At 45.6% G+C, this 144,179-nt stretch overlaps 1 protein-coding gene across 1 annotated transcript; it reads right to left on the reverse strand.

Annotated features, from left to right (window-relative positions):
* Nucleotides 1-41,314: 41,314 nt before the first annotated feature.
* LOC8034315 (monocarboxylate transporter 10) lies at nucleotides 41,315-112,242 on the reverse strand. The gene is made up of 8 exons (XM_040220180.3): nucleotides 112,011-112,242; nucleotides 94,596-94,744; nucleotides 87,540-87,752; nucleotides 86,868-86,963; nucleotides 85,998-86,123; nucleotides 79,143-79,283; nucleotides 75,967-76,192; nucleotides 41,315-41,466 (listed from the first exon to the last, which is right to left on the reverse strand). The coding sequence occupies exons 1-8, from the start codon at nucleotides 112,240-112,242 to the stop codon at nucleotides 41,315-41,317; spliced, it is 1,335 nt and encodes a 444-aa protein (XP_040076114.3).
* Nucleotides 112,243-144,179: the final 31,937 nt, after the last annotated feature.

A 144,179-nucleotide genomic window follows, 5' to 3' on the forward strand; every position in this document is an offset into this window, starting at 1 on the left:
CGGGCGTGTAGGCTGCAAGACCAGGCTTCTTCTCTACATGGTCCAACCACCCCGGTGGTTGCTTTTGCGTGGTTTCACGGTTGCTTTCGTTCACTTTGATGGGTAAAAAGTCATTAGGCTCGATCACGTCTGCAAAGCAGGGGAAGCCACTCTTGTTCAGTTTGCTCTGCAAGGGGAAGAGGTTCAACGGCTGCAGACTTAGCCTGTCACCCCTGAGTGACGAATACATCACTTGCTTCTCGTGGTGCTTGGGAGCGCTGCTCATCCTCTGACAAGTGTCTTTGCAAAAGACCACACTGCCAAACTGTTCACTAACTTTGCTGAGGTCTCTTGGCTTGTACCACTGCCTTTTTGTCTTGGTGTGCAGCAGCACCTGGTACAACACTGAGGTCATGCTGAGGGATGTGCATCAGCCCGTAAAAAACGCAACCAAGGTGCTTGCGGACGGAGCCCTTCCCTGCAGCACACGAGCAGCGGCCAGTGACAATCTCCCCATCGCACCCAACGAGTGCAGCAATGATTTTGTGCAAAGTTCTTGTTCACATCATGGTGAAACTTGAGCACGTACAATGGTCTCTTCAGCCTCCCTCGTTGAAAACTCCAGCTTCTGGTGGCCTGAGGAAAACAGTCGCTGGCCAGCCTCCCTGTGCTTTGTGGATCCTATGGTTTCCATGTACCTGCATTATAAATATTGCAGTCAATGTAATGCATGAATTCACTTTTTTTTAATGGCATCCCAGTTAAAAATACCCATTGGGTCCAGTTGGTTTTTCCAATTGGTACCAGTTGGCATAACCATCTGTGTTTTCGGACTCCCAACTGGAAAAATACCAATTGGTATTTGTCCAATTGGAAATAAACCCACTGGCATTTTACCAACTGGAACCATTACCAGTTGGTACTATTCCAGTTGGAACTGTAACCATCTGTGTTTTCGGACTCCCAACTGGAGAAATACCCATTGTCATTTTTTTTCAATTGGAACCATAACCATCTGTTTTCGGACTCCCAATTATAAAAATACCAATTAGCATTTTCCCTATTGGAAGTGTAACAAGTTGTGTTTAGCTACCATTCATTGGCACAAATCTTGAAGCAAGAACAAGCAATTAGCTTAACTGGACATTCATTGTATCCGCAGGATGCAGAACAGTGAAGAGTATATGTCAAATGAAAGCTTTATTTTGACTAGCAGGATACCTAAATATTACAGATTGAACGTTGAGACCAATGTTTCGCGGAACTTGGATGCAGTTGATGACAGGATATCGCCATCTCATTCATGCTCAGCTCTGCCTCCTGCATGTCGAACATTTGTACCAGTTAAGTTGCATATCTAAGAAGCATTGTGAAAGAATGTAGCAAAGTCTAGACCTACAACAAATTGGTAAACACTTGGCTCACATGACGTCAAAGTTGTATGATGCTCGACGCGTCATTAAGGGGGCAGTACAACAAGCCTTGTACTTTCAGTAAATACAGCTTTTGATTATTCATTGACATTCACAACCTATAAAACACATAGATTTTCTATCCACGCATGGCAGTTGCAGAAGAAAAAAAAAAAAAACTACCAGCGTTTACCTCCTAAACTCGCAGACAGAGTCAGTGACCACATGATCTGAAGCTGATTACATGCCACCAATGTTTATCATACCCACACGCTCTGGTTGGCAAAGCACAGCACACACAATGAATTCTACAGATTGCTAAGGTTCGGCTACTCCTGTCGTCGCAATAACTGAGCACGAGCGGAGCCACTACTTGATTGCATGTCGAGGTATTGTCTTAAGCTAAAATAGAATGCTCAAGCTGTGCTCATGTCCACTGTATGAGCCACACTTAAATATTGTCGCTGTGGGTATCACAAAGCTTTATGGCAAACTCCTGAGGATTGATGTTGTTGACAATGACGACAACACTATCCCCACAACCAAAGGAGAGAATGAAAAGAGGTATTCGCTTCAACTCTTTAAATTATGTGGCAAAAAAAGAAGCTCCTTGGTCAGTGGCATTGAGTGCGAGTATTTCGGGTCCCACTGGTGCCAGTAAGTGTAGAGTGAGAAACATTCAACATAATATTGTTACATGGCCCCTTTAAGTACAGCGTTCCCCCCAAATGTAGCGTCAGCGGTCCGTAACCAGATGCTAAAGTTTCAGAACTAATTTATCAGAACTAATTTATCTCAATTAAAAGTTATCACTGATTTTCAAAGAATATTACAAGAATGGGGCCCATTTTTGGTAACTGGCACCATTCAGCTTCATGTATTCGAGAGCTGTTAGCCACCATTTTTCCACTAAAAATTGACACCTGTCTGTCTATGCTGGAAAAAGCGATGAAGAAACTTCATCGTGACGTCGCCGGTGGGAGGGGCCTAATCTCAATCGGCGGCGAACTCAACTGGCAGGGAACTTCATCGCGGCGCGTTGATGACGTCGACGGAGAGTGGCGATTGAGTTGAAACTTCATCGGGATTTGTCCCCAAATTATGTCCCTAGAGGGAAATGCGCAACGCCGCATCGAAGGGTCTCGTAAAAGCAACATTTTTAACTTCTGAAAATGTATAATGCGGTACAATCTAAATATAATTACCGGTGTCAAGTCTAGGTCGCATGAATCATGTCTTTCTACGTAAGTGAAACAATTTAGATGATCGCAATGCGTGAGCTGCATCGCGATCGTGATGAATCGTCATGGGCGACGGTGGACGTCGCACGTAAAGTGCTCGTGTGTCTGTACGAAGATTTGCCTCACTTTTGGAATTTTTGCTGTCAAGTCGGGTTTTTTCACGTCGCGATTACCACTCGGCAGTCTGGTGGGGTACGTGAACCAAGTGTCCTCGCTGAACTCGAGGAGTAGGACAGAATCTTGACCCGTATGAGAAAGGTTCCTCTCTAAGACACGGAAGAAGGCGCATGATTTCGAGGGCGGACGCGCCTCGTCCGTCGCCACACGGCATCTCGGCTGCAGTGTCGGTAAGTAAGTGCATGGCATCTCAATGGGCGGTTTTAGCGTATCGTTGCCGTGCCCAGCGAAATTGCTACTGGAAGCTCGCGCTGTAACTTTGAAGCATGCTTTTCAGCGCGCTTAAAGCCTTACCAGCCGTACCGTGGCCACCGCAGAACACGGTAACGGTCTCCTAAAACTTGCTACTTGTAGTAAACGGACACTGTGTTGTTTTTGGTCTTATTGACTTTGCACGAGTGTGCTGCCTCGTGATGTTTCTTTAAAAGCTCGGATCGTAGCGCTCAAGCTGACGAGTTAATTTCTCTAGAGCTGTGCATGAGGCACTCCGATACCCGAATTCTAAAGTGTAGGCAATGGGCATTACATCAACGCGGAACCAGAAAGGCTGCCAATTTGTTGTGCGTTAACTTGTGTTTGATTGGATGATGCAGGACTCATCTGCTGTGGCCAAAGGTGCTAGTGAGGACCCAGCACAGATGGCAGCTCCACCACCACCAAATGGTAGGTATAAAAAAGTCTGGATTCATCTCCATAATACGTGGTGTGCGCCTGTGTCAGGACATGTATTATGCATGAGTGCCGTCGGTAGCCTCATGCTGGTGGCCATTGATGTTGTTGGGTTACAGCTTTGCTACACTGTGATCATGGTGAACTGCGCTGGCTCCAGTGGCCCAAAGTGACAGCTTTTGTACCCATCTCAGCAATTACACAAAAATGTGAACATGACCTGCACTGTGCATAACTATGTAGAAGATGCTGTCATTAACATATTGTGCCTGGTCGGTAGCTCCCAAGGTGACTGTAGGTCCAACCGTGTTGATGTTTCTAGCAATGCGACACCTCAGCAAGTCTTACAAAAACTTAAGTGTACACACGGTGCAGAGACAATCCACACATGGTTACTCGAGTTTTGTGTCGGATAAGACACATATCCAATTAATGAGACTGTGTCAAGAAAAAGACGGTGCCTCCGGTCCTGTTTCCTAACAGCAACCCGCTTCCACCGAACATTCCCGGCAGCACCACATCTACCCACCGCCCTTAAATTGACAAGGGAATGACACTAAGACAAAACTGGCTCACCAATTCCAAAACCGGTGTCTGCTATTCAGGGTTGGGCAGAAATACTCAAAAATGTATTTGGAAATACAAATACTGGGATACATTAAAATAGTAGCTAAAATACTGATACTAAGGTACATCTGTAAAAATGTATCGCGATACGTATCGGAAATACATTTTAAAAAGAGGCAAAAAGTATTTGGAAATACAAATACAGGAATACATCTTAGGGAGGGCAGAAATACAAATACAGAAATACTGATAGTGCAATACATTTTCAAAATTTTTTAGAAGCCAACTGAGGTGAAGCTTGAAGTTAGAAGTGGATGTTTTCGATCCCGAAATTACTTTCCTGTAGGCTTGGCACTTTGCTTTGAAGGTAGTGGTTTCGTACGACAAGGAGTCTTCAATGGGCCCCAAAAAACGTTCCATCAAGGGCTGACCGCGGTCCCTTCCATGACATGCTGTCTGTCTGACGAGTGAATCCTGTCAACATTGATCACATGATGTCACGTTGGAATGAACTAGTATTCTTTATCTATAGGTGTGGCCTTGAGCATGAAAGTTTGCCACGCTGCTGTATGAAAGGACAATACGTATTTTCATTGTAGCTTACCTAGTTGAAGATCGTGCATGCAGTGTCATTTGAAATTTTGGAGAATAGTGGACCACATAAATCATCCTGGAACACATGTCTTATCTTCTCTTGCAATCGAAAAAACGATACGGTAGCATCTCTGTTCTGAAGGTCCTTACTACCGACCCTCCGCCACCGACGCACGGATAGCAGTCCTAAAGTTTTGCCTAGCATTATCCAAACAGAGACCTCGTGGATTGCGAGCTGATATTGCCGGCACAGGTGGGAGCTGTCCGAGAAATAGCGGTCTCGAGACGAGTCGCGGGAGTACGTAGTCTGGGATGGCACAGCGAGGTCACTTCTGGCCTCCTGGGTTTCGGATTACCAGACCAGCGGGTCACGTTCACGTCGGCTGATGACGTACCCTTGAGCCGTGCAATGTTACGGGCGCAGCCGCAGATGCATCCGAACATGTGTTGAACTTCACAGCGTGAGTCTTCCTACGATTTCAAGTCAACCACCGCCAGGCTCGTGCTGCAACGGAATGTGACTCAGCTTTGCCGGCTGGGTGTACTCTGTACGCTAAGGCGAGAGAGACGGTTAGCAGCGGGCATTGGATGCCAGCAAACAATGACTCAAGAAATCTCTACCTAAGGACCTGTGGCAGAAGATGCTCTGACTCCACTCCTGGCACGCCGCCTGGTTCGAGTCCCCGACTACGCAACACTTCTCAGAAGAGAGAAGAGGACGCATAGAAAAATAGTTTGCAGAATCGAAAGGAACCTTGGTCAGCATAGTAACAATGCACCAGCATCTCCTTGACCCTAGCACTCTCAGAAAAAAAGGAGCCAAATGAGCAAAAAAGGGTTCTTTTCGCTAAACAAGAACCGATTTCTGGGAAGATCCTTTAGAAGCGTGCTTTCTCAACCAAAAGCACCCCTCGCAAAGTAAAAAAAGAAATGCAGAGCTAGTTTCCGGCCTGGAGAGAGCGAAAAGGGTTCTTGTTGCAGCCAGGAAAGAGATAAAGCGATCTTTGGAAAAAGGAGGTCACTTAAGTCTTCCACCGGATAGAGGGACACAATGACCAGGCTCGAAAGGCTTTGCACGCGAGAAATTGGGTGCGCCATTCTGTGGAAACAAAGCTGCCCGTGCGAGCTGTCAAGTCCTTGAAAGCTTAGAGAGGTGGAATGTCGTAGTTATTTACCAAGTCGCGTTGTGTTATTTACCAAACCGAGATAATCTTCGCCTCGGACCACAGATGAAACAGGCTTCGATGCCTTTGACTCCCGGGCCACCTGCTTCAGCGGTTTGAACACTGGCGTTCGTTTGCAAGCGTAACTGCTCGCCGTGTTTTATTTAGTAAGAAATGTTAGTATAAAGCTACTCTTAGGTACTCATTTGTATAAACCAAACGGGTCATTGAATAAAATTTTGTTTGAAGAAATCTGTACCTCCGGAAATCGATTGTGTAGTTTATTTCCCCCCAACCCCCAAAAAATGCATACAAATTTTCAAAGGTGCAAAACTTCGATGAATGAGCAACACACACAAAAAAGTGCATGTTGCGATGAATGAGTGATACGGTGATTAAGCGGCGTCGTGTTTTTTTAGTAACAAAAGCTATTTTTTAACTTGCTTTCGTGTTTAAACAATATACGTATAACTGCGCGTATGAATGAAAAAAAAAAAATAGAACAGAGGAACGTTTTTTTGTTTTTTTGTTTTAGTATAGAATGCAGTTGTCCTATAGCTTGTGGTCATGAGTCATGACACCACCCGTCTCCCAATACGGCGCCTCTGATTGTTTTGCGGCACGCGTCATGCCGCAAAACAATCAGAGGCGCCCTCGCGGATGGGTCCCGAGTTGGGACCCATCCGCGAGGGGCATCAAAAATCCTGCTGCGCGGAAGGTTCAAGTGCTGTGTTGCAGTCATCTTTATCTTCAAAAATAAATCAGTCTGTAAATGGTGGTTTTTCGATTTCAAGGAGCAGTTATGTCTAGAAGGATACCCCGAAATAATCCCATAGGCATATTCTATAAGTGCGTTTTGAGTGAAGCAAAACTAAACTTCGAAATGTTGTGCGTTCAAATTTATGTGCAGTGTAAGAAATGAGTGCTCCGTCCGCCGTTGAACCCCGCTCGCTACTTTGAGGTCGCCCACCAAGAGTTAGGAGAATGGAATGGCATGAGGAAAAAAAAACAACGCAGAAACGTGGTCGTTGCTGTTCTCGTAGTTTTCGCGAGCAATATGGCATGATAGGATGCAGAACAAATGGCCTCGGACGAAATGGCCCTGGACGAAACGGCCCCGGACAAAATGGTCCAAAGTGCAATCCCGGAGAGAATGGTCCCAAGTGATTTTTAGACACTCATCTTTTAATAAGGTGCTACTCTGAAGTTCTGTTAAGTACATTCAATGCTCTTATAATGCAACTTTTGTAGAGACTATAAAAAAAAAAGAAGCTCATAACAGACGCGACAATGTTGGAGAAACACACACACAGTGCAGGCACCTGTCTCGTGTGTGTTTTTCTTCGACTTTGTACCGTTTATTTTGCACTCTTTTTCATTATGCCAATCAACCAACTAGCCCAACAATCTATTTTACTGCTTGATACAACTCTTTCCGATCTCCCGCTCGAAGCTTTAAATTGATGCGGTACAGTTACATTTTGTGAACTTAATGTTTTACTTTAAAGGAGTTCCCTCTTGTAGCTCTGTTGAACAGAGCTACAAGAAGACGTTTTGAGTGAAGCCAAACGTAGCACACATTTACAACTAGTTTCTTTGTGTAATGAAATGTTTATTTCACAAAAAATGTATTGCATTATACGAATATTTATCTTTTTATATGTTGGGATTGTACCAATTAAAGCTAATAAAAATAAGGAGCAAGAAAAAATACGAAAAAAATTTATTTGAACCATTTTGTCCAAGTTTACTATTCGAACAATTTTGTCCGGGGCCATTTTTCCGGTTTTTCCCTAGTAAAAAAAATCATTTGTATGAGAAATTTCTTGTGTCCAATAAACACATACGAATCATACAAGATATATAAGAACATATAAGAACATATAAGAACCATATAAGAATTATATGAGAACTATATGAGAAATATATAAGATATATAAGGACCCCATAAGAAACTTATAAGAAACTTCCCACTAGTTTCTTATATGGTGCTTGTATGTTCTCAAATATCTTATATAGTTCTTATATAGCTCTTATATTGTTCTTATACAGTTCTTATATGTTCTTATATATCTTGTATGATTCATATGTGTTTATTGGACGCTGAAATTTCTCATACAAATGAGAATTTTCAATAGGGTTGGGCTGGTTCTATGTTTTCGATTCCCATTTCTAGTGTAAAAGGGATAAGCACCGCCTGCACGCCCAGCATTTGCGTGAAGTGGCGCTTAACTGAGCTAATATTTGTTCAGAAATGGCAATCGACGGTTCGGAGGTGGCTCCGATTGGAAGAAAAATTCTTTGTCAGCGACATCAATTCGCTCTCTCTGATTGATTTATTATCACTTCTCCTTCGAGTTCCAAAATAGGCTCGATTATCATTCAATCTTGTTTCCAGGCCCTCTATTTTGATAAATTCCTATAAAAAACACGTCACTGACCGGACACTGAATCATCGAATCTAGGTGCGTTGTCGTACTGCCGGCACAAAAGTCGCTCAGCCACCAAATAGGCCAACACGCGTTGCTCAACACAGTGTGTTGATTGTTTCCTTTGCCGGAAGGTGTCACGCCGAATCAAGAATTTCGCTCTTGTTTATTTTGTGTTTATTTTTGGCAAGAGAGTGAACTGTCAACAATTTTACCGGCGGCTGACGGACATGCTTGGTGACGTGATCGCCGTGTTTCCTGGCAGACAAGGACGGAAAAGCGATGACATCTGCATATTATCTTCGCCAGCGAACCATGGTTCAGGCAGCTCAACGGCACCCCAGAAGATAAGCCGTAATGTGTTCAAAAGCGACGTTTCGGGGGCTAATCTGCTCACCACTAGACTGACAGTTCGTTGGGAACCAGGGACGGCGCCAAGGGGATGCGAGGGGTGGCGGGCGCCTCCCCTAAAATTTCTTCTGCCACCCCAAGATGAAGCAGCTTTGTACACAAATAATTGCCTACGACGTCGGCTTGAAGACCCAGTGCAACGAGTGTCCAGACTTTAGAGCCGTTCATGCGTTTTATTTTTTTTTTTCTATTAACTTCCAGCCACTGGAAGTCGTACCGCTGGTAGCCTGCCTTCATGTCTCCCTAACCGCGGGCGAGTAAGCTATCAAGCGCTTTAGAAAAAGCAGCTTCCCTTTGTGACGCCTGCTGGCTTTTCTCCGTATTCCGCTCTGTGGTGCTTATCTTCAGCGGAGACCGGAGACGCGAACGAAGGGGAGCTTAGTTAAAGTCGAGGTCATGGGAATTCCGGACTGTCTCAGAAAGAAAAGCAAAACCTGGTTGTGAGGCTGCGCACAGGGGGCAGAGGTCCCTGCTGTGATACCCCCCCCCCCCCCCCCCCCCGTCTTCCTCCTCGTGTCTCCGCATTTCCCTTTTCAATGAGCACACCGCATAAGCTATCTTGCATAAGCCCGTGGGCGACAGCACCTCAAAGCAACCGCCCCTCCCCCTCCCCCCCCTTCCCCCCCAATTTGGTTCGCCTCCCCACTGCCCCCCCATTATGAAGATCCTGGCGCCGTCCCTGTTGGGAACGTCATGCTCGTTTGACCAGTGAACCTTCTGCCTTGCACCATGTGATCACAACCGCAGAGAAATGTGTCAGGTGATAAAAACCAGGCGACTAATTGGTCCGGCAAGCACGTAGCTTTCACCGCGCTGTCAGCTTAGCGGTGAACAGGAATGGTTCGCTGAAGGTCACTAGAGCCAACAGGATCTAGTTTATTTGCTCGAGGGAGTGCCACACTCGCTCGTACGAGTGGCGGATCGGAACAATGTTTGACCTCCTCTCCCTTTGGGTTTGAAGCTCTAGAAGGAAGTACCTTCCTCCCTTTCCTCTTAGCCATCACTTGCAACATGTCAGCGGACGTGAGCACATGGACGATTGGAGACGTCTGCTGGTGGCTTTTTGAAAACGAACTGCAATCGGCCTGTTCATCATTTCAAGGTAAAACTTCTTCTAATCAGGCAATATTTATAATTTATCTTGAAAATTGCTATAAGTACAGTAGTGCTCAATATGGCCGGAAATTGTTTGATGCATAGGCAAAATAAGTAGGACAGGGGGCGGCTTCTTATTAATTAAGCTACTTGTCGTTTGAAATTTGTTTTTATGCTATTTTAACTTGGAGTTGTCCAAACAAGCACGTTGCAAAAAAAAAAAAAAAAAACATTATTTTACAGTTTTGTATGTTGAACTACACAAGAAAAAAACGTTTTTGAAGCGAACACTGATTTCATTACTACAATACTGACTATATATAATATGACAAAATACTGAGTTCAAGCTTTCCGCCAGAAAGATCTCAAGAACAGAACTTCGAATTTACAGCGCGAATGAAATGAGCAATGATATCTCTTCGTAAATGTAAAAACGTATGTTACCGGGCTTTAATTAGCTAATGTATCCGTATTTATGGCCCCAATAAACGTGAGCGAATAGGCGCTGTAAACGTTTTTGTTTTTTGACCGGCCAGGGACATGGCACTCTGAGAGCCAATCACTGCAATTTACGGCACCGCTCAACTAATGAGGATGCCGACCATTTGGTTAGACCCAAAGATGCTGTCTGCGACATCAGGGAATGCAAAACGTCCCGCTTGCTTTGCTTAATGTAACAGCGCAGATTGCATTTCTTGGTCTAAACGTATGTTCCGCGTCGTCATTCGCTGAGAGGACTTCGCAGGTTGCAACGATTGGCTCTCGGAGTGTTGTGCGGAAATCGACAGGCGCGAACTTTTTGTGCATTTTGTGTTTGCACAAATGTGGATGTATGTTTGATAAAAATAACTGTTTTACTTGGTCCTATATTCAGTGCTGCAACTATTATGTAAATAGCTTACATGCGTAAACGGCGCATCAACGTAACAAATTGTTTTTGTTTTAGGGATTCGTTGATACTCACAAATGTGAAGACGCCGTGAGTGCTCGCCGTCATGTTTTGCTCATGGACGAAGAGATAACTAAAGCGCCCCTGAACGTCGACTTGATACAAGACCGCATGATGCGAACGTTTCAGTCTTGCCAAGAATGGATCCTCAGCGATGCTGGAGCCCTCACAGTCCTTGAGGAATTTCCGGCAATGACGATTCCCGGAATGGTAACTCAATATTATCTTCTTTATATTTAGTCTTAAAGTTTCGAGATTTTTACAGGTCATCAGGACTTCAAAAGTTTCTTACTACCCGTTTTATCGCCTGTGAATAAGATAGGGGCTTTTGATACGTGCTAAATTAAATAATTTTACCTCGTAATAAGGCTAGGCAATCAATTAGTTAACATTCCGATTAATTAACTATTGTTTTACTCTGAATCAAGTGAGTTTAACTGGCATATTGGTTGGATTTAGAGTTACGAAAAGTCTTATAAACAAAAAAGTAAAAAGAATATTCATTTAATTCTTTTTGTGTGTTTATAACACAATTGTCTCTCATGGCTACTTAAGTGTTTTATATGATTATTATCTAGAGTGGTTTTGAAGTTTAAATAATAACGTACAAATATTTTATTTTAAATGTTTTCCATGCTTTCCTTGTGTATGAGCACAACGGCAAGTTGATATTTGAGCTTGTTATTGTACAAATATGTACATATATTTTATTTTAAATGTTAGCCATGCCTTACTTCTGTATGAGGCACAATGACAAGTTGTTATGTATTAAGCCTTATAAGACGTAGTAAAAACTTGTCAAAGAAAAAATCGGTTGTTCTAGGCCTTTTCTGGACACAATATCTTGCATCGAGATCAGCGCGACCTATAAATTGATTAACTAGTCAATATAAAAGAAAACGTAAATCGAAATTATTTTAATTGACGCCAAGCCCTACTCCACTATAGTGACAGTAAGTGGTCATTTAGTTAATATATGTATATATATATATATATATATATATATATATATATATGTGTGTGTGTGTGTGTGTGTGTGTGTGTGTGTAAGCAATCCGTGTGTACAAATTCATAGCGCATAAATGTACTTTTGTAAACCAGCAACACTGTCCATTCGTTGTTTATTTTTCAGTTACTACAAGACGTTAAACTGCCGTTCGGCAAAGACATCCGGAGGACATGGGAGCCAAGATTGAGGCATTTACAGCTTCTACACAGGTGTTCCTCAAAGGAAAAGGACGTCACTCTGAACCTCGAAGAGCTGCTTGAAGGTATACTTTAGTTGGTGTTTTTGTAATCTATCACAAGTTTCAGACTGCGACGACGCAGAGGTTTACCTTCGTCCACCATAAATATGCAGGGTTAACTTACTACCTCATTACGAACTGATGACCGCTTATCGGGGCCATTCGTTTAAGACAGGGTTAACCTATACTCAGAAACAACTTTCTGTGGCGTTTCTGAAGTGAAGAGTGCGTGTGCATAGCCTTGATTAGCGCTTAAGATGCGCGGGCGTTTTTAACTTCGACTACATTGCCAAAAACGTTGCCCAAGTCACCCCCGAGTATAGTGCATTGTCACAGATGGTAATGCAAACTTGTCAGGGTTATATCTTCAATATACGAGCTAGTAATATAAAATATATCCTTGCTTTATTTTCTAAAAATAATATAGAGGAAATATAAGCGACTAAAGTCAATGACAGGTTAAGAAAAATCTAAAAGAAGAAAGCCGATGGACGCTTGAAATGGAGAGAAGGTTTCTCCTCTCCCCTACAAGCTTCTGTCCGCTTCCTCCTCTCCAGCTCGTAGATTTTTTCTTAACCTGTTACTGACTGTAGGGCAAGAAGGATTAAATATGGGTAGAACCAACGTTTCTTGAAACATGCTTAAAATCCCTGTGCATCTACTTCCCGCAGAACACTCGAGAAGCCAATCACACCAATCCACGAAGAGAGCTCGGCGAATAAAAGGCCAAAGCATGTTTAGACATATGAATGAAGCGAGAGATGTCACTGAGCATGACGGTTCACGTACTGACTTCATGCTCAGTGTCACGTTACAGACTTCATTTTTAAGTCAAACATATTTTCAGCTTCTCCATTGGCCGAGTTTTCTTCGTAGATTGCATTGATCGGCCCCTCGAGTATTGTCAAGGGAAGTGGACGCACGGGCATTTTTAAAAGCAGAGAAAATGCGGTGGCACGTTGGGCATTGTTTTACGCGTGTACTGCACATATATTGTAATTCATTGACTTCCGATTTTCTTCCTTTACTACTTCTTGGATGGAAAGGGAACGCTTGATGCTGCGTACCATTTTTCGCTTTTACACATTGTTGTAGCGAAGGGGGCTTCGAAGGGGACGCTTCGTCTTCCGCTGGTCGCGCTCTCTAGATCGCACTGATTGACCCACTAAATGTTTTGAAGGAAATCATATCTGCGGGTATGTTTTAGAGCGTAAGGCTAAACGAGAAATAAAATGCTTAGTGAAACCTATACAATTATAATTGATCTGAAAGCGCGGCGAATGAGCAACTCGCAGCATAATAATACAGAGGAAAATACATGTGTTCATATTCTTGCTTTCTTGTTGTAGGAAGTCCGGACACTGATGCCACTCATCCATCTCCGGGAAAATGAATTTGATATCTTTTTGGACGGTGTCCTGACAGTGAGCGACATCAGAACGACAGTAGAAGCTGTGTGCACATTGCTGGCAGTGTACCCGTCTCGTCTTGAAACTGTTTCGAATTTCGTTAGCTTTTTTACTGCGAACAGAAGAATCAATTTTTGCTACTCCAATAAAGTATATGATTGGACATGATGTTTACTGTTCTGCCTGTCACCTAGTTAATTACGTACAGGAATGAAGTGTGTTGATTCTGGCCAGGCTGATGTTTGTCAACCTGTCGAAAAGGCCCAGTGCTAGCGATTAATGAACAATCCAGAGACACTTTGGTTGGTAGAAAAAAATGCACCTTGTGGAGCAAGAAATACAAAATACGATTTACTAAAAACTAACTAGGAATGTAAAAAAAAAAACATTTGTCATAAAAGAGGGTTAGAAGTACAAAATATGGTTTACTAAAATAACGCCAACATAATCTAAAGAACTCGGGATTTATTGAAAGAACCAAGGAGGGTTCCGAATAAAACATGAAATAGGGTTCATAAAGAAAAACCAAAGAAGGATCCGTAAAGAACCTCGAAATAAGGTTCATTAAGAGCACGAAGAAGGGTTCTGGAAAGAACCCAAATGGAGTTCATTAAGAAGAACCAATAAAGGATACGAAAAGAACCCTGAAATAGGGTATATTAAGAGCACCAAAAAGGGTTCTGGAACGAACCTGAAATAGGGTTCATTAAGAGCACCAGAAAGGGTTCTGGAAAGAACCCGAAATGGGGTTCATCAAGAGCACCATAAAGGGTTCGGGAAAGAACCCGAAATAGGGTTGATTAGGAAGAACCAAAAAAGGATCCTAGAAGAACCCCTAAATAGGGTTCGTTAAATAGAACCCAGAAGCGTTCTGAAAAGAACCAAAAATAGGGTTCATTAAGAAGAACCAATAAACGATCCGAAAAGAACCCCGAAATAAGGTTCATTAGAAAGAACCCTTTTTGTGGGTTCTTTTCTGCACCTTTAAGGGTGCCGCCCATTGGACAAGCGAAAGAACCCTAAAAGGTGCTAGTTGGCACGCTTTTTTTGTAGTGCCCTCAGAATTAAGTAAAAAAAGAAAACGCGTTCAGACTTGTTTCTTTTTCGGGGGGGGGGGGGGGGGGGGGGGGGGAGCATTTCTCAAGAAATGTAACGAAATACATTTCATCCTGACTGTATCGCGATACAAAGAGACATTCCAAATGTATTTCGATACAGGAATATAGATACTGGTGAAAAAAATGTATCGCGATACAGAAATACAGATACGAAATGTATTTCTGAAATACTATCTCGATACATTTGTATCGCGATACTGCCCGACCCTGCTGCTATTTATATAAAAGATCCACTTCTAGAAATATTTGCTGCAATGGCTGTGGAAGCAAGGCGCACCTGGCTGGGCATTGCCTGTCGAACTCGGCAAAATCATCGGCGTGCAGTTTTGTATACTTCTCTTCATTTTTTGCACTCAGGTATTCACGTCCTCCACCTTTGGCTAGATATCACAATCTGTCAGAGTTGAGAGTAAGTAGCACATGGTTCTCGCCACCACACAGAGCAATATTTTCTGCGTACTGATTTGGATAAACACGGACAAACTTTGTCATTATTACTTGACGGTTTAAGCTTCTGCCTAGGCTTAGCCCAAGTGCCTGCACTAGCACATATTGCCGCGCGCGCAGCTGGCCAAGTAGGCAGCACGCGCGTGGCCTAGCGGTTATCGCGCTTGCCTCTCACGCGGAAGACCAGGGTTCGATTCCTGGCAGCGGCTACACATTTTTGTTGAGAGTGTAATTTGATGTTCTGGTGAATTCGAGAACCGTCTTGTTGATTCGCGGTTAGAATGTTCTACGCGCCGAACCTTCTACGCCGAACGATCCAGAAACCCACGAGGGTACATAAAGCGCGATCCAAACCAACGCTTCTTTTTGCGCCTGTAGGTCGTGCGGCTGCGGATGTGACGTATTTTCGTGACGTCGCGCCGCTTCTTCGCTCCTTCCGGGCGCGCATAAAAAAGTTGGTTGATTTCAACTTCTTTCTCAACGCGCACAAAAACGCGCGGTGACGTAGTAGGACGCTCCTGTGTCCCGGCCAATCGGTGGAGGGCAAGCTATAGTCAGTTACAGGTTAAGAAGGTAGCGGCAAATGCCCCTCAAAGGGAATCGGATATCCCTCCGCCACCTCCGCATCCAATAGCGTCCCACCGTTTCCGTGACGTCGCGGCCAACGCGCGAGGAGGGTCTTGCCTTTTTGTACATATTTGCTTTATCTTTCGGCTTTGACGTAGCATTGTGGAAGCCACGAGAGGGAGATTAGAGTTCTCCCCCACCGACGGAAACAAATACGACTTTCGGGGATTAGCTTCCCCCCCCGATGGATACAAAGGCTGCTTTCAGGGGCTCGGTTCCCTCTCCGATGAATACAAAGGTCGCTTTCTTAAAAAGTGGGATCGGAGACAAGTGGGAATCCATTGAAGCGGAACAAGGAGCGTTTCCAGTGAACTCTTCTTTCGACTGCGGAGAGATTTGAAACGGGCGCATCACACTTGTGGGAGGAGCTTCTCCTACCTTCTTGACTTGTAACCGACTATAGTTCCGGCTCCGCGTTTCTCGCCTTCTGGCTGCCCTCTCCTCCCTCCCTTTTATTCTCTTCCAACATGACAATGCGATCTCTCTCTCTCTCTTTCTCTCGCCGTCTGGCCGGCCAGTCTGTCGCAGTTGCACTTTGCTTGTGCGCTCGTGCCTGCGTGCGCGCTCGCCCAAAGTTTCGCCCGTCCAAACAAAGCGCACGGTTCTGACTCAGAAAGCGCGCCCGGAAACAGCAAAAACGCCACGAAATGCGTCACATCCGCAGCCGCACGACCTACAGGCGCAAAAAGAAGCGTTGGTTTGGATCGCGCTTAAAGCGCGATCCAAACCAACGCTTCTTTTTGGTGGCACCGCAGGAACGGTGGCACCGCAGGAAGCGACGTTGAGCTACGCTGCCATAGCCCGACGACCGCCGCAAGCTCCCCGCCAAGCCGCGGCGCCACCCCGAAGAGACGCCCCAACGCCGCAGTATCCCCGACGACAGGAAGATCAGGCGCACGTTCACCCAGACCGACCTGCGCCGAGGAAGACAGACGTCTGGAGGACGGCCGACCGACGCCCGCTGTGTTACCACTGCGGGGAAGCTGACCATGTGTACCGCCGATGCCCATACCGACGCCTCGGGCTGCGCGGATTCCACCCAAGCGACCCGCGTCCCAGGTATGGTGAACGCCCTCGGGAGATCGACGAGTACTTGCGACGACCCCAGTCCCCCGAGCCTGCGTCCCGCCGAGAGTTCCGATCGCCTTCACCACGACGTCCAGCTTCGCCGATGCACGGACCCCGACGTGAAAGCCTGTCGCCCCTCGCTCCACGCCGGGGAAACTAGGCGCGGCAACCCCTGGAGGTGGAGTTGCCGAAGACGACCGACGCCAAGATCCTCCACGAACGTCGGAGGGCCCCCACTCGAACGCTACCGGAGACCGAAACGACGCTCCTGAAACGGTGTCCAACAACCTAAACGTCATCATCGACGGCCACGACGCATCGGCACTCGTGGACACCGGAGCAGACTACTCAGTTTTGAGTGGGAGGCTCTCCCGCCGCCTTCGAAAAGTCACGACGCCGTGGGATGGACCTCAAATACGAACCGCCGGTGGGCACCTCATCACACCAGTCGGGCGATGCACCGCTCGCGTCGAGATCCACGGTGAGACGTGCCCTGTAAAGTTCGTCGTTCTGCAAGACTGTTCGAGGGACGTTATCCTCGGAATGGACTTCCTCTGCGAGTATGGCGCCGTCATCGACCTCGGAGCAAACCGGTTGACGCTGCGAAAGCCTGTTTCACCACCGGAGGAACCCAAACCGACGTCATCTGCGGTCCGAGTCCTCGCCAGCCACGTGAACTTACCGCCGCGGTCGAGTGTTTTCGTACCCGTCGGGATCACCGAAGATTTCTGCGGCGAAGTTCTGCTCGAAGGAAGCCTCCAGTTGCTTCTGGGAAGAGGAATAGGCGTCGCAAGAGGAGTTGCTGAACTTCAGGATGGCCGCACTGTGGTCCTCGTCACGAACTTCCGAAATGAAGCGCAACACCTCACCAAAGGTGCAGCCGTGGGCCAGGTCGAGGAACTCCAAAACTCCGCCGCTGTCGCCGCCATTACTGACGAATTCTCGCCACCTCAGCAAGACAGTGCGTCGCCAGCGCAGCTCGACATTGACCCTAAACTCCCGGGCCCGAAACGACGACAGTTGATTAACCTTCTCGCCGAATACCGGGACTGCTTTGCCACGTCGTCGAAGGTGCGCCAAACCACCGTTGCGAAGCACCGCATCGTTACCGAGGACGACGCGCGCCCTGTGCATCGATCGCCATACAGAGTCTCCGTTAAAGAAAGGCAGGCGATCCAGGAGCAAGTTCAAGAAATGCTGAACGACGACATAATTCAACCTTCAAGCAGTCCTTGGGCATCTCCAGTCGTACTGGTTAAGAAGAAAGACGGGACGCTTAGGTTCTGTGTAGACTACCGGCAACTGAACACGGTGACGAAGAAAGACATCTACCCACTCCCCCGCATCGACGACACTCTAGACCGGCTGCGCCACTCTCGATATTTCTCATCGATGGACCTGAAGAGCGGCTACTGGCAGATCGAAGTCGACGAAAGGGACCGAGAAAAGACAGCCTTCGTCACGCCGGATGGACTGTACGAGTTCAAAGTGATGCCCTTCGGACTGTGCACGGCGCCAGCAACTTTCCAACGTGTCATGGACACCGTACTGGCAGGACTGAAGTGGCAGAGCTGTCTCGTCTACCTCGACGACGTCGTCGTGTTTTCCAGCGACTTCGACGAGCACTTGCGACGACTCCAAGCAGTTCTTCAAGCCATACGGACCGCCGGACTCACCCTGAAGCCGTCAAAGTGTCGGTTCGCTTATGACGAACTGAAGTTCCTCGGCCACGTGGTTAGTAACGAAGGTGTCCGCCCAGACCCCGAGAAGACTCGTGCCGTCGCAGCATTTCCAGCGCCAAGAGACAAGAAGGCCGTCCGAAGGTTCCTTGGGCTATGTGCCTACTATCGGCGCTTCGTTCGAGATTTCGCAAGAATTTCCGCACCGCTCACACGCCTCACGAAGGACGCCGAGAAGTTCGAATGGGCCGATGAACAGCAGCAGGCATTTGACGAGCTGAAGCGACGACTGCAGACTCCTCCTGTTCTTGGACATTTCGACCAGGGTGCGGAAACCGAGATTCACACGGACGCAAGTAACGCAGGGCTTGGCGCGGTTTTGGTTCAAGTACAAGAAGGCACCGAGCGAGTCATCGCCTACGCAAGTCGGACATTGACCAAGGCGGAGAGAAATTACTCCACGACTGAGAAAGAATGCCTTGCGGTCGTCTGGGCGATCACGAAGTTTCGTCCGTACTTATACGGAAGCCCGTTCCGGGTAGTCACGGACCACCACTCGCTCTGCTGGCTTGCGAACCTCAAGGACCCGTCAGGACGCCTCGCGCGGTGGAGTCTCCGACTACAAGAGTTCAACATGACCGTCGTCTACAAGTCAGGGCGCAAGCACAGCGACGCCGACTGCCTGTCCAGAGCTCCCGTCGCAACACCTTCCGGCAGCAGCGACGACGATGACGACGAGTGTTTTCTGGGCGCAGTGAACATCGACATGGCCCGGCGTCAACGAGACGATCTTGAGCTGCGCGCACTAATAGAGCACCTGGAAGGGCGCGGGAGTGCCATGCCACGTGTTTTTTCACGAGCGCCGCCGACCTTCGCCATTAGACAAGGTGTACTCTACAAAGAGAACTTCGGGAACAACAACTCGCCATGGCTGCTGGTAATCCCGACCGACCTTCGGGAGGAGATCTTTCAAGCCTGCCACGACGACCCGACGTCCGGATACCTTGGTTACAGCCGGACCCTGGCACGTATTCGTGAAAAGTATTACTGGCCCAAGCTCCCCAAAACCGTCCACCTGTACACGCGATCATGTCATGAATGCCAGCGACGAAAGAAACCTCCGACGAGGCCGGCCGGACTCTTGCAGTCAATTCCTCCGCCAACAGCACCTTTCCAGCAGATCGGAATGGATCTACTTGGCCCTTTTCCGCCGTCGACGTCGGGAAATCGCTGGATCATCGTCGCCACAGATTATCTCACGCGGTATGCCGAAACGAAAGCCCTTCCTTCCGGAACTGCTGTGGAAGTTGCCAAGTTTTTCATTGAATCCATCGTCCTCCGGCACGGCGCTCCCGAAGTCCTGATCTCAGACCGTGGATCATCATTCATGGCCCAGCTGACGCAAGAAGTCCTTCGTCTCAGCCACACCAGCCATCGCCGCACCACGGCGTACCACCCGCAGACCAACGGGCTAACGGAGAGACTCAACAAGACCATCGCCGACATGATCTCCATGTACGTCGACGTGGAGCACAAGACATGGGACGAGGTGCTGCCGTACGTCACATTTGCCTACAACACGGCCGTACAAGAGACCACCGGAATGACACCCTTTCAGCTGGTGCATGGGCGCAAGGTAACGACAATGCTGGACGCTATGTTACCCCACGAAGCGGCTGTCGACGCAAGCGACGACGCCCAGGTGGTTGCCCAAAGGGCAGAAGAAGTTCGTCAGCTCGCCAGACTTCGGATTCAGGCTCAACAACGTGTCGACACTGGCCGCTACAACCTTCGTCGTCGGGGCGTCCACTTCCAGCCCGGAGACAGGGTGTGGGTGTGGACACCGATTCGCCGCCGCGGTCTCAGCGAGAAGCTCCTGAAACGTTACTTTGGACCCTACAAAGTGCTTCGTCGACTCGGGGATCTGAACTACGAGGTGATGCCCGACGGAACACGGACTTCATCACGCCGCCCTCCACGACCAGAAGTCGTCCACGTCGTGCGCATGAAGCCGTACTACGCTCGATAGGACAGTGGACCTTACGTATTCCAAATACTCTTTAGTTTACCGTTCTTTTTATTTGCTTTGTTTTGTTTTTTGGTTGCATCGGGACGATGCACTTTTTAAAGGGGGGGAGTAATGCCGCGCGCGCAGCTGGCCAAGTAGGCAGCACGCGCGTGGCCTAGCGGTTATCGCGCTTGCCTCTCACGCGGAAGGCCAGGGTTCGATTCCTGGCAGCGGCTACACATTTTTGTTGAGAGTGTAATTTGATGTTCTGGTGAATTCGAGAACCGTCTTGTTGATTCGCGGTTAGAATGTTCTACGCGCCGAACCTTCTACGCCGAACGATCCTGAAACCCACGAGGGTACATGGGATCCCGCCAGGCGAGCGCAGTCAGTCTCGCCCCAGCGCTCGATCCTGCGGTTTCGCCGATTTCGACGCCCGCGACGCTTTGTTATTATCTTTTGTACTCTTTTATTTTTGGCACAAGTTCGCCACATTAAACGTTTATTTCTTCCTGTTCATCTATTGTTTTTTGGTCACCACCCGTGACAATATTTTCCCGCACGTCTCCGAGCAAGCGCACCCGTGGCCGAATGGTTCTCGTACTTGGTTCCCACACAAAGGGCCAAGGTTCGATTTCTGGCCGCGCATGCACCTTTTTGTTAATGTCCCGCACATCCACCAAAATTTCGTGAATGACAGATGGTCAGGTGACGAATGAACAGAAACTAAACGTTTAATTTGGCAAACTTGTGCAGAAAACAAAAATACAAAGAGGTATCATCACAGACATCGAAGGTCGGCGGAGTAGCACGATCGAGCGCAAGAGCACGCAGAGCCCCTCATGTATATGCGTGGACTTCTGGAACAATCGGCATAGAAAGTTCGGTGCGTAGAACATTCTGACTTTGAACAAGCAATGGGATTCTTGAATTAAACCAGAATGCAACATTTACAGAAATAATAAAAAGGTGCATGTGTGGCCAGGCATCATACCTCAGCCCTTTGTGTGCATGTGTGCAAGCTAAGCACAATAACCATTCGGCCACGGGCAAGCTTGCTCGGAGACATGCATGGCAATATGAGCAGCCTCTGCCATTAACCACATCTGACATGTACCAAGTGGTGGTCACCAACACAGTGCCCTTGGAAGTACTCAAAGGTCTTGTCTTTTATACTGACATGACATTACCTGCAAACCATGTATGCGTGCTACTGAAACTGTATCATGTCAGCTGTGCACCAGTCATCACGTAGAGCTGGAGCGGAAAAAGATAAGCTCAAGCGACCAATGACCGGAGCAGCAAAATCGCGACACACGGTGGTGGCCGGCACAAAGCAGCCCATCCTAAAGCTTGCATTCCGAAAGCTATCTTATCCCTCAATTTTCTGGCAGCCACCAACGTTGAGACATGGAACATGACTGGCACTTGCTATCGGCGCGCTCGGGAACAATAGCGCTGCCTGTCGCAATTTTGCTACTCCGGTCATCGGTCACTTGTGCTAATCTTTTTCAGCTGCAGCTGTACACTGCCACCCTGGATGGTGAGGGCCTGAACTGCCCCCAGCTGGACTGTTTAGGACCTCTCGCCCACTCAGCGGGAGCAGCTAGTTGCATTGCACATGCTGCTGGGCACCCAACATTACAGCATGAGTGCCCTAGGCGTAGAGAAGTGCAGTCAAGGTCTAAAATTGGCTGGCAAGCATTGTTTGGAGAACCGTCGAAAGAAAACCTGTGTCATATGGCACTAATGAATTATTCCAGGCCAAGTTTCTTCGTCCTTGCTTTATTGAGTTACACCCAGAGCAGCTTGGGCTCACAGTCTTTGTTGTTTGCTCAATGCAATGCGGAAGAGCTGGACTTCCACAGCACCAAAAACATTGACGGGAACAACAGTAAACTTGTCATTGGGAATCAGTTATGACAGACAGTTATAGCATAAAGGAAAGTGAATGCAGGACTCTTCTGTTTTCGCTCCTTTTCATTTTCGGACCTTGTGTTGTGTTTCGAAGTGAGTGATTTCCAACTTTCCGCTTTCCATTTTTCATGTGATGGACAGAGCAGGCTTGTCTGCTGCAAAGTATTTGGATCATGCTAGGTGCACATTGCTCAAGGCTGCTTGCTTCATAGGTTGTGTGTTGTACTGGAAGACCCACAGCATGAGCTTGCTGGTCTGAGCAGTTCCTTGGTTAGGAAGGTGCCCGCATAAACAAAATGTCTTTCAGGAGTCTCGCATTCTTGATATTTCCAGCACTGCATAACAGTTCTAAAAGAAGATAAAAGCAGTGGTATGCCATACACTACTGCTCACCACACCCCTTTGATTCTCTTGTTCTATGCAATTTCTGTAACTTAGTTTTTAAAAATGCTTGTTTTTATAAACATTCACCCTTTTCGTGTACTTTGTTTGCAGGCTGTGGAGGGACAAGCAGCTGCAGATAGCCAGCAGTCGTCTTCACTGACCACACTCGTGCTGCCCCTCATGGGGGTGCAGAATTTCCATGCACAATAAAACATGCTCCCCAGGCACCATTTTGCGTCTGTCATGATTTCAGTATAGCATGGAAAAAAGGTTTGCAGCACTACCTTGGTCATACCCGACAAAATTGTCGTACATCGAATACAAATTTTGGGTCAGGAAATCTCGGTGCAATTGTTTATGTGCCGGGACTCGTATCTCGACTTCAGATGTCGATGTATATTTCATATACAGGGAACCAGAAATTTCACAATTCAACGGTGACACGGCGGTGCAAGTTCAATCGTCCAGATACCAGCAACCACAGTTAATTCTTCACCTTTTCTTCCTCTATGCTTGGAACAATGTACTGTTAGAGCCAGAATGCTTATCCAGTCAATGGGAAACAAGATGCCACCCATGAGGAGGCCCTCTTTTATTCTCTATTCTAATGCCTCGACGTTTCACTTATGCGGTTTGCATTCTTGCAAGGTTAACCTGCCAAAAACATTGTGTTAAAAAGCTTTTTCAGAAACGTCGCCTTATTACAAACTTCCATTTTTAGGTGCCATACCAAAATTCCGCTTGAACTGTCTTTTAGGTAGACCACTCGCAGCCAAAGGGACTTACCGTGTCTACTTGATTTGGCAAGTTACAAAGTATGACAAAACATTGCAAGCGGATACACACAAGTATATTTCGCAGATGTGACATGAGACAAAGGTCGTAGTAGCCTCAACAGCTGCCAGGCTTCAAGTTTGAGCAGGGAGACCCTGGTAGGCAGCACATACTTGCAGAGGTGGCCACCTCTCAGATTTTCAGCACTGCACAGCGTGTCCCTGCTGTCAAAGCTTACACCGTCCTCGGTGTCGGACTCTTGGGGCTCAAGGGAGAGGCCCCAAAATATAGCTATACAAGCCCGCATTGTGCAGAAAGTCAAATGATGTTGCTGTGCCTAGCACCTTTGCAACCACCGGAACCTGCTTTTCAGCATCCTATTCACTGCTCTACGACAGAATCCTAAGCTATGCTTTTTGTTAAGCTTGGCCTCAGAACAGCAGAGCATCCATTGGGGTTGCGAGGAATTGGTGTGCAAGCATGGCTTCAGAGTTTTGTCGCTGTCACCTGCACACAACAGTGAGGCGGTATCTGACATGAATGTTTCATAACCTTTTCAGTTGTCCAAAAGCACATCAAGACTAGATAGAAATTCTATATGCTAATGCAGCCTCTAGTTGGAGATAGTAGTTGCATAGCATCCCAAAAAGGCTGAAAACGTAATAATAAACAAGTTGAAAAAAAAAAAGTGGAGATATTCCACTTGTCTTGCACAATACCCAAAATTATGCCTTCAGAGCAAAGAGGTGTCAATTGAGTTTATAATCTCTTTATTTTCCATTATATACAAAGGTGGGAGATGGGGCATATAATGTCAAACGTCAAGCTGCATGGCTTGCAGCTTGACGAGGCGCCCTACCCGGTGTGGCAGAAAAGCAGCAGAAATGTTTCAGACAACACAAGCAAAGAACAAGATACTGTACCAGTTTGAACCTGCAATCGTAAAATGAAAACGTACACAACGTGCTGCAGCAGAACAATTTCCAGATGTTGAGGCCCGAGACATTTGGATGATACACATGCAATCACGAGTAAGCTTGAATCCGTGCGACTATCTCACACGACACTCACCACGGTGAACGAGGCACCCGTTTTCTACCGGGAGCTCTCGTGCAAGCGCATTGAGAAAATGTGTATTGAATACTTACCGACAACACCGCTGAATTCGCATCGCTGAACTTCTTGGTCGTCGTCTTTCCGTCTTCACTTGGCGCGCGAAGCCCACCCACCTTCAGCCCCGGGTTATCGCCTATCGCCTCTGTAGCATCCAAAGAATACGACTCGCAGCACACCGACGCACGGTGACGTCTTCGTCGCAGCAAAATGTTCCGCCAGCAACGCTCAAAGAGAGCACTTGCTGCTCGGCGGTCAGCATATGGGGCCCCTCGCGACGCCGCCAAAGCTGCCAAAGCTTCCACGGCAAATGTCAGCACCAGCGAGTGTCGGACAGTATTCCCCGATTACGTCCCTGACGAACCTTGAACGGCGAACACATAAAAACGTAGCGATAGTTCGCTTTGGTCCGCCCCGTCCGCGAGCTTGAACGTCGCCATCTTCATTCACTTTGACAACTTTTGCTGCCCGACTACTACAAAGTTATCTCCATCGCCAAACTCAATCGTGACGACATTTTGACGTCACCGCGAACTTCATTATTTCAACAGCATAGGCTCTGGGCAGGGTCCCAGAGAGCGCCACCGTCGGTTGGTCATCAGCGCCACCGTGGCCAAATGAGGCAAGACTGGGACGGCTAAAATCGGCAGCGCCGCCGGCGTACCCTTGTGAGATTACGTTATTACGAACTCCAAGCGTTGTGTTGTCGCGCGTTACACTACCGACTATGTTAAGAATCTATCAAACGTTAAATATATAAATGCATCCGTGTGTCGTTGTGTCGTTCTAGCATTAGGGAGTTTTAGTAGATGCCTTCCTCGATAGGTAAAGACAACCCGAAACAGGAGCTAATATTACGGTCAAATATAAGTGAAAGCAAATAAACAAGGACAGTTTTTTTTTTTCGTTGTTTGCGCGCGCTTCAAGATAACAAAAGCGAAGACTTCGTCCAGCTTCCCTCCTCTAGAAAAGCGCACTGCAAAAGCGGAACTAGAAACGCACCCCCTCCCTCCCTTTAATTCTTACGCACTCTTTTCTTCTTAGTGAACTCTTCCCGCATGAATAGTTGAGCTCAATTTGGTGATCAGTTTGTTTCCAGTCCCCTCGTCGCCGTGTTGAAGACGATTGGGGTGTCCGAGAAATGTGTTTTTCGTGCAAGCTGGATGTAGTTTGGACGGTGTCGTACGCAGTTGCTCGGGGCCAAGCGGATTCTCTTTCTCTTCGATTGAATGTGCTGTTCACTTTTACATAAATCAAAAATAAACGCCGCATGGATAACCTTTTTTCGTGGGGTAAGCACATTTTTTTATTATTTCTTGGGTAGATTTTTCTCGCAGTGGGGACGAAGTTAGAACTGCTTAGACGCGGGTCGAAATAGAGCAACATCTTGGGCAGCTACGTGATCATGCTAAAAGCGCAAACGGCAGTTCGTTCTGCAATCGGCGAAGCGGAGAAAGCGCTCACTTCGGTTTTCGGTAACTACGATCAAACGTCCACACAACGTCGTTCAATCAAGATGTGTCCGCGGAGCAGAGAGCAACGAGAGTGTCAAAGAACTGACCTGATTTTAGAGTCATCGCATCAAATCCTATGACAACGCCGGGCTTCGAGCGCCTTAATTCCAAATATTGAGTCAAATAGCGTATTTAGAATTGCATCTCAAGTCGAGCAATGTGAACGGAATGCTTATTTTACACGCTTTATCACATTTATTCATATCCGACGGCGTTGCATTTTCCACAGTTTCGACGGAAACCTGCGGAGTTTCACGTCTGCTAGGATTCCAGGGTTGCGACAGTGCGGTACGCAACAGTGCCTACAGCTTCGGCGTTTGCTCGTCTGCGACATCCGATAGCAATGTTAAGAATAAACGGCCAAAAACGCATGAATCAACTCCTTCAACTTGATGCGTGAACAGCCCCTGGAGCAAACAGGCTGGCGAAAGGGCCGTCTCACTGTTGCAAATATTTTGAGTTAGATGGCGCAACGTGTCACACCAAACTTGACTGCCCGGAGGGTATAGCTCGAACTTCATCGGAATCCGTAGGGAAAAACTCAATCGCAACGTCACATCACGTGACCAAAAGGGCAGCCAATCAGCGACCGATTGAGTTAACTTCATCGTTGAGTTTGCGATCTAGCATAGACAGACTGTACTTCATCTTCCCACTGAAATTGATACCAAATCCATTTTCCACTGAAAACTGTAATTCATTAACAATGCACTCAGGATTATTAACTAGTAACTGCTCACACCACAAGTACAACTTCTGAAAACATGACACTTAATGTGTTCACTCTGTCTAATAATAAAAAAAAGTAAATTAAGACATAATCTGAAAAGTAAATTGTGGCAATAATTATGGTAAACTGTGGCAAGTCAGCGCTTTCTGGAGGAATCCATAGTTCCTTGTTTTAGATGCGCCTAAAAGTTTGTTTTTCACTGACATTTCATTACACTGGGTAACAAAGACTTTCAAGCTGACAGCTCAAAAGATTATGTTTTGTAGAGCTTCATTCATTCAGGCCCCTACCCTGCTCTGACCATATAGCTAGGAGTGTCTCGGGATATTTATTAATCAGAAATCGCCTATTTGCAATGCAGCAGCATCAAGAAAAGAAACAAAGAAGTTTCCTTACCTTGCACCCTTAAACTTTGTTATCCATCCTTCGCGCTCCAACGAGGTGGCAGGCCAAATGAAGTAATTATAACCACACTACTCAGCACTCGCAGCAATAAAACATGACTTGTTGAATCTTTACTGTAACCATGCAACAGATATCGTGCGTGCCATCGGTATGATTGGAGCCATGTGCGCATAAAAATCATACGCGGACGCCATCTTTGTTTGCATACCGCATATAGGCATACCGGCGTATAGGACTAGTCCCATGCTGTCGCTGTAGCGCGACATATCTAATTGAATTTCGCTCAGCTGCGATGCGGCGATGAGAGGCGCCGATTCAGAAAATACGTCGGTGACATCAGCGCAGTAAAACCTACCGGCGCACCCCAACTCGTCGCCGCTAACGCTCCCATTCTCCTACTGCCGAGAAAACTTCCGGTTCCGGAAACAGCGTACGTCACGGCTTGTTTTGCGGTTAGTTGGAGAGAAAGAAAAAGTCGATATTTGATTAATTTTTTGTGTAGAAGTTAATAAACCGAGACGAAAATGGATGCCTGTTCGGCATTCAGTGAACGTTGACGGTTTAATGTAAAAGTTATCTGGAAAAAGTAAAAAGGTCATTTCATGGTCCCTTGAAGTGTTTTTTCTACATCTATTTTAAACAAATCAAAAAAAAAAAAAGATGTGCCACGCTAGGATTTGAAATAGCCCCATAGCCAACCGCCAAATTTCGACGCCTAATGCATGACAAAGTAGCCCAATTCGGCTATTAATGGGCCAACCTGGCAACCCTGAGCCGCGAGCGGCGGCCATGAGAAACACGCGGCGGGACGTCACTGGGGAATTTTGTAGAAAGATAGCAAGTTGTGCGAATACCTGCTCGATAAAAGGTAACTTTTCTATAAATCTTGTCGTTCCAACATATACATATATGCGTCGAAAACCTGGTATCATCGACAAAACTTATTATACGGAGTTTTAGTGGCGCCATCTATCCTAGGTCCACAAAACTATCAGCTCCATCTGCTACCGTGAACAGAAGCCGGAGGGGGAGGGGGAGAGAGCCTAACCTCCTTGAGAGAGCCGGACGGGTATGGCCTCGGTGGTGTTGGTATGGCCGTACCCGGATGAGACTTTCCTCCTTTCACCACGTAGTTCGCGCTGCACCCGGCAGCACGTCGCCACGCGGTCGCGAGCGGAGGAGTTCTTGCTGCTCACTGATGGCTCTAAAGAGAGAACTTTTCCGGAACCCCTCACCTACCCCCTCAACGTCACTGCGCACGTGACCCGGGAGACGACGTACGAGTTGAGAGGCGGCAAAAACCTGGATCTTTTTCATTTTTTTAATAAAAACTAGGGTATCCAGGCAAAATCTGTTTTCTGTAGTTCACTTCCGAAGTGTCAGGCATCAACTTCCACAATAATTTAAGCAAAGCCCTGAAATTGTTGCACAGCTCCTTTAACTCAATGACTACTGTCTTGAAGTATTGATTACCTAGGTTTCTCTGGGTGGGCTTTCTTTCGAGATGGACCGCGGTATGTAAGAGAAGTGGGGTAAAGCAAGGAAGGCAATGTCTTCATGCTGAATCCGCACAGCGCGCTTGTTTGTCTCGAGTTCAGTTGTTGCACAAAACGCTCCAAAAACTTTTTGACTCTGGCTCGCGATGTCTTTCATCGGTGCGCTCAGGTTCTTTATTTTTTTTTGTGCGTGTGTGTGTTTAGCTTGTACCTTGTTTGCCGCCCTGGCAAGCACGCACTGCTGGACTGTTTTTATTTTATTTTGTTTCATGCTCGTCAGTTACATTTTGCATACGATTTTGGGAATCAGTTTGCAACGGAGCGGAGTGGTATGGTTTTGGTTTCAGTCGAATAGCCGTTGTCTCCGCTCGCGTGACGAAGCACGCGCAACTGCAAGCCTGCCGAAGTTGCGGTCACGTGCACGCGGATTACACGACAGAGGCACCAGCCGGGACGCTTGCAATCTATTGTTTTACGTTTGCTCACTTCTGACTAAAATCTTGCATGTCGAGAACCAGTGAAACGGTGGCGAGCGGTTTTTCGGAATTTCTCGTCAATGTCCACAGCACTGCACAGTTGTAGGATGTCTCAGCAGTCAAAATACAAGCAACGAGTTCCGTCACATCAGAACGCAACACAACACAAAGTGCCCTTCGTTTGTACAGCACTTAAAACGAACATTTTTTTTAAAAGAATATCTACTTCAAAAGCCACTTTTGCTGCTCCAGAGCACTGTTTTGGGCCCTATTTGCTGCTCCAAAACACTGTTTTGCCTGCTCCGAAAGGTGCTCCAAAATGGCTTAGGCCAATCGCATCACTGGTGAAGGCTCCGCGACGTCCTCGCGCTTTGCGAGCCCCGTTCACACTACGCGGTAAATAAATGTCGTACGCTGAAATCTGCTACGTGCTTGCAGTGTGTTTCCCTTTTTTTGCTTTCGCGTATCTTCTCCCAGTGACTATGACAGGTTTTTCGTTTGCTTGCTTGACGAAGCAGTTCCGAAGTACATTTAAGAACTTGTTGGCGTAGAGGTCAAGGCAGTCTTCCTTGGTACGCCAAGGTGCCAAGGAAGCGAAGTGTCGGGCATTTTTTATTCACGCTGCAAAACACTGCACATGGTTGTTTCTTGCACGCTAAAATAAATTACTCAAAAGCTCGTTTCCAGGGTTAGGAAAGGCTACTTCAATACTGCAAAATAGTCATAAATATTTAGAAGTTTATTTGTCAATGTAACTAGTGGAAGAAAACTATTTGATCATTCTTGCTGAAGTTAAAATCTTTATCTTTTCTCAAAATAAAATTAATTTATGCATACGATAATATTTTGTCCACTCTGTAAACCAGCGAACCAAGAGCTAACTTTATTGTCGACCCCTTCAGATACTGTGGAATGCGATGCTTCGGGAACAGCGAGTCATTGCCCGCGGTCGGCGTCGTCCGTGTTTTGTGGGGGGGTCCTGAAGGGTGCGACGAGGAATGGCCTATTGGCTACGTTGATCCCGATTGCCTCTGTGGGACAGAAAAAAAAGTTCGTCAGAGGTTAGGTAAAAAAAAAAAAAAAAAGCCAGGAGTGTTTCAGGCATAGGAAGTCCGCAATTAAACCTAGCATTAAAACGGGGAAAAAAAAATCGGAGCCTGTACACAGAAAGCTTCAACTTTCACCAATGTGCAGTTTGGTGTTGCATTTCTTTTGGCAAAATTTCAAGTCGTAGCTCCCTTTCTGTGAAAAAGAAAACCAACAAACTTTCCAGGGTGAACGTGGAAGTCCTTGCAGTCACAGCAATTTCATCCATAAAACGCTATATTGGTGACAAGATTACCATAACACCCCAGAAAGCAATAATATCTTGCGCAATCTTTGTGTTAAATTACACAGGTATTAAACAGCGCAAAAAAGACGGACGCAGAAAAGACAAAAACACAAACGGGCTCTAACATTTAACTACTGTATTCAAGATTTTTGTCCAGATATTCCTCGGCTTAACCTGTCTCCGCCGCCGCAGTAAAACTTGAGACGTGTACGCTCTCCAACTCACTTTATCAAAATGTTGGTAACATCAGTTGCAAATTAGAGCCCGCTTCGACGGTGTCTGTGTGCTAGTAGTGCACAACTGTCGATAGTCACCAGAAATTACTATCAATAGTAAAAAAAAAAACTATCGATAGTACTATCGATAGTCGACTATCGAAAACCTACGGATACTACCAATTGTCGACTATCAAAAATTATCGTTAATCGACTATCGGAAAATTATCGTTAATCGACTATCGGGAAACTATTGATAGTCAACCTCCGGAAAATTATCGTTATTCGACTATCGGAAAACTATTGATAGTCGACTATCGTAAACCTATCAATAGTACCGTCGACGGTTTACTATCGATAGTTTTGCGACACTAGTGGTTTGCGTCGCTTCCTCTTCTCTTTTTCTCGCTTTATTTTTTCGAATGGGACACCAACTTTGGTTCAGCCTTCAGTGATGACGAAGACGGGAGTCTGGGTGAAGAGAGGAGGAAGGGAGGCAAGGCGGCGGTGCGGCAGCTGTGTTCGCTCTAGTGGTGCAAAACTATCGATAGTACTATCGATTGTCGCCAGAAATCTGAGCATCGATAGTAAAAAAACTATCGATAGTTCTGCGGCACTGTCGTAGCAGAGAGGGTAAAAAGAGAAAAAAATGCACTCCCCCTCTCACCCCGCATGTCGTCCGCTCCGCCGAGTGGGCTGTAGCTAGCGTCCGGCTGGCGTGCAAACTCAGTTAAAAATCGCGTCATTTTGGAACTTTCAACCGCAGATGCGCAGATTTTGGTATGCCAGTTGTCGTGTATTACTATGCTAGATAAAAAAGACTCACAGGGTCCAATGGCGCTGTTACCTGCGTGCAAATAAAAAAAAATAGAGAAAACTGTCAGATTGGCCGGTCTCTTTGGCGAAAAGTAAATCCGGTTGCTGTACCTTTTTTACTATACACAGTTCGTACTGGTGTAGGCCTTCAGCGACCATGAGTGGAAGTCGGAAATAATAAATAAAAACGTGCTCTCGTGCCGCAATACAAGCAGTAGTTGAGGGTAGTACTGCCGGCTGACTCAACAGGTCACGGAAAAAAGATATGCTAGTTGATCAATCAGCAATATAGAACAACAGGAAGCTATAGGCTGATTTTGGAGTAGCCACAACCATTCTAAGAACGCGAACCACTTCACAACGGCAGCCACGAGCGAGAGTTCGATGTTCGGTAGAGCCCGCCGATACAGCCCAAAGATGGAGAACGGCAACCTCCCGGTTTGTCGTCTGCTAGCGGAGTCCGGCGCGTGCCCTCTCTCTCGTTTTACCCCGCCGAACCCGCTGAACTTCCCGGATGTGTGGAGAGGGCGCTGCCGTCGAACAAAATGGTGGCGCCCAGAGAGCGTTAAATGGAATGGTCTATAACTGGAGGTGTTGCAGTAACAGACATTCTCATCCCATGCTGTTTGAAAGAGATTAGAGGGGCACTTCCTATCTTTTTATCGAGAAGAGGGTTTTGACTCGTTTGGTCCTGATTTTTGCGGAATCCTACAAAGACCGAGTGTTTTTAGGAACTGCTTATTTTCGTGTTTTTTTTTTGTTTTTTTAGCCATTTTTTTTAGTGCTGGCTCATATGTGAATAACCACATAAGTGCCATGTTGCCTACATCCGTGTCCCATCCCTTTTATGCGTAAGGTATCTTAGAGCTCTCCGGAGCTCTAAGATACCCTCTCTCGTTTTACCCCGCCGAACCTGCTGAACTTCCCGGATGTGTGGAGAGGGCGCTGCAGTCGAAGAAAATGGTGCAACCCAGAGAGCGCTAAATGGAATGGTCTTTAGATAGTCAATTTATCGATAGTTTTGCATCACTAGTGTGTGCGCGTGCCACGTCATCTTCGCGCCGTGTGGTGTCACGCGACGAACAGGGTGAAAAGCGCTTTGCAACGGAATTGAGAAAAAACGTAGAGCAAGAGAAGGCTGGGAGCGAGGGGAGTATCTCAACACGTCCCATTCGCATTTGAACCTGGCACATTTCGTCCCATTCTCATTTGGTCCTTCTCGTTTGAACCTTCTCATAAGATCCGAATCGTTTTTTGTTCGCAACTGGGCGCATTCTCATTTTGCCCGTTATCTGAAAACGTCCCATTCGCGTTTTGACCGTCCGCATTTCGTCCCATTCTCATTTAGTCCGCCTTGTTTGAACCTTCTCATAAGATCCAAATTGTATTTTTCGCAACTGGACCCATTTTCATTTCGCCCGTTTGCGCTACGACCGAATGGCACTAGTTCAGCATCCTTCTAACGTCGTTATGCCTTCGCGGCTTTGTTGATGAGATTTACCTTGCTTGGGCCCCCAACATACCATCAGATATAGGTTATGTGTACAGGTACGTACTGAGAATCGTACAATGACGCCTACTTCCCTTCCTCTAAGCAAATGAAAAAAAAAAAGAAAAAAAAAGTCTATGAACATTTAATTTGGAAACTTTGTTTGAACACAAATAGCAGACATTATAGAAGTGGTGGCATTGTTCCAAGTCAAGAGACCTCAACCAATGTGACATTTTGGAATATGATCTGGCTGCGATAAATAGTTGGTCTATTTTATTGCCAGCTAGTAGCTTTTCACGACGACCTCGGCGCACTGCTAAAATCCTTAGCAGAGAAAGTATGCCGGTAGCGTGACACACACACACACGCACGCACAAAATATATTAATGTATTTATTAATATTACCCGAAAAGAAAACTATTTTGGTATGGAAAGAGTCAAGTGCGATGGGTCAAATCCAGGGATGGGCAGTATTTCAGGTACAAGTATTTTGCCTTTGTATTTAATCACAAATTGGGTAATGTATTTGACGTGTGTATTTAAATACTAAAACATGGGTATTTCAAATACAATTATAATTAAATACAATTTTGCGGGCGAAAATACATCTTGTTTTTATGCATGTGGTTGTCTCCATCGTTTATTCGGCCATGGGGCTTTTATCTTTCTCTCCTCCGGCTTTATTTTAAAGGCACTCCCCAGAGCAGGAAGAAAACTACGTTCTGCACCGAATGCAGTGTCTCTCAATCAAGCGCAAGCGTTTAGTGACTTTGTGATTACGGTGCTAGTCCAGGGCAGACTGGCTAAATAAGTGCCTGTGACAACTTGTGATGCTTTCTAGCCTGATTTACATCCATATTTTTGCCTGGAACATTCTAAATGTGCGGGTCGTCCAGATTCTCGCAACTGGTGCGAGTTGAAACAATAAAAAATTCTCTAACTAGTGCTGCGCGTCTTGGTCGTCTCGGTTCTTTGTTGGGCTATACCAAAATGTAATCGACAAAAAAAAAAGCTGCTTGAAGCTCTGTACCTTTTTCACCTATTAGTACGTCCAAGCTGATTGCATTTTTTTGTGATTATATATCTATTACGTTACTAGAGCCTCGCACACTAACTCCCGAGTGTGCGATGCAAAATTAAAATGAGATACCCAAAAACCCGTTGCAGGTGCCCTGAAGTGGCTGACGCAAATTTTGAGGAAGGTATTTGGAAAAGTATTTGGAGGAGACCAAATACATTGGGTTGTATTTGTATCTTGTACGTAAATGCTTTTTTGGAAATGTAATCAGATTTGTAATGAAATACATTTTTGACGAAGTATTTTGTATTTGTATTTCGATACATATTTGCAAGTATTTTGCCCATCTCTGGTCAAATCTAGATGTTTTAGAGAATGGCTGTTTTGAAAAGGGCCAGGTGAGAAAGGCGAAACGAGAACGGGCCCAATTGAGGAGGGTTGAAATGCGAAAGACAAAACGGGAAAGGACCAAATGCGACGGGTCAAAGCAAGATCTTTTTGAGAATGGTTGTTTTGAGAAGGGCCAAGTCCCAGCATTGAACTTCGTTAATGAAAAATCACGACGTACGCAGTTAAAATCCCATGGTGCCACCGTCCTTGCAGCTATATCAACTGGGAGCTTACTGTCTATACCAAGACTCTGCCAAATTCCGGTTTCTCATCGCAAATGAAGGGGTAATGCTAGGTTTGTTTTCGAATGTCTTCTGATATTTAGTGCCCTCCACAGCCTCCCGGGCTGGATGCTGAGTGACTGATCGTATCCTTAAGGAATACATAAATTCCAGGGAGAATCGCCGTTTGTCAAGGGACATCTCATTTCCCTCAGCATAGAGACTGAGCACAGGCGACGTTCTGAAGGCTACAAGTGCTAAGCGAAGTCCCTGATGATGGATGGGGTCAGTGCCTTCAGAGTTGATTGCCTAGCAGATCCATATACCAAGCTACCGTAGCCCAGACGTGAGCGAATCACAGAGCGATAAATTTGTAAAAGACATAGACGATCAGAGCCCCATGTCTTGTGGGACAGAACTTTAAGGAGTTTCAGAGATTTCTGACATTTTATCTTCAGATTCTTTATGTGCGATATGAAGGACAGTTAGCGGTCAAAAATAAAGCCTAGAAACTTATGCTCATTCTTTACCGGGATGGGAGTCTGGTGCATTCGTAACTTAGGCTCTACGGAGATTCCCCTTCTCCGAAAGTAGCGGACACACGCTGTCTTATCAGGAGAAAACCTAAAACCATTTTCGTCTGCCCACTTCAAGAGGTTGTTGATTGCAGCTTGGAGTCTACGTTCACAAATGGAACGATTGCATGATGAGACGTATATCTGGAGATCGTCTATTAGAAAGAATATGTCACAGATGGAGGTATAGACCGGGCTATTGAGTTCATCCTGACTATAAAGAGAGTGACACTCAAGACACCGCCTTGCGGAACTCCGGTCTCCTGAATAAATTTTCTGGAGAGAGCGGTACCGAATTTCACAAAAAAAATTTCTTTCAGAAAGATAGCTTTTTATAATACCAAGCAACCTTCCACGTACCCCTACTTCATACAAGTCACGAAGGATTCCATAGCGCCGTACTGTGTCGTATGCCTTCTCTAAGTCGAAAAACACTGATACGCAGTGTTGTTTATTAACAAAAGCCTCACGAATTGTAGTTTCAAGACGCACCAAGTAATCAACTGAGGAATGGCAAGAACGGAACCCACATTGATTTTTATCTAAAATGTGTTGTTTTTCTAAAAAGTACATCAGCCTTTTATTAATGATGCGTTCAAATGTCTTTCTTAGGCAACTGGTGAGGGCAATTGGGTGGTAGGTAGATGCGGAGAAAGCGTCCTTCCCGGGTTTCAGAAGTGGTATGACTGTGGCTACCTTCAATGCCAGCGGGAATCTACCCTTTTGCCAGACGCGATTGAAGAGGTACAGAATAAGGAGTAGTGTAGAAGGATGAAGGTGAGTAAGCATCCGGTAGGTCATACCATCAGGTCCAGGAGCTGAAGGCTTAGTTGAACGAAAGACCATTTCAAAGTCGTGCTGCGTGAGGGTTTGGTTGCAAGCCTCACGAACACTACCTGAGGCCTTCACGGCATGCGCTTTCGCTCGCTCTTTGTATCGAAGAAATGCTGAGGAAGCGTTTTCGTAACTTGATGCACGAGCAAAATGCTGACCAAGAAGATTGGCTTGACCCTCTAGGCTCTCTGGACAGACCCCATTGTGGGAAAGAAGCGGGACTGAGAAAGCGTGGTATCGCCTCTCAATCCGATGAACTTTATCCCAGACTTCTTTTAGTGTTGCAGTACTATTAATTGAAGAGGCGTGCCCCTGAAAATTCTCTCGCTTAGGCTGGCGGGGAATGTATCTTGCCCGAGTTTTCATTTGTTTAAACGCGAGGTGATTGCTCTGCGTGGGGTAACGCTGAAATCTACCCCACGCTCTGTTTTGTTTTTTCTTCGACTCAGTACACACTTCATTCCACCACGGCTTGGGTCTCCGAGGGAGATTCATTGAAGTGATAGGAATAGCAAGAGATGCTGCATAAAGAATATGTTTACTTAACAGGTGTGTAACTTGATCCACCGAAAGTTCATCAAAGGATGTACATGCAAGCTGCGTCGCCTCGGTAAAAACAGACCAATCTGCTTTCTCGCACTTCCAACGGGCAGTCTGCATCGGCACAGACTTAGGGGAAGGTTGTTTTTCAAGAAAATCGGAAAGTGATCGCTTCCATGTGGGTTAGTATCTGCGACCCATGTAAAAGAAGTAAAAATGGAAGCTCTACCGATGGAAAGATCAGTACACGAGGATGATAATGAGGATGGGCTAAAATAGGTTTGTACTCCCGTGTTAAAAAGGCAAAGTGAATGCGACGTTAACGTGGACACTACCCCATAGACAATTGTGGGCATTAAAATCTCCAAGTAAAAGAGAGGGCTCCGGGAGTTGGAGTATAAGATTATTAAAATCACTTAAGATAAGAGCAAAAGGAGGTATGTACAAGGAACACACAGTGACCACTTTGTGGAGGAGGAGGCGCACCGCCACTGCCTCCAGTTCAGTAGCTAAGTCGATCGCACAGCAGGGAATGTGCTTGGGAGCAATCACTGCAACCCCTTCTGCTGAAACAGATGCATCATCTCTACCTTTTCTAAAAATGGAATACCGCTTAAGAAAATATGTTTGACTTGCATTGAGATGAGTTTCCTGCAGACATAGAGCTTGTGGCTGATGTTCCTCCAAGAGGAACTCCACATCCTCAAAGTTCATCAAAAGACCACGACAGTTCCACTGAATGATTGCAGTCATTCTTTATGGAAGTGCCCCTATTAAAGAAAGGACTAAGGCAGAAAAAAAGGGGAAAGGGTTGGCGTAATCATTTTGGAAGAACTACTGTTTTTTTTCCATTTCTGTTTTTGATTTGCTGTCTGCCAATCCATTTCATCTAGGTCAGTTTCTGCAGCAGAAAGGGTGATAGCATCAGCTGTCACCTCTGCATCCAGAGCCTTCTTGGCAAGCTTGCAAGGAGCCTGAGAGCAATCAGACGACCGTGGGGGGAACTCCCGGCCTCTGCCTTGCCCTGCTGAGGGGGCGGTCGACGTACTAGGCCGACCCCCTGCCTTGTTTGTTTCGTCCACTGCACGTGAAACGTGCTGCTTCCTTGGCGAAGTCCTCCCCACAGATGCGGAGCGAGGGCCTCGCTCTCCTGCCTGAGGAGACGGTGCAGGAGGAAGGGATGATGGAGTCGTCTCCATCGCCTCAGTGGCACCTGGGTCTTTTGTACCACAGGGTGTGTCAGCTGCTTTTGCAGCTGAAAGTGAATGCCCAGGCAGATAAATCTTCAGCCTGGGCGTAGGGGACTGCAGCGGTTTCCCATTTTTTGGAAAAGACACCTGAGTCGCCACTGACGCCTTGGACGGTGCAGGTCCCCTGCTGCACACCGTCTCGGCAAAAGAGCCTCTCTGAAAAGCAGAGAGACGACGCTTCGCATCCTGATAACTAATGTTCTCCTTCACTTTGGGTGCAAGAATTTTTTTTTCTTGAATTGGGCACAAGCCCTTGAATATCCAAGGTGGTCACCATAACAGTTGTGACACTTGTAGTCTGCTCTGCAAACATCAGCAGGGTGGTCTTTGCCAATGCATCTGGCACAGGTATCACGACCATGGCAAGCGCGCAAGCTATCGCTAGCAACGGAAGCAGCGGAGAGGATTTGGGATGTATTTTTGCACTCTGCAATTGATGTAGCCTGCTTTCACTGAAGGTGGCAGCATACTTCTTTTGAAGGTTAGAATTATGTGTCTAATGGGTCGTTCCTCAGCATCCCGTCGGATTTTAATTCGTTTGGCGGCGACGACACCTTGAGCCTGCAGGCCCTCCACGATTTCTTCTTCGGAGCTGTCCGCCAGATTATCTTCCGATATCACACCGCGGATGGTGTTGAGTGTGTGGTGAGGGGAAACAGTCACCTTGAGGTCATGGATAGTTTGAATATACAACAGAGCTGTGGCCTGGAGTTTTTGTAGTACCTCCACAAGGTCACCTGAAAATAGCTTCTTAGCTTCATATTTCGTTTCTTGTGTGCTTTGGAGAACCTTAGCAACAATGAAGGGAGACACCTTGGACAGTGGTTTTGCAGTGTCCTCGGAGTGCAGTACGAAAAATTTGGTAAAATAGTCGTTAGAATTGCAGTTGTCTTTGTTCAGGAACGTGGGAAGGGCTTCGGTGCGGACTCTTTTAGGAGGCCGATCAGGTTGTTTTAGCTTGGAACCCATAATAGGGGAAAGGTGTTCAGAAACTGTGGTGCAGCGCCCACCACGGAGCCCAACAAGGGGGTAGGTAGCACCCCATAACAAATATGGCTTTGCTGGGTATGCTACACTACCAGTGCTACTTAGTAACTATAACCAAGAGTGGGTCTAGATAAGGAAATTTGTTACCACCCAAGGTTAGCCCTTGCCGCCAAAGGAGGTGAAATAGGAGTTATGAGAAGTTAGAGAAAAAGGGAAAGATAAAAGCGAAAGATCAAAGGGGATAGTAGTAGTGGCGACTGACTGAATCATCCTGGTCGGGCCAAGCCAGGACACCCGTCTACAGGAAGCGGAGGCCAAAGTGGTGTATTGCCTCACCCGGGGGGCCCCGAAGGGTCCAAACCTACCCCGGGTTCGGCTCAACCACCAGGATGCCCTTTTCCCCGGACACGGGAAAGCCACTCATAGCCAGACGTGGGCGGGCGAACCCGCATGGCTCGGGGTCCGTGAAGACGCCACTCTCCAGACACCTGCTTTCACATGGTGCCCCCTGCGGGGGATGTCAGAAGCGTGGTCGCGTGGTGTCACGGACGACGCATTAGTCGTTGCCAATCTCGGAATGCGTTCTGCCAGACCTAGTTTGGCGTGTGTTGCGCCCTGCGTGGCTGCTGCGGATTTCTGTTTCTGCAGTAAATGCGAAGAGTCCTACCTGTATATCGGCAACAAGCGGTTTCTTCAAAGAAGCCCAGAATTTTTTCTGATGCGTTTAGTGTTAGGTTCTACAAATGACAGCTTGTGTTACATCGTGTTGAATCTTCACGGTCACCTTCCTTCTCGTTTTTGTGTTTGAGTGCTGCTTCTGCCGTGGCCGTGTTGACATTTTAATCTCGGATTACACCTTTCAAGTCCCGTCTCGTCAACGTAAGTGCGCTGCAACCTGCTTCGCCACAATTAATCGTTTTTTTAAAGGTACTCTTCCAGATTACCTCTAGAATTAGGCCGTGTCTATCTCCTGGCAGCCGGGAGAATAATTTCACCGAAATTCTAAAAGCATGTCACAACTGCAGGTAGAATACTGATTTTTTTATTCTCTCTGCGTTTCGTGATAACGCGTTGCGCGGCCACCTTCTCATGGACACACGTTTCGTCGACATTAACGTTTCATCGACATTCGTTAAGCGAATGTCGATAATCCTGCTATGTGGGAATTAACACACCAAACCAAGTTCTTTTGACCGTTTGACGATTTCCTTTTCCAAAGTGTAACAGGTCGTAGGGCATCTAGAAAAGAGAACTTCGTCCGATTTGCCTTCTCTCCGATCACCCACAGTGCTACATGTGACCACGACCAACTCGTGACGAGCGGCGCCATGTTTTCCGAGGGAGGATAAAAAGCCATAAGGTTACACCACTCCGGACTCCGATTTTTGGTATTTCAAAAAGAAGGGCCTTAGTGCGTGCGCAATCGCATTAAAAACTTATTTTACGATTGCCGTTATTAAATCTTATAAAAATGTCGCCTACAAAGCTTCTAATTTTCATGATTTTTGACGTCACAAATCAAAAGAAGCGAGGAGGTGAGGTGTGGGAGAGTCAAATTTGAAGTCAAATTTGGGGGTTTTTACGTGCCAAACCAACGACGGGCATCTGGCACGCCCCAGCGGAGGACTGAGGATTAATTTGGACCACCTGGGGATCTTTTGACGTGCAACCGAAAGCTCGGTTACACGGCGCCTTTTCCGCAATAAGCCTCCGTCAGATTGCGGGCACCTCGGCCGGAATTCGAACCCGCCACATGGGGAGAGGTGCGGAAGAGAAAAACGCTAAAAACAAAAAGGCGTGCGCGCGTGAGAAATGTTTTTTTTTTTTTTTGCGTGTCCATGATTGCAATTTGCATCGTTTTAGACAAACAATAAAAAAGAAATAATACCTTTAGGGTGTCAGTGCCCCCTTCAATGCTCGAAAAGTAATTAACGTACCTGTTACAAACAATTTTTCACACAGTCCTTATTGTTTGTCTTTTCTTCGTTTTTTTTTTTTTTTATTGCACTTTGAATACTTCTCTAAAAGGTTAAGAGTTCGGGTATGCGAAGCGCAAAGGCTATGCATAAAGCAAGTCGTCTGCTTCTTCTGCCGAGATCGCGGTGACGTCAGGACGACGCCGAGTTCTGATTGGTTTTAATGGAAGGATAGCTAGTAGCCTCCAATGCTAAATGTCTCATAGTCTACCCAGTATTTTTTTTTGTTTTTTGTTACTACGTGTTTGGCGTTGTGACATCATCCCAACTCCTCGTGTGCAAGATGGAGACGAACTTGCGCTTCCCCGCTTTGAAATTGAGTGCCGTGTCAGCGTTCGGCGAGGAACTCGGATCCAATCACGCACCTCGTACAGAAGAAATGGCGACCGCCAATGTTCCTCGATGGACTTTTGAAAAAGGTATAATAAATGTGGAGCGTGCAATCGGCAATTGCTCGGTCCGCGCTCGACGCTCTATCCAGGCTTCATCCTAGACTCGGACGCTAGAGGGCTAAATAAGAGCTGGCTGTAGACATGCTACGCGTTTAAAAAAAGACGGTCACTAATGCCTTACTTCATGCGCGGTTGCCGAAAGACGCACAGATGGAAACTCACATCTCCGACGAAGTGTATGCAGCACATCAGGAGCGATGCCAGAACAGGGGGCACCCCGGCCAGCAGGAATGCCAGGGAATAGTTGCCAATGCTGTCGTACAGCATCCCTGAAAATCCCCGTGAGGCAAAACGGCATACTTGGGTACTGATAGGATATGAGGTGAGCATCGTCCCGACGTGCGGTCGTGTACCACTACTGCGTAGTGCAGGCTAGCGGTTGTACTGCACTGAATAAATTTTTCATCTATAGCGAGTGACTCGTCGCAGCTTTGAAATGGCTGACCAACTACACGCTGTATAAATATCCACACAACCCCAATTAATATTATTATAAGATATGAGCATATAGTCGGTCCTTTAATGAGATTGTGAAATTAGTCGCTATCGTAATTCGAAACTGTGGCTTGTCTAGCTGGTATAGCACAAATGAAATAAGCCCATTATGACAAACTCATTGAAAACAAATTTGGAGCAACGTGCACAAACACACGCACAACGCGAATAGAAACACTATTTTACAACAATCGCCTGTACTGGCTAGGTTCTGTAGCAGATCCCGTGTTTCTTCGCTACATGTTGCGGACAATGTAACATCACTGTCACCTGACCATGTCACATGACGTAACAATGTTCATATTACATTTAACGGAGAAATGTTTCTGTTAAAATTAAATAGAGAAGTTTATCGCCACATTCGGCAGGAAAATTCATTTGCTATATTTAGTGGAGACATTTCTCTTCAATTTAGTAAATGCCTATCGGCAGATTTAGCGGGAACATTTCTCCTCTAAAATTAGTGTGGATATTTTCCCCCTAAATTTAGCGTAAATTTAATGTCTCGTGACATCGCAGTGTCACGTCGTCACGCAACCTCACAATAGAGAGTTTTAGGATAGCGTAAAGACCCTTACGTCGCACTGCGTACAACACACGCAAGGTGTCGACGTAATGTTACGGAGCGCGTTGAACACATCCTTCTAGTATAGCGGAAGGCAAACGCATAGGATGGATGGATGGATGGATGAATCCAGCTGAGCCCTTTGGATCGGGCGGTAGCTCACTCCACCTAGCCATTTTGTTTTACCATTTGAGCTTAGAATATTTAAATGTGAAAACTATATTCACTCCGCACTGAAAATAAAGTGAGGCTATAAAACTCCCTTGCCATTAGTTAATAAGAAAATACCTAGTTTTTTCTCGCTTTCTGCCACCATTCACTTAATCTTTGCTTGGTAATCTCTACTCTCTTGAAATTCACTTTTCCCTCGAAACACACTGACTTTATTAAATCTATGTTGTCTTCGGTAGGCATAGGGTGAAGCCCTTTACAGTAGTAGAGTATGAAGTGCTCAGCCGTCTCGTCCTCCTCTCCACAAGCAGCGCACACTGTATCCATTTCCTGGTACTTCGCTTTGTATGTTCTGTTTCGCAAAACCCCTGTCCTTGCCTCAAACAACAATGAGTTCCCCCTAGAATTGTCATAAATGCTTTCTTTGGAAATAACTGTTTTGTTTAATCTGTAGCTTTCCAGAGCCGTCTTTGTCTCCATTCCTTCTAGCCACCGATCTCTTTCTGTGTCCTTAACTTTCTTCTTAACTAAACCTGCTCTTCCGTAGCTTCACTATAGCCTTTCCTCTTAATTTCCTAGTGCGCTGTCTCCACTTTGTGTCTATACTTCTCATGTATAAATAGTTAAAAACCTTTCATGCCCATTGCTCCCCATCCATTTGCCTCAACCGATCCTCAAATTCTATCTTGCTCACCGCTTCTCTGCTCTCAAATGACGCCCATCCCATGTCTCCTTGTACTCCCTGGTTTGGCGTTTTGCAATGTGCCCCCAAAGCCAGCCTACCTAGTCCGCGCTGTTTTATTTCTAGTCTTGCATGCACATCGGATTTCATGCATAGCACCGCGTTTCCAAAAGTCAAGCCAGGCTCCATGACCCCTTTCCAAATCTCTCTCACCACCTCATACCTGTTGTAGTTCCAAAGTGCTCTATTTTTCATTACAGCTGCATTTCTCTTTCCCTTACCTCTTATATACTTTTCATGCTCACTAAGATATTCTGCACCATCACATATCCATACTCCTAGATACTAGTATTTACTAGCTCTCTCAACTGTAATATTCTGTATCTTCAGCCTCTCGACTTCATCATCGTTAAAAATCATGACTTCTGATTTTTCACTACTGAATTCTAAACCTAATTCCTCTCCTTCCCTACCACAGATGCTCATTAATTCCTGCAACTCTGTCCTATTGTTAGCCATTACTACGATATGATCCGCATACATCAATCCCGGTAAGGATTGATGAATTTTTTTGGCCTAGCTTACTGTACCAAAGTTTGAATCCAAGCCCACTCTTCTCTAGTCTATCCTCCAATCCTCTCAGATACAACATAAACAGCAAAGGCGATAACGGGCACCCCTGCCTAAGGCTTCGTCTTTTCTCTATTTTCCCCGTTGCCTTTTCTTCCCGTATTATAATCAACTTATTATCTTTGTAAATGTTCCTTAATATTGCTGTTAGTCCTTCATCTAGGTTTAAGCTCTACACTAAGTCCCACAGGTTCCTTTGGTTCACATTGTCATAGGCACCTTTGTTATCCAGAAATGCCAGCCAGAGCTGTCTGTTTTCTTTTTGCACTATTTCTATACACTGTTAGAGAAAGTGTATTGTCCTCCAACCTTCTTTGTTTCCGAAACCCGTTCTGTAACTCGCCCGGTATGCCCTCGCAATCTACCCATTCCTCCAGTCTGTTCTTTATAATCTGCATTACCAACCTGTAAATAACTGGTGTCACCGGTTATGGGACGATAACTCCTAATATCAGACTTATCTCCCTTTCCCTTATATATCATGCTCATCCTACTAAGCCTCCACTCATCTGGAGTATTTCGTTTTGTTATCATAGCGCTCACTACCTCCCTTAGTTTTGCCTTAGATTTAGTACCCAAATTCTTCACCAGCTTGATTGGGATACCATCTGTGCCTGTCGACGTGCCACTAGGTACTATTCATTCCGCCTTTTCCCATTCTCTTTGTCCAAAATTCACGATGTCACAAGCTGGACTGCTATTTCCTTCGGTTCTCCTATCTTCCACATGTACCCGTTCCCGAACTTTCTCCTCCATCACTGCTCCTATATGTCGTATCGCATCATCTCCCTCTAATTGATCTCCCTGATGCGAGAGTATGAACCTCTGTCTAGCTTGCGTCGTTTCACCGAATGAGTTCAAGTGCACCCAAAACTTCTTGGTTGCGTTTCTATCTTTCTTGCTTACATTACTATTCCATTCCTCACCCTTTCTCAGAATTTTCGCATTGTTCAAACTGGATGCCTCTCGGCGACATGTTATAAAAGAGTCCCATTTTCTTTTTACTTCCGTTTCTGACTCCCCTCTACGCTTGGAATGCCTGTGTTCTCTAGAGGCTTCCTGACGTTTTTGTATCGCTTGCTTCACTTCATTGTCCCACCAGCTTACGTAAAGACTTGCAGTGCCATCTAGATGTGCTCCTGCGAACTGCCCCCAACCATCCAAGGGGGGTATTCGGTCAAACCAATTTAACGCCGCGAATCTCCTCGCTTTGCTACGAAGTGCGTGAAACCCTTTCCAGTTGCTTGTTGTGAACGAATCTTGTCTTTTTTTACGACTGTGTGACCAGCAGTTCGATCTATGGTTCGCTCCAGTGTGTTGTGGAATCCCTATTATCTTATGTTGGCCTCATTATTTGCTTGGAAGTATGCAAGCAGTAGGTCGCACCGCTCGCGTACCGACCGCACAGTAACCACCTTTTTGGTTTCAACGGCGTCGCCAACGTTTTTGGTTATCGACACCCATCTTTGTGGGTGCTTGAAAAGGTTCGGCGCGTTGATTTCTTTGAGGAGGTTGTGGGTCGCCTGTCAATACCGCCCGATCAGGCCGAATTTCACTTGGCCACTCGTCACCGGCTCTTTCGTCTGTCTCCAGCTCCGAACTCCGCGTGTCCTCGCCCGCCACGAGCCTCGCACTTTTTCCCTTCTTCTTCTTTCTCTTTCTTCCGCAAGGTTGAAATCATCTTCAATGGTGAAGCGAATCCGTACAACGCGCGTAGCACTTTCAGTAAATTGCCTCATCGCCGCCATTTTTCAAAGTGGAGTAGTCTCACGCCCTCCCGTGCGCGACGAGAGCAACGAGAATGGCACACAGGGGACCGCTACGTACGTTCGCAAAAATCGATAGAATAGCGAGCGTACGTACGCATAGCTAGCTGCAGTGCGTACGTATGGCTCATGCGCAGTGTGGAGGACGCAGCGATAACGATAACGTAGGGGGCTTGCGTTTGCTCCTAAAATAAACGGTACGCAAGTCCGCTAAATAAGAGCTTTCGTAGACCGCGTTTACCCCTCCGCTATGTCCTCCTGCTACTGTGCCTGCGCGCCGATGGCCTTGACAGTAGAGTTCCAGGTATCGTAGCGGGCTGCGGAGAGCGTTGCGGCATGGCGGAAACCATCTACGAAAACTCCCTAATAATGGCAATGTAACAGTGTGCTACCATGTTGCCCATACAATAAAAGTGGTCCCGAGGTGGCAACAAATGACGTCACAAAAGCCGGAGTGATCGTGGCGATTGGTCTTCGAAATGCTGGCGAAAAGCACGATCGAACGTGAGTGCCGCTGCCGTTGCGGCTTCTCAACCGCTGGCTGCCGTACCTTTCGTGGATTGTCAAGCTCGAGAGCGACCTGCAGCAGAACAGGTGTTTGCCACATGCACAACTGCTTCTGTGACGCCGCCAGGATCGCGGCCAGCCACAGCGTGGGACTCCTATGACGTCATCAGGCGGAAATCCAGGGACCACTTTTTTGGACGCGGTGAACACACCAATAGACCCTTCCCGGAATTCAGTGCCATCTGCTGACTCAAACGGCAGTTTATCTTTTACTATACTAATGGCGGCAATGAACCTGTGGTCTGCAGTATTTAATCGGGTACCGTCACTTTCGCAAGTCAACGGTAAAGGAGAATGTGCACTTCACTACAATTCTTTTCCAATCTCTTTCAGTGTCGATGGCGAAACAAATGCAGTCAGTCGGAACGAAGCGCCAACCCACATAGACGCCTTGATAGAGTTATGTACATCAAGGGGCTCTGAAGCCGAGTGAGTGCTACTAACAGATTGACTTGGACCGAGTTAGAAATGAACGCTTACGCAGCTCTTGCGTCCAATTCCTGCTTCACGACGCGCTAACATCTACAGGGTGTCACAAAAGAAAATTTACACGGTATTTTTTACCGCAAAAATAAACTATAGGCATCGCCGGACGCTCATTCTTCGCCCAAAGGTAGCGCTAGGGGTCACAACCAGATGCCAAAGTTTCAGCCCGATCCGATAACTTAATCAAAAGTTATAAGTGAGTTTCTGAAAATGTCAATGGGAAAATGGCGGCCGACGGAGTTTTCAAACACATGGGGCTCTATGGCACCAGAAACCGAAAACGGGCAAAAATGGGCTCCATTTTCCCATTGAATTTTTCAGAAAATCACCTATAACTTTCGATTAAGATATCGGATCGGGCCAAAACTTTGGCATCTGGTTGTGACCTCTAGCTCTACTTTTGGGCGGAGAATGAGCGTTCGGCGATGCCTAGTTTATTTTTGCGGTAAAAAAGACCGTGTAAATTTTCTTTTGTGACACCCTGTAGAATGTATAGGCCTCGAATCATCTACTTAGGAGCATCTTCAACTTCTTCCTTCATCAGTAAACGGAAGGCTGCCATTAGTATAGCACCAACGAGGTAGAGGGGCTTAGAGTGATAAACCGGAAGTTCGGAAGTGGCACCCCCCCCGGTTGCCGCCATATTTTACGCAAATGTGACCACTCGTCACGTGACCTCCCAAGAGCCGTGACGTCACAGGTAAGATGGCAGCGCCCAGAGCTGGCGGATGCGAGTTTGTTCGGTGAGCGGCAGCCGTGATGTGCAGCTGCTTTCCGACGACTTCGGGCTTCTTCGTGCTCGCTGACGCAGGTATAATGTGAAAATATGAAGGAATGAGACTTTATACCGTTCTTGCGCAAGATCGCTCTGGATCATCTGGATATTAACGCCTGTGAGACAGCATCGCCGTATCGGTGCTCGGATTCCGGGATGTGTCCGAGGACCGATAGAACTTTGAGTGCTTTTAACATGAAATTTTCGCATTCTCTTAGCTTTGTTTGAACGTTGAAATATCTGAGAATCTACGCGAAATGTATACGTCGCGTTAGGGCCTAAGGGAAGTTGTTTCAGCCCTCCGTCACCGAACAACCATAGCAACTTTTAGCGAGGAACAGTAGTGTTGACGATTGGGCTAGTTGGTCATTCATATTAGCGGAAAACAAACAGCGCAAGGACAAGGACAGAGTAGAAGGCGGTAGACACACACAGCGCTGACTTACAACTGAGCTTTATTGGCACTGACAACCTGTATAAATACACAATTTGCCTGGCCCAAAAGCCAAGAAAAGAAACACAAGAGGAGGACTACACGTGTTCCTAGAGTCATCTGCAGGCGCCGTTGCTCTCCGATCTGAGTAGAAAAATACACTCCTTTTCCGTCAAGGCAAGTGACGGGGCACTAACACACTCAGAGCCCGATTGTCCAATGGCGCGGGCTTCTATAATCTCACGTGTCAGTTTATCTTTTTGTTTACTGATGACCGTGCATCGTTCAAAAAACGGAGTACATCCGCAATCGCGGCAATGCACCCCAAGGTGCCCCGACACAACCTGAGACACATTATATCGATGCTCTCTTAAACGCTCATTAAGACAACGTCCTGTCTGCCCTATGTATCTTCGGCCACAGGACAGGGGAATAGAGTAGACAACACCCGCAACGCATGTAACAAACTGGCTTTGGTGTTTCTTGGCGCACACCTGTCTCTCTATTACATGAGAGTTCACTCTTTTGCACATCATAGATAGCTTGTCTGGAGCCGAAAAGACCACGTGAACACCAGCTCGGCGTCCCACTTTTTTCAGATTATGGGATATTTTGTGTAGGTACGGTAGTACTGTGATGTTCCTGTTTTTCCTGTTGACTTGTTCAGCATTCTCAATCCGTCTTCTCTTTAGTAGGGTTTCTGCGACTGCCGTTAAGAGGCGCAACGGGTAGCCCGCGGCCGTGAGCCTCGCTACTTGATTCTTAAAGCTATCCTTGACTAAGTGAAAGCATGATTTATTAAGGGCGTTTTTAAAGCAAATGTTGATGATTCCCCTTTTTACTAGTTTAGAGTGGGCAGACGAAAACGACAGGAGGGGTTTATTACTCCTTGGTTCATAAAGCCAGCAGGTGTGTGTGGGGAGACACTGCATCCTAAGGTCTAAAAATCTTATGGAACCGTTTACTGGTAATTCGTGCGTGTGGGCCAAGAAACACCGAAGCCAGTTTGTTACATGCGTTGCGGGTGTTGTCTACTCTATTCCCCTGTCCTGTGGCCGAAGATACATAGGGCAGACAGGACGTTGTCTTAATGAGCGTTTAAGAGAGCATCGATATAATGTGTCTCAGGTTGTGTCGGGGCACCTTGGGGTGCATTGCCGCGATTGCGGATGTACTCCGTTTTTTGAACGATGCACGGTCATCAGTAAACAAAAAGATAAACTGACACGTGAGATTATAGAAGCCCGCGCCATTGGACAATCGGGCTCTGAGTGTGTTAGTGCCCCGTCACTTGCCTTGACGGAAAAGGAGTGTATTTTTCTACTCAGATCGGAGAGCAACGGCGCCTGCAGATGACTCTAGGAACACGTGTAGTCCTCCTCTTGTGTTTCTTTTCTTGGCTTTTGGGCCAGGCAAATTGTGTATTTATACAGGTTGTCAGTGCCAATAAAGCTCAGTTGTAAGTCAGCGCTGTGTGTGTCTACCGCCTTCTACTCTGTCCTTGTCCTTGCGCTGTTTGTTTTCCGCTAATTTAGCGAGGAAGCTCCTGCGATTCTTTTGTGCTAATCCACGATTCTACATTCGATCGCTTTTCTTCCTTTTTTGTGTGTGTGTGTGAGTGCGAAGTGCACCCTTATTTTCAGCTACGAGGATGGCGTTTTACTGAGTATGGGGAAGAATAAATCGTTGCAGGCACCTGCTTCAAAGCTATTCGACTTGCTATAAGAACAACTGTTTTGGTGCATGCATAGATTAACTGCGCATTTTTTCTGTTTTGTAGGATTTATTGCAGCTATACTCTTTTCCATCAAGAGTGCATTGTATTAGTCGGTCAATTATTTAATTGTTCTAATTACCTGCGTAAGATGATTCATATTTGTGTTCATCCCTTGCCTGGAGAGCAGTCTTGTTGAAAAATGTTGACTACCATTCCTTTCGGTCTCTTCAATAGACTCTTTTTAAAAGTGTGGGCTGTATATACTTCGCATCACCGTAACTTGGAAAAGGCCAACCGCCACAGCCCCCTCGAGCCAATCAGAGAGACGGAGCGAGGGTGTGTGACAAATCTGTGCAGACAAGCACTCTGGTAATATGCTGTCATGTGCCTCTCTCCAACGTGTGTATTGACTCACCGAGACCGTAGCCTTTGCCGTCTGCCAAATTCTGATGAAACAAATTACAGTAGCTACTACTGTAATTACCCCAAGCTTTCAGACTTTGGGCATTTGTTCGACAAGAATGTTATGTTCGCCATCCCTGTGAATTCGGCTCAGTACGTATTGGACTCGAATGCTGCATTGGTGTTCGACGTGAACTGGGGCCCATTCGTGTGCTTTATGCTGAAAAAAATGGTGACAGTTGTGTTGCTTGATAAGGTTCTGCAAAGGGTCTATTGTGTCATACATATAGGAAGTGTCATGCTATATAACAATGCATCAACACATACTATTAAACTGTATGCTCAAAGGTGTGTTTGTTTTTCCATTTAACAAGTTACAGCAGTGTGCTTTAATGCTATTATCATGTGTGTAGTTTTAAGTATCCTCTCTGCAATGCCTACGAAGGCCCCTGGAAGGAATAAATTAATAGATAACATTTTCACATCACTGGGGTTGGTTTTCAAATGCACCACATGTTCAGGAAAGGTTGAATGAGTGCAGCCCCTTGCAAGAAGTCTGCCAGTCTGGTATGACCCCTTAATTAATATTGAAGGGTCAGAGATGCGAGTGTTCTCGAAAGGTCCAGAGCGTGCAGTGGACACAATTCTCGGTGTGTAGACTCTCAAGGCATGAAGGCAAGCGGAAATATGTTTATCTGGTTAGTGTATCAAATATGTTTATTTCCACTTGATTACATAATTATTGATTCTTAGGAAATGGTTCCATAACGAGTTCTTTCTGCGACAGTCTCGTGTCAGGCGTTCAGTCGTAGTACCTGTGGACCTTGTTGTCGGATGACGCTCCTGGCACGTCGGTGTTCAGTTTGGTCGAGTGGCAACTTTGACCGACTGATGCTGTCTTGTAATAATACGTCATGTGCGGCCACTGACGTCTGATGCACTGAAGCTGCAGGGCTGGCTTCTAATCCGAAAATTTTCCTGGTAGTTTTCGGCATCAATGCAGCAAGCTCGGGCATGTATTGCTTACGTGGCTGTGCCTTTTGCTGTACCGTTGACTTGATAGCTGGCAACAATTTTTGTTTGCTATCCAAGTCTGGTGATGCTTGCAGTTCACTTTTGAGAGCAACCAACCATTCTATTCCTTCAAGTCACTCGGGGCATTCTCCCTCAAAGTTGGAAATTGTGTGCTTCGTGGAGTGGACACAGAAAATTGATGTCAGCAAATTTTTAGGTATTGTCCTTGGACGACAACCAACACCAAATCCACTGTCACTGCATCGCCGCTCACCTGCTTTGTCGTGCTTACCTCTTGTTGAGGTGATGGACATGAGGAGCTTCGGGGTAATCAGGGATTCAAAATCTTCGATTCAGCACCTTCGGCATCAGGGACAAAGGTCGCCAAGGGTAATCCTTAATCTCCTGTGGTCGCTCCTCGAGACGTAATCGAGGGTCGTTTGGCACAAACCATCGCAGACCAATTCATTGGTACGGGCTGCTTTGGTAGACATGGTCGGCTTCATGCAGTGGTAGCAAAGTGGTTTTCGGTCGCACATTCGCATCACCTACGTTTTCCTCGGTGTACTTTGTTGAGCACAAACCTACACACGATGTCGGGAATGCTTCGGCGTTAGAGTGTCTCATTGAATTGGCATTGAATACTAAGACGCAGCCGGTGGCGGTCGTCGTGCCATTGTGGCGTAAGTTACCCTTGGTTTGTCAGATGCCGCTTCGCTCGCAGAAGTCTCGGTTGAAATACCTGTCAAACTTGTTCCGAAACAATCTCGGCAATCAAAATAAAAGCCAGGCAACTGATGGCAGGAAGTAGCTTCCTGAACTCCTCCCAGACAATGTCGTGGATGCCTGGGAGGCTGGCGTCGAAGTAGTAGCTGGACAACTCGAGTGTCGAGACGCTGGGAAGTTGTTCATAGTGGCAGGCTCGGGCATGCAGTGCACATTCCATGTTGGAAGCCTCGGTGATATGAACACTTCGACTGTTGTTGGGGGTTGCGGACAAGGCTGCCGAAGGTGTTGTCCCTCACGTGAGGGGCATGGGATTCTTAGGTTCTTGTCTTCTGTAGCATCAAGGTCGGCGTGGGCGTGGGCGCTCGGTCAAGCGCAAAACATCCTCCACGAGTGCAATGGCGCTCTCGTTGGGGCAGTGTCTTGGACAGAATCAAGAATGCGGCTCTCTCTCGTTGATGTTGGCAGACAAATGCGCGCTTCAGCTCGATCTTGCAAACTTCCCATGACGTTAAGGAGGATCCATGGTTCTCAGACCAGCGCCGGCAGTTTCTTCCACGAGAAGTATAGGTTCTGCAGGAGCTGGTTGTCTGTCCACCCAATGTGGCGGGCGACACTGTCATATTGTTCAATCCAGTCCTTGACGTCTTCATACACCTTGCGTGAAAAAGCGTCGGAGTGTGATTTGCGACGGGCATGCAAACAATGGTGGGAGGGGACACGGTTTGCTGCTACAGGTTTGTCATTGTTGGCTTAGTCAGCTTCGGATTTTCTGACAGGAGACCGAATTCCGGTGGTTTTTCCTGGTAGCAGCAACTGGCTCGGATTTCAGGTGCTTCGTGGTGTATTTCCGAGGTTACTTTTTGTGGTATTCGGTCGTCTTGCGGTTGTTCTGCCAGGCTCGGGTCAGGACTTTGCTTACGGCTCGACGGGGGTGTAAGACGCAGGATAGTCCGCCAGCCAAGTCCCATTAACGAGTAACTCGGCTGAAGAGCCGCCGGGTTCACACAGAGTGACGGGCTACGGTTGCGCAGCACCTCCACCAGAACATACGATTACAGCTGAGCATGACCTGCAGTGTCCCAGAATAGTGAATATTGATAGAAGATAGGACTGGAACAAGGATCCGTGACAGTATAACAAAACTCGCAGAAGAGAATTTATCCTGACCACTGAAGAAGCTGCATTGCTTTAGTGGCATTCTGTCCGAATAAATCCTCTCCTTTGGGGTTTGGCGACTGCCGTGGACGAACTGAACTGAAATGGATGTGGGACCACTTTTCTGGTAATGAGCCACTGCAGACTGTTGCCACAAAGCGGCGTGAGCTGGGTACGTAACACGCTCGATGAAATGTCCGGACAGCTTGCAATTCGCGTAACGAGTGTGGATGAAACGTTTGTGTTGACGAAACGTGCGACAGACCAGCGGGATCAATACCAACTGCAACACCTGTGCTCCGTGAAAGTGCACGTCTACGCCGGAACAATTTCGGAAGCAGCACAGCATCACCTAAACCATGGCACAGGAACTACAGCTTGAAGGCAGCTCTTCGGTGCGCCGCACACCTGTGCTCCGTGAAAGTGCACTTCTACGCCGGAACAATTTGTAAGCAGCACAGCATCATTCAGCACGGCACGGGAACTACCAGCTTCAAGGCAGCCTTCCGGTGCGCCGCACAACCGAAGTAAGCCCTCGGTCATTTGATCGAAGCTGCACCACGATTGCACACCGCCAAGCACTACTCACGCAATTTCCGTCGCTAAACTGTGTATCCAAATATATTGCACACGCTTCACTGCAAACCTCGAAGATTCCGATGGTCAACGAGAGCACAGAAACGTCGCCTTAAATTTTATCCTAGCGGTATCCGAATCAATCCGAGGTCCGAGCAACGTAGGTCAGATTGTCTCTTCCGTGGCAATATCCCGATCGGTCACCAGCGAAATGCACACCGTTCCTCCGTATTTTCACGTTATACCTACGTCAAACACCACGCTGAACTCTAAACTCGCTTTCGACCGGCCTCATATGACGGCTTCCGCGTCTGAAATCAACTCGCCGAGACGAACGACAACCAACAAAGTATCCGACAAGCTCCGGCCCAGCTGGGGCCAGCCGCTGCATGGGCGCTGCCATCTTTCCTGTGACGTCACGTATTTGGTTTGGTCATGTGACGTGTGGTCAAATTTGCGTACAATGGCAGCCGCCTTATGGGGGTCACTTTCGAGTGCAGACCGGAACCCCGGTTTATCGCTCTAAGCCCCTCTACCTCGTTGTATAGCACATATGCCGTTTTCAGATGATGATGATAGTGATCAAAGTGGCCAGACTGAATTCCGGAAAGGGTCTATCGGAGGAGACGCGTTCCAGGCACCATAGCATCTGGGCTTTCAGACCGGAACCGGGAATTGTTTTTTGTTTTACCAATTGAAAAAACAACAACAATGAGTTGCAAACCAAAAAGAGTCGGGGAAGCACCTGCCTTATTTATCCCAAATAAAAAAAGATCCTTACAAATTAATTTTAATATTACGAGTAGCCGTTTCTTGTGCCCCGAATTGAGATGACCCATTCATAAGGGTTAAACAAAATGGCTTATTTTCGGGAGTGGCCACCAACGTTACTGAAGCATTCAGTTGGGAAAACTCACTCTTGAAACCCGGACCGCTCGCGTCCACCGAGACCAAACTAAATTGATGGACCTTAAACTAAATACAATAACAGAGCCACCTTTTAGCGACTAGTCAAACATGAAAGCATTCATATTGCTACTGCAAGTTACGGAGAGGGAAAGAGCGCCGAAAGTACGGAGAACAAAGAACGAGGAACACACTGACCGAGCGCTGACTGACGACTAGTTTATTAATGGAAACTACCTACCGGCATAAAAACACAGACAAACATACATCGGACCATCGCCTAAGACCACGTGTCACAGCTCTCCAAGAACATGATTCAATTCCCCGCTAAATTTAGCGGGGAATTTAATTGATGCTGAGGTTACGTTACGTCAATTTTCCCGCTAAATCTAGCGGAGGAACTGAATTTGTTCATAGGTGACGTGACACGAAGTGACGTTACAGGCGTTCATTTTATTTTTATTAATTTACAAATACTGGAGATCTCTATCAGGGATCGTAGCAGGGTGAAAAGTAACATAAAACGAAGCAATTATATACCAAACAGTGACTCATTGAGAACACAAAGCGGAAACAAATGCACTTACAGAGTCTTGGTTAATGATGGGAACTGAGATTGTTGTTGTTTGCGGGTTTTATGGCGCAACAGCAACGGAGGCCATACTGCGCCAGACTAAATTAACTGATGAAACTCCTATAGTTACCTCATTACAAAAAGATGATCCTGAAAAAACTGGGATTAGATCTGGTGTTTAAGGCCAGTACTAGTAATAAATGATAAAACTCGATCAAGAGGAACGAGAGGGTGCTCTCCCAGCAAAAGAACGGGATGAAATGGAATACAATATCTTAAAAACTCAGGAATATGAGCGCGTCGTTCAGTGTCAAATTCCGGGCAGATCCACAAAATATGAAGAATAGTAAGATTGTCTCCACAGTGCTCACAAACTGGTGGATCTTCCCCACAAAGGAGATATCTGTGTGTAAGGAAGGAGTGCCCGATTCGAAGCCGGCACAATACAACTTCGTGAAAGCGGGTCTTAAGTAAGGAGCTCTCCCAAGACCCAAGGACTGGTTTGCTTACATGGAGCTTGTTATTAAACTCCATAGCCCACTCTGCCTGCCATAGACGAAAAAGTGACGACTTAATTAATGACTTGATATCCTGATAGGGCAAGCTAGCTTGATATTGAGAGCAGTTACCTGAAGATGCAGCGAGCCTGTCTGCCTCCTCATTACCCTTTATACCCATATGACTCGGAACCCAGCAGAATTTTATATTGTGACCCTTACGTAAAGCTCCGTTAAGTTTACTTCGCACCTGTTCCACAAGCATATTCTTAGTGGCTTTTAGAGAGCATATTGCAGTAATAGCACTTTGAGAGTCCACAAATATTACGGCCCGTCTAGTTTTAGTCTTCAGAATATAATCCAATGCAAAAAACACAGCATAGATTTCAGCAGTAAATATACTCGCAAATTTCTCTAGACGTTTAACTTTTACAAAACGACCTGAATGCACGGCACACCCGACAAACGATGAAGTCTTGGCACCGTCCGTGTAAAAGTGAGCATAATCTTTATATTTCTCTTCCAGGTCTAGGAATTCCTGCTGAATCACAAGAGCTGATATGCTATTCTTATTAAATTTATTTAAAGTCCAGTCACAAAAAACACGCACCACATTCCAGGGCGTAACGCAGGCTGTGTTCTGAATTAGGTTAAGTTCGTTCAGATGAAGTTGAAGTGAGGAACAAAATTGCTCTATACGAAAACTTAAGGGTCTCACAATGCTTGGCTTATTTTCAAAGAGACGGTAGAATTGAGATCTTTGTACGGAATGATACGTTGGGTGATCAGGGTTTGCTAGGATCTTAGACGCGTAGGTTAGGCTGAGGTATTGACGTCTTTTAGACAGCGACATCTCATTTGATTCCGCATACAAACTAAGTACAGGCGATGTCCGAAAAGCACCTGTTGCCAAACGCAAGCCAAGATGATGTACAGGATCCAACATCCTGAGAGCAGATGGGCGAGCTGATCCGTACACCACGGCGCCATAATCGAGACGAGATCGCACAAGCGCGGCGTACAAATGCAACAGACATTTCCGATCCGACCCCCATGATTTATGAGTCAAAACTTTCAGAAGGTTTGCGGAACGAAGGCAAATTTCCTTGAGAAATCTCAGGTGGGGAATGAAGGTAAGTTTTTTGTCAAATATAACACCAAGAAACCTGTGCTCCTTCCTAACAGGAATCAGAGTACCGTTTACTTCCAAAGCTGGGTCTAAGGAAAGCCCGCGACGTAGGGAAAAAGGCACACAGACTGTCTTTGCAACAGAGAACTTGAAGCCATTTTCGTCCGCCCACTTACAAAGTTTGTCTATAGCCAGTTGTAACTGCCGCTCACAACTAGAAAGATTGCAAGAAGATGAGGAGATCTGTATATCGTCGGCATAAAGAGAGTAGGAAATAGACCGAGGTAGCATTTGTGCGAGAGAATTCATTTTCAGTACAAAGTGGTGCTCAAAATGCCCCCCTGTGGGACTCCGTTTTCTTGAACAAAAGTTTTAGACAGGGTGCTGCCAAGCCGGACTTGAAAGGTTCTGTTTGTTAAAAAGTTCTTAATGCATTGCAACATCCTACCACGGATATTGCAAGCATACAAGTCTTTCAGGATACCATATCTCCAAGTGGTATCATATGCCTTGTCTAAGTCAAAAAACACTGCAACACAGTGCTGCTTGTTCACAAATGCTTCGCGTATAACGGTTTCCAGGCGAACCAAATTATCGAGAGTAGATCGACCTCGGCGAAACCTGCACTGATATTTGTCAAGAACCTTTTGCCTTTCTAATATGTATATCAACCGCCTGTTTATAAGCCTTTCAAATGTTTTCCCGACACAGCTCGTCAGAGCAATGGGACGGTAACTTGATGGTAGTGAAGGGTCTTTCTGTGGCTTTAGGAGCGGGATGACATGTGCATGCTTCCAGGCATGGGGAAAGCAGGCTTTTTCCCACAATAAATTGAAGAACAAGAGAAGACTTTTCAGGGATTCAGAAGAAAGGCGACGAAGCATTTCATAATGAACTGCGTCGGGCCCTGGAGCAGAAACCCTCGTTATGTCAAGTGCCATTTCAAGTTCACACTGCGTGAAAGGCTGGTTATAAGGCTCAGAGTCTCCTCCAGACATGGAGATATTTTGCCGCTCTGCACGAGATTTAAATCTACTGAACGAATCACTGTAGTTTGCCGAGCTGGATGTGTTATAAAAATGTTCACCAAGGATGTTGCCGATGTCAACTAAAGATGAAGAAGGGGCATCAAAAGTAGGAACTGTATAGCACCTATAGTCTCCATTTATTTTCCTGTATCTATCCCAAACCTCCTTGGCTGGCACAAAACTATTTATAGAAGAAACATACTTCATCCAGGATTTCCATTTTGACTGTTTCCTGGTCCAACGGGCTTTAGCTTTCCGCTGCCTGAACTCTGCGAGATTACGTGATGTGGGATATCTGCGAAATTTACCCCAAGCCCTGTTTTGATCCGCTAAGGTTGTGGCACACTCCTTGTTCCACGATGGTTTGCATTTTTTTTTGGCACATTACCAGAGGTTCGTGGAATAGACACCTCAGCAGCATTTAGTATCTGCTCAGTAATATACACTGTGGCATCTTCAGGTGTCATAGAAGAAAGCAGAGAAGGGTCCAAGGTGGAATGTAACCCAAAAAGTGACCAGTCAGCTTTATCTAACTTCCACCTAGGGATTCGTTTCAAAAGTGAGGGCAGCTGAACAACGCTCTCTAAAACAATCGGAAAGTGATCACTGCCAAAAGGGTTGTTAAGAACATTCCAAGTAAAGCAAGGAAACAATGAGGGCGATGAAATCGACAGATCTATGGATGTAAATGTGGTGTGAGCTGCACTGAAAAATGTTGGCTCTCTCCCATTAAGAAGGCATAGCCCAGATGCCAATAACAAACGTTCAACTACACCTCCACGAGAGTCTTGACGAATACTACCCCAAAGGGGGTGATGGACATTAAAATCACCTAGAATGATAAAGGGTTGTGCCAGCTGATCTACAGGACCCTGCAATTCACTAAGATGAAATGGAGTATTAGGTGGTAAATAAAGTGATACTACAGTTATGAGGCGGTCTAAAAGAAGGCGCACTGCCACAGCTTCAAGTGGTGTGCAGAGCGGGACCTCAGAGCAGGCGACCCCACCTTGCACAACCACTGCCACGCCACCAGAGGCAGTATCACTAAGACGGTCTTTCCTAAAGACCCGGTGACGTCTTAAGATATGAGGAGAGCGATCATGGAGATGAGTTTCCTGAAGAGCAAGAGCTATCGGCCGAAGCTCATCCATGAAATGATTTATATCATCAACATTTCTTGAAAGGCCGCGACAGTTCCATTGCATAAAATTTACTTTTGCCATTTATAAAATTTGTTTATATCGGAAAATGTAAATCAATAAAACTCGGTAGTAAAAAGATTAAAACTAGGGAGAGAGACAACTTGGATTACTTCGGCGCAGTTGCCGGTTTTTTGTTCTTCCCAGCACGGGTCTGCGTCTGCCACTCCATACTGTCCGGGTCAGAAGCAGGAGCAGCCAAATCGTCTAACTCCATGGACAAGTCTGCCTCTTGAGTCGTGTCGCTGGTGTTAGCCAGTGTTTTCTTCCGACTTGGATCACGAGGAGCCAGGCCCCGGTCGCGACCAGCGGAAGAGGCAGCGGAGGTGCTGGGCAGAGCGTCTTTCAACTCTGCCTGCTCCGGCCCCTTGGATACTGGGAGAGCAGCACGAGAGTTGTGCCGCTCTTTGGAGGAGGCCCTCTCCAGTGAGTTGGGGCGGGAGTGTCGCTCCTTCTCACTGGGGGAGGGCGACGAAGTAAGGACTGGCAATGGCGTTGCCTGCCTGTCCTTAGACTTGGGGGCAGCTGGTGTACTCCCTCCACAAGGTGGGGGGAGCTGCTGCCCCTGCGGGGGGGTTGGGGGCCGAAGGGCCACTGCCAGGGCTTCAGGCGAGACCTGGGTGGCCTTCGATTCCGTTCGCGGTGGAGGGCCCCTGCGCACCGCATCGGAGTACGTACCTTTTGAAAGAAAGGAGAATCTTTGCTTAGCTTCTGGATATGAAATGTTTTCTTTGGCTCTCAGGGTAAGGATTTCTTTCTCTTGTCGCCACAAGGGGCAAGAGCGAGAGTAGGCAGGGTGAGGACCCTTGCAGTTGGCACAGGAAATGGCATCTTCACAGATGTCGGCTTGATGGTCGTGGCTGCCACACTTTGCGCAAGTCTCTCTCCCTCGACTGCTGCGCGATCCGTGGCCAAAGCGCTGACAACGGAAGCACCGCTGGGGGTTGGGGACATAGGGGCGGATGCGGCAATTAAGGTATCCTGCCTTGATGGTTTCTGGCAGTGTGTGTCGTTCAAATGTAAGAATGATGTGTTTGGAAGGGATTTCCTCACCATTTTTTCGGAATATAATGCGCTTAACAGCAACAAGACCAACACCTTGGAGCCCCTCAAGGAGTTCTTCCTCACTAGTGTGCAAGAAGTCGTCCTCGGAGAGGACCCCACGGATGGTGTTGAGCGTGCGGTGAGGGCTAACTGACACTTTGACATCAAGAAAACTAGTCAACTTCAGGATCGCTTCACGTTGTTTTTTGGTGGTTACCTCCACTAAGAGGTCTCCGGAGTGCTGCTTTTTAGCCTTGTAGGAGAACCCGACAAGGTTTTCCAGTACTTTGGCAACAACAAAAGGCGACAGCTTTGCAACAGGTTTATGTTCATCGAGTGAATGAACAATGAAAAACTTTGTAAATGTTTCGATTTCAGGATCTTTGTCAGTGGTCTTGGGTTCAAGACAACGCCTTTTAAAGGCTTACCCTGAACGGGGTTTAGAGGGGTGGGGCGCCATAGGAGGGCAAAAGGTGTTCAGAATCCGCGGTGCACCGCCCACCACCGAGCCCAACAAGGGGTTAGGTAACGCACCATAACAAGAAGGGCTTGGCTGGAGACGTTACGCTAACAGTGCTGCCGAGAAACTATACCCAAGTGTGGGTCAAGACAGAGGTCCATTGCCATCCAAGGTTAGCCCTTGCCGCCAAAGAGGGGTGAAAAAGGAGTAAGATAAGTGAGAGAGAAGTAAAGGAAACAGGAAAGGTAAAAGTGAGAGATCGGAGGAGATAGTAGAAGAAATGGCGACTAGACTGAATCATCCTGGCCGGGCCTTACCAGGACTCCCGTCTATGAGAAGCGGGGGCCGAAGTGGTGTATTGCCTCACCCGGGGGGCCCCGAAGGGTCCAAACCTGCCCCGGGCTCAGCTCAACCACCAGGATTCCCTTTTCCCCAGACACGGGAAAGCCACGCACAGCCAGACGTGGGCGGGCGAACCCGCATGGCTCGGGGTCCGTGGAGACGCCACTCTCCAAACACCTGCTTTCACAGGTGCCCCCTGCGGGGTGGGAACTGAGACCAGACGACGACGACAACGCAGACTCTTCTGGAGCCGAGTGCGCGAGCGGCGGTTCGTGTTCCGGCATCATGAAGTAAAGACGTTTACTGTCCTGGCTCTTCAGTTCTTAGTAGAACATTTCGCCACACCGGCGATTCGGTAGTACTTTACTACATTGGCGACGAGGAACACGGACACCCACGCTGGAAACGGTCCCCTGATCGGTCATCTCAGCAAGGATGGCGTACAACGTTCCGCCCTTCAACGAGGCTACAGACAGGTGGGACTCTTATTTCATTAGAGTCGAAGCCTACTTCGAGGGGAATAAGATCACGTCGGCGTCTCAGAAGCGTGCGCTTCTAGTCTCTGCATTAGGAACCAAAGCTATTCGCGTGTTGTCGGCAAGTTGCGCGCCATTACAAGTATCCGAGCTGAGCTATGACGAAACTGTCAAGCACCTTGATAACTACTTCACGCCGAAGCCTAATGAGATAGCGGAGAGCTTCCGTTTCTTCAGTCGCCGACAAGGAGAAATTGAGACAGTTCACGATTTCCTGGTGGAGCTGCGGCGCATCGCGGATAAGTGCAACTTTGGGTCGATGCTCGACCCCATGCTACGGGACCGACTAGTTTGTGGGCTGCGTAACGAGAAGCTGGAGCAGACTCTCTTGGCACGCCGGGACCTGACGCTGGAGTCGGCGGTGGACATGGCAGTTGCTGCAGAAGCAGCGACAAAAGATGCCACACAAATGGTAAAGCCAGAGGGAGAAATTCAGAAGATAACGGCGAGAGGGAGCAAGACCTGTCAAACCCAAAGTCCTGGCAGGATCCAAGAGAAGGTGATAGCATCGGAGGCCTGCTACCGTTGCGGGAGAACTTCACACGTCCCCAAGGACTGCGGGTTTCGGAAGAAGACTTGTTTTCGCTGTGGGAAGATTGGACATGTTGCCCAGCGCTGCACTTCACGCGAGACTACGTCGCGTGCAGGGGCCAACGCCTTTGCTGGAACAGAATCTGATGACGACTGTGGTATTGACAGCCTTTTTCCACGACCGCAGCGAGAGGACACGTTGAACCTAATTGCGCCGGTCCGACGGTTGTTCACGTGGGGGGGGGTGTTGACCTACTCATGGAACTGGACACCGGCTCCCCGGTCTGCGTCATTCCGAAAATGAAGAAAACAAGGCAAGGTGGCCTCGGTTGCCAGAAACCACGTTAAGTCTGTCATGCTACCTCGGTAGGGTGCCAATCATCGGGAAGTTTAGCTTGACGGTCAGTTATGAAGGACGTCAAGTAAAAGCCGAGTTAACGGTTTTGGGATGTAACGAACCAAGTCTGGTTGGCCGCGACGTGATTCGAGCCTTCAGCCTTCTTCCAACTCAGCTGTTGTCCTTGAAGACTGAGCAACATGGAGACATGGATCAGGTATTGGCAGTATACCAAGAACTTTTTCAACCTGGTTTGGGTCTCATCAAAGGACCAGAAGGACATTTGCACGTGGGCCCAGGAGCAACACCAAAGTTCTGGAAGGCCAGACCTGTGGCGTACGGGCTACAACAGAAGGTTACCGACGAGATCGACCGCCTGGTGGAGAACGGTATCCTCTCTCCTGTTACCCATTCTGAATGGGCAACCCCAGTCGTGCCGGTCGTAAAGAAAAACGGCTGTATCAGGCTTTGCGGGGATTTTAAACTCACCTTGAACAAGGCTTGTCCGACGGAGCAGTACCCGTTACCACTGATTGAGGACATTTTCGCATCACTGAATGGTGGTGACCTTTTCAGTATGCTGGACCTTCGGGAAGCCTATAACCAAATTCCATTAGACGAGGAATCCAAGAAGTTGACGGTGATCAACACGCACAAGGGCCTATATTGCTACAACCGGCTACCTTTTGGTGTTGCATCGGCCCCTTCAATCTTCCAGAGGAGAATGGAGACCTTGTTACTAGGTATTTCTGGAGTTCAAGTGTACCTGGATGATGTCCTGGTAGCGGAAAAGAACGGGAACAACGGTGAAAGTCTACGTCAGGTACTGCAAGTGCTCCGTGATAACGGAGTCAAGCTGAACAAGGAGAAATGTTGCTTCCGGAAAGCAGAAGTTATCTACCTCGGACACAGGATTGACACAAAAGGGCTGCATCCAACCGGCAAGAACCTGGAGGCCCTCCAGCATGCCCGAGCACCAACGAACGTCAGCGAGCTTCGCTCGTTCCTGGGCCTCATAACTTATTATAACCGGTTTGTGCAGAACATGGCAACATTGTGTTCCCCCTTGTACACACTGTTGCAGAAGGGAGTAAAATGGCATCGGGGAAAAGATGGAGACAGGGCATTTCAACGAGCAAAAACGATCCTGAGTAAGTCCAACATGTTAGCTCACTATGACCCTACGAAGCCCTTGCTTCTTGAATGTGACGCTTCACCACATGGAAATGGCGCCGTCCTTTCCCACCGTTGTGGAAGCGAAGTGAAGCCTGTCGGTTTTCGTTCTCGGACACTGACGAGTGCTGAGAAGAACTACTCCCAACTGGAACGAGAAGCCTTGGCATTGGTGTTCGCTGTCACGAAGTTTAAGGACTACTTGTTGGGTAGGGAGTTCACTCTGGTTACGGATCACAAGCCCTTGGTAGGTCTCTTTCATCGTGACAAGGCCGTGCCCACGATGGCTGCGGCTAGAATTCAACAGTGGGCCATCATCCCAGGTAACACGAAAACATTAGAATAATGTTATTTTTATGTTCGTCCCAAACGTTCGAGGAATGTTCTTAATGTCCGCCTGTATAAAGCTATTTTAACGTTTGGCAGAACATTCTTATAACGTTTTGATAAACGTTATTTGAACACTTGGAAAACAATTTTGCAACGTAAATACAATGTCCGGAAAACATTAGCATAACATTACTGTAAACATTGTAGTAACATTTGTACACCATAAATACTTTTTTTACGCAGCGTTATTACAACAGAAATATAATGTTTACAAAACATTAAAATAATGTTCTGGTAAACGTTATAGTAACATTCGAAAAACATGTTATTACCACATTATAGTCGGTGACAGGTCAAGAACCAAGTAGAAGCTCCTCCCACCTCTTTCCACTTGAGCAGAGCAAACGCTGGAGAGGAGGTCGCCTCCTCTCCAGCGTTCGCTCTACTAAAGAGGAAAGAGATGGGAGGAGCTTCCACTTGGTTCTTGACCTGTCACCGACTACAGCAAAATGTATGCAAAATGTTCAGAGGAGTGTTCTGAACCATGAAGATAAATATATACTGTAAAAGTCTGGTTGAGACAGTTGTGTTTGACTGCAATGCCAGGGCTGTTGCCGAGAGACGGTGAATTGCCATGGCAACACCTGTCACGTACGGTAACTCAGTCGTCTTACCAAGGTGCAAGCCCTGCAACACAGTCAAATTAGTGTTTGAAGCAGCCTTAGTTCAGATGTGCCCTACACACAGTATATATATGCCTTTATGGTTCAGAAGTGTTCCTCCAAACTTTGCAGACATTTCACCAGTGCAGTAACATTCTCTTCTGTTTCACAAGCTTTAACACTCCTTGAAACAATATATGGTGGGCCAAAACAATTCTACACAGCAATGACACCCTAGCTATTATTGAGTATTGTTTACTCAGAAGATGGGGGCTTTGCAATGAGCATAAAAATGTGAGGCACGATCATTATTAGACCTTTTCAAAACAGCAGATTAACAGATTTCAATATACCACACCAGTGAAAAAACTAAATAGAACAGACATGTATGGTTTGTCTTCGTGACTCTTAACAGTCCCTCCAAACATTTTTTCATAAGAGCAATTGCATTTTTTTTTCGTGAACACTAACCAAGCTAGGTGCGCTTTTTGCTAATACAATCGTAAAAAAAAAAAAAAAAAAGAAAAAACAACAACAACAAAGCCACAGTAGCGTGCAACCTCGAACTATGTGTGCGCGTCCTGCCGGTGGCGTGGGGAACTATCCCCTCTAATACTGGCAGATTGCGAGATTAGCGACTATCAACACTAAGTTATATGACCTGCACTGCTGCCGTACTGACAGTCATTTGCCTAAAGTGGCGCACTGTACACTGACATTGAAATGTTTTGTCAGCTGAACAGACTGCGCTTTTCAAGAACATTATTTGCAACGATGCATGCTTTTGGTTCAATGTGGTTGTCGTGATGTGAATCAAAGCTTATTGTGCTTCACTGGAACTGTAGCGAAAACAAAAAGGAAAGACATTCTGTTGCGTTCCGCAATTCCAAGTACACACGATCAGCTTATTCGATACAGATAACCAGCCTTATCGAGATGCAGTGTAGAGAGTGCCACTCTAGGCGTATGGTCTTTAGTATGGTAGCAGGGCGGCAGAGCAGGTCATCTTAACGGATGCTGACAGCAGCTAATTTCACAGCTAGCTGCAGCAGCCATCGATACTAGTTCTTTTCGCTGCCGTCATGAAGTGCGTGAGTATCTCGAGGCTGCACGCTCCTGTGGCTTCGTTGAATCTTTCCACGTCTGTACATATATGTCAGAAAAGGATTCTACTCCAAATGGCCTTTTAATTTATGATTATTGTAATATCTTTGCACTCTTCACCCAAAGTTTCAAGTGAGATCTAAGCAGAGAATGATAAACAAGCAAACAAAAGTTGATCTATGTTTATCATTCTCCCAAACTTGTCAAATCTGTTTGGCCACATACTGGTTGTCCCAGTAATTGAACAGAGTGTGTTTGTGAGAGGCATAATAATTTAAAATATTGAACACTAAACCATCACAAAGCTTCTTTGTGACAACAGATGTAATCATAAATATAGAAAGACACTTGTTCTGAACATAAACAGCTGTGTGCGCCTCACACTTTCCCGGGGAGGAATAATCAGAAATTCATTTATTCAGCTTAGCCATAATGCCACTCGACACACCACTAATTGAAGAAAAAAGTGTTCCCTTGGTAGAAAGTGTGGGATACAACCATCACCAGATTTAGCACAGCACAAACAAGCTACCATACAGGTGATTAATTTTAGAAGAACTTGTGGTTGGCCTGTATGTCTGTTTTCTCTCTTATGTACGTTGTTTTTTTTTTGCGCCGAACACCATGATTCCCAGGTGATTAATTGCAGTCTACCCCTGCTGTGAAAGAAAACAGTTTGGTACATGTTTATGAGTACATTTATTGACTCTCCAAATTTGGAACATTGAAGTGTACATGAGCAGCGACAATATTGCTAGACTATGCAGTTAAAATTATTTTCCCTCTAAAAAAAAAAATTAAAATGAACAATTATGAAAAAAATTCACACTTTCGAAGAAGCTTGAAGGCCTATAAATTGGGTTTATGAAGCTCACATAATTAAAGAAAGGGGCGAGAAAACTCAACAGTGTTTCTCTACCGCAAAAATAAACTAGACATCACAACGACCTCAAACTCAGGTAGAATGTAGCCCTGGCGATTGGTGTAGGGTGCAAAAGTTTGAAAACACAACATTACATAGATCAAAAGATAAAAAAAAAAAAATTATCTATGAGTTGACGTCCATTTTAAGCCCAATTTGCGGTACATAAAAAATAGCACCGAGAATGCTAGCACTAATTTTGGTGGAAAAAGCTTGCCATCATGAAAGAAAGAATAATTATCTTTCCTGCTCACAAACTTTCTCATTAAAATGAATGCTACAAGAACTAAAATGTCATCTTACGGTTTTACAGTGGACTCGCTTCATACCAAAATTGTTTCTCTTTATTATAATTTAATAAATGTTCTCAAACGTTCACATCCTACTCCAACCGCGAGGGCGTTTCAGAGGAGTTTGAGCTCTCCGCATTCTCATACCGAGCAGCTATAAATGTTCAAGTTGCAAAAGTAAAAATAGAGCTATAAAAAGCTTAAAAACCTGTCTGGAACACATGATTAGGAAAAGGTTTTAAAAGAAATGTCCACAACTGATGACTAGATGAAAGCAAGACAAAAAAAAACAAAAAAACAAACATTATTGCCATACTGAGCAGGTGGCAAATACTCATGAATAAATTGTTTTTAAATGATAAAATAAAAGTAAACACAGAATGTCGTCTTTCTAGAGCTGAGATTCGCACCAGCACTTCCTGCTTTGGACACGATGCTTAGGACTTCTTTGCCTGCAAACAAAACAACACAATACTAAATGCAAAACACGTAAACTTGTTAATAAGGTGCTATAAAGGAAGCATAGCATGCTTTCCTAAACTTACTTCGCTTAGTTCAATATTCAGCCCTTTGTCAAAGATTTGCAGGGATGACGGAGAGATAATGTGGGCAGTTGTCGACTAATAGCAAACATTTTTGTTAAAAAAGTAGTGCGAGTTGCACCTGTTTTCAAACAAGCTTCTCGAAAAGTTCTCCTGTCCTCCTTGCCATTGTGCATACCTGTGGGGACTGACATTTTCAGCTTTTGCAACAGGCAAAACAAACAGTCGTGTCTCCATGTGGGACCAGACCTCTCACTAGCATTTGCTCAAATTTCACGAAGAATTTCCAAAATCGCAAAGAAACTGCTGGGCACACCGTCGCACTGATGATCTAGCCCATGTCGCTACTATAGCTCGCTTGCCAAGCTCAAAAGACCTTACGACCGGATTTCAGTACCACCCGACTCTGAATCTGTGTCCACGCAAAGATCACTGAAACCGTTCGGTGGCACTGCTTAAAACCTCTTTCGCTCCGTTGTCGCTGTCCTCTGCTCTGTCGACCATCAAATCCCTATCCGCCGCCACAAAAACTGAGTTCGGAAAAATGTCTGCAAGATGGTCGCGGACGCTCTCGGCAATAATTATTTTTTGCCGGTTGCACAGACGATGTAACGGTTTTCTATGTCATTTCATTTTTCCCCCTCTTGTTACTTTGGAAACAAAGAGAACGACAGGATACCAGTTTACGTCAGATTGTTTTCAAGAAAAGAAGCATGTGCACAGTGGTTATCAAAAAGGTGGTTACTTACGGTTCTCGAGTCCCGCCGTCCAAAAGCTGTTCGGTTGTCCGCTTTATCAGTCAGCAGTCACCGTTGTGGACGCGGCTGGACGTAGCTTAATTGGAAATCAAAGTAACTCAAAGTTCAAACTAGTTCAAGCTATTCAAACTGTCCCAGAAGTTCGCTCGAAGAAATCGAACCGGCGAAACCAGCGGTGGCAGGGGCCACAGTTGCAGTGGCGGGAACGCGGATGGATGAATATTGGCTGTTCCGGCTGGTCCCTTTATAACGGGCGGTAGCTTGCGCCGCCTAGCTTCGAATTAATTAATTGAGAAAAATTTCCTTTTTTCTTCTTTCCGTTTTCTCCCGTACTTAATCCTCTTCCTTCACCTCCTTGCAACTATCACAGGGCAGGTAGAGTACTTTTCAAAAAGACCTTTAAAAAATCGGGCAAAAAAAAAAAAAAAAGGAACCGGCGAACATATAGTTTTTACATTATTTTATTGTTTTACAAATAAAGTTATTTGAATGTTTTATTTTCAACATTATTTTATTGTTCTACAAATAAAGTGACATTAGCGTTTTATTATTAACACTGAAATAATGTTAGTAATGAATCTTCCAAAATCATTATTTTAAAGTTCTATTTTTAACATTATTTGACAATTACATATGTGATGTTACAATAATGTTTCAATATTAACACAGAAATAACGTTAGTAATAAATGTTCCAAAATCATTATTTGAAAGTTCTATTTTTAACGTTATTTCACAGTTACATATGTGATGTTACATTAACGTTTCAATATTAACACAGAAACGTTAGTAATAAATGTTCCAAAATCATTATTGAACGTTCTATTTTTAACGTTATTTCAGTTACATATGTGATGTTACATTAACGTTTCAATATTAACACAGAAATAATGTTAGTAATAGATGTTCCAAAATCATTATTTTAACGTTCTATTTTTAACGTTATTTCACAGTCACATATGTGATGTTACATTAACGTTTCAATATAAACACAGAAATAACGTTAGTAATAAATGTTCCAAAATCATTATTTCAACGTTCTATTTTTAACGTTATTTCGCAGTGACATATGTGATGTTATATTAACGTTAATAACACAACATATAACATTATATGTTTTACTGGAACGTTATACTAATGTTTCAAATACAACTAAAACATAATATGTTAAACTTGAACGTTACATTAATGTTCAGGTATAACACATAACGTTATTTAAACATACGCAACAATAAAATAACGTTACTACAATGTTTGGTGCTACCTGGGATCCTGGGTGGATACAGCTATCGCATCGAGTACCGGCCAGGGACAAGTAACGCCAATGCCGATGCCATGAGTAGACTTTTCCTTCAAGCGGATTCGCAGGAACTACATCTTCCTGAAATAATTGCTTCCTTGGAGGAGCTGGATAACGGCTTGGTGTCAGCGAAACAGATGGCACAGATGACCGCGGAAGACAAGACGTTGCGTAGCGTCATCAGTTATATCCAGCGCGGATGGCCGCGGAAGCTATTGATGGAGCAAGAGGGGCTTTGACCTTTCCGGAGCAGGAAAGACGAGCTTTCGGTGCATCACAGCTTGCTTTTTTGGGGAAACCGAGTCGTCGTTCCAAAAAAGGCTCGCGAAGCTGTCCTCAAGCTCCTCCACGAGACCCACCAAGGTCCGTCGGCCATGAAGACGGTTCCTCGCTCAAAGTTCTGGTAACCCTCATTGGACTCGGCTATCGTAGACCTCACCCAGAGATGTGAGACATGTATTCAAGCGGCTTCTATGCCAGCAGCACAGAAACCTGTCGACTGGCCGGTGACCGGTGAACCCTGGTCGAGGTTACACTTGGATTATGCCGGGCCCGTCGACGGAAAGATGATCCTGATTGTCATCGACGCATACTCGAAGTGGATTGAAGCTACAGCTACCAATCATGCAACGTCGGACTCCACAATCCTACAACTTCGGAAGCTGTTCAGCCGCTTTGGAATCCCACGGACTGTCGTCACGGATAATGGTACACCATTTACAAGTGAAGAGTTTTCTCAGTTACTAAAAAGGAACCACGTGGAGCACTACCGCACGGCCCCCTATCATCCACAATATAACGGCCTTGCCGAACGAGCCGTACGTACTGTTAACGATGCCTTGAAGAAGACAAGCGGGTCCACACTGGACGTCAAGTTGTGCCGACTGCTTCTCAATCATCGGCGCACGCCTGTGGCTTCGGGCAAGTCTCCATCCCAGTTACTTTTGGGATACCAGATCCGGTCACGTTTGGACACGTGCTTTCCGGACAAGAGGTCAGAGCTGACTGCACAGGGTGGGAGTCAGCCCACTCCGCCAATTTTTAAACCGGGCAGAAAGATATTCTTCCGAAACTTTGGTAAGGGCCCAAATTGGCTGCCGGGAATCGTCAAGAGCGCGGAAGGCTCCCGCATGGTGACAATACAAGCCAATTCGGACCTGGTGCGTCCCCATCTTGACCAAGTTCGCCAGCGGCACACAGGACCCACATGGGTTTCCAGAATGAACTGACCCAGAGGCGCCACTCACACCCACAACATCAGAGGGCAAGGTTCCCTGCGACGGAGCTCTAGCTGAATGAGGGCTGGACCCATTGCCGGGCCAGAATCCCACTAATTCAAGTCCCGCAGACCCAAGTCCATCTAAAAGTTCCTCAACGAACCAGAACCAGCCCCTCTCAACTCCTGTGCCACTTCCACGGCGCTCGACTCGAGATAGGGAAAAGGTTCAGCCCTTCCAGTTTTTTTTTTAAGGGGGAAGATATGATGGGAACTGAGACCAGACGACGACGGCAACGCACACTCTTCTGGAGCCGAGTGCGCGAGCGGCGGTTCGGGATCCGCCATCATGAAGTAAAGACGTTTACTGTCCTGGCTTTTCAGTTCTTAATAGAACATATCGCCACACCGGCGATTCGGTAGTACTTTACTACAGTCAATGAATTCGTAAGGAAGCCCATTCCATTCTACAATCATTCGAGGAAACAAGGAGAATTTGAAACAGTTGATGCGCGGTTGGTAAAGTGCAATGGTAAGTGGGGTTCTTCCTCGGGTGGCGTAACCAGTAGAAAAAGTGATATATTCGTTAACGTTAATTTTACACTGCCCCTTAATTAATTGAAATAGAAAACGAAGTCTACATTCACGGTTTTGTTCTTGAACCGGGACAAACCCAAGCTGTGTGCTAAGCTCGATAATGGACGCCTTCTTATAGGCATTAAAAATGAATCTAACAGCTTCATTTTGTATTTGTTGTATGCAATTAATTCCTACCTGTGTAAATGGGTCCCAAATAATGTTTGCATATTCTAGGGTCGGTCGGATAAGAGTGTTGTACGCCAGGAGTCTAGTATCTAAAGTTCCTGACTTTAGTGTTTGAGAAAAAAATAATCGACGGAGGGCGTTATAGGAAATTAAATTAATCTGTTTATCCCATCTAAGATCGGAACTGATCCAGAGACTCAGATATTTGGATATATATCTGAGTCCCCGCACCGTCCCGATTTCCGCTCGGAGCCGACGACGCTTTCGCCGGGATTTTTTCGGGTTGAGTGGCATCGCCGTCGGCGTTACCACACGCTGCATAATGCGGCGTTTCTTCGCTAAAGTTAGTGGCGAAATTTTCCCGCTAAATTTACCGGGTAAAATTTTTCGGAAAATTTAGCAGGGAAATTTTCCTGCTAAATTTAGCGGAAAAAGATTCACTAAATTCAGTGGGAAATTTAGCGAACATTTCCTGCTACATGGGAGGGGAGCAGAAGAGAAAGAGGAGAGGGGGAGGAGGGCATACCCTCCCCTCCTCGTCCTCAAAAGCTGCGCTCTAATTCGGCGTTATAGAGAATTGACCTTTTTCAGAGATCGCTGGGCGCATGCGCCGACTCTGAGAGAGAATGAAAAAGGGAAAGGCGCCATTTATGGTGGCTCTCTCGCCCGCTCGGTCGCTCAGACAGTGCTGGTTATGCTTGACTCCTCCGGTATTCTCGCGGCTTGGCTTCATAGTCGTCATGCCTCACCATCGCGCAGCAGAAGGTTGCACAAATAGAAGTAAATATTGTTAAAATGACAAATTTTATAACGCTCTTGTAGCTTTTGGCGGGTGGTCCACGAAAGCACCCGATGTCAAACACCCCGCCCTTTTTGCCCTGCTTTCAAAAGCCTATGACGAGGGTCCTCGTGTCAGGTGGCTGGATCATCAATGTGACAGCGATACATTCTGCTTTTAACTAAAATACAGAAATGTGAACATGATGATATACCTGAAATTGGGGTAGGAAAAGGAAAACGCAAAAGGACAGAAAAAGAACAGGCAACGTCTCTTGAGACGTTCCCCGTTTTTTCTTTGCGTTTTCCTTTTCCTACTTCAGTCTCAGGTTTAATAATTAAAAATGAGAGTGTTGGTGAATATATACGATTAACATGAAAGAATAAAACATCAAGGACGCGTGGACGGATACAGGACTTCTTGAAAGAAGTACTCTTTCCGTCCCTGCCCTCGATGTTCCATCAAGCTTTCATGTATTCATATATCAAGTTTTCCATCATGTTAAACTTACACCAGCTCGCCTGCACTTTGACCATGTTTTTGTTAAAAGTAAACGTGCAAGCGAGGTTGTGCGACGTAATCATGCCGTACCCGGTATTCCATTAAAAAATAACAACATAATGCTTTCCGTTTTTCAGGCGTGCGCTATACACATTCGCGTCTTGCCACGTTAAAAAAAAAAAGAACTGACAAAACATTTAAAGCGAGAGAAACGAATTTAAGCCTTACGGAGACAGTTAACCTTGATGAAACTTCTTGGCAACCAACCGTGAACATATTTGTTTGCTGGGCCAACTTTGTCGAAGGTTCGTAAACGTGCCGAATTCAAAGATAGGTTGTTTCTAACATACCGTTCCTTACTTTTTGACGGTGCAGGCAATCCTTCGCGATATCAAGACGGCTCGGACTTCGCACCACCCGAGTTTGTTTACGCATTCCCGAATACGGCAGTGTGCCGTGCTCTCACGCAGTACACATGTGTACTGCGCGAGGGCACGGCACGGAAGCTTATCGCATCCGTCACTTCTCGTCCTGCAGGACAGAGAAGTGACGGATGCGATAAGCTTGAATAACTTAAGCGATCAAGGAGAGTAAATTCAGCTGTTTGTAGTGGCCGGGAATTATAAACGGAGCTCACAAGCTCCAGTCAAGGTATGGTTGGGTCGATATCCAAGCTGGTCACCATTAGTTTCTTTACATAACACTTTGCGACTTTGCTTTGCAAACAGACCCCTTTTTTTAGTTGCTTGAAAGACGCGACACCGAAGTGACTATGAAGTGACTCCGAGTCGATGGTAAGAACCGATGCAGCGTCGGCGGTCTATCCATCCCTGAAGGTATAAAAACGAACAAGGTCATCTGTATCCTAGACATTGACTTTTGTTAATCCTCCCGGTCCTTCTCAGCCATTTCGAAGAAAATATGCACGCGAAGCGACGACAGAAAGACATGTTCAAATTGGTGAAGGAGGGAACAACGCCTCCAGAGAACACACGCAAACACGTGGACCGGGTGACAAGCCAGGCCTGGCGCGGACGACGGAGAGACGTTCCCGGAGCCATCAAAAGTGTTTCGAGCGATTCCCGCGAGGGCGCGCCACGATCGTGGCCAAACTCTGAAAAAGGTCAGTTGTAAACGTCTTTCATTTTTTCTATCAGCCAATTAGAGCTCGGCATTCTGACATCATCGCAACCGCTTTGCAAGAGGCAGAGAACTTGCGCTCCGCATAAGCTTAAAGTGTGTGGGTTGTGAATGTTTTTTTTTTTACTTTTCTTTTATTATTTCCTATGCCGGACACCTCTTATCTGGCACTTGTTTTCTGGCTTCTACCTATTTTCAAATATTTCTTGAGCGTGCGAGTGATGTTTTAAACGCAAAACAAGCATCTTCGCACGTATTCACGAGCAGAAAGAATAAAATAGCACTTATTTATTGCGAATTGGACTATATTACCTGGCTGTAATTTTATTTTGATAGTCTGCACGCTCAGGGAGTTACTTATCCTGTGTTACTGCGTAGTTCTCGCTTCTTTCCTGGTTTTTTAGGTGTCCTTCGTTCGTTTGGCACGCATATCTCCCATGCTGAAAGGCGCCGACGTCATGTTCGCGCTCACCGTGTCCGACAGTGCAGATAAATGCTTGTATGAAACTGTTTTTCTACTGTGTTCAATATCCTAAATCTGAAAAAGAAAAACGCCATAGCTGGCCAATTATTTCAACTGCGTGGCTGAGGCATGTTCTAAGGTGCCCAGTGCATACGAATTATTTGTGATATTAGTGCAGAAAGAAAATTCACTCACTTTTTCTTGTAGAAGCACATTACCGGAATTCAATGTTCCACTAGCTGCTGTCTGCTTCAATTTGCAACAGCACACAAGCGCTAGTTGAACCTCTAGTGTACATTGTAAGAACTCTATGGCACCAACATCGAGCATTCTGTACTGGGAGTTTTACATTCATCACATGGTGTGCCTTTCTTTCACTAATACAGGTATGGTACTGTAGGGAACAGAGATCTGTGAATGGTGTAAGTTTGTTTTATTATATAGCGACACCCTTAAAATATTAACACTTTAAAGCATGATCTGCATCCTTCTCAACGGAACTCTTACTCCTAGAAACTTTTCCCTCCGTGCATACGTCAACAGGCGTTATGATGTCACGGCCCGCCTCCCGTCGTTCGATGCACCATCGTTTTGGGGGACGGCTGCTGTGGTAACTGCAATGTATTCTATGGAATGCATATATTTTGATTCACAGCATCTAGATGGCGTTTCATAGTACTCCATGGAATGCACAGTTTTGCAACGAGAACTTTGATTGCGCTTCAAACGACGCGATACAAACAATCCACTTTGCACTCTCTACTTTCGTTTCAAAGATATACAGATCGATCTTAAGCAAACAATTGAAACCATATTTTAGCATTTATAACACATATTATTCCGTTTTTCGGAAAACTATATAATTACAAAGGAAAACTCAATATTCAGTGCCTCAACTTTCTTCTTGATCCTTTACATGTTTTTCTTCCAAAATGACTGCTCGCTTTCAGCGCTGCCTCGTATCTATATATCTGGCATTGAAAACAATTGGAGATGCATTGCTCACTTTTCAAAACAATATTTTAATTATCTTTCCTAGAGCATTCTAGAAAGTATAGAATCAGCAGGACATCGGCAACGAAGTCGTATATTCAATATTTACATAATTTGACTGCAACAAAGCACGATGGTCCGCCGATTGGCGAAAGAAGCAGAGCACGTGCAATTCGTCTGGTAGCGATCCAAGAGAAAGAAAATGGGGGCGGGGGGGGGGGGGGGGGGAGAGAGAGAGTGTTGAACAAAAAAATTACGTATTCTGCTAAGGCACTAGCTTCCTCATCTTTTTATCGGACTTCGTATTTGTGTCGCGTGAGCCTCTCTGGGAAATTTTTACTCTCCCCAACGTATAAGGCCGTACAATCCCCGCAACACGGTATGCGGTAGACGACACCCTGAGCCTTTTCTTTGGTGGACCTACTCATTCTTGAGAAATTTCATGCTATGCCTGGAAATGCTCTCAAGATGAAGTAGACCAATAACAGTTAAAATTACCAGAAACCGTTGTCTCCAAAGTCCTAAAATGAATGGAATGCAATTTTTAAGGAACGATCGTTAAAATTGGTTGAGAAGACTTTCAAAAGTCATTTCGGGGAGTGAAGAATAGGGTATTTCATCGCTTCCCCGCTAAATTTAGCGAAAACATTTACGTGACGTCACGTTGTGTTACCACGCCACGTGACGTAAGGTCCCGTCATGTAAACTGTATTGCTAAATTTAGCGGGGAATTGACGTCACGTGATACTATCACACGTGACCTGACGTCACGCAATGCGGTCACATGACGTCACGTTAAGTCAGGTCATCACGTGATGCCACGATATGACATACGTGACACGTCAATTTGCCCGCTTTATTCAGCGCAGCAATACACGGACAGCCGGATGGAGGGACAAATTTGTGAGATGCGAGTTCCGTTAAAAAACGTTCCGTGCCTTAAGATACTTTTTTCATGAAAATTCGGGCCTTTTTTTTGCCGATATTTTCGGCTCGTTTTACGGCCACTCCCTCTGTTTACGCCACCCTGCATATTGGTCTAAACTTTTACGATGGCGGGTAAGCCTAATAAACCGTATGCTGACCTGCGATGGGGGGTCCAGCGGTGAGTGGCAGGGAGCAGGCGCCGAGGAGGAAGCCGATGCCCTGCGAGGTGCCCGAGGAGCCCGCGATGAGCCTGGCCACGGGCCCAATGAGCGAGATGAAGCAGCCGTCGCACAGGCCCAGCGCCAGGCACAGCGCCACCAGGACGGCGAAGTGGCTCGCCGCTGCCATGCACATAGTCAGCAGGCCCATCACCAGAAAGGAGACCTGCGTTATAGTCGCGGGAGTCGCTAGACAATTAACTCTGCCTTCGTTTGCAATTCCCACTGAAAAGATAAACCGCACGCACTTATATGACCAATATTCGATAACACCATACAAAAGACCCACGCACAAAAAAAAAGGTCTAATAATTAATCATTTTCTTGAACCACCCGAGGCTGGGTGGAGAACTGCAGGGTCAGGTAGTATCGCGATACAAATTTATCCGCGATAGTATTTCAGAAATACATTTCGTATCCGTATTTCTGTATCGCGATACATTTTTTCCACCACTATCTGTATTCCTGTATACAAACACATATTCAATGTTTCTTCGTATCGCGATGCAATCGAGATGAAATATATTTTTTTATATTTCTTGACAAACACCCCCCTTCTCCGAAAAAAAAATATACAAATCCGAACGCTCCAGGTGGCGTGCCAGGAGTGGAGTCAGAGCATCTCCTGCCGCAGGTCCTTAGGTAGGGATTTTTTGAGTCATTCTTTTTGCTGGCATCCAATGCCCGCTGCTAACCGTCTCTCTTGCCTTAGCGTACACAGTACACCCAGCCGGCAAAGCTGAGTCACAGTCCGTTGCAGCACGAGCCTGGTGGTGGTTGACTTAAGATAGTAGGATGACTCACGCAGTGAAGTTTTATTCGAATGCGTCTGCGGCTGCGCCCGTAATATTGCACTGCTCAAGGGTACGTCATCAGCCGACGGGAACGTGACCCGCTGCTCTGGTGCTCCGAAACACAAGAAGGAGGCCAATCGAAACCTAGAAACGCGTCCAAACTGAGCGTTTTTCTTCGGAACGTCGAAAAATTTTGTGCGTGCCTTGTATATTTTTAAAATCAATTGATGTCGTTGTTTTAGATTACGCCCAGCAGGTTTCTGACTGAAACCATACCTTAAAATTTTACAATGAAAAAGTGAACTACTCCAAAGTAAATAATAAACACATTATGCCCAACGCTATTCTATTTCTCCCCAAACAAGCCCCACTCTAAAAAAAAAAATTAAAAGAACTTTGAGGAGGTCTTTGACATTCCCGTACTTTGCACCCTAAGAAGTTATTTTAAGCACCCCCAACAGGGTTTTTCGTGAAGAAACCTATAAGAAGTACTTTTAAGCTCCCTTTCTGATGCGAAAGAGTTCTTTATCGCTCAGTTGCCTTTCTAGCGCGCCAGGGGGCGAAACCGTTCTTCACGAGCTCAGAGAGTTCTTGAAGAATCAAAAACCATTTCAAAAACAAATTTTTCTTTTTTAGAGTGCCTTTGCCTGTGACGAATAGGACATTAACCAGCGACGTGTACTTTTGGCAGGAGAAATGGCCTGTATACACGTATATTATACACATAAACCACACGAAACATTGGTGATGCTGTGTGCCGCATATAGTTAATTAAATTATCGCTACTTGAAAAAATATTAAAGACAAGCGGCAAAGAACAATGCCGTTTACACGGCATTATTTGACAGGGAAACTATGGTAAAGAACCATATCCAAATACCAAATTGACCTGTGCATTCTTCATTGAAATGCGCTATATATATGTAATATGGTTCTTTCATAAGGCATTGTGGGAATTCGGTCGTATGAGTGCGCATTTTTTTGTTATTGTTTTTTTTTTCTCAATAGGGACGGGGAGCAGGTCGTTACGACAGAAAGTATATTCATGTCGATGATAGTGTTTCTAGTATTGAAAAGTAGTCAGTTTTTTCTTTAAAGTCACTGGCTTCCTCGAGTGTTTCATGACACATAGCTGGCTTGGATAAGAGCAGTCGTTGCTCAACACACAAAAATAATGCACTAAAACGTTTCAAATATTCCAAATAAGAATATTACACAATCTGGGCAGATTAGGTGGTTGGCACCAAAGACAGTCAGCTGACCGTCAAATTCTGGGCTTAGAGTCTACCTGAACGCAAGCAGATGTGCTACATGCAGATAAAAACTAGACTACAACAAACTGAGGGAAGTAATCTCATTTTACCACTAAAAGCTCTGTTTATCATTACTCGTTTGACATTTGACAGCGTTGTAAGAATTATGCTTTTGGACTTTTGGTGTGACAGGTCTGACAGAAATGTTAGTTCTAACTTTTGTTCAGATCGGGGAGGAATCATCAGGTGTCCTTCAAGGCCATTTTTCAAACTGTTTCTTTTTCTTAATGCTTGGTGATATTGCAGCTCCAAGTAAAAATAGTAACGTTGTGTTAGTCAGCCTCAATGGGCGTCTGGTGTCTCAGCTCTAGATTAGAATTTCAGCCAGTGCAGTACGACCGCTAGCCTGGGGTCTTTAACGTGCATCAGGCAATAAGGATACACGACCGTACGCCTGCACGATGCTGCTCCTGAATGAAACGGACAGGGATGGGGTTATAGCTCGACAAAAACCGCGATGGTCTCCCTTCAACTAGAACGGAGACATCTAAATTGAAAAATAATTTGTGAGGGTATCTGTTCCCTTTCGTGTCACGTGGCGTGGTAAACTGACTGTGTTGTCAGGGCCTCGGAAACTCGGGACTCAAGCCAGCGTCAGTCGAGAATCGGCCCTTTAATAATTTTATCCTTGAGCCTCCCTCTCTTTTCTTCATCGTCATATTTTCCGGCTCTCACCTTGCGATGACCATAGCTCCTAACAATCTGCCCACCAAATCTATTGTGAGCAACTTCCCCGCTAAGTTTAGCGAGAAATGACTTTATGCTGCGTGCACAACTTCACATTTGTCCGTGAGGTTACATCTGTTCGTTTCAGTAACTCTCGTCCATGGCGTAACATTTATTTTCAAGATCAACCCCCGATGAAGTAAACAAAAACATATTCTTCGTAAAAAATAAAAAAATAGAAACACGCCGGGAGCACGTAAGACAATCGAGGCCCAGGGTGTCTTTTCAGGAACACGACCCACTACCTTGAGCCTACCAGCACTTACCATTGAAAGCCACGTACCTGCTGCAGCACCAGGGCATTGACGCCTGGAAGGTCAGCTATCCTGCCGAACACGATCCGACCGATCCCGGAAGTGGCTCCCATGCAAGTCAGCAGGGACTCGCCGTTTGCTCCTGGCAGTATTTGAGACACGTGCTGCACCTGGGGTTGGAGAATGTTCATCTAGACGCAGCACATCGAGTACAATCTCTTCTTAACCTAAAGCTCCGCTGGATTTTCAGCTACACAAACTAAAGACATTTTCGGAACACCCAGGCCTTAATCTTTTTAGCAAGCTATCTATTATCCAGATAATTCAAAATAGTTATTGAAACAACGGCAAATAAAGGATATACCAAAACCACATTAAAATCAAGATTTCTTTATGGGTTCCGTTCCCTCACCTTGTGGGGGTTATTGGGGAAGGTTCTCTCTATCGCTTCCCTGTTAGAAAGTTCAAGAATTGAAATTGCGGGGGTTTCCCGGCGTTGCCTAAAAGGGTTCCTTGTTGAATAAATTCAAAGCTATGTTCGGAGACGTTGTGTGTTTTCCTTTTTCGTGTTTTCCTCTTCCTCCACCGTCTCAGGTCACCAAACCAAGGGCTACTCGCCTTACAGGCACGATAACCCATTCCCTGGCGTGTATGATCCCTGAAGCGAAAAATTGTCTTCACCGCAGACATTGGCGCTGTGGCGCGCCACCAGCCGGGAGCTATGCGCACTTTTCCACCGGACGCCATATTTGAGGGCGATGTGTAGAGCGCATGCTCATAACGAGTTCACATTACTAGGTTGTTATGACCAGTAATTTTGTTGGTGCTCAATGCACGTGGCAAAATACCTGGAAGCTTACCTTCTGTACGCGCTCAGCAGTTGCGTACACAGCTACGGCCGCCAGTAAATAGTCTGTATATACTCCGTTCACCCTTAAGCTGAGACTAGAAGCTTCACCTTCAGCGCGAGCTCGCTGGCTTCCGCAGTGCTTTGGTTGTGGGTGCCTGCGTGTTCACACTTGTGTTAGCAAGGGCAGAAAGCTCGCGCTGAAGGCGGAGCTTCTAGTCTCAGCTTGAGGGTGAACGGAGGAGGCTCTGGTCAAAGAATGGGGTCGGCGGCCGAGCGGGCTGGCGCACACTAAAGTAACTGGATCGTGGGAAAGTAGCGCCAAGCTCCTTGTATGGTTGCCATTTTGGATGATGAAATTGGCAAATACTCTGATTTCTCCATTCTTGGTGAGCCAATCTAAATTCGCTGGTGACATGTAGCTTTATAGAGACGCTTCTTGTGTACCGAAATTTCGCTATCCATACACCGGCGAAACAGGCATACATCTTCGTACTACCACCACATGCGGTGTCGGTGCTTGGGCGCATTGAAAAATAAATTTTCTGGCTTGAGACACGAAATAAGAACAATATAATCGAAAGAGGTCCGTGGAGGTGGGCATAATTAATAAGCTGATTGCATACACACCGCCAAAGACGCTTATATTGGCGAGGAACGCCTTCAGTACGATGATGCTTCATGGTGATCTTAGTGCGACTCGATTTGACCAACCCTATCAAAGATTTGAAGGGACCGAAATGGTGATTGCCATAGCAACGGAGTTCGATTAGCCTATCGCCTTGCGAGGTTTCGGTCGTCTGTATGTTAGTCTTTGTTTATGTTCGGCTAGCAGGCGGGGAAGGCAATGGCGCTACTTTTCCAGGATTCAGTGACTTTAGCGCACACCAACTCGGAGCACGTGTAGTGAAAGCTCGCGCTGCAGAATTCAGGGATTTCGGGTTCAATCCCCGCCTTTGCACGTTTCTATCTGGATGAGCATGGTTTTGGCACGCTGTTGTGCATCACTACTGTGTGATGCACGTTAAACACCACAGGCTAGCAGTCGTACTGCACGAACTAAATTTCTCACCTACAGTGGGTAAACATTGCAGGCTAAACTCCTACTGTATAAACAACTAACGACAAATTTTTTTTTATTTCTTTTTTTTTTTTTATTCATTCTGCCAGCCGTGAGGCCAAGGCAGGAGTGGTACATATTTTCAAAAACATACCAAGGACACACAAAGAATTCAATAATTCAGTCACATCACTTGGTGACATGGGAAGAAAGAAACATTTCAATTTCCTTCACAAAAGTTGACACACTTAGAGAGTTGACTATACATTCAGGCAGCTTATTCCAGAAATCAATACATCGAACAAAAAAGGAGTGCTTAAAATGATCCGTAGAGTATTGATAGGATTGGATATTTAAGCTATGTTTTATTCTGTGGTACACCGGAGGAGACATCACGACGTATTTTCGGGTATCCAACATCGAATGACCATGAAATATCTGAAAAAAAAGTTTCATTCTATTCGTTTCTAATCTGGTCTTTATGCTAGGCAGGCCTGCTTGCTCCTTAAGTTTTGTGACCGACTCAGTCGACCGGTAGCAATTAAAGATAAATCTAGCAGCCTTATTTTGACTTCTTTCCAATTTATAAATATTTTGATTTGTGAATGGCTCCCAAACCGGACTAGCGTATTCCAGAGTTGGCAAAATTAGACACTTAAAGGCGATTAATTTGACATCGGAACTAGCGAACTCCAACTTTGTTTTAAGCATCCATAGTTTTTGAAAGGCTTTCTTACATACATAGTCAATATGGGAGTTCCAGCTTAAGTCACTTCTTAAGTGCACTCCAAGGTATTTATATTCGTTAACTTTAACAAGCGGAAGACCATTAATACTGTAGTTAAATTGTGAGTGTTGTTTTTTGCGCGTTACATTCATGTAGACCGTCTTACTTATATTCAGTTCCATCTGCCAGTCAGCACACCATTTCATTATCTTACGCAAGTGCTTGTCCAAATTTAGTTGGTCTTCATTGGAACTGATATTGGAGTAAATCACAGTGTCATCCGCAAAGTGCTTTAAAGTTACCGCGGAGTCAAAGTCCTTTCCCATGTCGCTGATAAATAATATAAAAAGAAGCGGTCCAAGCACCGATCCCTGCGGGACGCCGGATATTACTTGTAATGATTCTGTTCTCTCCTTTTTAAAATACACATACTGTTCCCGTCCTGATAAATATGAGTTCAACCAATCGACTATCTGATCATTCTTAAGAACGTGACTAAGCTTGTACAACAATTTCGGGTGCGATACGCGGTCAAAAGCTTTAGCGAAATCTAAAAATATAATATCTGTCTGCCCCCCTTTATCTGCGGTTATGCTCAAATCATGAAAAATTTCGATTAGCTGCGTAGTTGTAGAACACCCCCGTCTGAATCCATACTGATTAGAGCCCAGAAGTTTGTTACTCTCAATAAAAGTGATCAAATGTTTCGATAAGATATGTTCTAAAGTTTTACAGCACGTGCTCGTTAGGGAAATCGGTCGATAATTACTCAAGATAGTTTTATCACCCTTCTTATGGACCGGAATTATCTTGCCACATTTCCAATCTCGGGGAATTGTTCCTTTGTCAAGTGTTAGGTTAAAAATTATTACCAGGTAATGGGAGCACCATTCTGCATATCTTTTTAGAAATATATTAGGTATTTCGTCAGGCCCGGATGATTTTTTAGCATCAAGGTTTAATAACAAATTGAACAGACCTTGCTGGTTCACTGTCACGTCAGTTATAGCAGGAATGCCACAAGGCACGAAGAAATTGGGAAGGATGCCATCGTCTCTTGTGAAAACTGACTGAAAGTAATGGTTGAATGATGAAGCAACTTGCCACTTGTCTGTTATAATAGAACCGTTCTTGACAATACCTGGAACAGTTTCCTTAACCGGAGATAAATGTCGCCAAAACTTTTCTGGAGAAGTTTTTAGAAAGTTTGTGAGTGAATTTTCCATATAAAAACATTTAGCATTGCGAACCTCCGATTTAAAAGTATCAGAAAGGCCCTGTACTTCCTCTCGCTTTTGAGGTGTCTCGCATTTTTTTAGATTCCGCCTTTTTCTTTTTAGCCTACGCTTCATGCGAATAATATTTTTTGTTATCCACGGGTTTTGCTTGGAGATTTTTTTGACTCGGAGGGGAATAAAATTGTTGATGGCAGTGTGAACCATAGTTTTAAATCTTGCCCAGATCTCGTCTACATTTGTCGCGTTTAATGCGGAGAATTGCCTAAAGCTATCATAATGTAGATTAAAAAAGTCACATATACTTTCATCATCTGCCTTAGAGAAATCCGGAAAGGAAACAGTTTCAGGCGGTACTTTTTCACGCTTTCCTAATGGTGAATTCCGCTCGCAGATCTCGAGCGCTCCAAAAGCGCTCCATTTGGAGCGCGCATATTCCGCTCGCAGATCTGGCTCAAGTTGGTCATCTTCCGCTCGTAGATCTCTGGCAGCGCCCGCTCCACGGAGCGCCCCAAACTCCGCCGAACTTGCTCTGCGGGATTTCACAGATCTCTCCGGAACTTGACAGAGCGGCCCACGTGATTTCCGTCTAAATCGGCGGTGCGCATGCGCGGCGAGGTTGGAGAGATCGGCGGGCCGGTCGGCAGTCGGGCTGGTCGGGCCACGGTCGGGTCATGGAGTTGGATCTGTTCGGGTGCGTCGGTTGTTTACTCTAAATTGTGACGGCTCGAACGCTTCTACCTCGCGTAGATCAGGGATACAAAGCCGGGACTGTGGAGCGTGGCAAATCGTAAGCGCTGACATCTGTGATCGTGAGAGGAAGAACGACAGAAAAGCCGGAGGCAGACGCAAGGTTAGGCCTATTCATTCTGCAGCCAGTGATTGTTTACCTTTTTACATTGCTATCCGTCGGCGTTTTCCCGTGAAATAAAGCAAGAAGTTGTTAGGCAACGACCGCGCAAGTGATGGCTTGTTACCTCCGTGTTTATTAAAGTCGTACGTACTAGAAATCTGAACTCCACCGCTGGCAATCGCTGTCCGTGCACCGCCGCTTCGAGGCGGCCGAAAGGTATGTGACGGTGCCGAACGCGGACGTCTTCGTTATTTGTGACATGGGCGCCGTGGTACGTATAATTTCGCCCGGCCTGTGTCGCGTGTTACTACTGGAGCTAAGCAGTGACAGTCGTCACTGGTCGTCGGAAAGATCAGTCGGCTGAGGCGTTGATGGGCTGGTCAAGTTCCAGCAGCGGCCATTTTGTACGGCGGAGGGAGAAAGGGTGAGGAGGGGTGTGGGGGAGATCGCTCCAAAAATGCAAGTTTATCTTCCCCTCGTCGATTCGGAGCGGGTCCCACGGAGCGGAATTTTGCCACCCCCGCGGATTTCGGAAAGCGCTCCAGATCTACGAGTGGAATTCACCATAAGGGACACGTCACGAGGACCATGTCGTGGTCGGAGATACCGTCCAAAACTTCGCACGAGTATCGCGACTGCGACAATCGTTTACTTAAAAAGACCAAGTCAAGCAAAGAACTAACAGAACCTTGCGTTCTAGTACTTTGTTGAACAATTTGTGTCAAATCATGAGAAAATACTAAATTGATCAAAGCTTGCGACGTGGAAACTTCCCCATGTGTTGCACACATGTTCAACCAATCAATGTTGGGCAGATTAAAATCCCCAGCCAGAACAATTCTGCTATTTTTACTTCGGACATGTTCACATAGATAATCATTTATACTCGTAAAATAGGTTTCGTTCGTCAGAGGAGGACGGTAAACAGCTCCGATCATGATTGGACACTTATTTATTACGATCTTGCAAAACAATGATTCAATACCATCTAAATTAGGCATCACCTCACTCTCTAGCTCCTCCTTGATAACAACTGCAACTCCACCTCCACGAGACTCCCGATCTTTACGAAAGCAAACATAATTCGGTGGTACAAAATCCGTATCTTCAACTTGAGTGCTCAACCACGTTTCTGTTATTATAACCGCGTCAGGTTCATGTTCCAAAAGTATGGCTTCCAACTCGGCTCTCTTGTTTAATACGCTTCGCGCGTTTAGATTGATTACGGTGAGTAAATCAGGAACACGACTGATTTTCAGGGCCCTCTTAGTGACTCAGTTCCCCTTCAAGAATATCGCCACTCCCATATGGACGGCGAGAACCGGATGTCAAATCCCAGTAAAACAAGCTACCGTCTACGGCTATCTTGTCATAAACTAACCGGACTTTAGCACCTCGGTTTCTTTCATCTCTTGCGGAGTCCCAAAGGCATTTTCTTAAACTTTGAACTTGCCTAGAAAAATCCTCACTTACAGAAATATTTGTGCCCTTAAGCCTATTACAGTTGCGTAAAATTTCCATTTTTTCTCGGTAGTTGTAAAAACGTACTATTGTAGGCCGTGGGCTTCGCCGCTTTTTACCAAGACGGTGGATGCGTTCGATACTTTCGGAATTTACGTTAACTCTTTGAAAAACATTAGCCTGGACGGTCTGCGTTAGTTCCAAAGCCGTTTCGTTTTCTGCTTCGTTTAATCCAAATATGATGAGGTTGTTGCGTCTGGAGCGGTTTTCGAGGTCATCTACCTTACGCACTAGTAGTTGGACAGTTTTTGTCAGGTCTCGGACCGCTGCTTCCAGTTCAGTTGCCTTGTGAATTGCCGATTCCAACCTTATCATTCTAACATCTAGGCTTTTAAAATTTTCGGTATTTTCATTCACTGATTTCTGTAGAGATCGCTGATCGAGCAAAGACCTAAAGTTGAAACTATGTGAAGTGAACTTAGACAAACCGTATGTTCAGAAAGAGTGCAGGGCCATACAGATGTTCTGTTGTGTCATCCTATCTGTTTCAGAGTGTGTGCTGGTTTAATAATTTACTACAAAACGGGTGTACATTTAATCCAAATGCATTTGATGTTCTCATTTTGCGGATCCGTGGCAAAGAGTTGTGAAAGTCATTCTCGGCAAGTGGGGTGTCGTTTCTTGTTATCTGCGCCGCTTACCAGGTGCACGTAAGGAACGAAGTAGCCGAACAGCGCCAAGGGCACGGCAGTTACCCAGAGAATGTATTTTCGGTTGGTCCACAGCGACCTGTGGATCAGGGCACAGCACTCTCTGGGATGTTCCTCCTAGCGACAGGGACAACAAGGAATTAAATAAACGCCAGAAAAGACATTGAGTGCAGTTTCAACTTTCAGACAGCATATCGTAGAGATGACAAAACTTCATTTTCCCAAAAACTGTACCCTTGGTTAATCGTAACTTGTTACATTCCCTTCGATCTCTGTAATGCACGAGGTATGGTTCAATACGCCATAGTCAAACAAATGAATGAAATAAACGTTTTAGCTAATGGTTAGCTAATACATTACTTACAGTTATATCTCTTCGGTTTCAGCAAAAGAAATTGTTATACTATCTCGTGAATATTTAGACCTGTAAGCGAATCGCCCAAAGAGACCAGGAAGATTTCTATCCACTTAATAATAGGCAGTGGTCTTGAGCATAACTGAAAACTTTGGAAAGCTTCCCTATAAGACCCGTAATATTAACTCCAAGAAGTTTAACGAGCCTAAGGAATTAAGGGCCATTGATTTGGCCAATAGAACCGCACTGGCTAGTATCACTTTTACTCTCCTCTCGCTTTTAATTAAAAAACAATAGGCCTACATTGATGACCTTACTTGTAGCATTTAAGTTTATCGACAGCACGCCATTTTAGACATAAATAAGAAGACGGGTCTGTGCAAATCATTTTATAGCTATAACTACAAATGATCAAGCTGAGTTTCGTATTCGCCCGATTTTCCCAAAAATGCGGACTTACGCAGAAAAGAATTCAGGTCGGTCATGTTCAGCATTTTAAGGCCTACCTCGTCCCGAAATCCCCTTTCGTGTGCCACGACGTTCCGGGTGCTTTTGAAGGTCAGGCCTGCAACCGCCACTGTCGAGAGAAGAACGGCCAGGACCTGTAACGACCGAGGTTTTTATGCGTGTGTGTATGATTTTTTTTTTTTTGTTATGCCGGAAATAAATGGCTTCCACACTTTAAAAACGCCCCGGTTTCAACTTCCTCAAGCCGCACCCGGAAATGGAAGGACTGAAATTCAACAAAAAAACCAGGAAAACAAAAACATGGTGTGGTAAAATGGCAGTTAACCCTAAGAACAGTGTGAAAGTGTTTCCGAGTCGCTAGATTTCTTCCGCAGTAGACTTGCAAGTAACGCGCTGCAAGTATATTTGATTACTTGTAATTAATCATACTTTATTTTAATTTCGTAACGCTTTAATTACATTCTTGAGCAGTAACGATTATAGTAATTTAATTACTTTTTCAGTGTCGACTTTGTAGCGAATAATTTTGTTTTCTAAATTTGTAGATGTTGAACTGAACGGAATTTTTTGTTAAATCGCAGTCCTTGGTGAGTAGCTGTTGCAACGCAAATCTCTCCTGTGTCCAATCCGTTGTTCTCCGATGGGCGACGTAAGGATTCCAGTTGTACGGCTATGTAGGTGGTGTTGGTTCAGAGCTGCTGTATTCTCACCCAAAGCGTCTTCTGGAGGCCCAGCTGCCTGAGCAGGGCCGAGAGCGGTAGCGGCAGCAGCATGGTGAAGGCCGAGCTACCGGCCGACGCAATTCCGTTGGCCAGGCCCAGGCGCCGGTCGAAGTGCAGCGCCAGCACTGCCAGGGAAGGAGCGTATGACAGGGACGCGCCCACGCCGACGAGACCGCCGTATGTGATCCATAGGAGCGGCACCTGCAAGAACCACTCTCTAAACCCTATCTCTCCCGATATTCTCTCACAATAATATAGAAAGTTTATATTTTCTGGCGTATCTATTGAGGTTTCAGCCCGCAATTTGCAAACTGTAGATTTCGGGAAAATGTTATCTCCTTGGTGCAAACCAGAGCACACCCATTACTGACTTCCGCTTTTTTATTTAAAAATTTCGCAAGGTCGTGCACAAAATACGTCATCCATCATCCAGGCTCTAACAGCTATTGGTGACTTTTTCGAAATTGGCGGCATCTAGCAGCTAAGATAGAAAGCTGTCGCGACATGTTTATTACCAGCTTTTTTTGCGCGGATCAGATATTCACTACGCCTGGCGGTCTAAAGACGAACCCATAAAAGCAGGTTCAAAACCACGTCATCAAAATCTTCAATAACTGTTACTTGTAAGGAATTGTTCATAGTTGGTGTACAACCAACTATGACTTGTTCATAGTTGATGTATAGCAGCAATTCCATTACGTTATCTAAGGCAATCGGTTGCTATCTCTTAGGCATTTTTGTGGGTTGAATCAGCTAAACAAATTTGAGAAGATCCCAGGTAATATTTTTGATCTTGTTCTAACATTCCGATCAATGACATTACTTTAGTTTTATCACCTTTAATACGGACGGATCTGTTCCATCCACCCCGGCGACGCTCATATTAACCGCCAGGCCACATTTTCTGGTTTAAGAGTAAACGAAGAAATCGTAGAGGCTATCAGACAACTAAAGCCAAATTTATGTAGTGGAGCTGATCTCATTCCAGGTTTTATTATCAATGGTTGTGGTGACTTGGTTGCACCGATTTTGAAGCATATTTTTAATCTATCGCTGGTTTCTGGTGTATTCCCATTGTTATGGAAGAACGCGGTTGTCATTCCAATTTTAAAGGGGGGCGATGCTTCAGATATCTGTAATTATTGTCCTGTTTCGTTATTGTGCGGGTTTTCGAAGGTGTTTCAAAAGCTGATGCATAAACGTGCTATGTTTTATTTTCGTCAGAAATTAACGACCGTGCATCATGGGTTCATGACAGGTCGGTCGGTTGAGACCAACCTGTGTTCCTTTTTAAATTACTCTGTGCCTGTTGTTGTGAACAATTGGGGTAGGTAGATGCTATTTACTTCGACATGTATAAAGCATTGGATAAAGTTGACCACGGACTGCTACTGAACAAGCTTTCTTTATATGGTTCTTGTTCGGCATTATGTATCTGGTTTAAAAGTTATTCGTCACCTTGTACGAATAGTGTTCGCATTTTTGGCACCCACCCGAAAACGTTTCCTTCAACTTCAGGTGTCCCCCAGGTGTCTATACTTGGGCCGCTTCTGTTCTTAATATTTGTTCGCGATATAACATCAAATGTCAAAAAGGCTGAAATACTACTGTTCGCAGATGACATCAAGATTTATATGAGTGTCAATTCTCTTATTGATTGCATCTTACTTCAAAGCGACGGGAATAACATACTACGCTGGTGTTCAGCGAACAGCTTGCTTCTAAATTTTCTTAAGACTAAGGCTCTTTCTTTGCCGACGCCATGATGCTATACCTTTTACCTACGTTTTAGGGGGAACGCAAATCGAACGCGTGACTGTTGTTACGCATCTCGGTGTGTATGTTCACAGCTCATGTGTCTCTTATTGTCGAAAACGCAACGAAAATGCTGGGCATGATTTCTCGTGTGACTAAGCAGTTCAGACACTCTGCATGTTGGATTCGTTTATTTTGTGTGTTAGTACGATCTAGGCTCGAATTCGGTTCAGTTATTTGGAGTTCGCTATCTCGCACGCAGCCGTTGAGCATTGAATCCGCGCAAAAAAGGCTGATACGCATTGTATATGAAGACACATCCTACGTCGTTTTTATTATAATTATGAATTTCTTCTTAATAGAGTTTCTCTCGTACCCTTGTTGAACAGAAGGCTGTAACGTGACCTAGTTTTCTTGTACAACGTTCTGAATGGGGCGTTCAACACTGACTTGCTTTCGGGAAGTATTATTTTCACGTTCCCTGCCGTTTTACTTGACATTTTACTATTTTTTTACGTTCCTTCAATTTGTAGTGTGTTGCCAATGTCTCGTTCGCAGACTTCGTTCAATAGAAGCGCGTTGTCTAGCCTGGATATATTCGGTGATATTTCCGTTTTCCGTAAAAAAGTTAAGATACCACGCGGCAAACGTTTATCGTGCATACTTTCCGCGCCTCTCTTCCACTGGTCAATTTAATGTTATCTCGTCCTTTGATCGGCCATGTTTGTTCGCTTGGTTTTTACTTTTTTATTGTGTGTATCAAAGTGAAAACCACTGTGGTTGTTCTTGGGCACATTAAATAAAGATTGAATATTATTATTATTAATACCACCATCAAAAGTTCTGGCGCGAGTGCGTGGCTTCACACCAAGCCACGCGCTCACGCACGTAGCTTTGATAGCATTGTAGACAAAGCATGAATCGGAATATACGGGTCGAAACTCGGGGAAAGGAAGAGACGAGAGCGCGCGGGGATGTCAGAACACCGAGCTGTGACTGGAATGCTCAGTTGGTAGGCGTGGAGCTAGCTTCCTTTGTATCTGCTCACTCATCGAACGCGCGCCGGAGCCCGGCATTAGCGTTCGAACGCGATCCATTGGTATCAATGTGTGGGAAATTCCACGTGGGAGGAGCTTCAGTTTCATTTGCTTACGACCATCTCAATCAGAAATGTGATGGTCTTTCCGGCATTGATTATGCAAGCCGGTTCTTTCTTTAAACAGTTGCCACTAAAAAAGAAGAAAAAAAAGCAAACAACTAAAACGCTGAATAGACTGATTTTACGAATCCCTGCGTGCAACACTGAGCGTTTTGAATTATGGCACCTCTTTGGCCATGGAGAGGAGTATCATGGTTTCGATTTCGATTACCCCATTTACGAAGTAGTGCATCGCCGCACTGCATGAAGATGCAGTCACCACTCGCTCTCATGGGACCCATTCATCTCCCATACCTTTCTGGCAGCCTGGCTACCACTCCTGAGCGCAGTTTGACCCTCCCCGTTCACGGATCACTTAAAAAACCTCGGACCCTGAGACGGCGGAAAAAAATTATCGGCCAAGTACACTTATTTTTTTTCCTTTTGTTTGCCTGCGCGCAAACTCTGGTACGTCGGGAGCCCGCCAAAACGCGCCCTAATATCACATCCGTATTGGTAACCAACGCCTCAAATTTAATAAAATTCACGTGTTCGAAAATGCACGCGCTGTATTTGGTCGTGAATTGATGTTGCGAATTAATGTAGGAAAATGTATACCGAAGCAATGACCAAAACCTGGACAAAATGCATTGCGCGGTGCTACGCCACTAGGATCGCTCTGAGTTTGCAAGAGCTCTAATGTAAAAAACTCCAATGACCTCGGCCCACTCCAAATCCGGTCCTCACTTTGCCCAAGAGTTTCTCAGAGCAGCTCACCCGTCGTGTCAAAGCAGTATGACCGGAAATGTTTTTTAGAAAACAATATTATTGAACTTATGGAAAGGAAAACAACTTTTTTTTCAAAACAGCCTGGATCAAAAAAGGATCCTATCAAACGAATTCACAAGGAACGAAAATTTAGAGCTATATGTACGGCGCTATTTCGAACTTTTCCGCGGTAGCCCGCGGAAAAGTTCGAAATAGCAATCACGTTACTGGCCACTATAGTCACGTGGTGCTTGCGCTGTTTCTGGAGCTTCCTATGGGCTCTAAAAACTACTTACTGGACTTCGTTTTTGCACTTTTTTTTAACAAAATATTTTGTTGTTTGTGAAACAAGTATAAGAAAATTGTTTCTTCCATTTTGATTCATAGGCCTCGAGCGGGAGCTGCATGCGACCCGCCGGCTCCGCTGTCCTCAGGAGCATCACCGGCCTCGAAGCTTTCCGCGGGGAGGTTCGCTGGTCTTCGAGGCGTGTATTCGTAAAGGCGGAGCCCTATACTTCGTTTCAGCTTCCGTCCGAGCGCAGCCAAAGCTACGTGTGGCCGGAGCCAATCACACGCCGGCAATAGGTCACTGCACCTTTGTATCACTCCGCTGCGCCGCTGGTCGTCCGCGCCGCCCGCGCTCGCCGAGTATTTCGTCTGCTACGGGTGTATCAAGGATATCGTCTGCTACAGGTTTAAAAAGTGCCCTTTCACGTTCTGAAACTTAGTCACAGGGGATGTCAGTACGTAGGCTGGCCGCTGGCATCTGTGTCCGAGCTTTCCACCTGTTCGGCATAGTTTCGAGTTGTAAGTACGCGTTGCAGGGTCCCCGATGACCCGGCCGTTGATGTTTCCTTGTATTCTTTGGATATACCAGGGCTCGAGGCGCAGTCCTTTCCACCAGCTTCTCGGCGTTCAATGTCATCGGCACGTAAAAGGGTGCCCTGATTTCGCCGCGTATCTGAATTGTAGTGGCCCGGACGCTTTTCTTGTTTACAACGCATTCGCGGTACGACGCGCCCGGAGTCTCCTGCCGAATTTGAAAGTAGACATTTATCACGACTTCTCGCGCCTAACGCCCAAACGTGCCTTTGCGAAACGGCGTTTTGAAGCGACTTGGTGAGGAAAGCAGCGAAGCACATGATTCGGCGATTACGGGAACAAAATCACGCAGAAAAACCGAGCGCTGCAGTGTTGCCAGCGGATATACATGTTTTCACCAAACCACATGCATTTACATATATTAATAGAAACATAAACTTCACAGATTTGATTCCTTTAGCTGCAAATCATTCTCAGCAGTACACATCTGGAACATTGTGCAGTTTGTACGCACAAAACTTTTATTTTAAAAGAAATTACTTTTGTGAACTACTTTGTGGTGCGTAGGAATGCTCTTCTCGAAGTTGCGAACCGTCCCTCAGCCTTTGGCTGCGCTCGGACGGAAGCTGAAACGAAGTATAGCTAAACGATAATAATCCCTGGAAAAGGGGAACAAAGGGGACAAAGGACAAGCAAAAATCTCCAAACACAGCTAGGCGACTGGTGTGCTCTGAAAAAATTATTCTGGTCCTGGTATTGAACCAGGGACCTCTCCATTTCCAGTGGAGCCCTGTACCAACTGAACTAACCAGAGACGTCTTTTTTTTTTTTATTGCCAAGCTAACCAGAGACGTCAGTGCAACAAACGGGTTTTATCAACTGCCACAAGTCTAACAGTAGCAAGGGTGAATGGCCTGCATTTTTCAGGTAATTATGCAGGCGAGCTGGACAGAACTGATAATAACCCTTTGAGAGGAGAATAAAAGGGACAATAAAAAAACAAATCTCCAAACACTTCTAGGCTGCTAGGTGTGCTCTGAAATAATCCGCTTGGTCCTGGTATCGAACCAGGTACCTCTCCATTTCCAGTGGAGCGCTCCACCAACTAAGCTAACCAGGAGCCAGACGTCAGTAGACCAAACGGGTTTTATCAGTTTCTTCCAGTCTAACACCCAGCTCGCCTGCCCCTTTGCATTAATTGCATCAGCCCTATCTGCTTGATGCGGTCAAGAAGACTACGCATCAACTTCACATCCATCGCAAAACACGCAGACTACCACATCTACCACCACCAGCACAGAAACCCAATTACAGAGCTCGCGCCGAAGTTTAGCAGAGGTCGCACGAGGCTTGCGTACATTTTAAAGCCGAGCAGCCGAGCCAATCAAACCAGCTTATCTCTCCTTTACGCGGAGCGCACAGGCGCGAAAGAAAAAAGTGGAGAGGAGGACCGTTACACCTCGCTTGAGAAAATCTTCTTGCGCCTTAAATGCTATAAAAAATATTTTGTTCCTTGTAAATTAGTTTTATGACTTCCTTTTTTTAGCATCCTGCCTCTTTATTTTTTTCCCCTTTGCGTATGTCCTTTAATTTCATCATCACAGCTCAATGCTCCCTCGACTGATCTAATAGGAGCCTTTCTGCTTTCCTATATGTGTGCATTCCGTACTTCCATAATATCTCACAGGCTCATATCGCTGGCCCTCCGACATAACACGAAGTTCTCTTTTCATGCACGGCTCAAACTCTGTTCACTCTGCAAAAAGTCAACAACCCGACTCTACTGCAGGCGTGCTTCGAAAAAGCGTGCCACCAAATATGTCCCGTGCACAAACACTGAGAGCACTCGATTTCGCTTCGGTGTGGATCACACTATAGTGGTCAGACCGGCTTGTGTCTCAATGACCCCTTGAAATATGATGCCCACTAGGTTAAACCATCGCCTTTTAAGCCATCCCACCAAAGACTTAAACCGACAGGCTGTGGTAGCCCAGCATATCATCACTTGCACCAATTGCGATTCCAAATTCTCTGGCAACGTCAAAGTGGGGATTCCCAGGTATCGATACGGCTGGCCGCGCATCAGTAACTCACCAGTCCCCCCCCCCCCCCCCCCCCCCCCCCCCTTCGCCTCGCCCTTGTGCTATACGTCTCAAAAATTGCCCTCAGTTTCTTTATGCGTGTCTCTTTGCTTTTTTGTGTTTGTTATTGACAAAATAAAACTGACTGGGAATTTCTTTAAGTGTATAGCATAACGGCGAGGAGTTAGACAAACTGCGTAATCACACCGTCACGGCACCTATCTGATAAGGAGGTCACCTTCCTGTGCCGGGAGTCCGATGATGTGTACAAATATTGTTTTCCAATAAACAATCTAGCTGTAAGTAGCGCTCGGTGTCGTCCCTTTTTTTCCTTTTTTTTTTTTTTGGTCCCTGTTTTTGAGGCGCTTTTTCTTCTTTTGGTGCACCGACTAGCCCACCTATTAATTTTGCCTCAGTGTATAAACCAGACCGCAGGCAGGACAACATACTGACGTATAAAGCAGCTAACTGCGGTCCCACCTGAAGCACCCAGGAACTTAGCAGGAGCCCCGACGCGGCCAGGAGGCCTCCCGAGATCACTGTACTCCTGAAGCCAATCCGGTCCGCCAGGAGGCTTGCCACGGGGGACAGCGAGAAGGTGGCGCCCACGCACACAGAGCCAACCAGGGCTGCGCATGAAACAAGCCTTTCAGTCACTGCCGCCGGTTTTGTGCACACTCCACGACACTGTCAACGTGAACAGGCCATCGCCAGTCTCCTGTTTTTCTCAGTCTTGGGTAGCATTGCGATACTTGCCAATACTATAAGTTGTTTCTTTTCTGTGGCTTTTAACTGTAACTCGATACATTTTTTTAAGTGTAGCGAGAACTGAAGTACTTTTTTAAACAGTAACCTAGAAGTATCTGCAAAGACACGGATACTTTTCGCGATTAAAATTACCCTATCTTTTTTTAACACTTCAGCGGGTTCGAACATGTGCGGAGGTTGGGCCCCAGATTAGACGCGACAAAATAAAACAAGAACTCAAAACAAATTTCGTTGGAGCAAAGTGCCGGTGCAGAGTGTAGCGTCCTGAAGGGTCACCGCTGAAAGAACGACACGTCGACTCAAGCAGGACGCTCATTCTATTCTCTACAACACACCAGTGTTGCGGAGTTGCCACTCCGGAGTTGGAATGATTCCCGAATCATTCCGCATTTTCACGACCCCGGAATGGACTGGGAACGGAATGGCGGCAACGTTGAGGGGAATGGAATGGAGGGGATTTGCGGCCACTCGCTTGGCTGAAAAGCTAATCTTGTCTTCCACACTTTGCAGTTTCATCAACGAGTTATCTCGAGCCCAAAGTGAAGCACAAGCGTCTATATCGTTGCCGTATCGTGCTGTCCTTTTACGTGGCATTCGACGGCACTCAGCGCCCTGCTCAACGGATTTCCGGAGCCAACTGGTTCCCGTTACGACCACGTACTTCACGCCGCTCGGACTCTAATTGTCTGCTAGTTCTACACCCCCGTGTCACGTGCTTACGTGACTGCACAAAAGGCTCGTCAAGCCTTCATCATCTGGGATTTGCGGCCACTCGCTTGGCTGAAAAGCTAATCTTGTCTTCCACACTTGCAGGTGAGAGTGCACGCTTACTCTTTTCTTGAGTAGAATTTGTCATACTATCAGGCCGCAAATCCCAGTGTTCTACTTTTGTTTGTACAGTACGTGTTGGCAAATCATGGGTGTCGATGTTTGTGTTTATCGAGCAAGAATATGATGTTTCCTCCCTTCTAGCACCTGCAAATGTGTAAAGTGGAAACGTTTTTTTTATTTTGTCTGCGAGTTCTTGCTGTTGTTCCGTCGATCAGAGTTGTGTTTGCACTCGCGTGGGTATGCTCACTCCTCATCTTGTCCGGAGACGTAGAGATGAACCCCGGCCACAAGAATGCCCCCGACCAGCCAACTCTTGCTGCGTTGCAAGAGAAGCTGGAAGCTCTCCTCCTAAAGTCTGAGTTAAACCACCAAGAAAGTCTGTCAAAGCTTAGCGCGATCACTATAGGGGTCGGTGAATTAAGCGCAAGGGTCACGAGTCTTGAAAGAAAGGTTGAGGAATTGTCGGGAACTAAGAAGTTACTAGAGTCCCTCAAGACCTACGCTCGCTGGAAGAAAAAGTCGAATCAATATCGTTTAACTTTGAAACTACGCATAGCCTTGCTAGCGACCTCAACGCTCTTGATAACCGTATCCGCCGGAATAATCTTGTATTCAAAGGCATTCCAGAGGAACCCAGGGAAACCTGGGCCAGATCTGAAGAAATAATAATTTGCTTTGTCAAAGACCACTTAGATCTAGAGGCAGGTGAAATTGAAAAGAACCTACACTGGCAGGACCACGTAAATTATGTGGCTAGCAAGGCTAGTAGGTCATTAGGTTTTCTAAGCCGAAATTTATATCTGGTACGTCCGGACGTTCGTTTACTCGCTTACAAATCATATGTTCGGTCTCAATTAGAGTATGCCTCTATCATATGGAACCCTTCTCAAGGCTACCTAATTCAACAAAAAGAGTCAATTCAGAACAGGGCAAGCAGATTTATTTACAAAGATTATTCTCGACACACAAGCGTATCTCAGCTGAAAGAAAAAGCTGACTTGCCACTCCTCTCTATCAGAAGAAAACTTTCTAGGCTAACCTTCATCCATAACATCTATTATAATAACCCACTCCTCAAGCTTGAACTATTAAAGCCGCCACACCGTATTTTTCCTCGATTTGATCATGAACATAAGGTACTACTACAAACATCACATACTAAACTTTTCCAGACGTCACCTTTACAGTTGGCAATTTCCGACTGGAACAAACTTCCAGCCAACATTGTGACTTTAGTAAATGTCGACGAATTTAAAAGTGCGTGTGCTCAATACTGCGTAAGTTGAAATGTATGTTTTCCGCGTGTTTTCATTATATTGTTCTTTTTGCATGATGTGTGCTCATATTTTCACTGTTCTGTTTCCCTTATATACTGTTGAATTTCCCCCTCATGTATGCCCCCTTGGGGCGCTTGTGAGGTACAAATAAATGAAATGAAATGAATGAAAATGGAATGCGCACGGTTCTTTTTTTTTTTTTTTGTGTGTGTGTGTTTACGGTCAGCTAAACCGGGCCAGTCAGCGAGTCAGTTACTCAGAAATAAAATGAGCGGGAAACTGCTAGCCCGCGTGGAGCCCTAACATTCCTATACACACAAAAAAAAATGCAATACATAAAACAAGCGGCAAAGCAAAGGGGGAAAGGGGGGTAACGTGGCGCCTTTCACGGACGCGCAGGCGTCAGGCTTCGATGGCGTTACACGAGAGCGAAACAAGAAATCAAGCACCAATCAAAAGCAAAGGGAGCGGCAAAGAAAGAAACCGCCATGCACAACTCCTCATCGTCCTTCTTGTCATGCTTTTTTTGTTGTTGCGACGGTTTGTAGAATGCACGCGCGCGCACAGACTGAGATCTGGGAGCGGAAGCGACTCATAACTCCCAGAGCTCTGATAACTCGTTGACTCAGGCGGCGCCGAAAGATGACCAGGTATCGTTTTCTTATAGTTCGAGGAGCGTTGTTTAGGAGGCAGCCAGCCCTGCCGGCCCTGCTGCCTTCCACGTTCATTCGCGCGCACTCCTTTGAAGTGCGAAATGTGGGTTTGCTTCGGCATTAAAACAAAGCGAGATTCACTTCCCTTTTCTCCTCTTGCGCTTTGCTCCGAGGCTTGTTTTTTTATACTGCACTTGTAGTGTAAGTCCGCCTTTTACTTGGTCTTTGTTCCGATGCTTGTTTTTTGTGTTATATGTTTTAGTGGGTTGGGGTTGCGACCTGTACTTAAATGTACAAATAAATATCTATCTATCTATCTATCAAGCTAGCGGATTCCCGTTCATTTCCTTTGACTTTAGTCTAAGCATACTTCGTTTTACCTTGCGATGGACCGCTGCGGACGCTACGAGTCACCCTAGGCAATCCAGCACCGTGAGAGGGACTGCAGGGTCACGCGACACTCAGAACGCACTGGATTGGTTTCGATGACTCTCGTGCTGTCTTTTGAGGTCCGTCGTAAGGTGAAGTAGACTATCGTCACCGCTCTTGGTGTGACCGAACTGACTAGACCTGGAGAAAGACCGTCCCGCGCCAGACGAGGCGCAACCGTTGCTGTGAGGGCAACTGAGAAGGAGAGCTGGGTGCTAGCTGCCACTGAGGTTTAGGCTTCCGCGCGTCTCGGCTGTCCGATCTGCATTTTGCTCCTTGTCCGGGACCCTGTTTGAGGCGGTGAGAAGTCAGTTGGACGGTGTTGTTGGGGAAACACGGGGAATGTCAATTCGAACGGTGCGGTATTACCCCGTTAATTGTATCTTGATGGGAAGAGCTTTGTCAACGCTGACTTCCCGACCCGTCGCAACTACGCGAACAACCGACACCGAGGTAGAATAATGAATCGGTTGGTACCATCTGCTGCTTGAAACCGCCACTCGATCAGCGCGAAGGGGAACATTGCAATTCGGACGAGAAGACAAGGTAAATACAGATCGAGTCATGGCATCGTAGGAGACATTTTTCTACATTAGTCGCGAAGAAAATAAACAAGCTGCACGCTGAAAGTTGTGCAACGAAAGTATACACGGTGCAGTCGGCGTATATCATTGAACTTTATTCGCCATCTGAAGAGGAAACACGAGAATAAGTATGCAATAAGTATGCGAAGAATGGAAAAGGGCAGGCGAACCAGCCAAAAATTGAATTGAATATGATAAGAAATATCGAGATTCGTGAAACAAGCGTGAACTTATGCGTTTTAAAACAGGTTTCGTGACATGGCCTATACGGTCCCTCGTGCTGCGCCGCAGAGGTTGCATTTTGTTAGAGGATGTGTTCTGCCGCTGTGCATGGAGTCGCTTCCAGCAGTGTACTAGCCGTGTTGCTGTATTTGAAGAATACAGTAATATAGCTTATTCCTGCACCACGCACGAACTGGATATTTTTTATGGTTTTATCAAACAAACACGCTGGCCGCGTATGTCTTAAAAGTCAAATGCAAAAAAAAGTTAAAAAAGAAAAGAAAATCAGTGGATTTAAGTTTTGCTGTTTGTTGCGAGCCACGTGGTCGCGAGACCGATGTCTTAAACAAGCATCGACATATCAAGGGGCTTTCTCGATGCTTGCAGTACATTGTAAATAAACACTTTGTGCCACCAGCGGCCCGCTTAGTAAAATCACAACTTTTTAAGGAATTTAGCTTTTTTTTTTTTTGCAATTGTCTCTGCATTTGATTATGTCAGCTTTATGCTGCTTATGCCGGCAACACAATGTAGCTGTCAAGTGCCAATTTTTTACGTTTAGGAATTAAAGGAATGGAATGGAACAATTCAGCCATTCCAGGAGTGGGAATGGGCCCAGTGTCCCCATTCCTGGGAATTGAAAGGAATTGAATTATCGAAAACTCTAATTCCCCGGAATGGAATTGGAATGGAAGGGGGGTGCCCATTCCGCAACAGTGCAATACACACAAAAAAACAGAAACCGGTGGTGATGATTATAGCCAAGAGAACAGCACATTAACTTCCCCTAAAAAAATTGTTTTAATTGCAGTATTCACAAATGCAGGTTCTCAACTTTGCACATTAAGATACATAGTAATTCGTCTTTGCGGGTTGTCTTCGTTCCAGCGTTGTCGGTTGCCGCTGGGCAGGCTCCGACTGGGATGTTTGCGGTGACGCTTGTTGATCACTCTGTTCCGTTGGTAGAGGGCTTGACATGGGGATGCCGAGGCGATTGAGACGCTGAGGTAGACTGGCCTCGCTCATGGGTACCTGAAAGTTCGCATTATCCTCTGTCTCAGCTTCATTTGTTCCACTTGAGTTCATCGGTAGCTACCCTGGCCAACCAGGCTCTGCTGTTTTCGCTACTTGAGGTACAGGAACTAATTTCGAGACGTTCCAGGAACACCCATCTTCTAGCAAATGGCTGCCTCGCCCTTTCTGCCTCAGGATCTTCATGGGCGCCGTGTACCGTTGGGATTCCTTCTTGCCACCAGGAGGCTTTCGTATTCTGACAAACTCGCCAAGCTTGAATTTTTGAACTTTCTCCCCTCGCCTTCGATCTGCATAGGCCTTGGTCTTGAGCTGAAGGTACGGCTTTTTTAAGGAGTAAGGAAACGAAAATTGAAATATTCAAATTTCGTTCGAAAATGAGTCAAGCACAACGGATGATAACCGTAAATGATAATCGCACGTTTGTGTTTTGAACGACTGGCTATATTGTTCGTTCCAAATGGTGCACTCGAGCAAGCGCTCGAAAAGAAACGAACGGAGAGCGCGATGCGTCATGGGTTATCCGCCGCAAACAAAAACAGAAAAAAAAAAAGATCCCCGCATCTGTGACTTAGCAAGGCTGGAGTGGTTATGAGCTTTGCCGTTGGTGGCGTTGTCGGCGTTGTGGTGGTTTCAATAGCGTCAACACGTTACAACCGAGCCGTTTGAAGTACCCGTGGGGTGACCGAGCGTGTGGCTGGCCCAAGGAGCACGTAGCTTCCACAGCACTGTCAGCTTAGGGGTGAACGGGGTGGGAAAGGCAACTTTTGTCAAAAGTTTGAGCGATGGGCTAATCTTCTAGGGGGAGAATGGCTGTATCCGGGTACACAAACGAGGGTTTGGTACAATGCGCGATTTGTGAGTTGAGGAAAGCTATGAAGTGTAAAATGTTGAATTCAAAAGAGCGGCGCACTCCGAAGGAACTTGCTATGTCATGACTACGTAGCAAGTTTCCCAGCGTTGCTAGATTACATCCCAAATAGGCTCCACATGCATCCGCCAGGTGCACATTGAAAGATCGTTTAATTAGCTTAAAAATTAGTTTTCTTGTGCCTTTTAACGAAAGACTGTATTTTTGAGGTTATGCTGCAATATGCAACATATTAAAGCTAAAAAATGAGCGCTAGAATATCTTTTCCCTACCCCTTTAATAAAGTCTCTAGGTGGCGTCCCCACAACGTCCAGTCAAGTTCTTAGCTGTTTTCTATGGAGAAGAACAGCAGGAGAGATTCCGGCGGTGCCATGAGGAGTGCATCTGTATATGTCATGATGAACAGAACAGCGCACACAAAGACAAGGACAGAGAAAAGGAACATGCAGGACACACAAGCGCTGACTCGCAACTGTCCTTGTCTTTGTGTGCGCTGTTCTGTTCATCATGCCATCATACCAATTCGCTCGCCCAACTTACTACACTTCTGCATCTGTATACACCTAGCTAGTTGATAGTTGACTGTAGGGAACGCCCCTCAAGAATGAAAAATGAATGAAGTCTTTCAGAACGCGATTAAGTTGTTCAATCTACCCGCTCGCTTGAATATAATAGACAGATGACAAGCAATGTGGAAGTCCTCTTTCCTGGAGAAAACCTTCGAACTCCTTGGAATTGAATTCTGTGCAATTATCCGTGACAATTTCCTCGGTGTTACCTTCCCTGCTGAACACCGAGCTCAGGAAGTGCAAGACGGCTTCAGATGTCGCATGCCCAGTGTTGCAGAGCTCGAGCCATTTTGTATGGTAGTCGGTAAGCGTGATCACAAATACTTTATCTGGTGGTCTTCTAGCCAGCGGTCCCACAATGTCCATAGCCAGCTCCTGCCGGAGCCGATCCGGCAAAGCAACCTGCTGTACTTGTGCGGGCACGGGCCTGGCGGACTTGTCTGCTGCTTGGCATATGTGACAGTTTCGCACCTCACTCTCAAGAAAAAAGGGTGTATTGTTACACCCTTTGTCCCATATAATACACCCCAAAACTTCATTTCGACGTACTGAGCCCTATAGTCGAACAGACGGCCCCGATTTTTACGAGAATCCTGATAACGGTGCGATATAACTTTTTAAATAGCTAAAGTGCGTATCAGAAACCACATAAAGAAAACACCGAGTTTTTTTAGTAGTGCCAAAGAAAACCGCTATTTTTTGTAGTCAGTAACACGTACATTAGCTATTTTAATAAGTTGTACCACACGGCTATCAAGCCCCTCGTAAAATTTGGGACCGTCTGTTCGACTGTAGGGCGCTGTACGTCGAATTGAAGTTTTGGGGTGTATTATATGGGACAAAGGGTGTAACGATACACCCTTTTTTTCTTGAGAGTGTTCTAACTCCACTTGACGGTCCATAGAAAACCACCAAGACCGGTCCCTCAGCCTATGCTTCGTCTGGACAATACCTGGGTCGGCTTCATGGGCGCTGCGCACCAGGACAGGTGTCAGGGCTTCAGGTATGACCACTTTATCATCTCTCGGCAGTAGGTTGTAAAAATCCGAAAGCCCTTCCCGAAAGCGGTAAAAAGGAAGCAGCTCGGCAGCTGGAGACATCCGTGAGGGCCATACTTTGGTGACAAAGCATACAATGTTTTGCAGAGTGCCGTCCTTGGTTACACACGAGGTAATGAAGGAGACTATTTATTCGTCTTTCTCCTGTACTGGATGGCTTTCCATTGGTAAACGAGACAACGCTTCGGCCACACAGTGTCCCCTCTTCCCTAATACTACGATGTCATGGTTGTAGTATAACAACCGTGTAGACCATCTGAATATCCATTGAGGCCATCGTCCTGATCCGGCCCTTGGATGCCAGCAAGGTCATCAGTGCTTGATGATCTGTCCTTAGCACGAAATGACGTTCCCACAGATAAATATGTAAGTGCTCGCAGGCAAAAACGCGGCCAGCGCCTCTCTCTCTCTCCACTATGAAGTACTTTCTGTCGGAGACTTACCGCTCATTCACACTGGAAGCGGATCCGCGTTCGCAAAGCGGTTGCGAAAGCGGTTGTATAAAGATTCAGTGCAATTGCACGCGCACTCGATGACATCAGGTCCGCGTGCAATTTTACTGGATCTTTATACAACCGCGTTCGCAACCGCTTTGCGAACGCGGATCCGCTTCCAGTGTGAATGAGCGGTAAGTCCGCAAGGCACGAGCCACCGTGTGGAGCTCACTGCCAGACTTCTGCTAGGGCACTGCGCCCAGGCCTTTCTTAGACGCATCTGTTGTCACCACGACTGGTATCTCAGGCCGAAACATCTAGATGCCATGGTGCCGATGCCAATTCAGTATATACTTTTTCGAAGCTATGTTGACAAGCGCCGTCCCAATCAAGCTGCTAATCCGTGAGCAATAATTTGCGAAGTGATACTACGACGTCAGCGTAGAGAGGTACAAAGCGTACATACTGGCCTGCTACTGCAAGAAATGACTGTAATTCCTTTATATCTCGTGGGACAGGCGCGTGAACAATGCAAACCGGTGATGATGATTATAGGCAAGTCACGCGCTGCAGCATAAACCAGAAAACACAATACTGAGGGCAAACGTTTTTCGTTTTTCATCGCGCGGGAAAGCGCATTTAGCACTCGCTTTATTTCAAATTTTTTGTGCGTGGCCCGTTTTCACCCTTTCCGGCCTCATCAAACAGAAGTGTGCGAATAGTGATTTTTAAAACTGAATCAAATACGAATGGAATAATTTTGGGACCGAATCGAATACAAATACGAATCGAATAATTTTCGAATAGTTTCCGAATAGTAAGTAGACAGCTACTAAAGGAGAGCAAAGAGATTGTAAATTTATTTTTATTGCTCCAAAATGTTTCTTAAAATTACTCTAAAAACGCGACTAGACGATAATAAGTAGAGTTCAACGATAAATATTTAGATAGAGACAAAAGCTACTAAAATATTAGAATGCTAAACATAATATCTCGGTTCACGCGGATGCTGAACATAAAATCACAGTTCGCTTGAGCCTGGTACATCCAGAAGCATTGTACTTAGTAGGAACTCTACATTCTTTTTTATTCCTTGTTGTAGCAAATGCCCTTGAATTGAGGATCAAGGAAGGCGGCAAGGGCGTGATGTGCCTCTGTGCTTACGTTCAGGAACCTTGTTTTCACTGATCTGAGAAGATTCTGGGAAAACGCATTGTCTCGTTCCACTTGCGCCCTCAAAAAGCAACATCTACACTCACTGAACAAGTGGAGCAACCATGGAAAGTGTTGAGAAAGACTCGACACAAGTAGCTGTTGTGGCTTCTTCAATTGGTTGCTTGGGAGCGGCCGAAAAACTTCCACACTCTTCTGCGCTTTCTGTGCGAACAACTTCCTGCTTCTACCACTTCTGCTTTGCTCACACAGAGCGGCGGTACAGTTGCAACCAGTTCAGAAACGTCTCCACGACACGCTTTCCGGAAGCGTGCACGAGCAGTCTCGTGCGAAAGCGGCCCTAAATGCTGAACCGCATATAAGCGATTTAGCGAGTGACGAGACGAGCGACATCGACGAGGGTTAGCAGCGAGCAACGGAGATTTCTCACTGCCGCTCGTCACGTCGCTCGGTGTTTGGATTTCTAGAAAACAGAAAACGACCTCACGGCCTTGGTCGCTTGTTCACGCCACTTTCATGCAGCTTGCCTCATCGCGCGACTGACTGAGTGACAGCGAAGCGGGTCGACGTCGCCTATCTCGTCTCTCGGCAAATCGCTTGCATGCGGGTTATACGTAACACAGTGCTCCCTAATGGAGGCAACAGCAACGTACGTATAGAGAGGAACTGCTGCTGCCGATGATGACAATCATTGTCAAGGAGAAGAGGGTACGTATTGCCATCTTCCGGGCACGTATGGCAGGCGTGCCGGCGCGTTGTGGGACGCCTGTGAAGGGAATCTCGCGGCGTGACACCGTAACGACTATTCGGAAATTATTCGGAAAATATTCGAAATTTCCGAAAAATATTATTCGATTCGATTAACGAATCGAATAGGGTAATATTCGATTAGTTATTCGAAAATGACGAATATTCGCACACCCTTAAAACACCCCCGCCTCTGGTAAAATGGATGCACGAGGCTGACCCCTTTGATCGGGTGGCGGCTTGCGCCACATAGCCAGTTTTTTTTTTTTTTTTTACTAGCAATTAGTTTTTTCTTTACATTCCTATCAGTTATATGTGCAGATATTTATTTTTAAGAGTTATGTACAATCCGTACAACGGAGACACCTCTATACAACCGGGTGCACACACCCTCTGCCCCTACGGGCTTTTTGTCTCCTTGAAGCCAGTCACGTGACCTCAAACTTTCTCCTGCGACTATTTTAACGTCCCGTAGAGATACCCGCAATCACCAGCAAACCAACCCTAAAAAACTAAAACATCACATGACCTTTCTTTTTAATGTAAGCCAAGATTATCTACTTTTTTCCGACACGGACAATTGACAGCGAGCGCCGAATCTGCTGTAAAATATTAACCCCGAGAAAACACCCCCCAATTCGGAGAAAAACAAAACCACGGAAACCTAGCCATAACTAGGGTTCCTTGTTTCCGGATAAATAAAAAGAAAAAACAATCCGAAAAACACTCGCCTGTAAATTTAACATCAATTCGGATTTATTCGAAAAACTCAAAATTTTGAGAGCACAACGGCCAAAAAAAAAAAACGGATTTTTTTTTAAAATTAATTTGATAAAATCGCAAGGTCGGTGGTTCTGAGTAACCTTCGCCGCACACGGCAAGAACAACAACACACTTTTTCGGACATTCCCTAAACGGGACACAACCAAATGCGTGAGAACACGCTCTCTACAGCACCGTCAGGCCCCTACGCCATGACGAAATTTACCCAACAAGTAAACGATGCTAACAAAAAAGAAAACAGTCCAAAAAAAACATTCACCAGAACCGCACCCAAGAAACAAAATTCAGCGGGGCGAAGAAACACACGAAATAAAAAAAGTCTTAACTGACCGACGCCGAGTCATGCCCCACGACACTGAAGCCTGGCAGGATGACGGCATCCAGATAATGCCTGGAATCTAGTCTTCACTTTTTCCGCACAGCCACGACGGCTGTGTGGAACAGAGTGAAGAATTGATTGGAGCAGCGATGCGCGAGAAGGTAACCGAGACGTAACATATGCCTCGAGCTTCATATCGGGAGAGGAGCTTTCGAGGTAGTTACTGTAGTTACACCAACTTTCTCTTTGCCCTTCCCTTTTTTCAAAAGAACACGTCAGCCGATGCTAACTTTTCATCTCGGGAGAAGGCCACTCTTCACAAACGGCTATAGTTGACAAGGAGGCTGACTTCGACCCAACTAGTCACCGGGCTTTGCTGTTTCCAAAAGGGAAAACCTTTCGGTAATATCGCATCCCCGCAGATAGAGATAGAGCACGGCCGTTTCAAGTATAGGGCGCTCGAAGCTTGGGTGAAAACGCGGTATCGTTTCACGCTTCACGGATGGCTGGTTTCCCAATTTGCCCACATCCCTAACGGAACCGGCCCATCTTCGTCTGTGCGTCTGCGCGTCTGCGGGATTGTTGTCCCGCGGCGCCGGTTATAGCCCTCACGCGGCGTTGTTGTAGGCGGCAGAACTGTTGTTGACCGTCGATATTGTAAGGCCGTGGTGTCCTCATCCTCCCAAGCAGGGATGGGCATTATTTCAAATACAAGTATTTGAAATACGTATTTCAAATACTTTGTATATTTTGCACTTGTATTTAATTACAAATTGGGTAATGTATTTGACATGTGTTTTTAAATACAAAAACGTGGGTATTTCAAATACAATTGTAATTAAATACAATTTTGTAGGCGAAAATACATCCCTCAAATTTATTGTCACGACTCTTTTGCTCATCCTAAGACGTGTCCAAAGCTGCTCTGTCTTCATCTCAACGCCAACAGCAACAACAATCCAAGAAACTTTTCATCCCTTCATACACCAGTCCTGCAGCAGTTCGCGTCTCGGTCACGGCGGGCACCCGGGCACGCCGGGCGCCCGCGACACTTGCCTCTATTATGTTAAATAAATGTTATTGCAAAAGTTACAATTCTTGTTTTTATGCATGTGGTTGTAAGGTATAGTCTCCATTGTGTATTCGGCCATAGGTCTTTTTTTCTTTTTTTCCTCCGACTTTATTTTAAAGGCACTGTCCAGAACAGGAAGAAAACTGCGTTCTGCACCGAATGCAGTGTCTCTCAATCAAGCACAAGCGTTTAGTGACTTTGCAATTACGGTGCTAGTCCAGGGCAAGAATAGTGACGAAATCGACGTTCACAGGCAGACTGGCTAAATAAGTGCCTGTGACAACTTGTGGCGCTTTCCAGCCTGATTTCCATCCATATTTTTGCCTGGAACATTCTAAATGCGCGGGTCGTCAGATTTTCGTAACTGGTGCGAGTTGCAACAATAAAACATTCTCTAGCTAGTGCTGCGCGTCTCGGTTCTTTGTTGGTCTATACCAAAATCTAGTCGACAAAAAAAGCTGCTTGAAGCTCTGTACTTCTTTCACCTATTACGTCCAAGCTGATTACATTTTTTTAAATTATATTTCTACTACGTTACTAGAGCCTCGCACACTAACTCCCGAGTGTGCGATGCAAAATTAAAATGAGATACCCAGAAACCCGTTGCACGTGCCCTGAAGTCGCTGACGCAAATTTTGAGGAATGTATTTGGAAAAGTATTTGGAGGAGACCAAATACATTTGGTTGTATTTGTATCTTGTATTTAAATGCTTTTTTGGAAATGTAATTAGATTAGTAATTAAATACATTTTTGAAGAAGTATTTTGTATTTGTATTTTGATACATATTTCCATGTATTTTGCCCATCCCTGCTCCCAAGCAACAGTTCCTTTGCTTTCCCTTCTGAAATACTATGACCGACTGGCTCCTCCTGCGTGGCCGTCACTGTTCGCCGCGTCAACGACACATTCGTACCATTTCACTTCTCGTATCACAGGGTGCGCTGCTCACTTTACTGTCACGAGCCGTCCTATTTAACACAACGAGCGCGAAAGGTGGTGGTCATCTGCTGGTTCCGAAAGGGCGGGACGTTCATATAGGCCAATGAGGGCCCCGAATCAATACGACGTCTGCCGATTTCTACACATTAAATAAAAATTTACGATGCCTGCAGGTCTGTTAAGAAGTGTTGCTTTCTCTTTTGAACTCCTGCAATGTAGCTTGCCGCCCATAATAAAATTTAAATGATCAATAAAGATAACAGGGTGGAGCTACTGTATTTCATTTTTATGTGAGAGCATTGAAAAAGGACAGAAATATTACCACGTTTGTGAAGACGCGCAATTCGCATGTCCGTTTCGAGCCGTAAAACCACGTTTTTCTGCGGTATTGATGCTTAAATATAAAACGTACAAACAAAATACACACTTTCTCGACTTACTTTTCGCGTAGACAATCATCATATCTCCATTTTAACAAAAAATAAAAAAAAAAATGTTTTTTTTGTTAGAAAATCGATTTAAAATTTTGTACTTTTCGGTTTTAGCATAACATTAACGTAAACATACCACAAAGGATACTTTATACAGCTGAGTCAGTTTATAATATATATACAGAGGGTATTTTGGGCTCTCCATAGACATAAAAATATCGATGTAACCCGAGTAGATCGCCAGTATTTAATTGTCAAAGTTCGTCAACAATTATCCGAGGGGGCGTTTTTGACATTTTTACAGAAAAAAAAAAGCAAAACGCCTAAAATTATTTCATGCTATTAGAGCCTTTTATCTGTGCTCACAGAGTGCTTGAAAAAAAGTTAATATAATGTGGACTGAAAATCCACGTCGGGAGATCGAGCGAAACATCCGACCCACAACGCATGTGAAAAGCATTGCTTTCCGCCGCAGCCTCTTTTAAAATTCGTAAGTCGAGAACAAAAAAATCCGATGAACATACGGCTTGCGGCTACTGCGTTTTTAGAGACGACGCCATAGCATATATTTTTTTCAGCGTAATTATAAATTCGACCCTTTTTGCCTTCACGATTGAGATGAAATCACCCATATATATATATATATATATATATATATATATATATAACATTTGGATTTGATGAAGAGCGGTCCCCGCTCAGAACGTCGTCCAATAAATACTTTTCCAGGCATTATGAAAATCTGAATTTCAGGAAATTGGAAATTTAACAAAACTAAACTTCGATAAACCCTGCATTTTCAGCGAAGAATAAACTCCGAAAAACGCACTCCGAATTTCACGAGAAATGAACTCCGAAAACACGGGATCCTAGCTAAACATCTACGGGCCATCAATTACCGAAAGAATTTCGCTGTTCTTATGACGGTGTTTAACATTCTAGGTCTATGAGTTACTAAACCGTGACATTGTGTTAACGTTAACTGCCTTAGCTGGATTTTACCGTTACCATTGCGTCCAAAGAGTAAACTCCGCAGTTGCGCTACTCATTTCTAGCTCTCGCTATTGTAATCTCTCATGCTGAGGCTAAGAAGATCGTACTAACATGGGCCCACCTCGCACTTTTTTACCTCTTCGAGCAATTACGACACTACAGCGATATCGTAAGCGCGTTACATGGTGAATAAATTCACGATATAATAAAATTCATGCTCTTCCCTGACTGCTCACATGAAGTCGCTCTTCTACACCGCTTGTGCAAAAAGCGAACGCCACGGCCTCCACGGATCTATCAGGACAGTGGAAAGAAGCACGTGACAGACCTTCGCAAAATGCGCCGAGAAAGAGAGAGAGGAGGAGACGGGAGCGCGCGGGGACGTCAGAACGACGAGCTCTGATTGGAAGGATTAGTGGGTAGACGCAAAGCTAGCTGCCTCTGTCTCTACTGCCAGCCGGTGTCCCGCGTTCTAATTACTGATCTCTACTGTAGTATATAGGCTCGATCGTGGAGCGAGGTTTGTCTTTCTGGTGTCGAGTGGCACCACGGGACTCTACGGGGGAAAGCGAGAAAAAGTGCTGTTTTCCCCGTTTCTAAGCTTAGGTCGGCACTGAAACATTTTGGTTGCATTTCGGAAAGCCTGTCAAATAGCTCGTGCGCAAACATTAAAACCGACAGCCCTCACGCTTCTTATCAATAAATGTTTTGTGGTCGAGAGTGACCTTGCTGAGAGAAAAATGTGACCAGTGTTACTTAGAGCTACCGCGGTGTCGTTGGCGGTTTCGATGAGTTAATAGACCATTTGCTAAATTCTCCAAACGCCCCGGCCCGCACTTGAGGAATCATGGGAACGGTGGTCTTTCAGCTTCCTATTGAACGGTAATTTTGACCAATTCGATGGTTACACAGTTTTGGGTGTAATCCGCAGTCCCCCTGAACAAGCGTCGTGTAGAGTAAAAAAACATGTCATGTTACTTTTAACAACTATCGTCAATGTCAGCATTTTTTGGTACTATGCATGCGAACCACTCTTCCACCTGGCTGAACTGCAGAAATTTCTTACAATAATATCATTCTCGTACAGCTTCAAAGACGCTGATATTAAGTGAGCAACGCTAAAAATGCTATAAACAGCTAAATCCTGGTTTTGGTTATTGTGAATTCTCGGCTTTTTAAGCAACTCCTGCTAAAACCACAATGAAGAGATTTCTGCAGCTCAGCCAGGCTGAAAGATCGACTGCATGCACACTAGGAAAAACGCTAGCATTAACGAGAAATTTTAAATGTGATATGACAGGTCCTTGGGCTCAGCACGAAGCTTGCTCGGGGAGAATCTGGAATACACTCAAAGCTGTGTAACCATCTAATTGGTCGAAATTACTGATCACCGTGCATGGAGCTGAGGGACGTCCAACCCCATGATTCTTCGAGTGCGGGCTGGGGCGCTTGGGGGATTTAGCAAAGGGTCTAACGACAAGCTTGACGGCTTTGCTACGCGAAATTCGCTCACTCCTGGAAAACCGCAGTCAACCAACCCCTTTGGAAGTTTTCCGTCATTCATCAACTTCTGGGCTTCCCCGAAGACGATCTTATTGACGGCGAGCTCGTTTGTTCACTCCGCTACGAGAGCAAGCTTGTCAGCTCAGCCGTGGGTACTCTGGCACGTTTAATTTTTCATGGGCGTTCGAACACTTGACAAATACCGATTCGATCTTCAAACACCCGATATAATAATTGCAGCACATCATAACATACTCGCCTTCGAGCGCAGCATACAAGTTTCAATACTCCTACTTTTGCGTGTTGCTCCCATAAACTTGCGTGTATTGCCTGGTATCAAGAAATGCCCGCCCGTGGTGCCACCGCCGGGCTCTCGATCCGAGATCGAGCCTACTACAATAGAGATCAGTGGTTCTAACGTGCTCGACGAGTGCAGTGGAGACAAAGGCTGGCACCTTTAGGTCTACCCACTAATCGTTCCAACGAGGGCCCGGCGTTCCGACGTTCCCTCTCGTATCCTCCTCTCCCTCAATTTCTCAACGTATAGGTAAAAATCATCGCCCAGTTAATTTTTAATTGGTGTTACGTACTACATAAAGAGTGGGTAAAATAAGTGGCCCGTAATATTCATTACAAACACGACCGCCGAAATTTTGATTGTCACCGGATTGACTCCAAATTGCTTAGATGTACGAATACCCACAACTGAACAAGTAGCTCAAATTACAAATCACTATTTTTTTTCTCGCGAGGTTATTGATTTTTAAATCGTGCTCTGGAGAAGCGTATAGGCTGTACTGTCAACACAGAAAACGCGACCAAATGTAATATTGAGGTAGTTCGTTCCCTACAGGTTACAAAAGTTTTATGATATACAATTAATGATTAAAAAGCTCCCGCCTGCAAAACTAAAAATAAAAAAACGCAAAATATTGTGTTCTTTAGACTATCCGCTCGACTTGCAGGTAACACAACATCTGTCTTCACTGCGCTGGAGACCGCGGGAAAAATTCATGTTATTTTCGGCACAACCTTCGTGAGTATCTTAAATTTAGAGACAGTAAATAGCGTGCCGGGAAGAGTAAAATCTGAGTATTACGAAAGTGTGTTTAGATTGAATATGTACTTTAAAAAAGTGAAGAATCATCATCCTCATTATATCCTTGAGAGCACCGCGGATATGTGATTGCTCAGGTGTCGCTCACAGGTGTGGAAGGACGCTCGCTCGTCATCCTCCGTCAGCCTGTAGATCTCCGGGTAGAGCACTCCGAAGCAGTTGATGAGGCCGAACACTGCGCCGTGCACCCAGAAGGACGCCAGGCACACGAGCCACCCCCAGCCACCGTCGGAAGGAGCCGGTTTCTCTCTTGAAGCGTTACCATCGAGTACAGACGCTCGTCGTTTTTCGGGATCCACTGCGCCACTGCCGCCCGACATTCAAGCTTCCCCAAAACGCGCACTTTCTTCCGCGGAAAACCCGAATGAACTGTCATAAAATCGCGCGTTTCACAAAACGCGCCGCAAGATCAGCGAGCTCGAAAGTTTCACCAAGGACCTCGTTGAACGGAATGACTGTGAACGTGACTGGCGCAAGTGGTCCACGAATATAGGTAGCAGAGTGGGGTGCGAGCAGCGTCTCTGGGTCCGGGGCCGTTTGGAGATCGCTCACGTGAGCGAGGGTTCCCATTGCTTAATCTCTGCCCGGTGGTGACACAAATGAGTGGCACTCTTTTCGTGCCTCGGTTGTTCTCTCTTCGCACTCCCGTCGTACCAGAGAGGCGAGGCGGCCCCTTTTTCTTTTCGGGTGCCGTGCCAAAAGAGCCAGTTGCCTCATCCCCGCACTCTTCCAACTTTACCGGCAGGTTCCTTTTTTGCTTCTTTCTTTTTTTCTTAAATGTCAGAACGGGTTTATATCTCGTGGCCCTAAATTTCTTCAACTGATTGTCATTCTCTATTTACTTAGCACTCCAGGTGATGTCGTTTAACGTGTCTGCTTTTCGACAGACCATTCCTAAAATACATCTTTACCGTCGAAACTGTAGGGCCAGGGTCAAATTAGCGTATATTCCGCATCCGCACCCGGCGTTTATGCTCCGCAGGGGCATATTTCGATAAAAAAAGAAGAAACAAAATATATTCTTCGTGAAGGGGCATATCCGGTTAATTCCGTGAAATTGGAATTAATGGTTGATCATATATCCAGAAGTCTCAATAAACGGCTCTACGTCATATATTAAAAAAAATAGTGTGATATTTTTCGCACATTCTAAAACACCCAACGAAGCGTCGCCTGTAGGCTTTGCTAAAAAAATTTAAAGACGTTTACCAATCTCTGTAACGCGAAATAAGAGTGCAGCTCTTGAGGAGGAAGAGAGAAGGGTTGGGAGGGTATCCCATTTTCCTTCTCTCCTATTCCTCCTCCTTCCATCTCTCCCCTCCTCCTCTCCCATACGCCTTGTTCGTACCTTCCCCTCCTCCTCCTCACGTGACGTCAATTTGCCCGCTAATCTTGCAGAGAAACTGAATTTGCTCATAGGGGACGTGACACCAAGTCGTGTGACGTCACTTCTGTTTCTATAGAAACACAAGTGACGCAGCGGTAGGAGTAACGCAACCAAGCAACGGCGCGCACCGCGAAACCGCCTTCTTTGAAACCGTCACGACGTGGCGAGATTGGCGTCTGTCACTCTTTTGAGAGACGTCGAGAGCCAACCCCCGGAGAGCGGAAGGAGCTACGCTGTCCCCCTGCCGTACCTACGCTTTCCCGGCCGTACCTAGATGGAACTAGGGATGCCGCGAGCTTTTTTGGAATCGAAGTTTCGACGGTCGAATCAAGCGGTTCGAAAGGTTTTATCTAGGCGAGGCTAGATAAAATATAAAACTGTTTCTTTTTTAGTCCACTAGCTAAATTACAGACGTCTATTAACCAAATGCTCATACCCGTAATGTATGTTTCCCTTTTTCTATATATACACCTGAGAGGTGGTGTTTTCTACTTAATCTGAAAAAAAAAAAAAAACTTTATTTTATTTTTTCCTTTTTTTTTTTTAGATTTAAGGGGGGTATCCAGGAAAACTAGGGGAGGTCTCAACCCCCCCTAGGGGGGGTCTAGGGAAATCCCTGCTTCAAGGGATTAAGATGCCGCACGTGTTCGTCGAGCTAATTCCGAGAAGTGGTCAGGGATTGTTCGTCCTGAACGTATACAGCAAACCCTCGATGCAGCACCGATTCGGGCTATTCCGCAGGGCGCGTGCAGTTGCCGGCGATGGGCCGCTACTCATCGCGGGCGACTTCAACGCGCCTCACGCTGCCTGGGGGTACGGACGAGAAACGCCCAAGGGCAAGCGCCTGTGGGAGGACTCGCAAGACCAGGGACTGGAATTCATCGCGAACCCTCCTGACCCCACGCGGAAAGGTAACAGCGCGTGCGTCGACACGCTACTGGACCGTGCGTTCGTGGCGAACGTAGCCGCCGCGCAGTGGCAGAACATGCAGGAGGATCTAGGAAGCGATCACTCGCTGATCGAGATTCGAATAGACACGGGGCAGCACGGTCGCGGGTTTCTCTCCGACGGCGACAGGAAGGCGAGGGGACGTAGGCTCCTAATCGTGGAATGGGACGCGTTCCGTAAAACGCGCAAGGAACACGAGCGAGGTGACGGGCCGATTACGAACATTGATGTATGGACCGAGACGCTTAGAAGAGACGTTGACGCGGCAACGCGCGAGGTCCCGCCCGAGGCGAACCTCGAAGTGATCGACAGCAGACTCCTGCACATGTGGGAGGCCAAGCGGGCCCTCCTAGACAGGTGGAGACGTCAGAGACACAATAGGACCCCACGCAGACGCAGAGCCAAACCAGACAGGGACATAGAAGAACATGCCTTCCAGGTGTGCCGCGCGCAATGGGAGGAGACGTGCAACGGCCTATCGGCGCGAGCGCTTGGTGCCTCTTCCGGCACCTACTGGATCCGGAGGAGACCAGGACCGCCCAGGGGCACAAGAGGCCGGATTCTCAAAGCGAACTTACGACGAAAAAATTGCGTACGACAAATTCGAGAGAAAATCCGTATTCTCGAAACGAAATTGTCGTAACTTTTGCGCAGGTTACGACAGAATCCTACGACAGCTCCGAACCTGTCTTACGCACTTTCTACGATCAAATTAACATGGCCGACAACGTCGCTCAGTTCCGCGGTCGCGACCGGCTGGCTTGCTGAATGGAATATGCCCGCGCGACCCTTCTGGGCCCTCCCCGTGTGAATAGTTTGATAGCTGAACTAAATCTCAGAGGTCAACCTATTCCCCTTATCATCTCGATCACCTTGTTTTCCGAGGCAGCGGTGACGAACGCTGTCGTCGAAAAGGGACTCCTCGATTCTATCTCTTTGTTTTGTGTGATATAGAGCTCAAATAAACGCCGTATGGATTACCTTCGCAACACGGTATGTACACTTTGTTATTAGTATCCCATTTTTAACTGTCGAGCTATATCAGTTTGTGGGAGCTACGCGATGCCGGTCCAAACTTCCTTTGCCGAGTGTCACGTCAGTATCGAGTTGCAGTCGTAGAAGATCGGTCCCGAAGCGCTTACCGAAACGCAGTCTGAATCCAGCACTTCGATCAAACGCACGCGTCCGCTCCGAGTGTGAACAGGTATTTGCGTAACTCTTGCTGACACTCTCGTAGTTCAAACGTATATTATTTAACGTCGGCTCACTCCTGCATTTCCGAGGCCGCGAGAAACGCCGCGGAGGTTTGTTTCCATCTACGTCGCTTTGCAAACGACTGGCACGGGGCTTTTACCAACGATGACAGTTGTGTCGACTTCATTGCGATCGAGTTTGTAGCAGTCAACGAAGCGTTTAAATCGCACTGCACGGACACGAACCCCAGACAAGCGGTGGTGGAAAGGCCGCCCGTGTTTATGAGAATCAGCTTGAACACTAAACATTTACACACACACAGTACAGGACATACACAGAGCTGCCTATCAACGAGTGGTTAGCCTGTGTTTGTTATTAAAAATCCACGTGCTCCGAACTATGCCTAGCTCTCTAATTGGTTGTTCGTTTTGCCGAAGACGCCGTTGCCATAGCAACAGCACCGGAAGTCATCGTTTCTCCGTAAGAGGTCGTAACTTTCCTCCTCTCACTTAAGAAGGCGTTTGTGAATACCGTTCTTGCCTCATCTTACGATGATCGTAACTTTACGAACATCGTAGCTAAGATGTCGTAGGTAAGAGGTTTTTTTATGAATCTGGCCTAAGATTCGCGGACTCGTACGCGACTTTCGGGGCACGCCAGACGACCTTCTAGAGGCCGTGCGCGAACGTTACTTCAGAGCGGGCGAAAGGGTCCAGCACCCTGCGTTCGACGGAGCCGAAAACGAGAAGCTAGACGCGGAGTTTAGCGAAGCGGAAATCAGTGCGGTTTTAAGCGGTCTCACTACCAGGTCGGCGCCCGGCCCGGACCGGGTGACCAACAAGACGCTTCGAAACCCGAACGACGAGTAGGTTGCGCGACTCACGGCCTACGTTAACGAGTGCTGGCGCGAGGGCTCTCTCCCCGACGCCTGGAAAAGGGCCCGCGTGGTCATGATTCGCAAACCGGGCAAGCAGGTGACGATAGATAACTTAAGACCGATCTCGCTCACGTCCTGCGTGGGGAAAGTCATGGAACACGCGGTCCTGACTCGTGTGACCGATTATCTTGAAGACAGCGACGTCTTCCCACACACGAAGCTGGGATTCCGTCGTAACCTCTCCACGCAGGACGTGATGCTGCAGCTCAAACACCAGATTGTAGACGATACTTCCAGTTCCACCAAGGCGATTCTCAGTCTGGATCTCAAGAAAGCGTTCGACAACGTTGAGCACGCGGCGATTCTCGACCGCGTCCGATCGCTGGGACTAGGCCTAAGGACGTACAACTACGTACGCCATTTCCAAATACAATATAGCTTCGCCAATACTGGAAACTCCTCCGAAAACACATAGGAGCGGCGGCGAACGTGACAGTGGCGCCTCTAGCGGACTCGGAGTCTACTGAAGCAGTCGTCGCAATGGAAAAGTATAGGCTCCGCGACGTCCTCGAGCTTTACAAGCACCGTATCGTCACCCTAACAGGAGAAACAATTTATTACGGTCAGTTCGCTTGCAAAGCGGAATCTACTGATCGCAACTGCAACGACAATCGAATAACAACGCGCGCATAAACAAAGATAAAGCAGTTTATTTAGCGGTCTCAAACGCCTCTCAGGGGATCACACGCGTTTGAAACGCGTCTGGGAAGCGGAAAAAAAAAAAGGCGTTTAGCTACTCGAACTACATCGTAATCGTTAAAACATGCAAAAACGACACGTTAATATTAGCAGAGCAAGCGCACGAGCTGCTGGAGCATAAAAACAAAACAAAAAGTAAGGATAAGAATGAACGTGCAAACACTTACCGAACTTTGCAGAAAAAATGGTGTCGCCATTCCCGACGAAAATAAGAAGGAACGGGAAAGAGAAGCGAACAACGGCGAATAAAACAAAGAAGCTAGCAAAAAACTATTTCAACGACGACGATCGTTGCGGCGCTTATAGAAAAAAAGAAAGAAAAATGGAAAGCAGCAAATGAATAGCTGGTGGTCGCCACCGGTGTTGAGTTCACGACAAACAAAGCGGAAGCAACCGACGAAACTAATGAAAAAAGAAGAAAGCGACCCTTTTTTTTTCAGCTGCTTGTTGTACATTTCTTTATTTGCATTCGCGGCGTAGGTACGAACTTAAAACAAAACAGGGGAAATAAATAACGTAGTGCAGCTCACACTGCCCGTTAAAAAAGAGTCGCAGAAATGTTTTGGTCGCAGGCAGCAATCTTCTATATGTGCTAGCAGTGAATAACCTTTTTTTGCTTTCGAATTTCTTTTTCCAGTGTCTTTGGCGGGTTGTTCGTTCGCTCGCTTGACGAGGCAGTTTAAAAGTGCATTCAAGTACTTGTTGACGTAGGTGTCCGTAGGTTGACGTAGGAAGCAGAAGAAAGATTTTCCACCACATCGCACAAACTTGTTCTTGAATGCGGCCGGTTGATCAACAAACGATGACCCGTAGCAGACGTGCCGGCCGGAGTACACAAATAAAATTCGAATAAAAATGGGTAACGAGCTTACACTTCTTAATATATTTAATAAATATCAAAAAGCACGTATGGCGATTTTAGATTAGAAACTCAATCGAAGGCGAAAATAGGAGGTTATCGGAGACGACAGTGGAAGAAAACAACAACAACAACAGCAAAGTTGCAGACGGCCCTCAAAATGCCCGGGCCTAGCGCAGACGAACCGGGGGTAGTAAGCGCCGAAGCGAAGGAAAGGGAGTAAAAACTAAGCCAAACAAAGCAAGGATACGCGATTGTTAACACGTCGGGCAAAAAAAAAAAAAAAAGCAAAAAGAAAACAAAAAATATACAGAGCAACATATAAGCAGGAGGAAGAAATAAGGCGGCAGAGTGGCGTCGCCCTAAAAAATATAAAAGAAGACTCAAAAATGGAAACTGTGCAGACGGTTCAACGGGTGTCGGCCTTTATCGTAGAAGTAAAGAAGCAGCGAAGCAGAAGATGTTGGTCGTCCCCGCGCTAACAATCGGAATTTGTGCACTGTAAATAACGTGACTGAAATCATTTTTTTTCGCGGGGCTACGACGCTCTCCCCTCCTTTCTTTGCAAGCGCGAGAAGTCTGCTTTTTTCGTAACTCCGCTTTTGTTAATCTATAATCGCGTCAGCTTTGCATATGCATAACGCCTTCTTTCGGAGCATACTGACATCGCCGTAACGTACGTGGTTCGAAATTGACTTCTGCTTCTTCATCCGAACCGATCTTAACGGGATTAGCCAGCTCGCCTGTTCGACCAAACGGTTATAAGCAAGACACTCATGAGAAATGGGAATTGCAACGACAAAACGAATTGACTGATAAGAACAATAAAGTTGAAACGAAGCTATGTTCTGAAATGTTTGTACATTTCCCTTTTTCACGAAACAGCGCGAAGGCATACATTCGTGTTTTGCTTGGCTTACATAACTTGTGACAGAATGTTTTCTTCGGGAGAACTCCGAAATTGCACCCAGAAAGCTGTAACATCTTTCCCACGGGAAGAGAATGTCTTTCACTCATGAGCTGGCACCCATTTTTTAACTTTCAAAGGAGCGAATGTCCGTGACAATTTTTTTTCGTTGGTCACCTCGCACGGAGATAGGCAAAACCAATGCATTTCGGAGAATTTGTCTGCCAGCGGAGACTCCGAGCTCGCCAGGGGCGCTGCAATCACTTTTCGCCCGTTTTCCGCGGGAGTTGCCAGTATTGGCTTCCACGGTATTTGCCATTTCCTCACTGGCAGGCGCGCGAGTGTCGTAGTCGGCAACGCGGAATCCCCGGAATTCGAGACGGGTCCAACGGGCACGCCACAGGGCTCCGTCGTGTCGCCCATGTTGTTCAATTTGGTCCTTCTCGGGCTCCCCGCGAAACTAGCAGAAATAGAGGATCTGCATCATAGCCTCTACGCGGACGACATCCCCCTCTGGGTCCCCGGAGGACGTTGCGACGGCCACGTGGAAACAACTCTGCAGGCAGGCGTGGACGCGGTCCAGGAGTACTTGCGGGGTACTGGCCGCGAGTGCTCGGCGGCCAAGTCCGAGCTCTTACTCTACAGACCCACAAGCAAGGGTCGTAAAACCCTCCTCCCTAAGGATGGGGGGCGATCGGAGATTCGAGTAGTAATGGCGGACGGGGTTCCCATACCGCGCGTAAACCAGATCAGGGTATTGGGACTGCATCTGCAATCCAATGGACACAACGGCGAGGCAGTGCGAAGACTCGGGCGTTCGGTAGATGACACGATCCGACTCCTTCGCCGCATAGCAAACAGACGCAGCGGCATGCGGGAACACTGCGCTATCCGCCTCGTACAGGCGTACGCGATCAGTCGCATAACGTACGTGGCCCCTTACTTAAAGGGATACTTCAACGAAATTTGAAATATTCCCGTCGTGTTCAAAAATAGGTTGAATATGATCCACAATATCCGTAAATGACAATCGCACGTTTGTATTTTGATCCTGGTGGCTGTATTTTTCGTTATAAACGGCCCACTCTGGCAAGCGCTCGGAGAAGGCACAGCTTAGAGCACGTGACATCCAACGCAATCGTGACGTAGGTCGTCTCAAGACGAGCAAAGCTACGGCGAGGCTGACATCGAGAGGATGGCCTAGTCGTTCCAGCCACCGAAGCGGCTGCTTTTGTACGAATTTTGAGTGACGGGTTAATCTTCTATAATCTTCTAGGGGGACAATAGCGACTTCTGCGACACACAAAAGGGATTCTCGGGAAGAGGGGAGTTTCTCTTTCCCCCCTTCTCTAGTCGTGGCCGGAGACGAGACAACCTCCGTCACTAGCTGTCAAGGTTCCTAGACGAGCATTACAAACGAGGCGTTAGCGACATCCACCAGGTGCTCTTTGCTAATCGTTTAATTCGTTTTAAAATTCCTTTTCGAGACTTTTTTAACAAGATAATAATAATAATAATAATGTATTTTATTTCCCATTCTGGTTGGTACAAAAAGGGAGGACGTCAGGACAAAAAGCTGCGGTTGCAGCTTGACGAGGTCCTGGCGCCCTAACACACTTTTGGTATGTTCCATGTGATACTGCTCTTTTGAACACATATAGACCAAAAAATGAGCGCCGAAATTTCGTTGTAGTATCCCTTTAAAATGGCTGGCGTCCGAAACAAACAAAGTCGAGTGCATGATACGTAATAAGGCGTTCAAGAGGGCGGTCGGCGTCCCCGTCAACGCGAGCACGGACAGGTTCCTCGAGCTGGGCCTGCACAATACCCTGAGCGAACTGATCGAGGCGCACGACGTGGCGCAGTACGAGCGACTGTCCAAGTCCAAGACGGGCTGGCGCATCCTCGAGTCGCTCGGCATAACCTACCACACTCAATGCGGGGAGAAGACGGCGGTTCCGACCCCGGTCCGCGACCGCCTGCTCGTCCCGCCGCTCCCTAAGAACATGCACCCGAGGCACCACCGTCGGGCGCCGCAACAGACGAGCGAGCGACCTTCAGAGGAGGTTTGGTAACAGCGACGAGGCAGTGTACGTGGACGCCGCGCGATACGGAGAGAGAAGGCGCGCTCACGCGATCGCGGTGGTAAACTGAACTGGCAATTGCATCGCGAGTGCCACGGTGCGCACGGGATACACGAAGGCGGCTGAAGAGGCCGCGATAGCCTTTGCACTGGTCGCGGCACCGGACGCCGCAGTTGTGATCAGCGACTCGCAGGCGGCCGTCCGCGGCTTCGCACGCGGCCGAGTCTCGCGAGAAGCGGCCCGCATACTTCAAACTCGCTATGGCGGCGGGGACAGAGGCGAGCTTTGAGAAACGACGTCGTCGACGTCGTCGTCGACGTCGTCGTCCTCGCATTCCCAAACCGAAAACGCGATGGTCTTCATCCTGTGGACCCCGGCCCACGCCGGCGTCCCGCTGGCGGGCAACGAGGCGGCCCACGCTTATTCAATACCTTGAATAACGGTTGAATAAGGGGTTGAGCTCCGCATTCCGCTAAAACTGGTGGAAGTCACTTTTTGCAGCAAAATACCCTGATTGTTGTTTGTATGAGCAGCGACGCGCGCGCGGCAGGCGTTGTTAATTTTGATTAGCGTTGATATGGCTGACGGCGCACAAAGCTGAAGGGCACAAGCAAGGAAGCTTGGAGCGATTCTGTGTCGATGTGATTTGACGTCGCTTCTTTCTGTTTCTTCAATCATGGTGCAAATGCAGGTGCCCGACTCCCGAACGATTCGAAGGCAAGAGTGGTAGCCCGCCTATCCGCTGGTCTTTCAATCGCATGCACTGTCGTCATTTTGGGCACAGCGGAAGAAAATAAGACGCTCGCTATTTTAAATAGCGTGCGATCGGCCTGTCTAGGTTTTGGCGACACCGTTTCAGGCTGTAGATGAGAAAATTGAGCCACTACAGTACGACTGCTAGCCTGGGGTCTGTGCCTCAACAGATCGAAACGGGTGGGGGTGGGGATCCCTGGCAGCGGGACCTTTCGCCGTACGAGCTGCGGTGCGCTAACACACTCGACCTCCGATACCCCCTTGGGTCACAGCGCTTGCTGAAAGAAGTTCGGATCGTTTTACGCAGACTTTGCAGTGCGTAGGAGACGCACAACAGCTACGTACTACGTCCTAGATGCCCAAACTGAGGCTCTTGTGCGTGGCTCTCGTGATCTGGGGAACAGCCATGAAAATGTTGTATTGAGAAGTACGAAAAAGTAATATTATAAAAGTAGAGTATTTAAAACTGGCTTGCGCTGTCACTGAACAAATGAAAATAAAACTAATTAGGAATGCCGATCAGATCGGGTGGGAATGTGATATAGATCATTAGATAGGCTCGGATTATGTGCGAAGTTACGTCGGAACAGGTGGGCAGGGCCGGGTTGCTATATTCTCCATCCCCCACATAATTCAAACTCGTTGCCCCCCATCCCTGTTCCTATATTCTTCCAATGTGGCAGGTTCTTTTTTTTTTTTGTGTGTGTGTGTGTGTGTGTGTGTGTGTGTGTTTAGAGCTGCAGTTTTCTATACTTCATCTCCCCTTAGCATGGACTGTTAGCCAGATTCTACAAGTGTGAGCTAATTGCTTTGGATCACACCATGGCGGTTGCACGAGTGCTCATTCAGTGCAAGCGCTGTGAAGGCAGTCGAGGCTATTCGCGACTCCAACTAACTATAGGTGGCGCCACTCATTTTCCAAGATGGCGGGTTTAGTGAGGGTCAGAGATGCGTGCCGCTGTTGAGCCTGTCTAGTGTGTTGGCTTCACTGAGCGACATAAATTATTTCTGGTAATGCGAGCAAGCTAATGTTTTATGAGCGTAGGTCACCTCTCTAACCTGAAAACAAGAACGGTGTTTAGCGTATTAATTACGCAAGAATGAGCGTTTTAATTCTTGAGCGAAACCGAAACGTACCTCTATTTTGGATTTAATTTCTCGACAGAGGTCTTAATTTCGGATTCTTCCATGACTCAAGATGTGTCTCACATCGTAATTATTTACTTAGAAAAGTTGTTCGCGGAAACTTTATTTTGTGACATACTGTTCGATCCAGGCTGATATTCGTAGTTGTTGAAAAGATCAATGCTGATATCTTTGCGTTCTCGCTGCCTTTTTCTCGCTCGGATAATTGTCATGGGAAATAATGACAACTATCCCAGCACAAGAATAAGAGAATAATTCAAATTTTTACAATATGTCCACGAAACGCATAAACTAATAAACGCTGCTCTCACTGCAACAACCCAAGACGAAATCCGAGTCAGAAAGCTAAAGTGTGTGTGTGTGTTTTTATAGCACCGCGTGACGCGTAGGACTTCATATTACATCCACCGTTTAACTCTTTGTCTATCTTGATAACTATGTCAGAGATTTTCATATGCTAAAAAGAAAACAAAATTATACCTTTCTGGAAAGACTATTACGGTTAAATAGAGTATTCTCGTGATATTGGTGTTAATCAGAGGCATACATTGCCGCGATTTGTATTATAATAAAAATAATAAAATTAACACATTTGAATAAGTAATTATTCAAGCTCTAATATAATTTGTTGCTTATGATCTAATTTTAAACGCGCGAAGAAATATGATAATGGAAACTGTGCTAATTATCATCACTCGTTCCAACTGCTGCATATTTCAATTACAAATATAATAAAAATAGTCTAAAATCAATGAAAACATTCTAGCTAATGTGACGAATCCATGTAAAATTACATTAATTGTGGGTAAAGTATATTGTGCTATCAAAGTCGCGACTTTTGACAATCGGCGAAACGTCCAAAGTCGCCGCCAATATACTTCCAGACCAAATGCCCAAAAGTTAAAAAAAGCTTTTTTTTTAATTACTAGTTTTTTCATAACATTTATTTACTTTTGTATTTGCTCGCCGTCGTTTTGCCAATCACAGCCTTTCCAGCTCGAAGGAACGCCTACCTGCTTGCACGTCTGCTTACTGCAGCACGTTTCGCTGGCGTTGGAAGCCGGTACGTGAAACAGTAGTGAGTTTTAATATTGCGTATATGAGCAAACTCAAGCCCCGTGTGTTTGCGTTAGCTTTGCACGTTCCACACTGCGCGTGCGCGGAGCCCGAAATTGGCGTCTTGGATGGCGCATGACGATGAGGCGCACGCACAACGTGGGGCACGCAACTCTAACGCAAACGCACACCGCTTGTGTTTGCTTCTATGCGCAATACTAAAACTCTCCAGTAAGGTACGATCCCCTACCGGCTGCAGCACTACGTTGGGACAGTGAAAAGTGTTGTTTGCATTCGGAAACGACATTTCGCGAGCCATGATCGTTAGCAGTTCCGCCATGCCCGCTGAGCAGGAGAATCAGGGGACCCTCACTAGAGCGCTTCCCGTTTCCGCCGCGGGAGGGCGAGCGTCGAGCTGGAGACGCGAATACCATCTTGTGCTTGCGCAGCCTTTGCGGTTTGGGGTCCTTTGTTTTGGCCTGTTCTTTTGTGTCTGGGTTTCATGTTCTTTTTGTTTCTTGTTTTGTGTGCTGGATATGGTTGGAAGTTATGTTACGCCTAGTAGTAGGATCTTTTGTAGAAACATCGGTTTGAGAGTAAATGGTTCTAGTACCTTCTTTCTTTTCCTTCTGGCCGAGCAATGAACCTTTTGTAGAAACATCGGTTTGAGAGCAAATGGTTCTAGTACCTTTTTTCTTTTCCTTCTGGCCGAGCAATGAACCTTTTGTAGAAACATCGGTTTGAGAGCAAATGGTTCTAGTACCTTCTTTCTTTTCCTTCTGGCCGAGCAGAGAGGGAAAATGGTTTCTTCGTGTCGACTTCGGGACAGAAGATAATTCACGATGGGGACAGAGGCAAGTTTGGGGAAACCGTATCTAGGTCACAACGGCTCAATGGGCAAACAGGATGTGGCTCACGTTTTACGTGTCGAACAGGTTAGAGAGGCCTGGTGCGCACATTGTTTTCTAGCCATTTATTCTCGATCCCAGTCGCGTGTCTAGGTGGCAGCACGTATTCGCCAAAGGGTGAATTGTGAAGGAGGTATGGACGTGTATATAAGGCAGTGTTTGTTGAATAAACTTCAATCTGTGTCCGAGACTTCAATGTTCATTTCTTTTTTTTTTTATTTTCCTAAGTCTCGGGTTTACTATGTTTGTCATTCACCAGCTCGCCTGTGTTTTCTCCCTTTCTTCACTGAATAATGTACTGGTCAAGAATTATCTGGTCTTACCCAAAGTCGAAGGGAGACCAATGGACTTTGAGGTAGACACAGTAGATTACCACCTTGACCAGGACAAGACCCTAGATGACGCGTTCCTGACAGATGAGGAAGTTCTTGACCCAGGGATGAGCAGGCACAAAGAACCCTCGGTGAACCTGGATCTGAAAAAAGATGCAGCACTGCGCTTTTTGAAGGCTAGCCCTGTTCCGTTTGCAATGTGTGCCGCAGTGGAGGCAGAACTCCGGACGCTCCAAAGCTAAGGCATAATCGAGCCAACACAACACTGAACGCTGTTGAAAAACTGGCGGTAAATCTGAGGCGGGCTGTAACAAATTTTGTGGTGAGCGTGCTTAAAGGCACTATTTTTTCAACAGTGGACCTCACTAATAATAATAATAATAATAATTTTTATTTGCACGAGAAAGTTTGCCCACTCAGCGGCGTGCGAGGCTAGACAGAAAGGTTAATACCCTTACGCATGTGCGCCTGCTAGCCGGCCGCTGAGTAGGTGTAAACATAAACAAACTGTAGTCGTAAGTACAAGATAACACATATACACGTATGGAAACAATGAATAATCATAGCCCAGAGGGGAAGATAGGAAAACTTGCTGTGCCCCAATCCACCCCCACGCAGACCACGGCAGAGGCCTCAGCCACAAGGCATTCCACTAGCTGTGTGTGACAGTGGAGACAGCAGATATGCTCACCATAAACACCATCAAAGGACGACACAGAGTGAAAAGGATGCTCTTGAAAATTTCGGCTGCCGCGGCAATTTTCCAGCTCTGCAAGGAGACAGTCCTAGCAGGAAAACCCATCATGGAAATTTACCTGGGTAGTGTTGTTGTGACGATCTGGATCGGTCATCAAGATAAATGGGCACCGTGCTCAGGAAAGACATGTCAACGTCATCAGCTACCATGCCAAAACTACTTCTTTTATTTCGATCATGAGTGCTCGCACGAGCCGCTTCAGATCGATGTCTCTTTTGCAGCTCGTCACGTGCCAAGGGTTTTAAGTGTCGACCTGATATCACGCTGCCACGCAACAAACATTAAACAAATACTGCGTTGAGCAATATGCACATGATTAAATAATGATATACATACGACGTGATAAATGAGAAAAAAAACTTATAAAGTTTACAAAGTTCAGTCCCCAGGTAGAGGCTGCACAAATTTGACGACCGGCTTCAGTTTTTCAGATGCACTACATCGCGGCCAGTACCCTCCACGAGTTCAAGCTCGTAGTTCACAAAAGAGAGCCGGCTCACAATTTGGCGAGGGCCAGTAAATCATAGTGTTGCCTTGACTCTGATGAGTGGGCTCTCCTACAACACGAGCTAGTCCTTAAAAAGAACATACATGTGCCACTGTCAAAGTCGCTTTCTTGCTTTTCTTGAGCAAGCTTGATTTGTCTGGAGGTCAACTTCCGAGCTGCGTACCGCTGTCAAATGTGACACCAACGTTGGTGCTGAGGGTTGACAACTTTCCAAGGTTCTGAGACAGAAGTCCCCTGGCAAAAAAAGGTTTGATCAACGGAAAATGGGGTCAGTGTCCGCATTGCTGAGCTTAATTGTCTTGATGCCCACTGCAGCACCAGAAGTGATGCAACAAACTACTAATGACACCTTCCAGGCGGTAGGGGCATCAGGTTTTCACTTTTCTCCGTCAACAATGCAACAGACTCAAAGTGCTGTTGCCATTCCAGAAATTCTTGGTTCAGCTCTTGCCGGCATCACGTGACAAAGTGACCGCGTCTCTTACAAATGAGACGGAGCGGACGATCGAACTTCAGGGTATTGGGACGAAGAAAATTGAAAGTCCCGCGAAGTTTTTACACATGCTGAAGCGACGCATGCTGCTTCTTTTGCTTCTCTGTTGCAGAAGGGTGCTGATGACGATTGCTGTCGTCAGCGTTCCAATGAGGCGGTGGCCGGCCCTGCTTTGAGAGCAGGAAGGAGCGCGTTTTCTTTGTCCCTGCGCAGCTTGCACTCGCTCTGCAGCGAGAGCCAAAACCGGTGTCTTTGGTTGGCTGAAGACAACCTGGTCAAAGCAAAGGAAAGAGTCCAGCAACTCATTCAACGAAGCAAAGCGCCTGTCGAAGCATGCTTTTGTGCTTTGTGGAAGAGTGTGGCCAGGATAACCTTGCATTTCTCCGCCTTCGTCTCTGGGTAGCTGCACTCATGGATGAGCTCCAGTAAATGGAAGGCGGAGTCGGTGCAGGACTCTCCCGAGTGCTGACTTGTGCTGAACATCTTTTGTTTTGCCTCAACTTTGTTGTCCAGGTTGTAACGACGACGGAAAGCTTTCTTCATTTGCTCCTACATTGTTAGCTTGGCCGTCTTGAGGTGGTACGTAATCTACATGGAGTCCTTAGATGGTAGCTTTGATACAATCAATGGGATGGCCTCACCTGGTGCAACTTTAAACGTCTGGAACCTGAAATCCAGGGATGGGCAAAATACATGCAAATATGTATTGAAATACAAATACAAAATACTTCGTCAAAAATGTATTTAATTACAATTCTAATTACATTTTCAAAAAAGCATTTAAGTACAAGATACAAATACAACCAAATCTATTTGGTCTTCTCCAAATACTTTTCCAAATACATTCCTCAACATTTGCGTCAGCGACTTCAGGGCACCTGCAACGAGTTTCTGGGTATCTCATTTTAATTTTGCATCGCACACTCGGGAGTTAGTGTGCGAGGCTCTAGTAACGTAATAGAAATATAATCACAAAAAAATGTAATCAGCTGCGACATAATAGGTCAAAAAGTACAAAGCTTCAAGCAGCTTTGTTTTGTCGATTACATTTTGGTATAGACCAACAAACCACCGAGACGACCAAGACGCGCAGCACTAGCTAGATATTTTTTTATTGTTGCACCTCAAAATCAGTTACAAAAATCTGGACGACTCGCGCATTTGAATGTTCCAGGCAAAAATATGGATGGAAATCAGGCTGGAAAGCATCACAAGTTGTCACAGGCACTTCTTTTTTTTTTCTTTATTTGTGTCTGCGGATACATGTTCCGCAGAGGGGGTTTAAGGCTAAAGGCACAAAGTGCCTGACGAGGCCTTAACTCCCTCATGGCATGCAGCGAGCAACAACATACATATGCAATACATCATACACATATAATACACCATACACATATAATACATAGTACATATATAATACATCATACATATTTAGTACAGATTCATTAAATTCATATCAGTTCAATAGCCAAATCTTAATACTGTCAAATATACAGTTTTTTTTAGTTTAGACATACTAAAACAGATAGGTATTAGATACATATACGTGGTAGATCCAAAAGTCTAGATCACGACAGTTTTACACAAGTCTAAACGAGATATACATTGACAAACTGAAGTAGAAAAAACATGAAGCTACAAAAGAAAGAATATCAAAATACAAATAACATTCTTATACAATAACTTGTATAGACTTGTGATAAGACCTATCAAAAAACGAAGTAACGAGAAAGGTACGGTCATTGCTAACAAAATATGATTGCAGTTTTAAGAAAGACAAGCAGTACCTAACAAAATGTGAGAGCACTGCACAGTAAATTTGTTTTACAATCTCTTTTAAATTTTGATATTGATACATCAAAGTTTAATTCGAGTAAATCACGATTCAAAATTGTAGCAGTCTGGAAGGCTGAAGTTTGTCGTCCATAATTTGTGCGTATTATAGGTACTTTACGTTTCGGTCGTCGAATATCGTACACTGGTGTTAGTTCACTTTCTAGCGCTAAGTAGGTTCTATTCCTGTGGATTAATTGAAGCAATTTAAAGTAATATACTTGATTTGCCCTAAGCATGTGATGTTTTAAAAACAAAGGTTTCGTACGTAGATTCCTGTAATCCCCCTTGTAGTCCTCGAGCATACGTAAAATTCTTTTTTGGAGGACCATTAATTTATTATAGTTTGAGGCTGTTGTTGTCCCCAAGACCAAAATTGCGTAGCTTAATTTTGAAAGAACCAATGAGTGATACATATTTTTAAGCAGCCAACATGGGATAAAATTTCTGATTTTATACAAATTGCCTATAATTCTGGACAGGTCAGCTTTTAACTTGTTTATATGAGTACTCCATGACAATTCCTCACTAAACCAAACACCAAGAAATTTTTGCTCGCGTACTTGCTCCAGTTCTAAACCTTCAAATTTGATACTTATACTATCGGCGTCCCGTTTATTTACTGGTTTAAAAATTACGTATTTTGTTTTGTTTGAGTTTAATTGCAGTCTATTTCCTTGAAGCCATTCTGACAGTTTTAAGAGATATGAGTTTGCGGCTAGCTCAATACTTTGTTTTGTTTTTCCACTAAAGAATATATTAGAATCATCAGCATACATGATTACTTCCTGCGGTCCAGATATTTTTGTCAGATCATTTATATATATTAAAAATAATAAGGGGCCTAAGATTGATCCCTGGGGAACACCATGTTGTATATTTAAGTGGGCGGAGGATATCTTATTAATTGTTACATATTGATATCGATCGGTTAAATATCTTTTTACTAGTTTTTATGCGATTCCACGTATACCGTACCTACCTAGTTTACGCAATAATATTTCGTGCTGCACAGTGTCAAATGCTTTTCTTAGGTCCAGGAAAAGCCCGAGAGTATATAATTTACTTTCAATATTCGCAATTATTTTGTCTTTGATATCTAGAAGAGCTTGCTCCGTAGATTTATGCTTTTGGAATCCATATTGTGAAGACGTTATAACTTTGTGCTTATTAAAAAAAACATTCCAACCTATTCTTTATTGTAGTTTCGAAAATTTTTGAAAATATAGATAAAATAGAAATTGGTCTATAGTTGTTTATGTTGTTTACTCCCCCTCCTTTGTAGACAGGATGAATTCTGGCAATTTTAAGTTTGTTTGGAAAAATTCCGCTTTGTAACATTTTATTTGCTAAGTTAGATTGATTTAGCCAGTCTGCCTGTGAACGTCCATTTCGTCACTATTCTTGCCGTGGACTAGCACCGTAATCACAAAGTCACTAAACGCTTGTGTTTGATTGAGAGACACCGCATTTGGTGCAGAACGTAGTTTTCTTCCTGCTCTGGACAGTGACAATAAATTTTAGGGATGTATTTTCGCCCACAAAATTGTATTTAATTACAATTGGATTTGAAATACCCACGTTTTAGTATTTAAATACACAGGTCAATACATTACCCAATTTGTAATTAAATACAAATGCAAAATACACAAAGTATTTGAAATACTGCCCATCCCTGCTGAAATCTATCTGGTGAAACCAGGCGATGATGTCCGTGTGCAGCCGAGAAACCGTGCTGAGAGTCACGTTGGTCAGCGACTGCAGTGTCTGCGGCTGACTCAGCTTGAACAGGAACCCTCTTCCTAGGTGCTTTGGACCTTTTTTTCTTTGCGGACTCTTGAAGCAGTGTTTGTCACAGTCCACGCTGCACGAAAACTCCGAGGACAAGGTTTTCGGCATCCTTGCCTCGAGCTGATCAAGACGATGCATGATGCTGACAGGTGCCAGCAGGCAAATTCAGTGTTGCCTGTAGCTGTGCGTTGAAGAATCTGAACGCAGACATTTTGAGCAGACTGCCTTTCCTGCGAGCAAGGATGAGCCCGACCCTCCCACGGTTCTGCTCATGTTGCAAGCGTTGACAAGGGCGCTATAGTCTGTTGCAGGTCAAGAATAGCATGAGAGTGGAGAAGAGGAAACCACCTCTACTTGTCATGATAGGTGGTTTGCTTCTCTCCAGTGTTCGCTCCACCAACGTCGAGAGAGAGGGACAGAGACTTCTCCTGCTATTCTTGACCTGCAGGAGACTCTAATTATGTTCCAGAAGATGGCAGAAAAGACCACATAGAATTTCACCCTTTCGCACGTGTCCGAAGCAGTTCAGAGTAGAAATGTCGGAGGCCCCAGAGAGGATATTTTTGGCCTATTCAAGAGTTTTATTACGCTGCTGCTGCCGATATTCATTCTGAGAACTGCAGTCCCCTGCACGTGCGATAACCCCGCTTTGGGCCTGTGCATGCAGTACACGAAACGACACCACCTGTCTTCTGCACGGCCGTCTGTCCCCTGTGAGCAGTTATGGCGTCTCCAAGCATGTGCACAATAGCTGGTGAGATCAGTGTGTTGGTGACATGATGTTGTTTAATGCAGGGATCATGTGTTGTGATACCAATGGATCCACGGTCTGGTGCACTCCGTATACCTCAGAATCATCGCCATGAAAGCCTGAGCCAGAAGTTATATATCTAATGGCCAGGAATCGGGGAAAATAGCATATATGGGTTTAAGGACAATATGGTCCCAGACAAAATGGTCGCGGGCAAAATGGTCCCGGACAATATGGTCCCAGACAAAATGTTTCCGGGCAAAATGGTCCCGGCCAATATCATCCCGGACAATATATGATCCCAAACAATATGGTCCCAAGCGCAAACCTGGACAAAATGGTCCCGAGTAAAATTTCCGACACATTTGACGCACTGTCTAAAATGTCACTGATATCTGCAGCGATTACTTTTAACGGTCTATTCGTCACATGTTGATTCGTCATAGGGGGAATAAAGGCAATCTATCGTGCAGATACCGCATGTTTTGATGCAATGTTAGAAAATATGAATGGAAAATAATAAACATGCTTTTGAACACTTGACATCTTTTATTACGTTCCCACAAAAGGTCTACCCTTCTTTGATGCTGTTTGGCCTCAGCAGCCCTTGCGCCATAAAAACCCAATCCAGTCCAAAAGGTCTACGATCTTGAAACGGCACTTGGCCCACGCCTTTCAGAGGGTCATTCATGATACGGCTCAATTGTTTGTACTGTGTGCAAATTGTTTGAAGTTGTTGTTGCATTTCTTGGTAGACTGGTTGAAACTCAAGTTGAACACACGAAAAGTAGAACAAATGGCAAAAATTTTGCGTGAAAAATATAAACTCTAGATTGACAAACGGCTCGCAATATAAGTATTTTGCGAATCACATTTAATAACATAAACCTGTGAAGACCAAGCAATTAAAAAGTAACTTTAAAATAACCAATGGCTCATGTCACAAATGTTTACCAAAAATAAATACATGCAATCTACAAACCTGTGAAAAGCAAGAAAAAAAAAGAAAAATGCAGCGAAAACAACGTGGGACCTTTTTCTCCGGCCTGGCACTTGGGAACCATTTTGTCCGGGACCATATTGTCTGGGATCATAATGTCCGGGACCATTATGTCTGGATCCCATACTCAATGCCAAACAACCAGAAAGCCAAGCTAAAAGTACTGACAGTGAGAATGGCCAACATCCTGGAATGAAATTCATTTACTGGTTCAGTGATGAATGTAATGTAATGTTTTATTTGCTCAGGAGAGCCGCGGCACCGCAGAAAGGCAAAAGCCCGTACCAAGGAGGCCCGCGGTGCCGTGTCTAGTGATGGTGATTATGTGTTAATGAAAAGCATTTCAGGTTGTTATACACCAAATGGCTGGGATAGCATGCCGTGTCGTCGAGCGTAGTAATCAAGGATTTATGGTCTTTGTTAGACAGAATTGAAGTGTTAATAAAGGTTTGTTTGGGCAACGGAGCTGCTTTAAGTTACCATGATTTATTGCATGAATATCATCTGAGTGACCAGCGCACCTCATCACCGGCAACTTACAGGCTGAGCAGATATGGTACAGGAGCTCAAGCAATTGCAAGGGCAACTACAGTAGATCAAAAAATTTCAGGTTTATGATTGGTTAAACGTCATGTAGGTACAACAGCGCAAAACAAAGAGGACTAAGGAAAGGAACAAACACCACAGGACGAACGCTGCACTAGTCCTGTGGAGCTAGTCCTCGTTGTTTTGCGCTGTTTTATGTTTAGCCTTCAATAAAGTGACCAGATAACTCCATTTAGGCGGGGACAGATAACGCTTTTCCGACCAAGGTCGCCGTCCCGCCAGCGGGCTTGTGGGACAGCGCGCTTTTTCTTTTTTTTTTTTAGGGGCGAAGCTCCTTAGGGGCTAGCCATGTCCGTATGTCCATCCGATGTCCGCCGTCGGGTGCTCGTGCTCGCGAGCACGTAAGCACATGCTCCCGTGCTCGTGTAGGGCAAAAAACAACCGCATCTTCACGTGGTGAATGATGCTGATGGGGCGAAGCTCTGGTGGTGCTTGTCTGCGTAGACGCTGAGCCGTAGCATGCCGAGCCTTTCGTTCATTTTCATCCATGTCAGAAAGAGAACGTGTGGTATGGAACGTGATTATAAGCATTTGAGCCTTTGACCGCAGCGTGACATGGATGAAAACGAACGAAAGGCTCCGCATGCTTTGGCTCAGCGTCTACGCAGACAAGCACCACCAGAGCTTCGCCCCAATCAACATCATTCACCACGTGGAGATGCGGTTGTTTTCACTTTGGCTGCCCCGAATCCAGAATAGATGAAAGACACGGTTAAACGAAACTATTGCACCAGTAGGTTGCTTTCCCTGATGAAGGGACAAAATATGCTTGGCAAAGAAGATGCTGGTGCTGAAGGTTAATTTGCATATGACATCCCAGTTGAGAATTCCCATTAGATTCCAATTGGAATTTAAAATTGGTACCAGTTGGGTTTTCAGACAACCAATTTATCCCTGCCAAATGGCAGCCGAATTCGCTAAAGGGAAGCTCATCGCCATCTTCTCTAAACCATGAGTTCTCATGGGATTCGATAAACCGGGGTCGGTAAAACGGCGTTCGCTAAAACGAGCTTCTCTAAACCGGATGCCTCCGAATTATTAAATTCCAATTGATGAGACCCATTGGCCAATGTGCTGATTGGAACCCACTAAAACCAATCGATTCCGGTTAAAACCAGTTAAAATTCCAATTGGATCTAATGGGAATTTTAGCTGGGGATCTACTGTGTTTGCGCGAAAACATTTCGCCGTTTGCTGATCTTGTTGGGCGGGGATATAGAGACCAACCCAGGTCCCATGACAGCAAAACAAGAAGAGATGTTAATGAGTGTGCATGCAATGGTCCAGAATCTGTCTACTGGCATGAAAAAACTTGAGGCAGGCCAGGCAAAAGTACTAGGCGATATCAAAGACTTAAAAAAAAACACAAGAAATTGACTCGTCTATCTTGTCTCTGAAGCAACGCGTCCATGGCCTACAACAGAAATCAGAAATCGGTGACGCGACCGGATCACCTCAAGTTATGGGGCAGTTGTCGGAGATGAATGCAGAACTATATGCGCTGAAACATCGGTGCGCTGACTCGGAAACACGATCACGCGGGTGTAATCTCCTGTTCTTCGGCATTAAAGATAAGGATAAAGAGACCTGGACGGAATCCGTGCAGCATATTATCAAACTCTGCGCTGATTTGCTTGATATAAGTATTGAGCCAACTGAAATTGAACGAGCACATCGCCTGGGTCGTTTTAAACAGAAAAAAAACCGTCCTGTCATTGTCAAATTTTCTTCTTTTAAGAAAAAGGAAACCATTATGTCGTCCGCCCATAAACTGAAAGGCTCTGAATTTGCTGTAAGTGAAGACTTCGCACCAGAAATTCGGCTTGCTCGTAGAAAGCTGTTAGATTTTGGTAGATCTCAAGAGGGTCCTTTTAAACTACGATACGATAGGTTGTGCACTGGTGAACGTACATTCGTGTATGATCAAGCCTCGCAAGAAGTAAAACAAAAAAGCTGGGACCAAGTAGGCTCTTCTGCTGCGAGTACTACAGAATGAAATCAGGTGTCTTCACCAGCAGCTGCAAAAACAAAAAAACATGAAAAGCCAATCCGAATGTTGGTTGTAAACTGCCGTGGTGTCAAAAATAAACTCTCCGAATTATGTGGTATCATTGAAGCGACAGATCCCTCAATCGTTGTGGGAACTGAATCATGGCTTGATGATAGTGTTAAAGATTGTGAAATATTTCCTCAGGGATATGCAGTATATCGTCATGACCGTAATAGTCACGGCGGAGGGGTGTTCTTATTGATTGCTGACGAATTGCACAGCACTCACTTTGAAATTCAGGACAGCTGTGTTGAGTCTGTTTGGTCTCGTATATGTGTAAAAGGGACAACAATCTTAATCGGTGCTTTTTATAGACCCCCCAAATCAGGTCATGAGACATTAGCCATGTTACAAGAAATTATTAATAATATGCCAAATGAGTGTGTAATGTTAGGTGGTGATTTTAATCTTCCAGAAATAGTAATGGACAATGGAAACATTAGAGTGCCAAATACGATCTTATATAAAGAATTTGAATGCCTTGTGAATGCTTTTGGTTTTAAACAATATGTCACCCAGCCTACAAGGAAAGACAACACTCTTGACCTGGTAATGTGCAACTTCCCGGAATATATTGAAAACACAACAGTCATTCCTGGAATAACTGATCATGATGCAGTTACAGCTGAACTATCCCTTACAAGGCCTCCAAGTCCGAAACATAATAAAAGGAAAGTTTATTTATATAACAAGGGTAATTATACTGCACTTTCACAGGACCTGCAGTCTTTTTTAGCTGTTTTCAATCACAGGGCAAACCTCACAGACATTGAAACATCATGGAACATGTTCAGGGAGAAACTGCACTCTCTTATGAACAAACACATACCCACGAAAAACATTAAAGAGGGAAAAGCTGTCAACAAAGCATGGGCTACTCCAGAACTTTTAAAACTAATAAAACGCCGAAACAGAGCGTTCGGTAAATACTGTAAAAATAAGTCAGAACTAAACAGAAATAGGTTAAAGAGCTCGTCAGCCCAGTACAAGTTACTTGCAGAAAAAAGTAAAATTACATATTTTCAGAGGCTAAATAGCAACTTTGCCAACAACAAAAAAGAGTTTTGGAGGTTCGTGAAGAGTAACAAGAAAACAGACACTACTATACCGGCACTCCTTTTCGAGGGAACTGATGTCACTGATGATACAGCAAAGGCGAACTGTTTAAATGAGTATTTCAAATCTGTGTTTAACGCCAAGATACCACCTGGGGACACGTCACGTTTTGTAAATTTAGGTTATCATCCAATGTCGCCGCTTATCATCCAATACAAAGGAATTGAAAAACTGCTGCTTAGTCTCGACACGTCGAAATCAACCGGACGTGACGGCATTCCTGCTGTCGTGCTTAAAAACTGCGCATCTATCTTGTCGTGCTATTTGCAAATTATTTTTACAAAAAGCTTAACTGAGCGCAAGCTTCCAGATGATTGGAAAACCGCCAATGTTGTGCCGATCCACAAAAGCGGTAGCAGAAATGTTGTTAGTAATTATCGGCCTATCTCGTTGACGTCGATCATATGTAAAACTCTTGAGCATGTCGTTTATAGCAGCCTAATCACGCATTTGGAAGATCATAATCACCTTGCAAAAGAACAATATGGTTTCCGGTCCGGTGCATCATGTGTAACGTTGTTAGCTGAATTTCATCATGACATCGCAGTTGCAATTGAGTCCGGAAAGGAGGTTGATTGTGTTTTCCTAGATATGTCCAAGGCATTTGACAAAGTAGATCATTCTCTGTTATTGAGAAAGTTAGAGTGTTTGAATATCCATTCCGATGTTTTAGCCTGGATTGGTAACTACTTAGATGATAGAAAACAATGTGTACTATTGCAGGGTTGTTCATCCAATAACGTTACTGTAACATCTGGTGTTCCCCAAGGTTCGGTGTTGGGACCTCTGCTCTTTCTGACATATATTAATGACATCTGTTCAAACATTTCTTCGCGCTTTAAACTTTTCGCTGACGATTGCGTCATATATAGAGTAATTGAGAAAGACGAAGATTATCTCAAACTTCAATTAGACTTGGACCGAGTGTCAAACTGGTGTATCGATTGGCGAATGGAGCTTAATGCAAAAAATGCAAAATGGTTAGATTTTCGAGGAAAAAGCAAGTCAGAGAAAATATGGGCTATACGGTTAACACTCAACAACTCGAAAGAAAAGAAAATATTCGTTATCTTGGTGTTATTTTCTCAAGCGACTTACTATGGAATAGTCATATTAATTTCATTACTAATAAGGCGAACAGCATGTTAGGATTTCTACGTCGCAATTTTCGCCATTGCCCGAAGGAATTGAAGGAAACTTTATATTTCTCTTTTGTACGTTCAGTTCTGGAGAGTGCATGCATAGTATGGGACCCCCAGACTAAACATCTATCGGATAAATTAGACCGAGTGCAAAATCGCGGTGCTAAATTTGTCTCAAATATTTATAGGTTCAAAGCGAGCGTCACGGCCATAAAGCAACAGTTACACTGGCAGCCGCTGTCGTACAGACGAAAAAATCTAAGACTAAAATTTTTCTACTGTCTTTATAATGATAAAACTTGCATCAGTAAAGAAAATTACATTCGATGTCCTTTCTACGTGTCGGAAAGAGTGGACCACCAATACAAGGTTGCAACCATTAGCTCTTGTTGTAAATCATATTTTGTTCGAACTGCATTAGAATGGAACATGCTTAACGGAAATGTGTTTCCATCTGTGTTTTCAGCTGAACTGTTCTTTGTAAACCTCTCCCTGCAATAATGCCTCGAAGGCGATGCAGGTAACCTCAATAAATAAATAAATACTATACTAAGAAATATTCTAACCAAATGTATTAGATGTGTATACCAAACAGTATGGAAATGGCAAGGAAATGTTTTCACAGTGTATACAAAATAATAAAAAGGAGTGATTTGTTACCAAATTTAAACTTTTCAAGTCTCACAACACAATAATACCCCCTCCCCCCTGCAACACTACGATTTACTCATGTATAAACCGTGGCACGTAGCCAGGAGAGAGACCCATGGCGCCCAGGCTCCCCCCGAAATCTTCCATTTTGCTGGGACCACCTCTCCCCCCTCCCCCTCATACAGAATTTAGTCATGGGCGGGCGCCCCCGAAACAAAATCCTGGCTATGTGCCTGCACCGTGCAATGGCTTAAATGTCGGCTAAATATTGCTTTGCGGCGCTTTTGGAATATGTGCCTAATAACTAGTGCATGCCTACCCTAACCGATCTGTACCGGTGCACAATCATCTCCATAATACCTCACCCCCTTCCTCCTCATGCCTTCCACATCTGTCAGTTGGAAGAGCTGGACCACCCCACCCCGGGAAGCACAACTGACACTATGGCCCCAATTAGTGTCACACATTCTCAACGTCGCAGGGACCATGCTGCCGCCCTCACTACCAGCATCTTTTTGACCGCTAATGAGATGCAGATAATGCGGACGAAGCATCATTGTAAATAAAATTTGTCTCTCACTCCCTCCTAGCTGTTAGCCAAAGGTCTCCAATTAGATAAAAGTAATTGGTTTTTTGGCTAAATGGATACAAGCTCAGCATGTTAGATTTCCTCACACCTTAGCATGGACTAACCACTAGGGCTGCATGTGATTCTCCCCCCCCCCGAGGTCATGTGACCCCCCACCTCCCCGAGGTCACGTGACCCCCCCCCCCCCCGAGACCCCCCCCTGAGGTCACATGACCCCCCCCACAAGGTCACATACCCTCCCCCGGAAGAGATTCAAGAATGAGGGGAGGAGGAGGATAAGGAGGTGAGGGGGGAGGAGGGGTATACCTTCCCCTCACTACTTCCCTCCTCCTCCTCAAGAGCTGCGCTCTAATTCGGCATTACAGGGAGTTGTAAACGGCTTTAATTTTTTAACTCGAGATTAAAGAAAAAATATTTTATATCGCAAGATTTGTAAATTCACTCATGATTGGCTGTCTCTATAGGATTCATTTTATATCAGATCTGTCGTTTACTTGCCATCCCATGACATCAGACCTTCTGAGGTCACAGTTCATTAATATTTGATAGTTAAACTTACCTTATGAATGAACAAGTAGAACAACCTTCACGATTTTAGCTGGGTTTTCGTCTAAGCATATAATGCGGTGAAAGGCATGGGAAAACTTTTCAATATTCAATTGAAAATATTTAGCCAAAACTTTTCGCTTCAAACTCAAAATCCACTATTTGCATATGACTATAACTTAAAATCAACTGTTTTTCAAAACTGTCATCGGCCCACATCAGTTAATGTTTTTGTTTATTTTTGACCCCGAAACGACTGAGGACACGGATTAATTACCTCACGGGATATACTCGGAAGCAGGCCTGAACATAGCGGGTCAGACAGTTTCAAAAGAATATACAGGAAAGGAGACAAAGTGAGGCCTTCTGGTGCTCAACGAGAATGTACGACGACCACTGCGGGGTCTCTGTCCAAAAAGCCATCTGTGGTTCCACAACAAAGTGTCCAACCATTGAGGTGTTTCTTGAGGTTATCAACGAAAAAGGCAATTTCATTTGAACCTGCCTTCGTGTTTACTCGAGCGGCTCTGAAGGGAACAAATAAGTGAAACAAGCGCCGGCTTTCTGCACAATGTGGGGACGGCTTCCTTGAAAACTAATAGGGAAGAGGAGACGGTGACCCGCTGGGTGTAAAAATGACAGCGCATATCCTACAAAGGCGAAGGGAGAGGGGGGTGCAGACGCAGCCCAGACGGAACACTCAGAGACATATTGCACGAGCACCGACAGCCGCAGATGGTCCCCACATGAGAAGAGTGAGACAAAGTCGGTGAAACGGACATTGTTCGCCGCCCCTACTACCGTGGGTGCTGCTTCCTTTATCTCCCGGTTTCGTGCTGACTCGATTCTCAGTCGTGTGCTAGACCAGACAATTTTTTTGTTTGTTTAATGCGTGGAGTTACAGTTACAGTTACCCAATACAAAAGAAACAGTCTTACAGTTACAAGTTACCAGCAGTAAAGAGTAACTCGTTACCAAAAAGTAACTCTAGTTACCAGTAACGCATTACTAGTAGCTAGTTACTGCCCAAGACTGCTTGTCATGCGCGGCCTGGATACGAGTGCTTCGCTCTTACCAGCGCTTTGGTCGTATAAAAAGCGGCCTTTGGAGCGTCATCTTCGATGTCGCTCAGCAAAAGAATTGGCTTATCAATTATTGCAAATAAATTATGCACATCAAAATGCTGAAATGGCGAATCACACAAAAAAAAGAAACACCCTTTGGGTTTAAATTTTTCTAATTTCTGAGTTTACCTTTCTTCTTACTGTATAGTGTAACAAATAAAATAATATTGTTTTGGTTTGTGAATTCTTAAGTCCAATTTTCGTTCTGTGACGAGAAAGTAACGGCGCTACTCTTTTTGCAGTAACTGTAACATTTTACTTTTTGAAGCCGGTGACTGTCACTGTAACAGTGTTACTTTTCCCCCCTAGCTAACTCTAACTGTAACACTGTTACTTTTTGCTGTTAACGTGCCCACGACTGATGACTAGGTTCAATTTCTTTGTTATGCTGTGGTAGTAAATACCGGGCCGTGGGGACAAGTTCAAATAAAGTACCCCTTTTAGTTTGATCTCCTGCCCATCGTATTATCGGGCTCCAAACAATGGTTCTGAGCACTGCGACACTTTGCGCACCATACTGCTCGACATTTAGAGTCTTTACCCAAAAGGAGACTTTGCTATCTTTGACGACTTAAATTTTCCAAACATTGACTGGGTTCATCTTACCACGAGCAGCTCAAATGCTGCGCGAGAGTTTTTCATGTTTGAATTTTAACCTCACCCCAGTTGTTGAACAACCCACCCGTGGCGACAATATTCTTGACCGTACCCTTACAAGCACATCAGAAATAATAAAAACTGTCAACTGTGTTGCTGGGTTAAGTGACCACGGCATCTTGATCATCGAGTTATCTATCCCTGTGCCGACGCTGAGCCCAACTGTTCAAACAATTCGTGAGCTATAACAAAGGTGATTACTACGTCACCATAAATCGGAACGTGTAATCGTTCTATCAGTCGTATGTCGAAAACCTTCGTTCAAGATCGGTGGAAGAAAACTGGGCACTATTTAAAAAGAAACTTAATATTTTAACTGAGCAATTTGTTCCGAATTTTATTGTACACAGCGACGGGCATAACCCCTGGTACAATATAAAACATTACAATCATTATAAATAACAAAAAGAAATGCATGTATAAAAGAGCTAAAAAAGTAAATAACAACAAAGTCTGGGACAAATATTTTTCATGTCTCAAATCTCGTACAGAGCGTAAGGTTGACGAAAAAAAGTTATTTTCTTTGGGCCTGCCAAGGAATTCTGCATAGTAACCCCGAGAAGTTCTGGAAGGTATTTTCACCCAGAGATAATACTGACTCTATCCGACTAAAGAATGAAAATGTAGATGCCGTGTGTGAGCCACATTGCGCTACAGCTTTAAACAAATATTTCTCTTTCATACTATCAAACGAAAGCGTTGATCATATAGCTATATAGTTTGCCTTGCTCTGGTTTTGAGCCCATGGCCCCCATTGACACTAACATTTCTGCTTCCAGAATACTTTGACTTATAGGTTTCAAACTCTCATCATCTTGTGGTCCAGACAATATTAGCCCCAAAATTCTTAGCAACACCAAAGTGATATCTAGCGAATTGCTCACATTCATATTTTCTTAGTCACTACAGCAGCATTGCCTATACTCCGTTTCACCTTCAGTCCGAGCACAGTGGACGCTAGGAGCTATCCCAGCCAATCCAACGTTGAGAGAGTGTCATGTGACCTTAAGCTCCCTGCGTCGCTCTGGCCAACCGAAAGGTCACACGATTTTCTCCCGACGCTGGATCGGCTGGGATAGCTCGTGGCGTCCAGTGTGCTCGGACTGAAGGTGGAACGGCATATACCATTGGATTGGAAGCTGGGGAAGGTCATTCCGATCTTTAAAAGCGGTGATCGTGTGCTGGCCTCAAACTATCATCCCATATCATATTTAGAAGCCAATCATATTTTTTACAATCATCAACATGAATTTCGTAGGGGTTTTTCATGCGAGACGCAACTCTTTGAACTCAAACACAAGTTAATCACTAACCTTGACTCGCAGGGCCAAACCGATGCTGTATTCCTCGACTTCTCGAAGGCATTCGACAGAGTTCCCCATCGTCATCTAATTTCAAAACTTTCTGTCCTGGGTATCGACCCTTTGGTCCTTTCTTGGATTCGTGACTTTCTCTTGTCTCGCACTCTGGCTAACCATATGTCAGATTTTACTAAAGTTATATGTGGGGTTCCACATGGGGCATTTCTAGGTCCACTACTGTTTCTTATTTTTATTAACGACTTATCAATTGTAGGCTTTGTCTCTTTGCTTATGATTGTGTCCTATATCGCAAAATTACTTTGTCTGATGACCATTTGAATCTTCCGAGTGACCGTGACCTGATTCATGCCTGGTGTTTCAAATGACTTATGCCATTAAACATGCCAAAATGTAAAGTACTTCGCTTTACTTGGAAACATGTGACACCATATTTTTCATATTCCATTGGCTCTGGACTAATCATCTCTGCCTGCCTCCACCTATAAATATCTTTGTGCAACACTGCCTAGTGACTTAACCTGGAAGAACCACGTTGAAACCGACTCAGCAGAGGCTTCGCACACTCTCGAGTACATCAAAAGAAATCTGAAGTTGCCACCATCTCATCTCCAGAAAATGGCATATGAGACACGTTGGACCTAAGTTGAAGTATGCAGCAGCAATTCGGAATGCTCATCAAATTTATCTCATTAACCATCTTGAGTCAGTTCAAAATTGCACGACCAGGTTGATTCTTAATGATCATTACCAAAGAACTAGTGTCTCCGCACTGAAATTCCAGCTGTATAAGTCGCGCCATAAGATATCATGCTTAACCCCATTTCATAAAATTTTCTATTATAATCCAATGCTTCATAACCCACTCCTACTTCCTCCTAGAAGAGCATCGTTACGACTAAACCACCCATGTCACCATATCTCGGATCACAAACTACTTCAACCAATCAGAGAGGGAGAGAGAATAAACTTTTATTCTGAGCATTTCAGCACGATGGTCTCTGCCAAATGGAGGGGCTTCCCTCTTCACGAGATCCTATATGCTGCCTTGTCTGCCTGGCCCCTGTTGACCAATTGAAGCTGATTCTCCAGGGCGGGGCTGTACAGCAAGTTCTCCCATCGCTCTACAGGGGGAAGGGTGGGGGTAGTGGGTGGTCTTGATTGAATCTACACTCGCCTATTTTGTGACGGAGGGTTCCTATCTCTTGGCACGCTGGGCAGTTCCCACTGTATTGAGTGGGGAACATATGCAACTGACTAAAAGGGGGTGGGGGAAGGACCCTGACTGAATTTGCCTATACGCTACCTGTTCCTCCAGCGTTAACTTAGGATGCGGGGCTAGCAGTCTTCACCTTTCCTTGCAGTAGAGTGCGACTAATATTTCCTTTTAGGTAACCATGGGTTGGTCCTGCACCTCTTCCATGGCTGTGGCCCGGTATGTCAGCGCGCAGGCCTGCTGGTGAGCAAGTTTGTTGCCCTCTACCACGGAGTGGGCAGGTACCCATTTAAATTCTATGGGCTCCTTTGGGGTTCTTTTGTTTTTGAGCACCTGCAGCGCTTTTCAGGACACCAAGCCCGACTGGAAGCTCCGGTATGCTTGGTGCGAGTAGGTGATTACCCTGGTTCTGCCCGGCAATAGGTAACCCCGTCTTGTTCCGCAATGCTTCAATTACTCTTTTAGCTAGTGTATCTATGTACCAGTTTTATTTCACACACACTTGTTCTCACTGTTTATATTACTCACCAGCCCTGTGGGTGTCAGCCACCTGTCTGTTCATATGTTGATCTTTTGTATTTTTCATGTACTCCCCTCCCCCCCGCTCCTTACGTAATGCCCCTGTTGGGACCTTTGAAGTTACAACAATAATAATTATAATAATAATAATAATAATAATATAATAAATAATAATAATAAAAACAAAAACTGCCAGTAACATTGGAAGAATTTAGGAGCGGGGCTGGGGCCAACAAGTTTGAATTCCTGTTCCGACGCAACTTCACACATAACTTGAGCACATTATATCACATTCCCACTCGATCTGATCGGCATTCCTTATCAGTTTTATTTTCATATGTTCAGTGACAATGCAAGCCAGTTTTAAATACTCTACTTTTAT

This window comes from Ixodes scapularis, unplaced genomic scaffold (assembly GCF_016920785.2).
Source record: "Ixodes scapularis isolate PalLabHiFi unplaced genomic scaffold, ASM1692078v2 PGA_scaffold2__306_contigs__length_199485367, whole genome shotgun sequence".
Taxonomy (NCBI): Eukaryota; Metazoa; Arthropoda; class Arachnida; order Ixodida; family Ixodidae; genus Ixodes; species Ixodes scapularis.

What these genes read in the sequence shown, in the direction of transcription:
- LOC8034315 (XM_040220180.3), bottom strand. Translation starts at nt 112,242, where the DNA reads ATGTCGGGCGGCAGTGGCGCAGTGGATCCCGAAAAACGACGAGCGTCT. An exon ending in ATGCCCTGGTGCTGCAGCAG is followed by an intron (nt 76,193 to 79,142) that starts GTACGTGGCTTT and finishes ACTATAACGCAG; the next exon opens with GTCTCCTTTCTGGTGATGGG. An exon ending in CGCTGGACCCCCCATCGCAG is followed by an intron (nt 41,467 to 75,966) that starts GTCAGCATACGG and finishes GGGGATTTTCAG; the next exon opens with GGATGCTGTACGACAGCATT.